The following is a 134,118-nucleotide window of genomic DNA, read 5'->3' on the forward strand; positions in this document are numbered from 1 at the left end:
ATTTAAAGCAAGACTCAAAAAAATCCAAAGATTTAGGTACAGTTAAATGTATTTGTCTTTATCTCCTTCATATTTTCTCGCCTATGTTTTCTGAATACAAGCACCAGAACAATTTTCTTTAAAATGCCAATTTCATCATGTTATTTACATGCACAAAATATTTCAGTATTTCCCTGTGCCTTCAGCAAAAATCCAGATTCCTGAGCTGGTGTTAAGATTTCTCTTCAGTGTGACAGCCCCAAATCTATCTTTCCAGTAGCATCTACTACTGTTTCCTCACATGAACCTGTAGTTAAAACTAAATGTGTGACTGAGCAAGTCTTGTACTCTTTTGCCTCTGTGCCTATGTTTATACCATCTTCCCCATGTAAAAAATCTTCACCAGCTCTTCTTACCCATAATCAGTTTTTCCTATATCTAATAAGGAGATCTCATGTTCTGTATGAAAAACCTGCTTTCTTAGCCCAGTTGAGTCAATCCTTTGAATTCCTATAACAAAAACCATCCAACTTTCCAGTTCTCAATGGAGAAGTCAGGGTGTGAGTGGTGTCACCATTTATTACCATTAATCATTTAAGCAGGAGATCATAAATTTTAAAATAACCATTTAGAGGAAGTAATTTTAAAATTCTTTCCCATATTAACCCCACCATCCATCACTTGAGCCTTGATAGACTTTCTGGATGGGGAGCTACTTCTATAGCGCTGGTGACACCAACTGAGGGTCTGCCTAAGAGTGTGTCCACTTGTATGACTCTAAGTGCAGAACCTCATCATCCATTCAGCCTGTCTTTTAGCCTAATACTTATGGATCATGTTGGAGAATGAGAGTCTTGTGAGAACATTGAGATCCTCATGCAGGGATGAAGGGGAGGAGGGGAGGACCATAGAGAAGACTCTAAATCTGTAATGAGCCAGTAGGGCCCTAGGGGTGGAGATGTTGGAGAATGAATTACGGTTGGGGTGTAGAGGCATGTAGGAGGTTAAAACGGAGCGGGGGAGGGATGGTCGAGATCACTGTGTAACTAAAAAAACCTTGTTTGGGAAGACTTAAGAGATCATCCTCATCTATGTTCCTACTTACTTAGGGACTCCCAGAAATAGTTGGGTGGAATGTGAGAGTGGTCAGATTTCCCAAAATTGAAGGTGACAGCAGAGCCATGGAAATGCCATTTTTACCATTACTGACTATTTTATTTCAGACAGGTGTGGCCTGGGACAACATGGGTTATATTCAGATGTGTTTACTTGTCATTTTCAGGCACACAAAAATGATAGGTAAAAATAGTTGTGTTTAGGTGAAGGGATTATGGGTAATTTTTGTGGTAATAGTTTAACGCAAATATTGTTATTATTAAACTGTTACCACAAAGTTCAGAAATATGAAAATGTTATTAAACTGGTATCATAAAATTTATGTATAATAGATATTCATATATGTGTGTGTGTGTGTGTGTGTGTGTGTGTGTGGGTGTGTGTGTGTATTTATATATATAAAATCAAAGGTACACCTGTGTTCACATTGGTCCAGGACCAATTTCTGACTGGTCACTTTGTGAGTCAGCAATAGCTTCCGCGCTAGGGACAGTTGGCCTCCTTCAGATTCTCTTAGGAAAAACCAATGTGGTTGGAGACAGGGAAAGAAAGGATTCCATTAGGACCTGAGTTGGAAGAAGAGAAGCAAGGAGTCACTGCCTGCACACCAAGGGAAAGATAAACAAGAAACTAAATGATACAAGCTTTCTAGAGACCGAGGTCAACGCATGATAAGATCGAGCTGCAGATGGAATAGTCTTCAGTCCCAACCCCATCCCATGTTTTCCTCCTTTGACCTCATTTTCTTCCATTTCTACTTTTTATCTTTATTAAAGTTTATGAAAGCAAGTTTCATTTCTTTGCCTTACTTAGCTCTGTTTTTTAGAACTTTCTTTTTTTATTATTTTTATTTAAAGATTTTAATTTATTTATTTGACAGAGAGATAGGGTAAGAGCACAAAGTAACCAGAGCGGCAGGCAGAGGGAGAGAGAGAAGCAGGCTCTCTGCTGAGCATGGAGCCTGATGTGGGACTCGATCGCAGGACCCTGGAATCATGACCTGAGCCAAAGGCAGCTGCTTAGCCAACTGAGCCACCTAGGCGTCCCTGTTTCTTGTTTTTTGTTTTTTAATTTTATTTTTTCAGTGTTCCAAGATTTATTGTTTATGCACCACACCCAATGCTCCATGCAATATGTGCCCTCCTTAATACCCACCACCAGGCTCACCCAACCACCCACCGCCCTCCCCTCCAAAACCCTCAGTTTGTTTCTCAGAGTCCACAGTCTCTTATGGTTTGTCTCCCTCTCCGATTTCCCCCAACACCTTTCTCTTCTCCTTCTCCCAATGTTCTCTGTGTTATTCCTTATGCTCCACAAGTAAGTGAAGCCATATGATAATTGACTCTCTCTATTTGACTTATTTCACTCAGCATAATCTCTTCCAGTCCCATCCATGTTGATACAAAAGTTGGGCATTCATCCTTTCTGATGGAGGCATAATACTCCATTGTATATATGGATCATATCTTCTTTATCCATTCGTCTGTTGAAGGGCATCTTGGCTCTGTCCACAGTTTGGCGACTGTTGCCATTGCTGCTATGAACATTGGGGTACAGATGGCCCTTCTTTTCACTGCACCTGTATCTTTGGGGTAAATACCCAGTAGTGCAATTGCAGGGTCATAGGGAAGCTCTATTTTTAATTTCTTAAGGAATCTCCACACTGTTCTCCAAAGTGGCTGCACCAATTTGCATTCCCACCAACAGTGTAAGAGGGTTCCCCTTTCTCCACATCTTCACCAATACTTGTTGTTTACTGTCTTGTTAATTTTGGCCGTTCTAACTGCAGGAACCCCTGTTTTTTGGAACTTTCTTAGCACAGTTCGCTTTCTGCCTGTTTCCTGAGCACCAGTCCTTGCTTTATTGTCAGGTGCTAACTGGGGTTCCTGGACCCCACACAACACCCTATAGGCCCTCGGGAGATTTTCCCACATGAACCTGGCCATGAACATGTTGGCTGCCTGTCCCTCAGGCTGCCTGCTGTCTTGCCTTGTGGTTATTCATCTCTCAGGCAGAAGCTTTGGTACAAACACAGGCTGTGTACAGTTTCATGAATGGCATGGTCTCCCTTCCTTGGAAGACTCAATTCCTATCATCTGTGAGAACATGCTCTGCTCTGACCCATCACTCATCGGACCTTAGGAAGCCCTGGGAACGTTGTCCTGCTCCAAACATAGAAGGCAGAGGGTGGCTGAAGTCAGGCCCAGGCAATCCTCCCTGGGTTTACTGCACTGTGGAGGATTTCTGGCATTTACCATCTTTTAGTCCCAGGCCTCATCAGACCTCCTGAGTCTGAAGCAAGCCCAGTCACTATCACATGACTCTCTCACTCACACCCCAATTGGCTTGCTAATTCTTAGACTTGTCTGCTGCAGTTACTAAGAAAACCTCATGTGGACCGTAGTGGTTCTTCAGAGCCTATGAGAAAGGCTTCAGGGTCCCTGGGTGGCTCAGTGGGTTAAGCCTCTGCCTTTGGCTTGGGTCATGATCTCAGGGTCCTGGGATCAAGCCCCACGTCGGGTTCTCTGCTTGGTGGGGAGCCTGCTTCCTCCCCTCTCTCTCTGCCTGCCTCTCTGCCTACTTGTAGTCTCTCTCTCTCTCTCTCTCTCTCTCTCTCTGTGTGTGTGTGAAATAAATAAATAAAATCTTAAAGAAAGAAAGAAAGGCTTCATTCTGTCTTTACCTGGTCTATACACTACCCCAGGTGACCACATGTATCATCACCTAATCACTGTTGGGGAATCTTCGAAGAATCTGACAAAAACCTTGGTCTGGGGTCCAGGTTTCCATCAGTGGGGGCTTTATGTTTAATTCCTAATACCTTGAGGAAGTGTTAGAGCTGTTTAATGCCCCAGCATTGCCAAATAATGGACTTTCTGTTAAACTCTCATGGTGTGAAGAATTTGACTCATCCCACTGTGACCCTGACTTTTTGGGACCAGAGTCTACAAAGATACCACATTCCCATGAAATCCTGTGGCCTCCAGGTATGTTATAGATCGGTCTTCTCACACTTTAATGTGCATGTGAATCACCTGGGGATTTTGTAAAAATGTAGTCTCTGACTCAGCAGAACTGGGTGGGTTCTGAGATTCTGCACTTCTAGCAAGTTCCCAGGTAGTACTTACACTGCTGGTCCCAGGACTACACTTCAGCTGCATGGCTTTGAAGGAAGCAGAGCAGAGGAAAAACATTCCAGGTTATAATTCCAAATTATATCCTGTGGATATAAGTTTCTTGCAGCTGGAAAGGAAGTCACCTTTAAGACAAATGAAAATGGCCTTAAATCCACTTGGCCTTTGCAATCTCCTCCCGGACCAATAACATTTCTTTGTGAGCAAGCATAGATAAGGGAACTGGTTAGTGTCCAAGAGGAATCCAGACATCTGTCAGTATTTGTACCCTACTGCACTTATATTCCCTCAAATACTCACCTAAACACACTCATTCCTCACCCACTCACCTAGTGATGCCAATGGTGAGTCAACTCTTCAGCTCCTAGGACAGGGCAGAAGAGATGTGAAATTGTTCTGGGACTGGATAATGGTTAGTTCTGGACAGCTGGAACTTTGAAGGAGGTAACAGGGTTATTTTCTCTTCGATCTGCCTGCTGTCTCAATGATAGTTGGCAGCTTGCTGGGCTGGGCACTGTAGGAATCAGAAATAAATAATAAAACTTTGTCCCTGCTCTCTAGACACTTGCCATCTAGTGAGGAAGACACATGTGGGCAAATAACAATGGAATGATGTATTAACTCTTTAGTAGTTGTATGACAAATGTGGTTTGAACATAGGTGGTAAGGAGGGTAGGGCTAAGGTTTGGGAAAAGATGTAGGAAAGGCTTCACAGAAGAGTGGCATGGGAGTGAGGACTTTTTCAGCTGAAGGAAACATGGCAGGGTAGTCTAACCAGAGTATCCTGACAGGCTTCCTTGAGGGAAAGGCTGGGAAGAAAAAGCGCCTCCAAAGAAAATTTCCCAGGACAAAGGTTTTCCAAAGCACACAAAACCAGAAAGGTGACTGAAAGTGGGGCAAAGGCTTTTGCGAATATTACATAAATATTTGGTCAGATGGAGCTCCTACTGCGGTATGGGGAAAACCCTCTTATCACTTTTAATGTTTCTCTGAGTTTTTGATAAGTATCCTTAGTAAAGGTAAAGGTAGATAAGAAACAGTTGTTGCTATAATGAAAGGGTGTATTTATGAGAAAAGATCTCAAAGATCTTTTCACCAGAAAGACACCAAAGTGCTCCAGGGACAGGCCAGTTGTCTAGGCTCAGCTGCAATAATAGGGCAAAGGGGCATAATTGCCATCTAGTGGCCCAGACCCACAAATGTGAGTTCCCTCCTAGGTATCCATTGTTCTTTTCTTTTTTGCACTTTTAAAAAAACTTATTGAGGTATAATTGACATACTCAGGTGTACAACATAATGATTGACCTTTGTATACATTGCAAAATGGTTACCACAAGTCTAGTTACCAACTGTCACTTTACAAAGTTAATCAATATGATTGACTATATTCCCTATGCTGTACATTGCATCCCCATGACTTCATTATTTTATAACTGGAGTTTTGTACTTCTCAATTCCCTTTACCCATTTTGCCCAGCCCTCCCCCACAAGCCCTCCACCCTTCTGGTCACTACCAATCTGTTCTCTGTATCTATGAGTCTGGGTTTTGTTTTGTTTTGTTTTGCTTGTTTTGTTCTTTAGATGTCACATGTGAGTGAAATAATGCAGTATTTGTCTTTCTCTGACTTATTTTACTTGGTGTAATACCATCAAGTTTCACCCATGTTATTGCAATTGGTAAGATTTCATTCTTCTTTTATGGCTGACTAGTATTCCATTTTGTGTGTGTGTGTGTGTGTATAATATGTATATTCATGCAACTATCAATGGATGAATGGATAAAGAAAATAAAGAAGACTTCTTTATCCATTCATCTATTTATGGACACCTAGGTTGTTTCCATATCTTGGCTATTGTAAATAATGCCTCAGTGAACATAGACATGCATGTATCTTTTCAAATCAATGTTTCCATTTTTTCAGATAGATACCCAGTAGCGGAATTGCTGGATCATGTGGTAAATTTTTTGAGGAAACTTCATATTCTTTTCCATAGTGGCTACTCCAAGTTATATAGTCATAACAGCACACAAGTGTTCCCTTTTCTCCACATCCTTGCCAATACTTGTTATTTCTTGTCTTTTTTATTCTAGCTATTCTGCCTGGGGTGAGATAATACCTCATTGTGGTTCTTATTTGCATTTCCCTGATGATTAGTGATGTTGAACATCTTTTCATGTGCCTGTAGGCCATCTATACATTTTCTTCAGAAAAATGTCTGTTGAGATCCTTTGTCCTTTTTCTCTTCTTTTTTAAAAATTTATTTATTTATTTATTTGAGAGAGAGAGTGCACATGTGAATGGGGGGGCACAGGGAGAGGGAGAGAAAGTCTTAAGGAGACCCTGTGCTGAGCGTGGAGCTCAATATGGTGCTTGCTGCGGCAGAGCTCAATCTCATGACCCTGAGATCTTGACCTGAGCTCAAACCAGGAATCAGATGTTTAACTGATTGTGCCACCCAGGTGTCCCTCCTCTGTCCTTTTAAAAATTGGATTACTTGGGGGGGGGTTGTGGGGTTTTTTTTTGTTTGTTTTTTTGTTTGTTTTTTTACTGGTTATTGTTATTGAGTTGTATGAGTTTATTATATATTTTGGATACAAAAACCTTACCAGATATATGACTTGAAAATATCTTCTCCTGTTAATTATGTTGTCTTTTTGCTTTATTGATGGTTTCCTCCACTGTGCAGCTTTCTAGTCTGATGTAGTCCCATTTTTTATTTTTGTTTTCATTTCCCTTATCTTTGGAACCAGATCCAAAAAGCATTGCTACAACGGATGTCAATGAGCTTACTGCCTATGTTCCTTCTAGGTGTTTATAGTTTCAGTACAGTTCCTTAGGTATGGAACCACATGGCCTCCACAAGCCATTTAGTATAACCTCTTCCACCCTCTTCCAGGTCCTGGTGCCTCGGTTTGTTTCCTGGGGAACATTTGCCTAACGATAAAAATGGGCAGTATTATACAAAAAAATTAATTCATAAGAAAGTGTAAAGAATTATTAGGAAAATGCCTGTGACCACTGCTGCTCCTGTAGTTAACTTGGTAGAGGAGAGGAACTGATGGAGGACCGGTGGAGAGCAGGAAGAGCAGGGGTGGGGGTTGAGGAGTAGCCAGTCCCTGAGAGACAAGAAACAAATACAGGAAGAGGTGGCCAGGCAGCAGCTGCCTTTGAGTTTACTTGTTTACCTTCTCCTGGGAAGGAGCAAATAGAAACTGCTCAAGATATTATTTTTAGAGCTATTTTCAAACAGCATATCTAGAAAGGGCTGCGGTACTAATTGCCTGTAAAGAATGTTTAGCATGCTTAGCTTTCTTATAGAAGGCCTTTGTTTCTAGGTACACCCGCATGTTAAATTAAAGGCTCTCAAGAAAGAAATCCCGAATCAGTGCCCCCGAATGATGTGGGAGGGTGGGGGGCTCTCTGGCGCCGTGAGGGGTCCGACATGGCTTTCTTCTGGTGTCGGTTTTTCTGCTGGACTCCACTTCTCTGGGGTTCTTTGCTATTTGCCAAATTCTTACGCTACTCAGAGGGAGTCCAAGGGCTCCTTCAAGGCTGTGAAGAGGTATTTTCAGATGAGGAAGCTGGTGTGTAGTGAGGAAGAACCATTAGAGAGCAGGTGAGAGGGAGGATTAGAACCCGTCCACGGAGGACAAGGAGGAAGAAGGGGCAGGAACCAGGATATTGTAATTAGACAGACCTTGTTCTCATCCTGGCTTCTGAGCTGTGAGACAACGCAGGCAAGTTAGCTCTTGCCTCAGTTTCTTTTTCTATAGAATGGAGACAAAAACAGCTAATGTTATTGTGAAGATTTTTAAAGGTGATAAAGAATGTAAAGCACAGAGTCTGGCACCTCTGAGGGGCCAGTCCTTCCCTCTGAATGCCTACCCCAGAATCTCCCTTCTAATTACCCCGTTTCCTCCACTGGGCCTCCTCACTTCCCTTGGAAGCGTTTCTCAGTCTCCAGTGTTGCTCAAAGATCACCCTCTTCTAGAAGGAGGAGTTCCCCTTTGGTGTGGGACAAAACCAGAATGAGAGTGAGACTTTTGAGTGCCTGTGGGTGGATGGCCTTCTTTCAGAGTGCCTGGGCTTCTCTTTGGAATCCTTTCCTCCCCTGCTCAGGGGCTGTAAGGGGCTTGTTACCAAAAGTCCAGGGGTGAGTGTCTCAGGCTGGTGCTGCTTCCAGTCTGAGCAAGACAGGGAGAGATGCTGTTCCCCTGGGCACTAATTCTTTGGTGCCCCTTTAAGAAAGGGCTCTATTCACCCTTGACGGTTAAAACCTCAAAGGTCTAGGTTAAGTATCTAGGCCTGAGGGGAAATAGCCTGGGGAGACTCTCGGCTGCTTTTGGCTTGGGCTGGGATTTGGGTAAGGTACCAGCCATTCTCTTTTTTTAAATTTGATCAAATATAAATAACGTAAAATCTACCATTTTAACCATTTTTAAGTATAAAATTCAGTGGCAGTAAGTGCATTCATATTTTTGTGTAACTGTCACCACCATCCATTTCCAGAAATTTCTCATCATCTCCTATTGAAATTCCATACCCATTAAATAATAGCTCCCCATTTTCTCTTTATCCCCAACCCCTGGTGACACTATTCTACTTTCTGTTTCTGTGAATTTGACTATTCTAGGTAACTCATATCAGTGGGAATCATACAGTATTTGTCTTTTTGTGTCTGTACAGGTCTCTTTTAAAGGGAGAAATTATATATTACAGATTTACTCTATCACCTATTCTGATGTTGCTTCTGTGCATGCACACACACACACACACACACACAACACACACACACACACACAGATAAATGTAAATATGAATCCTATGCTCATAGCTCTATTTGCAGCTTAACAATTAGAAAACCAAATTATCAAACTAACCCAAAAAATCCACAAAATCCTATATGATTAAATTTAATGTGAGAGATGATGTTTTGCTAAAACAAAACCCCCTAATTGGTTAATAATTTAAAGACTTCCGGTTCTGGCTGTATATTTAATTTCTTTCCTACATTTTGACTTCAATTGTTTTAATGCAGAGAATAAACCATTTGCATAGTGTGTTGCAGAAAATGTCACTAGTAACGTCAAAGCTTGGTTTGATAACGCAAGATAATCAGAACACACACTTACCCATAAGGTGGCAGCAAGCGATTCTTGAAGACCAATTTTAATGAAGTGTTACTAGATAATAATGTAAAATTATCTTTTCTTGGAGATAAGATTAGCATTGTGATGTTATTAAAATCTGAATTACAGGGGGCATCTAATCTAATTCCTATTAGGGTTGGGAATGGAAAAATCCTTCACTGCAATTATCTACTTCTTGCAGCTAATGAACTGCTGCAAGTTGGTAAACACAAAGATAAGCTCTAAGCAGTAGAATCTGAATATGGAATTACCTGCTCTGGCCAGGTCCTCTTGAATACAGAATGCTTATAAAACTGCGCCAGTTATCTATTGCTAGGAAACAAGCAATCCCAAAATTTTGTGGCTTGAAACAACACTTGTACTGCTCACGAATCTGTGATTTGGACAGAGCTTGCTAAGAACGGCTCGTCTCTGCCCCAACTGAGCAGAGGCCTCTGCTCGGGACTTACCTAAGGTGGCTTGAAGAATGGGACCTAGAATAATCTAATGACTCTAGGCCAGTAAAGTTTTTCACCCTTGTAGACCATATCGTTTGTTGTAACTACTAAACACTGTCATTGTAGCAAAAAAAGAAGCCATAGAAAAATGAATGGGCATGGTAGTGTTCCAATTAAACTATTTATAAAAATAGGCAATAGGTCAGGTTCGGCCAGTTCAGAAACTGCCAACCCTTGATCCAAAAGCTTGCTTGCTGACGTGTCTGGCAATTGACACCATCTGCTCACTGGGACCTTATCTGGATCTTCTAGCCAGAAGACCGAGATGTGGTTCTTCATGGGTCCTGAGCTTCTTTGCAACATAGAGCTATGTCCCAAGGGCAAGTGTTCAGATAGAAAGGACCAGAAAAAAAGGACCAGAAGAAAGCTCTATCTTTTTAATAACTTAGCCTGGGAAGTCAGGCATCATCACTTCTTCTTCTTTTTTTTTTTAAGATTTTTATTTATTTATTTGACAGACAGAAATCACAGTAGGCAAAGCAGCAGGCAGAGAGAGAGAGAGAGGGAGAAGCAGAGAGCCCGATGCAGGGCTTGATCCCAGGACCCTGAGATCATGACCTGAGCCGAAGGCAGAGGCTTTAACCCACTGAGCCACCCAGGTGCCCCAGGCAGCATCACTTCTATCACATTATACTTGTTGAAGTGGTCACAAAAGCCCACTGGGGTTAAAGGGGAGGGGTTACAGACTCTACCCTTGATGTGATAGTGACCAGGTTTTGAAGAAGCATGTAGGACTAGGAATATCGCTGAGCCCATTTTTGGACAACACAGTCTTCCACATTTACCATTTGCCATGTGATGACTTGTTCTCCCACTACTTTTTTACATTCAAACCACTTCAAAATCCTCACTTAAACAGCAGATCTTGATGCCATTTAAGCTTTGCTTGTGCAAACCTTAACAAAGCGCAACCTTAGGTACTGAAATTTCACAGAGCATTCTTAAACAGTCATCCAGATGATCGAGAACAACCAAAAATTATTTTTATATTATCATTCAAATAAAAAGTCAAATTAAAAAAAATCTCAGAGAGACCTTGTGATTCTCCGAAGACAATTTCTTCATTTGAGAAGTACGCCAAAGGTTAGAGTGGAAAACCAATTCCTCCTAGCTTTCACATGGTCTAGTCCAACTTCCTGGAATGAAGGTTGAAAGTCCTGTAGTCATAAGCTGTGTGCATTTGCTGCAAGAGTCCTCTCCCCAGAGATCCCTTGGGAAGCTGTAGTTCAAGGATTTGGTCTTGGCCATCTCTGTGTCTTTCCCTTAGAGGCACTGCTGATAGCCCTGATTTAATGGCTTTTAACTGTTTTCAGCTGTGCTGTGGCTTGTCTGTAGCCTCTTCACAACCGTATGAGGAAAGGATTCTCTTCTTCTCTTCTTCCTTTAGTATTTGGAATTCTGGTTAATCTGTCTTAGCTTTGTGGATCATCTTCCAAAAGTCCTTTTAGAATTTTTTGAAATTTTAAAAAATTTTTTGTTATGTTGTGTTAGTCACCATGTGGTACATCATTAGTTTTTGATGTAGTGTTCCATGATGCATTGTTTGCATATAACACTCAATGCTCCATGCAATATGTGCCCTCCTTAAAACCCATCACTGGGTTAACCCGTCCTTCCACACCCTCCCCTCTAAAACCCTCAGTTTGTTTCCCAGAGTTCATAGTCTGTCATGGTTCATATCTCCTTCCAATTTCCCCCCTTCATTTTTCCCTTCGTTCTCCTAAGATCCTCCATGCTATTCCTTATGTTCCACAAATAAGTGAAACCTATGATAATTGACTGTCTCTGCTTGACCTTCTCTGCTTGACTTGGCATAATCCCCTCTAGTCCCATCCAAAAGTTGGGTATTCATCCTTTCTGATGGCTGAGTAATATTCTATTGTATATATGGACCACATCTTCTTTATCCATTCGTCTGTTGAAGGGCATCTTGGCTCTTCCCATAGTTTGGCTATTGTGGACATTGCTGTTATGAACACTTGGGTGCATATGGCCCTTCTTTTCACTGCATCTGTATCTTTGGGGTAAATACCCAATAGTGCAATTGCTGGGTTATAGGGTAGCTCTATTTTTAATTTTTTGAGGAACCTCCACATGGTTTTCCAAAGTGGATTTACCTACTTGCATTCCCATCAACAGTGTAATGGGCTTGCCCTTTCTCCACAACCTCTCCAACATTTGCTGTGTCTTGCCTTTCTTAGAGTTTTATTTGGTGTCCAACCTGGAGAACTGGCTACCTGATGCAGGCTGCTAGTTGGTAGAAGAGAAAGCATGGGAACACTTACCTGCTTAACCATCTGGTTTCTGTTTCTGGGTTTCTGAATAGATCTTAAGAATGCTGTCCACTCGGGGCACCTGGGTGGCTCAGTCAGTTAAGCGTCTGCCTTCAGCTCAGGTCATGATCCCAGAGTCCTGGGATCAAGCCCTGCATTGTGTTCCCTGTTCAGCGGAGAGTCTGCTTCTCTCTCTCCTTCTGCCACCTCCCCTGCTCATGCTTGCACTCTCTCTCTCTCTCTCAAATAAAATCTTTATCAGAATGCTGTCCACTCTGATAAAGGCTTGCTAAGTGAGATCTTCATTCGACGTGTTCAGTGATGGAAGAGGATGTGGGAACCATGTCTTCAGGTAAGGAATACACGCATTCAGAGAATCTGTGGTGGCTAGACTGAATAACACTATCCGATCTGTAGGGAACAGTGCAAGCACACAGGAGGCTTCAAGGAATCAAAGACTGTGAGGCAGGATGGTGCTGAGAGCTCACACGTCTCATACCCACGTGTCTTCTTTCTGGGTTTTGGATGTTGAGCTTTTCACAGTTGGTCCAGGGATTGAGGGCAAGAGCCCAGTTGGTATGGGGCTTTGGAGACTTTTTGCTGAGCCATTTGTTGAAAGGGAAGCAACAGCATAACTCTGAGGTGGGGAGACACTCAATTAAAACTATTTTGACGTTTCTGTTGCGTTTGTTACTGAGAGGCTGAGCTGTGGGCCCTCCTTTCCTCCTGTACATCCATAAGGGGTCTCTATCTTAAGATGCTTTCCCTCTCTCCTGCTGTTCATTCCCCCCACTGAGAGCCAGACCTTCTCTCTGTGACTCACCCGAGTTGCTGTAGAGATAATTCTGATGGCAGAGGCAGAGGCCATTGACTTGAGAGGAGGGAAGCAAGTTCCTCTCATCATGCAAATACCCCTAATTAAGAAATCCAGAAACAGATTCTGTGTCATGGAAACATAATTTCCTTTGACTCAGAGAGTTTCAGGAATTGCTGCAGGCTATCAACCTATTTTGATTTCCTGGGTTTAATGGCTTCACCCTTTGCCCTGAGTTTTCTAGAACAAAAATGAATTCAATCTAACATTTGTAAATTACCTTCTACATGCCAGGCGTGGCCCTAGTAACTTGAGAAATAATTATGAACAATGGAGTTCCTACCCTCAAGGAGGTTACAACTGACTAAAATAATCTTTAATTGGTAAACCCCAATGGTACGTAGATCTTGATAGAAAGGTAAAAACATTGTTTGGACACTGTTATGAGATGAACTGTGTTCCCCCAAAATTCATATGTTCAAGTCCTTACCCCCAGTACCTCAAATGTACTTTATTTGGAGACAGAGTTTTGTTTTGTTTTATTTTTACAAAGGAAATTAAGTTGTAAAGTCAACTCATTAGGATACACACTAGGGAGAGACGCCTGGCACAGATCATTCACAACCCGTAGAAGGAATCAGTCCTGCTGACATTTTGAGTTTGGACTTATACCCTCCAGGCTATGAGACAATAAAGTTCTGTTGTTTAAGCTCCCACAGTCCATAGTACTTTGTTATGATGGCCTTAGCAAAATAGTATAAAAACCCAGAAGCCTCCCCCCACTGTTGTACAATCTGGTGGAGAACCCTGGGTGGATAGAAATTAAGTGTTTGTGGAGTTTGAATTTACTAAACATTTGATAAATTCATTCATTTATTCATTCCCCATCTTTTTACTCTGGTTTATTTTTTATTACACTTTATGTTGGAAATTATTCTAACTCTTGTTTGTTTACTGTCTCTCTACCTGCTTTATGATAGATGTGTAATACGTATTTGTTGAGTAAGAATTTTTCCCTCCTCATTCTCTTCACTCTCTCCCTCTCCATTCAATATTCAAGCGGGTTTTATGTCCATTCCATGTTCATCCCTGTCAGAGCAAAAAGAAGTTCAAAGAATGGCTGTTGACTCTGAGGAGCTTGGGATTTCAGGAGAGAGATAAAGAAGGCCCATGTGAGGGGCTGCATTCCAGTGCCACGTGATGAGTAAGTATGTGCTGGACAGGTGTTGGATCATAACTGTTGCAGAGGGAAGGTGCAGTGTGCCAAAGTGTACAGACAGGAAAAGGCTCATGGAGGAGGAAGAATCTATGCTTGAGATGAAAGAAGAGCCTAGGAGAGAGTATAGCAGGGTCCAGAATATTCATAGTCCATCTGCCTTCCCTAACACCTGGGAGCTGTGTTTAGGGAAGAGTGGGATTGCTCCAGACTGGGGGCTGGGCAACGCACATGGATGGAGATGATGGATAGAAGCTGGAGCTTCCTTCTGGCATTCCAGGAGGCCAGAGCAAAAGTCCAGTGGCTCTTAACTCTGGCTGCACCTGAAAATCACTTTGTGAACTAAAAAAAAAAAGTTAATATAAAGACCCTACCTTGATCTGGGATCCCCTGGAAACTGTAGGCAGAGCTTCAGAGAGAAGAAATCCCTTTAGGATGTGGATTGACAACAATGGCTTATAGCGCAAGACCCAAGCCACTCTGCCCAGTCATGAGACTCTTGCAGTTCTGGTGTAATACTGGGATAACTGCTGGAAATAAGATATCTGGCTGCATTCCACTGGATTGGCCTCCTTTTCCTGAGTGTCAAAGTGCCTGCTTGTGCCTTCAGAATATGTTGACAGATCCATATCCTGTTTCCGATTCTGTCCTATATTTTATGGTGGGAGTAGTAGCAACACAACCAAAATAACCTGGTCTCCCTCTTTTTAGGACCCTTTTGCTTCCTGAGGGTGTTCATAGGAACCATCTAGAGAAGTGGTTTTTGTTGTTGCTGGTTTTTATTTGTTTGTTTTGAAGGTGTTGGGGGAAATTAGGTCCAGAGTTTTAGGGATCTCACAACTTGGGTTCTGTCAGCTTAATCAAGATACTCTTGAGCAAACAGAAAGGAAGGAACAGAAAGAGAGTTGGTCAGTCTTTAAAAACCTAGAAATGTTTGGGATCTACAAGGCAGCAGGCATCTGCAAGATATTGTGGACATGAAATGATAAATCAGTCATTGCTTTTGCCTTCCAGTCTCTGATAATTTAGTTGGAGGGGTAAGAAATGAACATGTGAAAATTTAACAATAAAAGATTTCTATAACAGCTCCAAACAATGGAATTGTTGTCAGGGGCATCACAGGAGTATATAATTTATCACCAGATGAATTCTGAGGCCGGTTGGAACCAGCCAGAAGAAAGTGAGGTCACTTCAGGCCAGGGTGGGAGAGATGGGTTGGTGTGAACAAAAGGTAGAGCCTGAGGTAGTGCTGGCATGTTCTGGTAACACAAAAACCCATTTGGCAGAAGCAAGGAGGAGAGTTTCAGGCAAGTGGAGAATGAGGGAGGGCAAAACTCCATAATGGAGGGCCTTGAACCCCAAACCAAGGTGAGATTTCATCTTGAGGAAGTGGGCACAATGAAAGTTTTTCAGCGAAATGGACTTGAGTTGAAGAGATTCTACGGCCCTCCCTGAGTCTCAGCAGATCTGTGGTCTGCAGTATTTCTAGCCATCATGGGGTCTTCTGGAACCCTTGTCCAGCTTCATCATTTTGTGCCCCTTAAAGGGCGCAGTGCTTGAGAAAAAACTTCCAGCTTGAAGGACTGGCCATACTTTTTCAAACAAGGGAGTTACTTCTTTTCAGAATCAAGTGTCTGTGGCATTGAGCTTCCTTCAGGGGGCGGGAGTGACCAGGTAGCTTTAGAAAGCTCCCTCCAGAACACTGTTCAATGACTCAGCAAGGGAGGTTTTGCAATAGGCTTATAGAACTTGACCAGCTTGCTTTTCCTAAGGAAAACTTGGTGTCCTAAGAAAACCTCAGCCTGGGCCCCTGCCCTGCCAGGTTGAAATTCCTTCTGTCTTCTGGTAGCACGCCTGTAGCACATGCTCTGGAACTTGTGTCAGGGAATCCAAAAACGGCTTTGGAATCAAGTAAAATTTCATTTCAGGCTCTGGTTCTGCCTCTACCCAGTTGTGTGACATTGGGCTAGTTAACCTGGCCTCTCCTGGTGACAGTTTCCTCATCTGTAAAACAGAAACAAGAACTACTTCATGGCATGGTTATAGGTCTTAAGTGAGACAAGTATTAAGTGACACCCAATAGATATTTTTTCTATTATAAATATCCAAAATATTTCTATCAAGGATATTAGTTGTGTCTTTTGGCTCCCCCCGATACAAAATCAGATTTTCTGACTTTCCAACTACACCTTTTCTTCTAGGCCTACCCTAATATTTGAGTCCTACAGGTGGCTCTGCTCCCCAAAGTGTACCTGACCTAGAAAGGGTTCAAGGAGAAATTTCTGTCGCCCAAGAAGTGGGCTGAACCAAAGGGTAATCCTTCCTTTTCCAAATCTATTTAGAAGATCCTTCCCTCAGGAACAAATTGAACACAAAGAAGGGGCATTGGGGCATAAAGCAAGAAAACAGGATTTCTAGTTGTAAATTTGTGTTTTCCAAATAACTTTCCAAGACACATGCTTCTATAATGCTTACTCTGTGCCAGGCACAGTTCAGCCACTTTATAAGCATTAGTTCATTGAATCCTCATAACAACTCCATGAGGTAGGTGTTATTATCCCAGTTTACAGTTGGGGGAACTGAGCCACAAAGAGGTTATGCAACTTGCTGGAAGTCACACAGACACAAGAGCGACTTTAAGCCCTGGCATTGCCGTGAGGAAAACTATTGTACTAAAATTAGTGGAGAAGAGAGCTCCTCTAAAATGCCTTCTTTTGACAAAGCTTTCAGGTGTTCTAATGAGGGATTTGTTATAACAAGGTGAACCTACAACACAGCCATCCATGATGAAATACCTGAACCTTGCTTCCCGGGTGACCTCAGCTCTTGTGAGTGGTCCCCCTTTCGACTGTTCTGGCTAGGCTGCTCTTCTCTTGATTTATGTCTTTTGACAAACATCTGTTGAGCATCAACCATGCGCAGGGCACAGTGCTAGGTGCTGGGGACAGCAAGATAATTACAAACAAGTTGTAGGCTCAAGAAGCTCACAGTCTTATGGGGAAAGTCGAGAAATGAACTGATGGTCACATATGTACCGAAGAAAGGGCTCTACAAGGGTATCCCTGTCTTTCTTCACAGAAGTGAGCTTCACTTTCTCTAACTCAGAACTGGAGCCAGCACATTCATTTACAAGAGAGGCAATTGCCCAGTCCATCCACTGACAAAGCTAAGCAGGATGCCTTTTGTTCTTCGTCTTCCTCCCTCCTTCACCACATCTCCCTGACACTCTCTGTTCTTTGAACTTCTTGTCCTCCTTCCCTTCTTTTTTCCTGTGCTTTTGCTTTTCTCTTAGTTACCTGCAGACCTTGCCAGGGCCCCTCCCAAGCACTTATTCTCTGAGCCTGTCTTTTTAGTATATTTAGACATCCAAAGGTAAGTCAAAGAATGAAAAGGGTTGGGAAACACTGACCCAGATCTTGTCAAGCTCATAACCGGTTATTTTGTCTCGTTACGCTGGCATTTCCTGCCTCTTTGTGACCTCAATAGTGCACTGAGCATCCCTAGATGCTCCCTTATTCAAATGCAGCTTGGCTGGATTGTTAAAATGAGGAACATTTCAGGGAGAAAGAGATCAGAGTAGGTACCAGAGGTGAGGAAGAGCCAAGTCTGGGTACAAAGAATAACCTTTCTCCTTGCTTTCAGCTCCCAAATGCCATCTCTGCACTAGACCTCCTTTGACAAAGCCCAGATGGTGTTACTGGGGAAAGGGTACGGAGAAAGTGCTTTGTTTGGGGCTCTGAGAAAGGGGACTAACTAAGCTGATGGTGAGAAAGATGAACAGACTGTCCTCCTACTAATGCTGCTTGTTACTCAGTAACAAGTCTGTGATGAAAACATCTTTAAGAGAGGACCTTAATCACTATAACTTTCTTGCTTCTCTTCCATTAACTCTATCATTCTATCCCCCTTCTCCCTAAGAGACTTAAAGCGCTGTCATTTTCAGAATTCAGTTATTCTGGGTCTTTTAGTGATATTGTTTCTCACTTTTAATTCATTGGAAAGAAGTGAAACCAGATGGCTCTGCCTCCCTTTCTGCTGCTTCGCTAACCCCAGAACTGGTTCTCTGCCTTCCTTTATTTCATCTACTTATCTGTCCAGAAATCCATCCGACAAGCATTTATTGTGCTTCTACTTTGTGTGAAACTCTCTGATGGCTACTCTGGAGGACACAAAGATGGAGGAGACAAACTCAGTGCTTTCAGGAACTTGTAATCTGTGCAGGAGACACATCTAAATATAATAATAAATACAGATACAGAAGAGATTTTGTAGAACTTGCATTGACTTTTCTCTTCACCATTTTAGAAGTGAGATGGTTCTTTAAAAACAAGCCTCCTACATTCCGATGCTTTTTTCTCTGCTATGAGCTCCAGGAAGGCCAAGTTGATCCTTTAAGGAAAGAGTTTGTCACAGGCCAGGAGAAAGGACTAGACTTTGGGATCAGGGTGGGAACCTTCAACTTGGAACCTTAAATCAATATTTTAATCAGCAGGAGAAGAGATGCTTCGGTCAGAATCAGGCCTGGCTCCATGCCAGACCTTAAAACCAAGAAAGACATACATAACCAGAGCACAGGAGTAGATGCAATGTTTTCTTTTCCTTTTCCAGGATTCCTTTGTACAAGGTACTACCCTTTCTCCGAGGACATAACAGTCAAGAGCATCCAAAAGCCATGACACATTCATCCCTTTAAGAATTTCATCACTGGATTAGCTGGTTTGGGGTAAAAGATCTAGGAAGGGAGGTGGTGAGGAATGGGGATGAGTATACCAAGTAAACACTAGATCTAGAGACAGTATTTGAGGCGGGCAGTCATGATATTTGGCACAGAGTTTTTTGTTTGTTTGTTTGTTTTTGTTTTTAAAATATGTATTTATTTATTTGAGAGAGAGAACTTGAATGAGTGTGTTGTGGGGAGGAGGAGAGGGAGAGGGAGAGAAACTTCAAGCAGATTCCCTGCTGATCATGAGCCCAACTTGGGGCTTGATCCCATGAGCCATGAGACCATGACCTGAGCTGAAATCAAGAGCCAGATGCTTAACCGACTGAGCCACCCAGATGCTCCATGACACACAGTTTTTGAACCAAATGATAACCAAGGAAAATTCAGGTAGATTCTCCATCTCTTCAATTGAGTCTATCAAAGGTTACAAAGTCATTCTAGGTAAAGTGGGGAGTAGAAGCCTCTATATAACTAAGTTCAAAACATGGACCCCCAGATATTCTTCTATATTTAACTAGGGGATCAGTCCATTTTATTTGGGGGTGTTCAGACTCTACCTGAGTCTTGAAGGATGAGTAATTTATAAGGTGCACAAAGTGGAGAAAGAGATTCTAGATAGAAGAGGGAAGGAGAAGTGGTAGTGCTGAGATGGTGGGACTGAAGGTATAGTTGCAGAGAGAGGAAGAAGCTAGAAGGAGTGCCAGGTTTAGAGCCTCCATAGTCCACATTAATGAATGGGAGGCTGCTAGAAGCTAAAGGAGGTGAAGCCCAACTACAGGACCCACTGCCATGGGTTGGAAGAGTGGAGGGTCTCCAGAGTTTCTTCTATCCACTGGGGCAGGTGGTTCTGGGATAGGAAGCTGCACGAGAAGACCACAGAAGAATCTGTTATAAATGCAAGTTGGGACATCGGGGAGGGTATGTGCTATGGTGAGTACTGTGATTGTGTAAGACTGATGATTCACAGACCTGTACCCCTGAAACAAGTAATACATTATATGATAATTAAAAAAAAAGAAGATATACTTGGAAGTTGGGGTGAGCCAGTGGCCACTCTGACAGCTGCTTCATGTCTGCTCCCTGGGTGGTTCTGTCTTTGTTCCTCTGCGGCACGAGACTACAATTTCTAGAGAGACTTGATTTGGGAGCCATTTCTAGTTTAATAAGGTGTCACTTGGACAGTGTACAAACAGCACAAGTGGAAACTACAAACCCACACACAGAATAAATTATGACATTTACATTTAAAAGTAGATGGTAGAGGAATCTGTGCTACCAGGAGGGCTTCCCAGTCCAGTGTCTGGAGAGTCACCAAGTGTCAGCAGCCCTGAGAGTTCAGGATCAATCTTCTGTGAGACTTCTGGAGCCAACTGCCCCCCTGCAAGCATATCTAATGAGGCCCAAACTCCTGCACATAAACATGTATACGCAAAGACGAACACACACGGGGCAGGGGTGGGGGACGGCCTGTAAACAACAGTCGCTTAAAGCAAAGTGGACCCAGTTGTGCTTTCCCTGTGGCACTGGGGGCCGTTCTGTCTCCTACCCTTGTTCTTCACCAAGTCCCTGGCTCTGGTGGGAGGTGTTGGGGGGCCCCTGGGGCAGTGAGGCCGTGGGGGGGTGGGGCGACTGCTGCCTGAGGCTAGGAGCCTCTGCTCACACTGCAGAGTGAGCACTCCCTTGCACTCCTGTCTGGCCTGCCCAGCCCTGCTGGCCACTCCCAGGAGAGTGAGGGAAGAGATGTGCCCTCAGGGAAATCTACCAACTTGGGAGTCCCATGAACTGTGGGCAAGTCCTACATGGGCTACTCTCTAGCAGTGTGATGTCTGGGGAAGTTACCTCAGTTCTCTAAGCCTCAAATTCCCCATATTCCCCATCCGTGAAATGGGAACAAAAGTGCCTACTTCACAGGGTTGTCATAAGGAGTTCCTGAAATTTTATATTGCCAAGTACCACACTAGACTCAAGTTCAATATTCAAAACCTATTCTCATTTCCTACCTTCTCCCCCATTTCTTCCTTTATATTTCCCCATTTTGTATTCCCAGGTTTATGTAGCTGTCGGTGCTCATGTAATCCCAATGGCACCAAAACCACCTCTTGACAAACAGGGCCTCTCCTACCCCATCAGAAATTGCTGGTTTGTGCTTCTCCCACCTCCTGCCCTGATCCAGTACAAAACTGTACCACCAGAAAAGTCAAAGGGATGGGCCACAGGGACCAGGAGATAGTCTGGGCCTCTGGTATCAGCTGAGCTCAGGAGCAAGACCTGGGCAGCCTATGGGCCCATGGAGACCTGACAGTCTCAGGAAAGCTGGTGAGATGTCATAATGGCGGAAAGACATGTGCACCAAACAGCGGTGTACAGGTGACTCTGAGCTGAGTCTGGCCGGAAGCTGGAAATGAGGGGTGATCGTGTTCACAAACTTCAGCAGAAATACAACCACCCCCTGCCAAGAGCGGGGCACACAAGAATGTAAGAGACTCATCTTCCTAGCAGGTCTGTCCACCAGAAGGCCAGTTTGATGGGTCACAGTCTACAGCTCTGGTTCTGCAGAAACTTTCCTTGCATCTCTCCATCTGTATGTCTGCATAGTTCTCCACCTGGTATATATTAAGAGTTTCATAGAATACAGACTGACCAGGATAGAAGACCCTCTGTGCTCATTTAGCACCTTTTATCTAAAAGTTATTTTTTAAGGTTGCTCAACCAAGTCTTTCACAGGAATGCTGTGAGGTAGTAACAAGACAGGCAATACCCCTCTTTTGATAGATTGAGAAGAGCTCAAGGTAGCACAGTGCTCAAGTGAGCACAGCTGAAACATGGTAAAGGCTTGATCAATTCAGGGGACCGATCTATTTCCCAAAGACCACAACTGGCCTTCCACCTAGAGGACTTGGTAAGGCTTGTCCTGAACTGACCTCTATATCCAGACTCACTTTGCTGCTTTTCACACCAGTGTGGGTTTCAAGTCGTCTTTGAAGTTCACGATAGGTTTTGAGCGGGCCCACAGCTTCTCCCAGGAAGCCAGCCCCCTAGCGGGGTCAGGGTCGGTGTCTGATGAGCCACTGTCACTGGAATCAGAGGAGCTCTGGAAGCAGATTTCACAGTAGGGCCGGTGGCAGCGGCAGAAGAGCTCGTCTGAGCTGCTGGACTCAGTGTCAAGGTAGCTGCATGGAGGGGACATGGAGGGACAGCGTGGGAATCCCAGGGGCAGCAGCTGCCGCTGCTCCAGAATGTCTGGTGAGGCTCTGGATAGGTGTGGGGCAGCAGGACACGGTGCCCGGTCAGAGCCAGAAGGCTGGTGGGGAAAGGTTGCATGGCTCCCTCCGGCACCCTGGGGCTCTGTGTGGCTTTGTTTGCTGCCCTCCAGGGTGTCCGGCTTGCCTTGAGGATCTGGGAGTAGTGAAGTCTTCCTGGAAGAGGAATTTGGGACTCTGGAATCAGCCGTTTGGGGATCCAGGCAGACACTGTCCCTACTGCGCACATTTAGCCGCCCACTGTATGCCCCAGAAACAGTCCTATTTGCACGATGCCCCACATATGAAGGTATAGAGCCTGGAAAATGTGAGCGAGCCTGCAGTGCGGCCCGCCTTCTCCTCACCATGTATGGGCTAAAGCCGAGCTCCTTGGTGAGGGGAATCTTCTGGAAGCTGTGGACAGCACTGCTCTTCCAGGGCTGCTGTGGATAGGACAGGGAAGAGGGGAGGGGAGGCTCAGGGCCCAGGCCCAGATCTTGTAAGACTTCCTGAAGCTTCTCCCTGATCACTGAATTGACCCTTGACAGCCGCTTTTGGGGTTCCTCTGAGTTCTCCAGCTGCCCCTGTCTCTGGGGAACGGGGCCTTCTCCCCCTGGCATGAGATTCTGGGGGGCGTTCATGAGTAGTTGGTCTTGTCTTTCTGCTCCTTGGCTTTGCTCAGGCCGTGGCTTCTGGCTGCAGCCCAAATTTAAATGATCAGAAACCTCTTTCAAGTTAGACATTTTCTCCTTCTGCCCTGGGGAGGAGCTGGTGTCCTTCACAGTCCGCTCCAGGCTTTGTATACTTGTGCTCTGGAATTCCTGGGCAACCACACTGGTATCATTCTGAGAGTCAGAGAGGCATTCTGAAGGCCCCTGACCTACCAGGCTATGGGCAGAGGTTGCAACCAGGATGTTCTTGCTGTGGGAGGAAGGAGGAGGGACAGCCCATTCTGCGGGGTCGAGGGTGCACTCAGCTGACATCAGCCTCACTAGCTTCTCTTTGGCGTTGTTTACTTGTTCCTGCAGGCTTTCAATCATAGCATTTTTCTGCAAAATAAAAGTGAAACCATCAATAAAGAATGCCTCAGAGGGTTTTTACATTGTTTCCCATGGTGGAGAAAGCGTGGCTTCAGAACCTTGCTCTAAATCCCAGCTCCTCTGCGTATTGGCTAGTGATCTCAGGCTCCGAGGATGTGAGTGAAGTGATAAGCACAGTAACTGACACATGGTGCTCAATAAAGGTTAGCCATGATTTATTGTTGGGTGATCTTAATCCCCCCCACCCCGCACCAAAGTCCTCAGAGTGTGTGGCTTTGTCTGTGAGACGGGAGGTCAGATGAGGCATAGCGTTAGCTGTTTGCTGGCTGCTACAGGCCCCTCTCCTCTTTCCTCAGAACTTAGAGGGTCAGGTTGCTTCTGTGGGACACCACTCTAGATAATGTTTGAGATGGCCCAACGCAGGGTTTGCCACACTTTGGCAAAAAACAGGTGAATTTCCGGCATATCTCAGGGGGATGAATGAATGAGGAAATACATACTTTGCCTCTTGTTAAACAGACTAGAACATTTGGGAAGAACAAAGAGAAGAGTGGAGATTCCTGCGCCAAAGAGAGAAGACACGAGCTGGGGGTTGGGAGGGGTGCAACAAGATTCTCAGGTTGATGTCATCGCCTCCCTTGGCTGGACCTTGGGGGCGCGTGCTGAAGCTACCGTGTCACGCCATTAGCTGTCGGTAGCTCCTAGAAAAGGGCAGGCACCAGAATTACTGGAGAAACTTTTTTTTTTTCCTCCTTTTTATTGGAATAGTTGAGACTAAGTCTCTGATCACAGGGAGCCAGGAGATGACTAAGCCTGGGGCAGCTCAGCTGTGGAGCGACCTGCGTCCTGCAAGGCTGTGAGCTGATAATACAGGTTACACCCAGGAGGGCTGGCAGGTGGGGGCTGCAGAAATGTGCCTGTCCTAGCCACAAGATCAGGGGGCATGAAGCAGCAGGAAGGGGGTGGTGGTGGGTGTGCCCTGAGCGTCCTCTGCTTTTACAGTCGGCGACTGGCTAGCTCAAAACTTATGTCCACCTTCTGAGATTTCTGATGTTGAAAAGTAATGGAGCCCAAAGAAGTGATGGTCTTGGGGCAGACAATAACAGGGTCCAAGGTTTGGGGAGTAATAACCCAAACTGCTTCTAGGAAGTGCTTGTCCAAATCCGAAAATGCTGCCTCTTTGGGGTCGTCCTCTCTAAAAGCTGAGGACGTGCATCTGCATATTCATTGATTGTGTCCTAGAAATCAAAGAATGTCTCCCTCCTTGGGCTACCTGAAGCAAGTCACCTGTGGACTGAACCTGTGGGTTTTTTTTCTCAAGTTGATATGGGAGTGTTTCCCAGAAGTGACCTTTATGGGAGCAGTAACTTAAGTAAACTAGTCCAGCAATAGTCCTCTGGCAGCGACTCCAAGCAGATCTCCCATTCCCTCTTTATAAGCAGCAGAGTGACTTTCCGAATATTGGTAGTTCAGGTTCATCCTGGCTGAGTCTTCTTTTATTATCAGGAAAGAGTCCAGGACCAGTGAGTAACTGGTGAATAAGCGGAAGGCCTTTGCAGCTGAGCTCCTGCCTCTCCATCCTCCTTTTGCTCACCTGCAGAGTGGTGAGGCCGGGGCGTTGCCGGGGAAGTGTAGATGACTCAAGGACTCACCAGGAGCAGAGTGGATGAGTAACTAGACAACATCCATTCGGGCTCTTTATGGTATCTGGGTGGTGCCCGATATCTTTCAGAGAATCTCATGGGCGTGACTGAGCACAAGAGGGACGCCAACCCTCTTCCTCCTCAGCAGCCCTTCCTCCTGAAGCCACCCCCCAACCCCCTGCCGCCCCACACATTCTCATAGGCTTCAGGAGGTCTCCACTGCACCACAGAGTTAGGAGGAGGCCACCAGCTAAGGACAACTACCCCAGCAAGTAAACTCCAAGTGTTGACTTTTTGTGTCCCAAATTCCTTTGAGTGTAGAAAAAGAGGATAAACACTGAGTTGGGAAGAATACTTTCCTCCCAGCAAACCAAATATCTGAAGCTGACTAGTGACAGATTTAGAAACGTCAGCCTAAACAGTAAATTTCCCTTGTTCCAGAAAAGGAAGCAGGACTCTGTCTTCACCGTGGCTGCAGACTAATTAAAGGCGTGGTATGAGGTGTTGCCATTGTGAGACCAAAATCTGACCTACCGGGGCAGCTGCATTTAAATGAGCTTATTAATTACTACTTTTGGCCCATTGGAGAAGCAAAACATCCATCGTTGTGTTTTATAAGGGCAGGCCATAAGGAGAAATAGAGTCACCCTCTTGTAGGTGAATGTCCTCTGCTGCAGAGTGTACAAGGGAGGGTCTTCAACCCCTGGGGCAGTTCTGTCTGCTGGCCTTCCCACAGCCTGGCGAGTCAGCGATGCATGCTGCCCCAGCAGCTTCTGGGGGACCTCTGGCTGTAGGGTCAAGGGGGGCAACAGTGAGAAGATGGACTGCTCATGTCATGAGAAAGTAAGAAGAGGACACAGGAGACAGAGGGGCCTAGGGAGTGGGCTGCACAGAAGGGACTTGCAACCAAGGAGCTGGAGTCAGGGTCTGCACACGTAGGGAATCAGGAGGGATACTTGTGTTGATCTAGCAGGCAGTGCTGGAACTGGAGACTCAGATACTGGAAGCTCTCAAGGCCTGTGGAGGGGCACTAGGACAAGCTACTTGTTCTCAGGCCCGTTCTGGGGAAGATGTTCCAGGTGTAGGTCGCTGGGGGGAAGAGGCCAGGATTTTGCTGCCTATGCATCTGTTCGCTATTAGGGCCCTTCCTCTGCAGACTCCAAGCATGTTTCTGGATGGAGCAGATTCAGTTACTGCGTGGGAAACAGGGTAGCATGGCAGAAATACAAAAAGCACGTCACAAATTACCATAAGGCTAAAGAGTCAGACCACTTGGCTGTTCCAGCGTTAGCTGATTATGAATAAAAATCATCCTGGCTGTTTTCGCCAAGTTTCCAGCCTTCTGGAAAATGCTTCTTTGAAGACTTCACAGAGTATCAAAGGCAATGCTACTTACTCCCTTGCCAGGTAGGAAGAAATCTGGCTTTGAAATAAGGTCCTGGATGCTTCATGAATAGTCAAGAAATGGAGAAGTATTATTCTGGTGGATTAAAGAACTCCAGACGGAGGGTGTGGTGTTAGGGAGTAGAGGAGCACAAGCAGGGGTGCCCCAGGAGGTGAATCCCTTCCCTTGTTGTGTTCCTTCGGTCCCCATCACACCATCTTCTCATGCAGAGACAACAGAGACAACTGACCGTAACTGGTCAGGCCAGTTACGGTCAAGTGTAGTTTCCCACATAGCACCTACTCAGGTGTGTTCTGTACTGAAAAACTATGAAATATAATTTAGTGAGTGTGAAAAACTGATTCTGCAGAGTCCTAGGCCTCCTTTCTGAGGCAGGGCAGCCTCAAGCTTTTCCAGGTACTTTCTTCAAGCCCACATCATACTGCCCAGCTCTGGGAGAGGTGCCAAATCTGGCTGAAGAACAGAAGAAAAAGGAGTTGGGGTTGGCCCAGTCCTCCCCTGGTGCTACTATGATATTCAGAGGCCCTATTAAGCCCTCCACCCCATTTTGGAGACTTTCTGGGTTGGCAGGATGACTGAAAGCTCTAGTTCAAACCTGGAAAGGATAATAATGGGCCCCATAAGATCTTGGAAATGAGGACACTACTCTAAGAGAATATATCATACAGAAGAAGCTAGGATCCACCACTGCTCAAGACCTTTACAACACTGTTCCCCCTGCTTGGAATGCTTTTCCTTGTGCCTGGTCAATTTGCACTTAACCTTCAGGTCTCAATTCAGAGGATATTTTCTGACCATTCTAAAGTAGGTTCCTCACTACCCATTATTCTGTCTTACCACTCTGATTTCTTCCTTCATAATTCTTTTTTTTTTTAAGATTTTATTTATTTATTTTTGTTAGGGAGAGAGAGCAAGAGAGTGTGCATGAGCAGAAGGGTAGAGGGAGAAGCAGACTCCCCACTGAGCAGGGAGCCCAACACTGGGCCTTAAGCTCAGGACCCTGGGATCATGACCTGAGCCAAAAGTAGACACTTAAATGACTGAGCCACCCAGGTGCCCCTTCCTTCTTAACTGTTACACAGTTTATAATTATAATTTACTTGATCAACATCTGTTTCCTTCGATAGACTATGAGCTGTATGAGGGTAAGGACTGTACTTCTTTCATTCATCAGCACTTTGCACAAAACTTGGTACACATCTGGCCAGTGAATGAATGCAGTGGGTGAGGTCAGCGACCGGAGGGTCCCTGGGGAAATGCTGAGCTTTCTGCCTGGGACTGAGGGAAGTGGGAGTGGCTAGGAAGTGGGGGAATGGAAGTATAGGAATGTCAGCAATGAGACATCCGGGGTCGACCTTCGCATGACTGGAGTTCTTGCTGACAGAGAATCTATCAGGCAGGGATCTAGCTTACTTCTGTGAGGAGTCTGTCCATGGAGTTTCTCTCTCCTCCGGCATGGCAGTTCTGCTCCTCACCATACTGGGTATGGAAGCCTTTGCTGGGAGTGCTGAAATATTTGGCCATGCGTCTGATTGTTTGGTTTTCCTCTTCAAATGCCTTCCACTGCTTCAGCTGTTAGATAAAAGAACACATGTTATTTATTTAATTACACTCCCAGAAATACATTCTCTCACTCTTTTTCAAGAACATCAGGCATGACCATATCACAGACACACATGTAATGTAGAAACTATTCTCTTCTCAAAACACATTCTACTCTGGAAAGTTCGTAAACAGCAAAGACAGAAGGTATACAGAAGGTCAAGGTCAATTCTCAGTTTAAAAAATGCCAAAGGAAGACGATGACAGGTAGACTGGTCAAGGCGAGCCAGAGTTGAAGTATGCTTCTAGAGCCATATTCTCAAGCCAGAGTTTAGGAGCTATCATGGGGCAAGGCAATCTAAACATTGTATGTTTCAAATGAAACTGCTCTTAGTTGTAAGTAGCTGTTCTTAATTATTCTCATTTGTGGAGTAATTGCGTGCTTACTGCTACTGAAAGCCCAGTTCTTGCCAGAGGACTTCTAACCCAAATCGATAATCAAGTCTCAGACAGATAGAAAACCACAAATGTCAATAAAAATCAATAGAAATGACAGAACATTAGGTCTGAGAGCTGACTGTCCTTTTTACATGACAAATGAGGAAAGACTCAGGAGGAGTATGACCTTTCAAGGCCCCACAGTCAGTTAGCAGCACAACCCCAGCTGTTAACAGAGCCCTGAGCTATACCACATCTCCTTAGCAGGGCTGATGAGACAGAGACTGGTAACTGTGGGGGTCCTATGGAGGGTTTTTCAGGAGAAATTGGTTTTGAGAAACAATCTGTGGAAGCTTGGGGCTGGTTTAATTTCATAAGAATGGAAGTGAATATAGAACATTCATGGGGTGCCTCGGTGGTTGAGTCGGTTAAACATCTGTCTTCAGCTCAGGTCATGATCCTAGGGTCCTGGGATCAAGCCCCACAGCAGGTTCCCTGCTTGGTGGGGAGCCTGCTTCTCCTGCTCCCCTGCTTGAGCTCTCTTTTTCTATCAAATAAATACATAAATCTTAAAAAAAAAAAAAAAAGCATTCACAAACAGGGGCATGGTCTTTGGGCCGGGGTGGGGGGAGTGGTAGTGCTGGACATTTCTCTTTCTTCCTTAAGGAATTTTCATCATTAAGGGTCCTAGTGATTTATGCTGGCTCTAGATAGGATGCTGAGGGGTCTGTGGGGAGCCACACAGGGATCCTGGAATTGATTTGCTTATTCATCAAACATTTATGAAGCTCTGCCTATGGAGTGTAACCCAAATTTGGTAAAGCAGATAGGATACTAAATTCCCACCATCGACTGCAATACTTTCTCACCTAAGTCCTCCTGGGCCCTCTGTTGACTCAGCATGAGTCCTTTATGGTATCAGGAGTCTGCAAGATCTGTGCTGGGTCAGGCGAGGACCATCTCCTCTGCATGCCCTTCTCAAAATCCGCCTCCCAAGGCCATCAGCTCAGCTGGCGACTCAGGAGTTAGGAGCCTGGCACTGCAGCCTCAGTCTGTGGTCTTCAGTGGATGGAGTAGACCTCTAGTGTTCTCTTGGCACTCACCCTTGCAGTGTTGCAGTATCTCTGTTCTCTCCCAGGATGCCTTGTTTCCTTAGCAGTATAGCTTTTCCTTTTTCTCCCCCAGCAACCCCCGTCTGAATTGTCTTAGCAGGCTGCTGGAAGAACTTCTCAACATTAGTGTAAGGGTACCACCAGGGCTTCTGGGCTGTCTCACCCTAAGCTGGAGGGCACAGCCAGGGTGCCCCTTGACTAAATCCTCCTCTTCCCCTTTGTGGGGATCCTGGTCCTTAAGACTTGACATTTCTGGTCCATGGCTATAAATGACCCCCAGGTCACAATTTCAGGACCTCTTCATGGCACTTCCTCCAGAAGGCAAGCATTTTCTTGTTTCCTTGGCCTCTGGGCCATGTGGGTGTGGTAGGATGAATAATGTTTCCCCAAATATTTTCTTCCCCTCCTAATCTCTGGAACTTGTGAATCTGTGACCATACACGGTGAAAGGGAGTTTGTAAATGTGACTGAGTTAAGGATTTTGAGAAGGGGAGACTGTTCTCGATTTTCAGGGCAAGGCCAATGTCATTGCAAGAGTCCTTATAAGAGGAAGGCAGGAGAGTCAGAAGAAGAGATGTTGCCGGTGGAAGTAGAGGTCAGAAAGAGAGACAGATAAAGATACCACACTCTTGGCTCTGAAGACGGAGGAAGAAGCAATGAGCCAAACAAGCAGTCTCTAGAAGCCAGACAAGGAGTGCAAACACATTCCCCCTAGACCTTCCAGAAGGAACACACACCTACTGACATCTTGACTTTAGTCAAAGAAGGCTCATTTCAGATGTCTGACCTCCAGGGCTATCAAATAATAAATGTATTATTTTAAGCTATTGGATCTGTGGTTATTTGTTACAGCAACAATAAAACATTAACACAGTGGGATTGACTCTCAATCTCTACCAGGTAAACCAGGGTCTTTGGAAGCTCACCCCATGTGCCTCTCTCACATCCTGCCAATCTCCCCTTGTTTCAGTTTGTGCTTCAAAATGTGCAAGATGCACAAGTGTTATGGTGCTCCAAACATACCCTGTTCTGTCTCCTATGTCTGCCTCTGGTCATGGTGTTCACCCATCAAAAATGCCACCCACTGTCCTCCCCCAATCTGCTCAGTGAACTGTTACTCCTCCCTCAAGACTGGGCCCAAATATCCCATGTTCTGAGAAGGTGTCACAGAGCTCCCAGACAGCCTGAGGCACCCCTTCCTCAGCATTAGGTAACGTGCCTTCCTCAGACACCTAACAGATGTATTATAATTCCTTTCACATCCGCTCCCTACTAGATTTGGAGGTGGGTCCATGTGTTGACCTACACATTTCCTGCAGTTAGTAAGTGATGGACAGATACGTGAACAAATGAAGGAAGCTTTCCCCTAGAAAACTAGGGGGCGCTGCGACCTATGCAGATAACTATAACTTATAAGAGTAGAAATTCCTAAACACCTTCATGAGGAGCAGATGGAACACTTGGGGAATGCAGAGGAGGAAAAAAAAAAAGCCCTATCTCAGAATCCACCTGCCTCTCAGAGAGAGAGGGATGGAGGTGGGGATGTGTATAAGGATGGGTCATGTTCAGGTCACAAAAGCAGAGGCTGGCTCATTGCTGGTGATGACCTCAGTGTTTGGCATAAATACTTAGGCATTTCCTGGGGGCCTGTGTAGAGTGCTACTTGGCCCACTTGCCTCTTCAGTAATGTCATCCATTTAACTCAGCTTTCTAGCGCCACCTAGCTTCCCTTGACGTATCTACGCTTCTGCTTTCATAAGCCCCTCCCATCAATCCAGTCTGAAGGCTTAGTCACAAGAAGGCAGTCCACCTTCTGCTGCCTCCCCTCCCTATACAGCTCTCCTCACACAACTTTCCAAATTTGTTCAGCTGTCCTATTTTCCTGGAAGGCACAGTGCAGGTCTCACGGGGAGAATCTTTCTTCTACCAAAGGCCACTGAGCCAGAGTGGAAAATCAATTCAGGGGCATACAAAAAACTGACAAGCCTCAGTTACTTTCATATTTTGAAAAATCATTTACCCTCCTAAACCTAAACTACGATAAGGTATAATATATTTTTTTGGTTTTAGATCATGTTCTGTTCAAAAGGAGAAAAAGCATGAGACAGAAATAGAAGAGGAAAGACAGACTAAGAGAATGGAAGCTCAAAACGACTAGGAAGAAAAGGGGGGGTGAGTCAGAGAGAAAGAAAGAGAAAGGCCCACACTGTCTGTCCACCCAGTTGCTGTACCCCCTAATATTTCCATTTCCACTCCCACTTTAACAAACCAACCGCTTGTTGCTTAGGTCAAACCTGGAAGTGAGATTCCAAGCTGAACTTTGTCCTGTATGTTTATGTCTGTATGTAGATGGGAGTGTACCTAAATATTACCACTGAGGATTCAAACACCAAGGACAGTGAAAGTCTTGCATCTGAGGCTCAGGATGGGAAAGGGACAGAGGTGGGTGTGGAGGGGGAAGTTACAAGTAGGGCACATCATGGAGGCTGCGGATTCACTCAATTTTCAGATAGAGGTCTTGGTTAGGTCAGGAAGGCTTTCCTCTAATAGTTCCTAGTTGATTACTTCTGCCCCAAATTATCTTGTTGTCTTCCAGAGACTCTTATTAGCTCCAAATTGTATCCTAGATATGTTCTCTGTGTTTTCTTAACTAGTCTCTCATTTTTTATCTGTCCCCTTATTTTCTGTTACTTTAAATCAATTCACCAATTCAGTATTTTGCCATGTCCAATTGCCTGTTCAATACTTTTATTGGTATTTTAAGTTTCACACAGTATTTTTCATCCTTATTTAGTATTTCATTTTTTTAAAAGATTTTATTTACTTATTTGTCAGAAAGAGAGAGTATAAGCAGGGGGAGCAGCAAGTAGAGGGACAGGGCAAAGCGTGGGAGAGGGAGAAGATGTGGGGCTTAATCCCAGGACCCTGAGATCATGACCTGAACTGAAGGCAGATGCTCAACCAACTGAGCGACCCAGGTGCCCCTATTCGCTATTTCTAAGATTATGTCCTTTTCATGATGGTTCCCTTGAGTTGAAGAGAGGCAATATCCTTTGAATCCCATTGACAAAACAAATCAGATCTATTCCAAAAACTATTTTACTTCAGAGGAAGGCAGCTTCTCCAGATCTTCAGAAGTTTGTGGTCCAGTTCTTATGAACTGCAGAATTTCTTCATAGGTTCTTTCCTCCTGAATCTATAGTCCTATGTGAGAAGAGCTACAGTTTCCTAGTACAGAAATATGTTTGCTTGCTTTTTCACTTGTAGTCCCAGGATGGCTTCCATAGCTCCAGTTATCACAAACATTCAAGGTAAGAAGAAGGTAGAATAGGTGATGCCAACCATGCCTTCAGTTTTTGTTGTTGTTGTTAGGAAAGCAAAAGCTTTCTCATAAGTCTGCTAGGAAACCTTTAGTGTTTGAAATGGTATCACTTGGGCACCACTAGCCATGAGGAAATTTGGTAAAGCAAGTCTTGAGCTCTTTCAGTCTATGTAGTGGAGATGAGCAAGGAAGAAAGGGGTTGGCAATGGATGGATGGGTTACCAATCAACATTGGCCACAAAGCCTAAAGGGTGGGTCACGCAAAATGTCCCTGCCCACTCCCCTTTTCCTACCTCCCAGAGAGGAACAGCCCCTTTTCTGCTATACCCCAGACAAATAAGCCACAGCTCTCATGACTTCCTTCTATCTAGTTCTTATATCATAGAGATTCAGCAAAAATTACTCTAGTTTCTAGCAGAGATGTAATACCCATCCTTGGTTTTTAGTGCGCTGCTACAGATGTTTGCATATTTGTTTATTCTCTATATTACTTTAATGAGAATTTATGAAAGGGAAGGAGAGTAAAGGCCTTTGCCTGTGTCACACCATCGTGTCCCAAATCGCAGTAGTAACCCTCCCTCAGCCAACACTTTAATTATCGGTTAGCTCCCTCATGAAGACATTCCTAGTCAACTGCAAGCTGCAAAGGGAATCAAGATGGAGTCTAGAGGGAGTAGTGGGATAAGGGAGGCTTCCGGGGAAGAGAAAGAGATCTAGAAGGGAAACAGGACAGGTGCCTAATGCCAAGTTCATTAACTCAGATATATGTGGTTCAGTGGTACCCCAGGGCATTACATGAATAATTTAACATCACTTTCAGAACCCATGGAGTCCTTCTTTCCCTCTGACTCCCTTTCTTTCTCTTTGCTCTCTGGATATTTCTGCTTCTATCTTTCTCCTTCATTTGATTTTTTTCCCCTTAATTCCCATAGTGTGAAACACATTTTTATTCAGCTTTTATTTCTCCTTATTATAAAAAGAAATGTTCTATATTGTCTTCTATTAAAAAGAAAAAAAAGCATTTTAAATTGCAAAGATTTCCAAATGAGTTTTTCTCTGTGAATCTGCAACCTCCAATAGGAAAGAAAGAAAATGTCCTCACTCCCAGGCTAGTGAAAGAAATGACATTATCAAGGAGAAGGGGGGACTGGAGATGAGTGAAGTCGACGGGATGGTAGGTGGACAAGCTGGTCTGGGAGGCAGCCTGCCAGGGCTAGAAACATGCTGCCATGCCTGCTCAGCCACTCTGGCCTGTCCTTCCTGCTGATGGGGAGCAGAGTCGCCCTCTTCAAGGAAGTGAGGAGGCAAGAACGGAGAGAGCCCGCTCACGAGGAACTTGCCTTCCTTCTGACTCCCCAATAAATGGTATCCAAAAGTCTCAATAGAAAACAAAGTGAGCGGTTTATCATGTCCAGGGAAGCCTCTGGAATAACAAAGAGGACTAGCCTGCCAAATTCTTCCTAGAGCATACCTGGGGAATGAAGATGAAGCAGTTGATCGTGGTTGTGCAAACAAAGATACCTCCAGATGTGAGTCCAAAGACCAGGTTGGGCCAGGAGTGCAAGTATCTGGTGACCACGAAGAGAAGCCCAGCAGCCACTACTACGAGGTTGACCCCAACCATGATGGTTAGAGACTGATTCACAGGAGGAGAGCTGACGTGGTCAGTCAGGCCAGCCAGGTAGGCACCGTAGAGCAGCAGCAGGCCCTGGAGATGGAGAAGAGAACCCGGGGCTGAGAGAAGTGTAACGATGGGCTCAGTGTCAAAGAGCAGTAAGGTTGGAACTAGTTTCCTCACCTTTAAAATAGAGATAATCAGACCTACCTTAAAGGGTTGTTATGAAGATGTACTGAGATAGCACATGGGAAAACACTAAGGGCAGCCCCTTATACCTACTAGGTGCTAAATAAATGTGATTTTCCTCTTCTTCCCTGGGAATTAGTTTACTGGAAGTCAGCAAGTCAGCCACCAGACAGGACTCTGCTGGGACAGGGCACAGGCAGGACAGTGTAGGTGGGTAGCAGGTCTACAGGATGCGCTGCTGGGCACTTGGAGGGCAGTGGGTGCGCCGTGCTGTCAGTGGTAAGGACTACTGCACCTGCTGTGTGGTTTTGCACTACATGGAGCTGAGGGGCATGTATAAGCGGAAACAGTCCTGTGGTCTGCTTGTCAAGCTGTGTGCCGTGGCAGGGGCAGCACCCTGAGGAATGGGCTTTTTTCCCCCCTAATTTTTCCAAAGACACCATCTGCTTGCCAAGCCCTGCACCTGCAAGATTGCATCTGTCTAGAAGGGATGACTTTTTCTAATTTACACAAAGGATCTCTATAGGCTAGCAGCGGCTCTGTGCCAGTGGGTGTTTATGGGAGATAGAAAAAGAGAACAAAGGCAGGCTGGGACCTAAGCGAGGCTGTAGAGCAGGCACAGGCAGTAAAGGCTTCATCTATACCCTTCATCCTCTGTGTGACATTCCCTGCCCCCATCACCAGGAACCCAGTGCCCTATTCTTTCCTCTTTCCCATGAATATAAAACTGCTCTCAGATTTCTCACTTGTACTACACAGAAAATTACTCACGGCACTTTAAAGTGCTGCCTTTCCTAGAGGGAGCTGTATTGAAACAGAAATCAAAGCTGTGATCAATAATACATAATGTATAGATTCAACATATGTTTGTCTATGTATAAAAGTATGATATTAGGTGCAGGATAGGCAAAGGTGTTACAAAGAGGAATAAGCCATGGTCCTGGCTTTCAAGAAGCACAGTCTGGTAGGGAGATTTAAGGCAAGCACACAGATGTCCATGTTTTGTCACACAAAATGTGAAGATGCCATGAGGATTGAAGCGTGGGTGGAAAGTACAGATATTCACAGGGAGAACTAATAATGAAAGCAAGGCCGGTATCAGCAGGGTACCTGCCAGTGACCCTGAAATCATACAATATGACCAACTCCATCTGCCAGGACAGCTCTAAAGATAATTTTTTGGAGGACTGGCTGTGCCCACAGTGAAGGAGTCAACAGTGAAGGGATGCCTTCTGGGCACCCCTAATGCCCAGTATCCCAGGAGAGGCCTAAGGGCCAAAGGTGGCCCCCCTGAGATCTTCAGTGACTAGAAAATACACAAGTCAGGCCAGTGGGGCTTGAGTTTGGGGTAATTGACACCATCAGGTGGCATCTGGCAGACTGGATCCCTAGTAATTTAATTATAAGTAAATGAAATTAATTCTATGATTTTGAACTATTCACATCTCATTCTTTAAAATGTTTTAACGTCATTAAACCTCTTGCCAAAAGGGAATGAGGTATGAATAAAGCCTCTCTACATCCACAACTTGTGTTTGAGTAAATCATATCTAATACTTGTATGTCATTGACATTCACTTCTGAGAAGTGTGGGGTGGGGGGAGTTGCCAGGTTCAGGTGGGGGTGGGGTCCTGGAACATAATGTGAAGATTTAAGTCATCCTCAGGAAGTGCTCATTGACCAGGGAGCCTGTGAGGGGCTGGCTCAGTCAGTTTCCTGATGCTTAGCACTCTTTTCTCCTTTTCTTTCCTTGTCCTTCAGAAAGATATTACAGTGAAATAAAATGGAAATGCGATTGTATAAAAGGCTATGGAGAAAATAAATGAACTTGAATCACAAAGTGAGCTTCTATGGGGGAAATGTTGAGTTTTTGTCCTGGGGAGGACATGTTTTTCTATAGGGTTCAAGAAATCGAACTGTCTAGGGGGCAGTAGAATATTAATAACCATACTATCTAACACTTATTGAGCTCTTTCCATAGGCCAGGAGTGGCTGAAAACTCTGACCATGCACTAACTCGTTTGAAATTCAGAACAGTTCTGAGAGGATTTTGTCATCATCCCCATTTTACGTAAGAGGGACCCCAGGATCAAAGAGGTTAAATGAGTTTCAGAGTCAGCTAGGAAGGGGCTGAGTCAGAACTGAAACCGTGTTCTGTAATATTCTGAAGTTCATTTTCTTAACTGTTAGCAAGAAACTAGAGATCAAGAGCTCTTTCCTACCCAGTGTTCTCTTTTAAAAACATTTCCATCAAAGTAATATATGCACTTAGTAAAAAAGCAACATTTCCCAATTCCAGCCCTATTTCTCAGAGGCAAGCACTTGAACACTCTCCTAGGGGTAAAGTGAGTAAAGTTTACCTTTAAAGACCACCAGGCCTCTCTGTCCCAAGAACCAACAGGTAGTCTCTTAGCACCTAGGGCTTGCCTGAGTGAACTAGGCCTGCCCTATACCCCTCACAGCCAGATTTTCTATTTCTCCATGCTGAAATCAGCTAACAGGATAGTTCGTACTAAGAACCTCCTGCCCTGTACAGGTTTCCCGTACCTGCTAGAAACAATATCCTACTTTTGCCAGCTAACAGAGACAAATGAGGCTAACTGTGGGAGATTCAGGGTGGTAGGAGGACACTTTGAGGCAGCTGGAACCACTCAAAGGACACCAGGGATATTGCCATCTGTCTGAGGGCCAGCCCTTCTTCCGATCAGACTGAGAAAGGCTGGTGGAAGGCAGCAGGATACCTTGACCCAAATCTTGAAGAAAAATACAAGGAGGTTAATCAGGGCACTGAACAGAACAAATAAAGCCAGATAAAATGTCTCCACATAATCTCCCTTGCAGGGAGTTGGGGAGAAAACTGGTATTGCCAAATCAATTAGAAAAATCAGACCAAGAAATGCGAGAAACAGTGGGTAAATTTCCCATGATTTAGGGGAAATTAAATAAGAGGGTTCAAAGAATTGGAAAAATGACCCCCAGAACCAATAAAGAGTAGAGAAATAATGAGGGTCATGATTTTGAGATTTAGGCATAAACAGAGGTTTCCTCTGATTTCAAGATTCTTTGCAGAAATCACCTCATTAATTCCTTTAATTCCTTTTTTGTGTGGCTATTTTGTTGGTGACAGACAGATTACATCCCAAGAAGATGTGGTTACCAACCTTGCACACCAAAACAAGAGCAATCCAGACATCAGAGTACCGGGAAGCACAGAAGTGTGAGCTGGTCAGAGAGCAGGACACGTCTCTCCCTGTCACCTAGGAGGTACACAGAGTCAGGACGGAGGGAACCCACAATTACCAGGAACACACAGGAGATCTTTGGGGACATCTGGAGCATGAACTCTCCTACAGCATGTGATTTCGCCCTTAATACGTAAAAACTATAACATTTAGGTGACTCGGTTATAATCTAAGTGAATGTGACTATGGGTGAAAGAAAAGATGATAAAGTCCAGCTGACGTGTGGATGCTTGGTGATGGTGGGGCTTACTCCTCAGTTATTGTTTTGCTACGTCAGTGACTCATATTAGTACATCAGCAAAATTATGGATTATTTCACATCTTGTTTCTGCTATTTTTTAACAGGTGAAACTGTACATATTAAATCTGCAAAGTCAAGATTTCACTGTATACCTCAGCCCCTTGTGAGGCTGGCAACTTATACTTCCCATTATTTTAACCTATGTACTAGGCACAGTTGAGCCCTTTCCCTGCATGTTTTCCCTTCATCTAAGCCACAGCCCTAGGAAATAAGAAGCACTATCATCATCACTTTACCTATGAGGAAACAGATACTTCAAGAGGTTTAAACAACTTTCCCAAGGTCACATGGCTGGTAAGTGGAATTTGAAGGAGGGCTGACTGACTCCAAAGACCACTTCAAAATACCACTTTTATTTCTCAATAGCTAGGGGAAGCCAACTTCCTGTGGTTGAAAGTTCTCATTGTTGATCATGTGAAAGCAGAGATAACTCCTGGGCAGTTCTCATGTTCCAACATCTCAGTGGATGCTGTTGGAAGACATGTGGAGCAGGGGCAGTGGCTGTGGTAGCATACTTTGCAGACAAGGGGCAAGGCACTCACCACAGCCACAGCTCCCGACTCTCCCTGCTTTTTGGGTCATTTATCTTCTTGTTGGGAGAATGAACACAGAGTGAGTACCGCTGGGAGAATGACCTCAGTGTACCCACAGAAGCCTATCTTCCCAGTTCGGAAAGTAGATTATCCAGGGATTGGGCCCCTCACCGTCACACTGACACCGAGAATCTGGAGGCACTGGATGGGATCAGTCAGCACCCACGTCACAAGCAGGATCACATCAGCTATCACCAGGGCTGCCACTAACCCCAGTAGCTGCAGGTCTTTGATTATCTGCAAAAGAGTCAGGGTCATACATTTCCTTGGCTTGCTGGCTAAATGACACAGGGCCTAGAGTACACTAGGTCCTCTGAGGTTCCAGGGTCAGCCCTCCCAAGGGGCTTCACATCCAGCCATCAAAGATGAAACACACACTACAGGTGTGCAATGGTGTCTATGTCCATGTCATCACCATCACCACTAAACGTTTTTATTTGTTTATCTGTCCCATATCCTGCCTTTTCTCACAAAGGATTAAGGAGTCTTATAAAATGAACACACTATTATTTCTAGATATGTGCATAATGAGCGTATAGAGATATTAATGCTTTCACATAAAACTGTTAAAAACCATTAACTTGGAGGGTGAGATTGAAAGATGAGGGTGGTGGAAGAGAGATTACTAGCATTTTCTTTATACATATATGAATCATTTGACTTAATAAAAAGAGGCTGTGTTACTTTTGTAACTACGGAAATAAAATTAAAAAATATATACTATGAAAGGATGAAAAGTTGAAAAAAATCAAGGAAAAAAAAGAAATCAGGAGAATTAGGATGAAAGGTCAGAAGAAGAGAGTACACAGCCCTCATGAATTGAGGGGGAAATGTGGATCTGAGTTTTTGGAGACCATTGAAAAGAAGAGGAAGTAACTAGTTACATGATTCCGGTGTCTGTAAGATAAAAATGCATCAGTCATCAGTTGCTTCACCAAACTGCTTAAAACCAATGATAATAAGATAATCTTCAAATCAACCAGCAAAAAGGCACATTATCTGTAGAGGAACAAAGACAAGGATGACATCAGATTTCTTATCAGAGAAGGCCACGTGAGAAGACAGCAGAATGAAAACTTCCAGGTACTAAAAGAAGAAAAGAAAGCCTCAACCTTTAATTCTATATCCAGCAAAAGTAGCTTTCAGAAACAAAGGGGAAATAAAGACTTTTTCAGATAAACAAAAGCTGGAAGAATTCAGCACTAGCACACCTGCATGAGAATGTTAATATCTTTAAAGCAAAAGGAAAATGATATCAGATGAAAATATGGATCTATACAAGGAATATTACCTTTGTAGAAAAATACATGTTGATTTTAATTATTTAAATATCTTTTTAAGGTAACTGTTTATCATAGACCTGTACCCCTGGGGCTACTAATACATTATATGTTTATTAAAAAATTAAAAAATTATTTAAAAAAAGATAACTGTTTAAACAAAAATGAGTAACAATTGTGTTGAGTTTATATGTAGAAGTGAAAACAACACAAAGATCAGGACATGAGGAAATGGAAACATATAATCATGAGATACTTATACTGTAAGTGAATGCCAATTATAGCAATATTCACAAACACTTCCAGAAACTGAAGAAGAGGGAATGCTTCCTAATTCACTCTATAATGCTGGCATTATGCTATATGAAAACTAGAAAAAGATTTCATAAGAAAAGAAAGCTATAGAACAATATTCCTTGAGTATACACATGAGTATTCCATGAGTATACACATTATAAACACAATCTTATGAAAAGGAGTCCAACAATAAAAGAAGAGGATAATACATCTGACCAAGTGGAGTTTGGAAAACAGTTTTAGTTTGAGATCCTAAAATCATTTAATGTAATTCCATCATATGAACAAACTAAAAAAAAAAAAAAGAAATATGATCAATAGACACAGAAAAAATATTTGACAGAACCCAACATCAATTCTTTAATAAAACCCTCAGTAAAATGGGAAGAGAGGAGAATTTCCCTAACTAGGTAAAGGATATCTATTATATGACTACAACTAACATACTTTGTTTTGAAATACTGAATGCTCTCCCTATAAGGTCAAGAAAAATTCAAGGATGTCTGTGCTTGGCATTTGTATTAAACACTGTACTAGTGTTTCTAGACAGGGCCGTCATACAGAAAATTGGAAAGAAACTTTTTATCCACAGATAATATGATCATCTATGCAGAAAATCTGCTGGATCTACAAACAAGATCTGATGGATCTACAGTAAGTAGTTTAGCAAGGTTACAACATACAAGATCAGCATATGAAAATCAATTATATTTCCATATATTAAAACAAAAAATTGGAAAGTGAAATAAAGAACAATAACATACAATAGCATAAAAATTAAATACTTTGGAATAAATCTGATAGAAGTTATAAAGGATCTCCACTGAAAACTATACAATTAGAAAAGACCTAAGTAAATAAAGATATATACTGTATTCATGGGTTAAAAGACACAACATTGTTAAGAAGTCAGTTCTCCACAATTTGATCTATAGAGTCAACACATTTCAGAAGAAATTTGCAGAAATTGGCAAGCTGACTCAAAAATTCATATACAAATTCAAAGGACTTAGACTAGTCAAAACAATATTGAAAGAGAAGGACAAAGTTGGAGAACTAACACTCCCTGACTCGAGATTTTATATAAAGCAACAGTAATCCAGATAATATGGTATTGGTGTCAAAATAAACAAATACATCACTGGGACAGAACTGGGTCCAAATATAGATCCACATATCTATAGACAACTGATTTTCAACAAAGGTAAAAAGTAATTCAGTGAAGAGGACAGACTTCTCAATAAATGGAGCTGGAACAACTGCATATTAACATGTAAAAAAATTAACTTTGATCCATAAATCATATCATATTCTAAGATTAACTCAAAATGGATCATTTGCCCAAATGTAAAAAATGAAAACTCTAAAACTTCTGCAAGTAAGCACAGGAGAAAACTTTTGAGGCCTTGGATTAAGCAAAAGTTTCTTAGATCTGATACCAAACATGATCCATAAAAGAACAAATTGGTAATTGGAATATCATCAAAATTAGAAATGTCTTCTCTTTTGAAAGATACACTTAAATGAATGAAAAGAAAGACATAAATTGGAAGAAAGTCTTTGCAAATCATATATATCTGCTGATGGGCTTATCCAGAATAAAAAAAGAACTCTCAAAACTCAATAGTAAGAAAACAAACAAATAAGTTCAAGAAAAGTGGGTAAAAGATACTTCACCAAAGAAGACATATGGATAGCAAATAACTATGTGAAAAAATTGCACTAAGGAAATGTAAATTAAAACACAATGAGATACTGTTATAAACCTCTATTAGAATGACTACAAAGAAAAACCAAGTCAAATGTTGGCAAGGATATAGAGGAGAGGGACTCCCATACATTGCCGGGGGGAATGTAATAAGGTACAACCATTTTGGGAGAAAGCCATTTTCTTAAAAAGTTAAACAGACACTTAATCATATGATCCACCCATTCTACTCTTAGGTTTTTATCCAAGAGAAATGAAAGCATATGTCTACTATAAAGACTTATACATCAATTTTCATAGCAATTTTACTTTTAATAGCCTTAAAATGGAAACAAACCCAAACATCCATCAACAGATGAATGGATAACAAACTGTATGTCTACACTTTGGAATATTACTCACCGATAACAAAAAAAGAACCACTGATGCATCCAACAACACATATGAATCTTAAAATAATTATGCCAAGTGAAAGAAGACAGGTTAAAAAAAAAGAGCACAGGAGTGCATGGGTGGCTCAGTCAGTTGGGTGTCTGCCCTTGGTTTTGGCTCAGGTCATGATCTCAGGGCTGTGGGATTGAGCCCCACATCTTGGCTCTGTTCTCAGTGGGCAGTCTGCTTGAGATTTTCTCTCTCCCTCTCCTTCTGCCCCTTCCCTGGCATGCACGTACTCTCGTTCTCTTAAATAAATAAATAAATATTTTTTTAAAAAAGAGTACATACTATATGATTCCATTTATATAAAATTCTGGAAAATGTAAACAAATCCTTAGTGACAGAAAGCATATCAGTGGTTATCTGGGAATAGGAATGGATGTAAGGATTGGATAGGAGATGGAGATAACAAAGATTATTGAAGAAACTAACACAGATTTATACCATGATTCATGGATTTGTACCTATGTCAAAAGTTGTCAAATCATACACTTTAAAATATGTGCAATTCATTGCATGTCACTTATGCCTCAATAAAACCATTTTTTAAAAAAGATTTTATTTATTTATTTGACAGAGAGAGATCACAAGTAGGTAGAGAGAGAGACAGAAAGAGAGATGCAGGGATCGATCCCAGGACCTTGAGATCATGACCTGAGCCAAAGGCACAGGCTTAACGTACTGAGCTACCCAGGCACCCCAATAAAACAATTTTTTGTAAAGAAATCTGTGTTATAGAAGGATAGATAAACTTCTTGTCCTTTAGTCAATTTTTTTTTCGTATCATGGTTACTCACAGCTGAGTTTATTATGAATACTCACTGAACAATGACTAATATTTGAAAAAAAATCATTCCAGAGAAGTAAACTCCTATTGAGTGATATATTGGGTCTGGCTAGCACCTATTGCCAAAGAGTTTGATCACTGAACTTTGAGGTTTGTGCAAGGAACCTGATAAAATGGGGAAATGTGGTCAGGATGACATCTGATGTCGGGGATATAGGTGATCTGGCTGCCACAGAGCTTCTAGGGTTGATTCTATCTGGTGAATGGATGTTCTCTTCTTTGTTCACTGCTTCAGGCCCATCCTTCCTAGTGCACAAAATTGGTCTTCCACATGGAAAAGAACTGGGCTCCAGTAAAGGAAATAATTGCTTACTTGCTATAGCTTCTCTGTAATCACTGTCCCTCACTCCGCTTTCAGCTCACATTTATGCCAAGAAACAATCTCTCTGGGCATCTTGTTCTCTCTCACACTGGTTCCAGATGCTGGCCAGTTCCCATGGTACCAGAAGTACCAGGGCCTGGGGTACATATGAAGCAGAAATACATTCAAAGTCCTATCTCCCAAGAGCACTGGCACATAGCTTTCCAGGCTTGGAGACTTAGGAGACCACACTACTCCAAGGTTTGAAATGAGGAGTAGGAAATTCAGATTGCCATAAAAGGGCCTACCTAGTAATCCAACACAAACTTCTCCAGCTTATAATCAATAAAGCTGCTGTTTGCAATTAAGCACTGGTATGTGACTGCTGCCTACTCACCACTCTCTTATCCGGGACCCTCTGGGTAAACACCTTGTAGAGTCGCCAGCTCTTCCCCAGAATAGGGCCAAATACAAGGGAGGTCCCAATGCACAGCATGGATAGTCTTATCTACAGAGGGAAAAGGATAGAAGCAAGAGGCATGAGATAGACTTTTGTTGTTCTCCACATTCTGATCTGCAAAGCCTCAGTCTACACAGGGCAAGGGACAGGAAGTGGACTGCAGTAAGCATTTCAGTGATCACCTTTGAGAGTGCCGATCCAAGGATAAAGATAACCACCACCTATAGGAGATGCTGATTTGAAAAAAAAAAAATCAAAAGTTGGACATTTTGTTCAAAACAAAACTTAAGATTTAACCTACCTGAATGAGAGTTTCCATTGAGCCTCCCACTAAAGCATCTCCATCTTGAATTCCAAAGAGGTAAACACTACTGTAAGTCAGACAACTGCCAAGTAAGGTCACAATATTCAGATTGGGACTGGACATCTTCACAATCCTAAAGTGAATCAGGAAGAAAGACACTTATAGTCATAACCCTTTGCTGTGGGAGTGAACAGAACTTCCCCACAAGTATAATCTCCAATGTAACCTCAGAGTGAAGGGCCACTGGGAAGAAACCACTTTATAGCCCTGTAAAAAATTGTTAGGACTTAAATTTATTTTAAAAAAGAACTAAATTCTGGCATTTCTTGCTTATATAACTCCAAGCCTTTAAAAAAAAAAAAAAGGCCAACTTCTAAAAAACAGGTGGTATCAGAGAAGAGTTAGGACTTTTTCATGAAATTTATGGTTGCTAAGAGACAACTATATGCAGTCTAGTGAGTAAATAACTAGCAGGTAGATACCTAAAGAGATACAGTTTGGAGCCCTTAGAAATGAGCTGTAAGGTAAACTGCTATTTGGAAAGTCTTTGTGATTTTTTTTTTCACAATTTACTCTATTTGATATGTAAAATTTTTTTTCCTATCTCTGCTTGACCAAAAGAGAAAAAGGAAGCAAGCATTGAAAGGGATTTATCAAGTGACTACTAATAATTATCAAGGGACTATAAACATAAATATTGAATTTATTTAAATTTTAAATTACACTATTTAGACGAAAACTTAAATAGAATGACATTCCTTAATTGTTTTTTTTTTTTTTGTGGGTCAAATAGTTTTAAATTAGTTTACAGAATGATTTAAAGATTAGAGGGAAGTGTGGACAATCAGGGTGTCAGACAGACCCTGGGCACCAACAGAGGCTCAAGACAAGGTAAAAACGTATGAGTTGGTTAACTTAAGGGGAAAACCAGGCTTAGTCTAGACAGTGACTGATAACAATTAAGGAATGTCATTGTATTTAAGAGTTTTAGTCTAAATAGTGTATTCTACATAAATTCAATGTTTATATTAATAGTCACTTGATAATTATACTTAGTTATATTTTCATTTAAAATAGTAACTGAGAATAAAAGCATTCTTATCTGTGTACCTGGATTACCTGGCTGACCACTTTAAAGTTGAGAGCCAAGGCAAAACCAGTTACTTAGTGCAGCCTACTCTAATGACAGTCAAAGTACTCAGAGGCATTAAAGAGTTTGGCAGAGTTAGACTTGCAAACATGATAACCAACAATGGCCCAGCTTTGATTACTTTGTGGCTGGCAGCATAATTACGTCCACACACACAAAAATACCAAGTCATTGCCCTGGGACTCAGGCCCCAAGTACAGATAAGGTTGGCCAATAAATCCAGCTGAGCTTTACCTTATCTTGGAGCAAAAACCTTGATTTTTCTTTTTTTCCCCTCTAAAAATGAGAACAAATTTTATGGATTCCCCTTATAAAAAGGGGATAACAATAATACCTCCCTCTCCCCCTGACAGAGTTGTAAGGACTCAGGGAGGTAATACAGCAAAGTGGGTGGCACAGTGCCTGGCACAGAGTAAGCATGTAGCCAACATTAGCTAATGATAATGTTAATCTCACCATCTTCAGACTTTAGAAGCCCACAAATCACTTTTTCCTCTCCTGTTTCTTTTCTTTTCCTTTTTTTTTTAATAAAGATTTTATTTATTTATTTGGCAGAGAGAGATCACAAGCAGGCAGAGAGGCAGGCAGAGAGAGAGAGAGAGAGAGAGGAAAGCAGTCTCCCTACTGAGCAGAGAGTCCGATGCAGGACTCGATCCCAGGACCCTGGGATCATGACCTGAGCCAAAGGCAGCAGCTTAAGCCACTGAGCCACCCAGGTGCCGCTCTTTTTTTTCTTTTTAAAAGATTTATTTGTTTTAGAGAGAGTGCACGCATGTGTGAGCGAGTGGGCATAAGGAGAGAATCCTCAAGCAGACTCCCTGCTGAGTGGAGAGCCTGACCTGGGGCTTGACCTCATGACCCATGAGATCATGACCTGAGCTGAAACCAAGAGTCATCGTTCAACCAACTGTACCACCCAGATGCCCTACCTCTCCTGTTTATCACCTATACCCAATCAATTGCCAGTTTCTTTCACTTGTTATTTTGAAATCTCTCCGAGTTGTCTCTTACTCTCCATTCCTGCTACTGCATGCATCCAGGATACAATCAAGTTAGGAGCAATGGAAGTGGAGTCAGGTGTGAAAGATGAGTAACCTGGCTCTGCCAATCACAAGTGTGGGACTCTGGGCAAGTCACTTAACCACTCTAGGTTCCTGTTTCCTCATCTGTGTAAATAATGTTATCTTTCCTAGCCATCCCACAGATTATTGCAAAGATCAAATGAGGTGTGTGGCAAAATTCTTTGAAAACTAAGGTGATGCAAAACTATGGATTTTTAGATTTTTGATGTAACCTCTAACCCTCTGTAACAGCAGTGTTTTTCCTGTCCTAATACATTCTGTATATTACTTCAGACTTAATTTCTTAAAATACTATCTCATCACTTAGGAAGAGAACTGCATGTATACAGATCAATTTTGTTTACTTAAAGTCTCCTGTATCCAAATGTAAAATCTAGCCCTATCCTCCCTATCCACTCATTCATCCATCTCCTTAGTCAGCAAGTCTTCAAATTGTGACTGAGGGAGAGTCATCTTCACTAGTTTGTCTCTTCCCGTAAGAAGGAGAATTATGGGGTGAATACTGACTGCCAAAGTAAGAACAGTGTGAACCAGCAGCTTCACAATACATTTGTTAAGTAAAGTAATACCTTAGATAGACCAGTGCTGACACTGCTTAGAAAAGGGGCACTACTGACCTGGGACTGGCTACTTGGTGCAGTCAGAAGCTTGCGCAGTGGAAAAACCACTGGGTAGATCTTGCAGGACAAATAACTAAGGCTGTTCTTCCCCATGACTATGCACAAGCATGAGCCATGAATAGCTGATGATGACCTCCCTGACAAGCAGCCGCCCGAGTTCACATCCTCACGTCTGTGCTGTCCAGATCACTGATGGGTAAGTTTCTTTCTTAATTCTTCTCTGGGGCCCTTTTATTTGAACACCACTCTACAATCAGATATTCTTTGTGTTATTCAGTACTGCATGGAACCCTGATTTAAACTTTCTCCCTCTCTTGATTTAGTTAGGAGGAATTCAGTTTAGTTATTTTTTAAAAATTTTAATTATTATTTCTTATTAATATATAATTTATTATTTGTTTCAGGGTCAGCTTAGTTATTTTTGATAAAATATATATTACATGGTCTTCACACCTCAGAAGTTGATGCAAATTCATTTCCTAAATGGACATGTTGTGCACTTACATAAGTTTATTTTTATATTTTTCGTAAAAAATTTTACTTAAAACCTGCATCAGAAATAAATGAATGGAAGATGATTTACCTATTTTGTTTGGTGAAGTTAACACCTGTGAAGTAACTGAAAAGTGAATCATCTCCTATTCAGCAGATGAATTATGTATGTCTGGGGAATGTCTTTCCTAGTTTAATAGGAGTTCAACCACCAATGTCACTTACCTTTTTCTGTTGAATTAAAGATGAAATCTACACATGCTGAATATTCTAATCAACCACAAACACATAATTTCCGCAAAGCAAGAAGATTTCAATATTATATACTTAATTATAAATATTCGGTCCCAACAAAATTACCTATGTTGCATTTATAAAGAGGTAAGGGCTTGGACTGGGTTACTAGCACTCAGAAACAAGGTTTTTTTTGTTGAAGCCTCTGCCTTCGGCTTGGGTCGTGATCCCAGGGTCCTGGGATCAAGCCCCGCATCGGGCTTTCTGCTCAGCGGGGAGCCTGCTTCCTCCTCTCTCTCTGCCTGCCTCTCTGCCTACTTGTGATCTCTGTCTGTCAAATAAATAAAACCTTTAAAAAAAAAGAATTATATAGCTATCTCTTCTTTTTCTCTTCATTTATTCATTGGCAATGTAAGATGAGCTTCCTTGATTTTTCTATTCTCAAGTAAGTCTCAATATAAATAGATAAATATCCATCTATATCTGTAGAACCTGAATAAACCTGAATTATCATTTCAAAAGTCTTTAATGAATTCTGATGCTTATATGACATCCATCAGCTCACAGGTATCATGTTTCAAAAGTTTATCAAACACAGGTTTCTGAACTTCAAAGTTTATTATACTTGCTATGGAGGATTGACTGGTCATCCTATTGTTTAATTCTGGTTATGAACTGAATTTGGAAACATGGCTTGCAAATAGGGTTGAGGGTACTTCTTGTGGCTATTAGAAAAATTTTTTCAAATGTCACAGGATCATGGTTTCTGAAATGCTATATGTGGGTCACTAAGCTTTAAACTTATCTAAAACCAAGTATGAATGTCTTTCTAAAAATATTTTTAATAAAACACTTAAGATTAAATTGTGAGAGTCAATTGAATTTCTTTTTCAATCCACTGTTTTTGATCCATGCTACAGGGGTATTATAAATCTACCTCAGCTACATATGTTCCAAATAACTTTATCATAAAGTTGTTTCGTGTGTTTCAGCACATAGTGATCATTTTGCTACTTTGCTTATTTCTAATGTTTTAGGTTCAATATCTAAACCCAATTCAAATTCTGCACACCTCAAAGCAATATATATATATATATATGTGTGTGTGTGTGTGTGTGATTATATATATATATATATATATATATATGTGTGTGTGTGTGACTTCTAACCATATATATTCTAATTCTGTAACATAATGGTGAGAGCAGCTTGGCCCTGTTCCTTCCTCTTCTGTCTGGGCCACCACTCTAGGAGACCATCCTGGGAGACTTCATTAACCTTTCCACCTCCAGAGTTCTAAATTCTTTTATCATAATGACTTCACTTTATTCTTCTTCTAGATACACATCCCCAGGGTCCCATCTTGGCTGTTATAATTATTCAGAATGATTTTTCTTCATAAATTTTAAAGACCAACATTCCCCTCTTTGATCTCAATGCATCTAAAATTGAACTCTTAGTCTTCTCCCCAGACCTGTTCTTCTCATATTCTTCCCCAGTTCAGATAATGGTAATTCCATCTTTCTGTTGAGTTGGACCAAAAATCTTGAAGTCCTCCTTGACCCTTGCTCACCACCCACATCCAATCGGTCATGAAATACTTTTGACTCTATTCTTGAAATACATCCAAAACCACTACTTAACCACCTCTGTTGCCAGCACCCTGATCAAAGTCTGACTTTGCATTTCTCAACTGCATTATTACAATAGCCTCCTAACTGGTCTCCCTGCTTCTATTCTGGACCCTTCCTAAGTCTATTTTCAACATAGCAGTCATAGCAATCCATTAAGGGTAAATCAGATCATGTCACTTCTCTGTTCAGAAGCCTGCAGTGCCTTTCCGTTTCGCTTAGAGGAAAACTCAGTCTTTACCAGAGTGTACAAGGCTTATATATGTGGCCCTTGTTAGCTCTCTATCTTATTTCCTACTTCTTCCTCTCGCCCACTCCACTCCACACAGGCCTCCTTGCTATTCCTTGAAAACACCAGGCACTCACACACTTCAAGAATTTGAAGTGACTGTTCTCCCTGTCTAGAATATTCTAAATCATGTATTTGCATGGCTCATTCCCTCTGTCCTTTTATGTCCTTGTTCAAAAGTTACCCTCTCAATCAGGGCTACGACCCCATTTAAAATCACACTCTTTCTCAGAATTCCAAATCCTTCTTACCCTGTTCTATTCTATCTCCACCCCACCACAGCACTTATAACTTTCTAAGGTATTACACAATTTATAGATTTATTGTTTATTATCTTCTCCCAATCAGAATTGCTCATGATATACTCCCAGCACTAGAACATTACCTAGGATATTGAAAGAACTCAGTAAAGGGGTGCCTGGATGGTTAAGTGTCTGACTTCAGCTCAGGTGGTGATCTCACGGTCCTGGGATCAAGCCCCATAATGGGCTCTGTGCTCAGCAGGGAGTCTGCTTGTCTCTCTTCCTCTGCTGTCTTTGCTGCTTTTGTTCTCTCTCTCTCTCTCTCTCTCTCCTTATCTCAAATAACTAAATAAAATCTTAAAAAAAAAAAAGAGAAAGCACCCAGCAAACACTTGGTGAATGAATGAATAAGTCCCCTATACTCCAGCCCTCTCATATGCTCACTTCTAACATACTTGTTCATTGACAGCCTGCAGACCTCCAGTTCCCTGGCTCTTCAGCTTCCTCACAGTCTGTCAGTCTCTCTTCCTTTCTGTACCCAACGTGACACCTCTGGTTGGTCATCTGAACTGTTCTCTCAGCAACACCCACTTCCTTTTCCAAACAAGCTCTTTTGCTGCATCTGCCTGACAAAAATCCCATCAAAATTTCAACCCAGGGGCGCCTGGGTGGCTCAGTGGGTTAAAGCCTCTGCCTTCAGCTCAGGTCGTGGTCCCGGGGTCCTGGGATCGAGCCCTGCATCGGGCTTTCTGCTCAGCGGGGAGCCTGCTTCCTCCTCTCTCTCTCTCTGCCTGCCTCTCTACCTACTTGTGATCTCTGTCAAATAAATAAATAAAATCTTTAAAAAAAAAATTTCAATCCATTGTCTGCCTTTATATCCAAGCAGCAGAATGCCGGGGGAGAAAATTTTATAACCTTGCAGACTGTTGCCACCAAAATCAACGGATGAGCTAGGGCTTATTGTACCACCAATTAATCTTTTTATTTGTTCTATGAGATATGTTTCACATTTTCTTTGTGGGTGACCCACTTCATCGGCTTCAAAGAAGTAAGAGCATGTATCTGTTTGGATGATGCCCTCAGTCTAGGTTTGGTGCCCTCCTCTATGGCTTTATAACACCCCAGGATATATGTGCATCAGTACAATTGTCATGTTATATTACCAGCTTTTTATGTTTGTCTCACTAAACAGTTTCTACTCCTCAAAAGCCAGGCTGTTTCTTATTCGTCTGTATCTCAGCTCCTAGCCCAGTCCTTACAAAATGGCATGTGTTCCATGACCATTTGTTGAATGAATGAATGAGTGAATGCACAAATTCATTAAAAATATGAAAGTCCCATCACTTCTTCTTTTCTTTGTCTTATTCCCTAATTTCATTTTTCTTTGGCAATGCTCTCCTCTGTTAGGCAGAAGGATGAGGCTCTCACCCTTTCCAAAGGATTCCAAATGGCTCTAAAGCAGTAGAGATCTCTGACAGTGAGCGGGAAAGTCAAAAGTTGGTTCAATGTCTGTGTGTTAAGACAAAAAGGGTAATTTTGCATTATGGTAAGAGTTTTAGGAAGCCCCCGCCTGGAATGGCTGAGATCTTCCTGGCATTATTGAACATGAAAGGGCCATGATTATTTTGGATACTGTGGCTTTCCATAGACACTGGTTTTTTTTTTAAAGATTTTATTTATTTATTTGACACAGAGAGAGAGATCACAAGTAGGCAGAGATGCAGGCAGAGAGAGAGGGAGAAACAGGCTCCTTGCCGAGCAGAGAGCTGGACGCGGTGCTCCACCCCAGGACCCTGAGACCAGGACCCTGAGACCATGACCTGAGCTGAAGGCAGAGGCTTAACCCTCTGAGCCATCCAGACGCCCAGACACTGGGTTTTGACAAATCTTCTCCACACCCCAAACTGTCATTGAAAAGCCTTGTCATTCAGATGATCCACTCCTTTGCTTCCCCACTCAGCATGGTGTTGGGGGAGTCTAAAAATAAGTGAGAGAAAGAATCCTAACAGAATGCTGGTGAAGCTTCTCTTTGTTTCTAGGAAACTGCAGCATCTTGGGGATGTGTATATTCATATATGCACACACACATATGTGTTTACTTGTCTCCAATGAAATCAGGCCACTTGAAAGATTCTTTTCCATTGGCTGAATTCTTCCTGGAGAATTCCCCCAGGAAATGCTTTTGTCCAATATGTCTCTTACATCATGTGTCAAGGGCTGTGGAGGCCCAGTGATATGATGACAGCCCTTGTCAAGCAGTTGATGGATGAGTCCTCATCTTCAGGACCACACAGATTACAGTCTCAGCCGACATCTGCTCAGAGGTTAACAACAGGCATCCATTCCCTGACTTCAGAAAATCTGCTGATCTTGGACTGATTTGCTACTTGCAGCTAGGCTACAATGCATGCCTATTCTATACATCCTTGCAGCTACTAAATTATGTTCTGTAGCGAGCTAAAACACAGTCCTGCTTTATGTTCAGGGTGGGCTGGGCCTCTCTAAATTTGCCTGCTTTCCTGTAGTTGTAAGTACTTGCATAGCTTTGTTTTACATGGAGAGAGCAGGCTCCTACCGCTGTTTTGTCAGTGCACAACTGCAGCTGCTGGAGCTGGAGATGAACTGGAAGAACAAAGACATTCTGCCTGCAGGATAGCTAGGGGATTAGTGGTGGTTGGACTTGATGACGTCTACTTTCCTTTCCAGCGCTCTCCTTCTCAACTTATGGCTGAGGCAAGTTTTTTTTCCCTACTGCTGGCTTGTCAATAAGCCAGTCACACTTTGTATTTCTGCCTCTCTACCATACGCAGGATCCACAGGCTGACCTGGTTATTAGAGATGCTTTAGAATTTACATCTTAATCAATCAATCAGTCGATCCATCCATTAATCACCCAAACATTCAGCTATTAAGTGCAAAAGAAAACTTGCTAACGATCCTGGCCCCAAGTTCCCCTTTAGCAGATGAACTCAGTATTTCCATGCTTTATTAGTTACTATCTTTTTAATGATCTTCTTGTGTCAAACATTAATTCAACAATTCTTAAATATCTATTTGTTAAAATATTAAGAACTGGAGATAGGAAGGCAAATGAGGTATAATTTCTATCCCCAGCTCATTTGGATACCACCTCCCTGGTTTCTAACTTTTTCACTGCAAAGGCAGTTTTCTTATTCTGCCTTTTTTCTTTTAGAATAGAATAAAATTTTAATTTAATATTAGCAGTTGTTTTCTCAGTATCACAGGGCCATTTAATAAAATCTATGTATATGAATGTATGCTCGTTATAAATATTTATATGTGAATATGCATAGAAATTTCCAGAGTACAAATTTCAGAATATATAGCTTTCCTAGACTATATAAATAGGCCAAAGGATCATTTTTAAAGAATTCATTCCTGCAAATATTTTTAAAGCTGAAATGTGGGAATTTATTTATTTATTTATTTATTTATTTAAAGATTTTTAACTTATTTGTCAGAGAGAGAGAGGGAGAGAGAACGAGCACAGGCAGACAGAATGGCAGGCAGAGGCAGAGGCAGAGGGAGAAGCAGGTTCCCCGCCGAGCAAGGAGCCTGATGTGGGACTCGATCCCAGGACGCTGGGATCATGACCTGAGCCGAAGGCAGCTGCTTAACCAACTGAGCCACCCAGGCATCCCAGAAATGTGGGAATTTAGATAGAAAACCCAATGGCCATTACTTCATTTTATCAGCTCATGTTTAGGACAGTAGTGAAAAACATATTGATAGAATCAAAATAAGCTGGTGATGAGAGGCGGCGGCAGGGAAAGCCCCAAAGGGTACCCTTACCAGAAAGGAGCTTGTATGGCTTTAATTAGGAGTATTATGGCCACATTCCACATCAATTTAAAAAGAATTAGTTTCTAAATATATTTTTGTCATGTCTCATGCAATATTTTAAATGTTTTAAATGCCAGGGGGGAAAACTCTAGAAACACAAAAATGCTTTCCTCTCATATAACATCAGACCCTAGAGTGTGTTGTAATTTATGAGTCAATGATTTCAACTTCCTTTCTCCACTTAGCTGTGGGGGCAGGCCTTGAGCAGTCCCTAGCTACCAGAAGACATGTAGCACTTCCCAAAGGGCACAGCAGATGCCCTGATTTTAAGTAGAGCATAAAGCACAGCACATTTGCCCCCATGAAACATCTGATCCCATGGAGTCAGCTGTAAACAGAATATTATTTATCGTCCACCACGTGACATGTTCATCAAAGTCTCTGAGGCACAGAGGATCTGCCAGCCACGTTGGGAAGGTTTCCTTCCTTCCTTCCCCTTCTTTCTGGTCCTCAGGATTGTGGTGGGAGAACTTGGGGCCTTGGTGAGTCTGAGAGGAATCCTAGCAACTAGGGCTGCCGGCATCACTCCCTGCTGGACTGGAATCTGGGAATCCTTGACGCTGGGACTGGATTTTACCTAGCTTTGCTCATTAGCTCCTGACACAGGGCCCTGAATCTAGTGGAAACTGTTTGTTATCCTGGATAAATCATTAAAGTTAGAAGGCTCTTAGAGGTCTAGTACTTATAAGAGATAGAAGGGAGACTACTAGGAAGGCACAAACTGCTTGTTCTCCCCAACTCTGCCCCAGGAATTGCCAAGGACAGAATTGGAGTCTGAGGGTCATGAGGAACACCACTTAAACCAGGGACTGGGACTGACCCTCTCATTTTATGATGAAGGGACCCTGCATGGCAATTTTATAGCCAGAAAGGGACCACAAAGGGACAGCTAATGAAGATGCCCTGACTCCTGGTTCCCTTCAGTGTGCTTTCACTTCCCCTCTAGGTTACCATGGCCACCTGGGACCTGGTGTCCATCCTTCTGATAATTAACTTCTGCTAGAGGCCTTCTTGACCCTGGTTTCTAATGTCCAGCAGTAGCACTGGTGGTAGGCCAAGGGTTGAGGCTCCTCAAAGGCTCTGTTAGCTTGCATTTATTGTCAAGTGGACAGAGAGGAAATCCTGAGCCCTCTGGAGTGACTTCTGTTGGGCTTTGCTTGCCCTTTCCAATTCTGAGTGCTGGCCTGGATCTTGGACATTGTCAGGGCTCCCTTCATGGTTCCTGACTTTACCTACTGGCTGGAAACCCAGACTGCATTCTTGCCACAACAGGCTTTGGGCTCTTGGTTTCCATCATTGCCTAGATTCTCCAGGTCTTGGCCCCAGCAGGGCCTGGAAGGGTCTGCCCTAGACTGTGACAGGAGTTGTGTGTTCTGTCCTGTAATCTGATGTGAAAGGAACAATTGTTAGATAATCTGTGAGTTGAAGCAGCTTTTGTGGATTAACACTGAGGTTAAGATGATGTAGTGGGAGAAGCATGGGTTCTGACATCAGACTGACTAGATTGACTAGCTGTTTATGGTGGGTGATTTGCCCAACCATGCTGAGGTGGTTTCTTTATATAAAAATGGGAAAAATAGGGGTGCCTGGGGGCTTAGTCCATTAAGCGTTGCCTTTGGCTCAGGTCATGATCCCAGGATTCTGGGATCTAGTCCAACATTGGGCTCCTTGCTCAGCCAGGAGCCTGCTTCTCCCTCTGCCTGATGCTCCCCTGCTTGTATGTGCTCTCTCTCTCTCTCTCTTTCTCTGAAAAACAAACAAATAAATAAATAAAATCTTAAAAAAAATAAAATAAAGATGGGAAAAATAATATTTATTCTCTCCAGTACTTAAAGGTCAGAGAAAATGTATCTAAAATAAAAGCACATAAGAGGCCTATAATAGAAAGTAGCAACTGTTAATTTTAAGTTAAATTGTCTGAATTTACACATCTAGGGACTAAATGCTGATTTTATGATAAGCTTGAAGTACTGAAAGATCTTGAAGTACCTCTAAATCATAAAAAAATTACATTGCAGTCAGAATAATTTGAATGTATGTTTTTTTCTATTTCTTAGAATATTGACAATAACATGGAATAATATTAAAAAGAGTAACCAACATTGATTATATATTTAATATTTGCTAAGGGGTTGCTAAGGGCTCCACATACACTATCTAATGCAATCTTCACAGCATTCTGAGATACATAGTGTCATTATCCATACTTTCAAATAGGGAGATGAAATTCAGCAAAGTTCAATAAGGCGATTGAGTCACATGCCTAGTAAGAGATGGGGCTGGGATTTGAGGTGGAGTTTGACCCCAGAGCCTGGGTTCTTTCACTGTTGACACACTTAACCTTTTGTAAACATTGTTAAGGAGTAACCCTTATCCCCCTCTCTCTGCTTTCCCACTGAGGCCTACTGAGGAAAGCTTTTCCTCCCTCTCTCCAGATTGTGGGAAACTTCTGAGGAGGAAACTTTTACTTCCCTCTTCACCTCAGGACCCACACTCCACGAGGTGAGCAAGGGTGAGCACTCTGACTGAAGAGAGGTGAACAGACCTAGGTCAAGTTCTACCAGAAGGTCTCCAAAGCAGGAATCTTCCCTCTTCTTTTCTCCTTCCCCACGTCTACCAGGCAATGAGCCCTCCTCCTTTCCCAGGCCTCATTTTAGCTTCACGTCAAGGAGCGCTTTCTAATTTGGCTTTCACTCGCAATCTCTGTCTTTCTTTTCTTCAAAAAACTTTTTATTTTGAAATTATCTGAGACTCACAAGAAGTTGCAAAACAACTTGATCTCTAACCCAGCTTCCTCCAAAGACAACATCTTACATAACTAGATTACATTATCCAAACCAGGAAACTGACAGTGGTGCAATAGTATTAACTAAATTATAGACTCTATTTGAATTTCACCAGTTTTTACATGTGCTCTTTGTGTGTGTGTGTGTGTGTGTGTGTATGTGTGTGTGCGTGTGTGTGTCTGTAGCTCTATGAAATTCACCATACATACAGATTAAGGTGCACATAGCACCTTAATCAGTTTTCTTAAGTGTTTCATCGTGCAAACAAAACTACCCTCAGACTATTCTTTTTAGTCACACCCTCCCCCTAGCTACAACCTCTGGCAACCTCTCATCTGTTCTATTAATTCATCTCTTGAGAATACAATGTAAGTAGAATCATACAGTGTGTAACCTCTTGAGACTGCTTTTATTCAGTATAATACCCTTGAGATTCACACAAGTTGTTGCAATGTATTAATAGTTTGTCCCATTTTATTTTTGGGTAGAGTTCCATTATATGAATGCACCACAGTTTGTTGATCCATTCACATGCTAAAAGATGTTTGGGTTGTTTCTATTTTTTGATTATTAAAAATAAAGCTGCTATAAATATTTGTTTTTGTGTTTTCAGTTTTCTAGGAGTAAATAATCAGAAGTAATATTCCTGAATTATACAGCGAACATATGTTTGATTTTATACCAATATGCCAAACTGTTTTCCAAAGTAATAGTACTATTTTTTTTCCTTTCAAGATTTTATTTAAATTGTAGTTAGTGGGCGCCTGGGTGGCTCAGTTGGTTAAGCAACTGCCTTCAGCTCAGGTCATGATCCCAGAGTCCTGGGATGGAGTCCTGCATCAGGCTCCCTGCTCCACGGGGAGTCTGCTTCTCCCTCTGATCTTCTCCCCTCTCATGCTCTCTCTCACTGTCTCTCTCTCAAATAAATAAATGAAATTTAAAAATAAATAAATAAATAAATAAATAAATAAATTATAGTCAGTTAACATACTTAACTATGTTAACATTAGTTTCAGGGGTAGAATTTAGTGATTCATCAGTTGCATATAACACCCAGTGCTCATCACAAGTGCCCTCCTTAATAGCTAACACCCAGTTACCCCATTCCCCACCCACCTCCCTCCAACAACCCTCAGTTCCCTACAGTTCCAGAGACTCTTATACTTTGCCTCCCTCTCTGTTTTTCTCTTATTTTATTTTTCCTTCCCTTCCTCTGTGCTCATTTGTTTTGTTTCTTAAATTCCACATATAAGTAAAATCATGGTATTTGTCTTTCTCTGACTGACTTATTTTGCTTAGCATAATACCCTCTAGTTCCATCCATGTCATTGCAAATTGCAAGAATTCATTCTTTTTTGATGGCTGAGGTAATAGTACCACTTTACATAACCACCAGCAATGCATCCAGTTTCTCTGCATCCTTGTCGACACTTGGTACTGTCGGTATATGTGCTTTTGGCTTGTGTGACACATGTATGCCTTTAAGAGTAAAAATATCATTTGATTATCCAGTTCTGTGTGTTTGTATGCACTCTAACTGGACCAAATCCTGGAGGGAATGGGTGTGTTTTAGGCTCTGAATTTTTTTTTTAAGATTTTATTTATTTATTTGATAGACAGAGATCACAAGTAGGCAGAGAGGCAGGCAGAGATAGAGGGAAGGAAGCAGGCTCCCGGCTGAGCAGGGAGACTGATTCGGAGCTCGATCTCAGGACCCTGGGACCATGACCTGAGCCAAAGGCAGAGGCTTTAACCCACTGAGCCACCCAGGTGGCCCTAGACTCTGAATTCTTAACAAGCATCTCCTATGTGCCAGACCTTGTGGCAGGTGATGGGAAATACACAAAATATTGTATTTGACTTTGCAGACTCAGTTTGTAGCAGAGGAGATGAGTAAGTGTATAGGTAACTATGATTATGAAATGATGTAGTAAGAAATATAGGTATATATAAAGTACTGTAGGCATTGATAAAGGAATGTCCTTAGAACAGTGGTTTTTAGATTTTAGAATTGATAAGAACCACCTGAAGAGCTTGTTAAAATACAAATCTGGTCATCATCCTCTAGAGTTTCAGATTCAGTAGGGTTGAGGGTAAGGAACCCAAGAATTTGTATTTTTTTTAAAGATTTTATTAATTTATTTCAGAGAGAAAGTGAGAGAAAGACAGAGAGACAGAGAGACAGAGAGATGTGCACGAGTGAGCACGGGCAGGGAGGTTCAGAGGGAGAAGCAGACTCCCTGCTGAGCAAGGAGCCCAATGTGGGAATCATCCCAGGACCCTTGGATCATGACCTGAGCTGAAGGCAGATGCTTAACCGACTGAACCACCCAGGTGCCCAAGAATTTGTATTTTTAACAAGTTCCCAGATGATATTGATAAGGATGGCCCAGGGCCCCCATTTTGATGGATAAGAATTTGTCTTAAAGGATAAAGAGGAGTTTGTGAGGTGAAAAATGAGTCATGAAACAAGGAAGAGCATAAACGAAAGTGTGGTGATAAAAGCAGTGGGTGTTTGGGAAATAGCTGCTACCTTGTATCATGAAAGCACAACCTCCTTTAAAGGAAATAAGCAGAAATTGTACATTAGGACCAGATTGCAAAAGATCCTAAATGCTTATCTAAGGAGTTGTATAAGCAGTAGAAGTCTATGTTTGAAAATCAAGTCTGTGTTTGTGGAAAAAATGCTGGCAAAAGAGCAGTAGCTAACTTGGAAATGGGCTAGACCAGCAAGGGGGCTACCGCAATAACCCAGATGGAAAGGAGATCAGGGTTACCCCTAGGCAATGGAGATGGGCAGCAGAAGACAGGTTGACATTTGAGAAGATAATATCTAAGACTTGGTGACTAACTGGATGTGTAGGGAGACAAAGGAATCCAGAATGAAGAGTGGATGGATGGTAGTGCTATTAACTGAGATTGGAACTACACAGAGGTAGAGCAAGATTCGTGGTAAGGTTTGAGTCTGGTTTTTGGTCACTGAATCTGAATTAACTAAGGAACGTCCATCTTAAAGTATCAACTGTAAAGTTAGAAAAACGGGACTTGAAAGAGGCAGGGTTTGGGGATATATTGCAAGAGGGATTAAGATCAGGGGAGGGGTATAGCATAAAAAGTGAATGTAGACTGGAGCTCAGGGTGATATCAACATTAAACGGAGAGGCAAGAGTGCAGGGGCCAGTCGAAGCAGCTGTCAAGAAGCAGAGAGGTAAGTCAGGACATTCATGTATGTAAAGTTAAGGAAAGAGAAGGTTTCAGAAAGGAGGAACAGAGGAGGTTAAGTGTTATATGGCCTGAGGCTAAATGAAGTCTAGAAAGAGATCAGTTAATTTAATGACCTGAGCAAGGGGTCATTTCAGTGAAATCAGTGCATGGGTTGAGGAATGAAGGGAGATGAGGAAGTGGATGTGGGCGGATCTCTCTTTTAAGAGGCTTGGTAGTAAGAGAAGGAAGAGGCATGACCAAGGAAATAATTTCTTCTAGAGGACTTCAAAAATCACAAGAGCAACACCAACAATTTCCAGCAACTTGTCAGTATTCGTTTGTCTACCTGACTTGAAATACGCAGAACACAGAGAACTAGTTGATCAGCTTCTTCTGATCTATCCGTAAGGGGCAATTTCAGTGTGGTCCTCACTCTGGTATCTTTCTCAATAAATTCAGAGGCACATAATTAGTTTAGTCTTATTGTCTTTTGGTCTCTGACCACTCCCTGTGCCCTACTATTAGCAGCAGAAAATTCCACTGTTATTCTAGCTTCTCCCTTTTAATCCATTTAAATAATCCCTTTATGTATTTTGGACTGGCTTCAAAGGTGCTTCTCAAAGTCTTTTTTCCTATTTCATACCTAACCTGACAAACTCTGTGGGCTCCCCGCTTTCCTCTGGGGAGCTTTATACATTCTTTGAGAGATGTCATTTTCCCTCCACTGTGACTGTCACATTTTTAAGTGCTTGGATTTTTTTTTTCTTTTTTATTCTCAGTTACTTTTTCCCTATACTTCTAATAAAGTCTCAAAATAGGCTCCAATCTCCTTCTCACTTTCAAAAGCCTAAATTTCAAATTTCTCCTAGTTAATACCCACATTTTGCCAGAGTTTCCTTTTGAACCCTGAATAGTTGAGATAAATTTTCTGGGCTTATGGATTTAATTGTGTCATGATTAGTCACATTTATTGGTTCACCCATGGTTACCTCCTAAGATCTAGTCCTAATCAGTAGGCAAGAAACACAGCCAGGATATTTTCTCTGTCATTGGTTTTAAACTTCCTGTTATAGGAAAAATCCTATTTTAAAAATCTTATTAAAAGGCTCACCTCTACCTGTTGACCTGATTAGGCTTTCTACAACTCACATTTATTTCAATTTATAATACCTGGCATAATTTCCAAGCCTTTAACATTTCTTTTTTTTTTTTAAGATTTTTTATTTATTCATTTGAGACAGAGAGATGCAGAGAGAGAGAAAGAGAGAGAGAGAGAGAGAGCGCATGAGCAGGAGAGAGGCAAATAGAGAGGGAGAAGTGGACTCCCTGCTCAGTCAGGAGCCTGACATGGGGCTCAATCCCAGGACCCTAAGATCATGACCTGAGCCGAAGGCAGACACTTAACAACCCGGCCACCCAGGCACCCAGACATTAACATATCTGTATCGGTATCATCAGCTTGGTCATCCAGTCTATAACACTGATTCCCAAAGAGAATCACCTGGAGAATTTTTTAAACAAAAATGCTGCTTGTGTTCTACCCATTGATATTTTGATATAACTGGCCTAGGGTGAAGCATAGGTACTAGAATTTTTAAAACCTCCTGAGCAGATTCTATTGTGAACCAGCTTTGAGAAATCACTGGTTTAAGTATATTCTGAAGATAAATAATCTAAGTTTAAAAATCATCAAAGGATTTGAATAACAATTTTTCCAAAGAAGATATACAAATGGCCAATAAGTACATGAAAAGACGCTCAATATTATTAGCCATCAGAGAAATGCAAACCCAAACCACAATGATTTGAGTAAAATCAAAACCACAAAACCACTTTATATCCATTAGGATGGTGACCAAAACATGGACAGATAATAATAAGTGTTGACAACTATGTGCAGAAATTTAAACCCTCATACATTGTTGGTGAGATTGTAAAAAGATACAGTCACTTTGGAAAACAGTTCAGCACATATATAAATATATTATAACCCAACAATTCCACCTCTAGGTATGTATACCCAAGATAAAGAACAACACATGTACACACAAAAATTTGTTCATGAATGTTCATAGCAATGTATTATCCATAATGGTCAAAAAAGTGAAAACAACCAAATATCTATCAACTGATGAATAAAAAACCCAAAATATGGAATACCCACTTAACAGAACATTATTCAGCCATAAAAATGAAGTACTGCCCCTAAGGATGAACTTTGTAATAAGTATGCTAAGATAATGTTAAGTGAAAGAAGCCAGACACCAAGAACCACATGTTGTCTAATTCCGATTATATGTATTGTCTAGATTAGGCAAATCTATACAGGCAGAAAGTAGACCAGTAGTTGCCAGAGGCTAGCAGGGAGGAAGGAATGGAGAGAGACTGCTAATGGGTCTGAGATTTCTTTTTTGGAGTAATGAGTGGTCTGGAATTAGGTGGTTCTGATGATTGCCCATCCTTGTGAATATACTAAAAACTACTGAATTATATACTTCAAAAATGTGAACTTCATGGTATGTGAATTGTATCTCAAAAGAAAAAGAGAAAGTGTATATTCCTAAAATTATCTTCTGTGTCTAAGAGAGTCTTACCCATAAGGATTTGAAAAAGACTCCCTTTGCCAATAACATTTCTATTGTACTATTGTTTGTTTTAAGTCTCACATAGAACTAAGCCACCTCCTCCCCTTTATTCTGAGAATTTAAAGTCCAGGGTAAAGTCTCATACTGTACCAGAATGAAACATCTGGCTTTGGTCATATGAGGAATATGAATAAATTCTAGAGAAGGAAAACTGGAATGGCAGGGTCTTTACTGAAGGAGGACAGACCATTCTGCAGCCTGGAAAGGGGAAGGCCAATGGAGATGTGAACAAAACCTACGAAATCAGTAAGAGATGTTGAGTATGATAGAATGAAATCTTGGAATACTTGAAAGAGAGGATTTCAAAGATCTAGATATGCGATCTGGGACATGAAAAATAAAGTAAGTTTTGTTTTAAGCAGGTTGAGTTGAGTTTTAAGTAGGCAATAATTTAAGAATGATCATTATCTCTTAAGATATGGTGCAAGCAATAAAAAATGGCTTTAAGGAAATAGCTCTATAATAGATTATTTGACCCAAATGAGTTATTTCTAATAGGAGTTTTTGTTTCTTTTTCTTTAAAATTAAACAAAATGTTAACTGTGGTAAAATACAGTAAAATTACATATAATAAAATATCATAAAAATGACCATCTTAACCACTTAAGCATTATGCTTAAGCATCTTAAGCATTAGTATTAAATATATTCATGTTATTGTGCAACCAATCTCCAGAACTTTTTCACTTTGTAAAACAGAAACTCTATACCCATTAAACCACAATTAACTGAACATTAATTGAAACTCTGTACCCATTAAACACTAATTCCCCATTTCTCTCTGGCAACCACCCCAGCCCCTGGCAACCACCATTCTATTTTCTATTTCTTTGAGTTTGATATGCCAGATACTTTATATAAGTGGATTCATATGGTATTTGTCATTTGTGATTGGCTTATTTCACCTAGTATAAAGTCCTTAAGGTTCATCCATGCTGTAGCATGTGTTGGAATTTCCTTCCTTTTTAAGGCTGAATAATATTCCATTTTATATATATAGCACGTTTTGTTTATCCATTCAACTGTTGACAGATACACGTGGTTTACTTGTTTCTCTTTTTCTGAGAGGTGGGCCCAATCGCTAAGATTGACATCTAGAGGATTAACCTGTCTTCTCTTAATAAGGCACTTGGTATCACTACCAGAAAAAGAAAGCTCATCAGAATTGATGGCTCAAGTGGTGGCTGGAAGGTTATGCCAGAGGAGTTTGAATTTAGGGATCTATGCAGACTCATAGATTAGGACACATAAGATCAAGATTAAGACACATAAACCAAGATCAAGATTAAGATCAAGATTAAGATACATAAACCAGATGCTAAGAGCATAAAAGAAAGTACTAGTAATTTAGGGATTGAACATGCAAGGATGTCTAAAACCTAGAGATCATTCTGAGGAAAAGTCAACAAAGGAGTAAATTTTGAGAGAGAACCTAGCAGGGTCAGAGAGTGCAGAAAGTAAGCAGAAATCCCAGGGAGGGAGGGGTTGGTATCAAAGAGGCACAGGCTAAGGTACATATCTAAGGCTGAGGTCTTGGACTCTGGCAGGCAGTGGGCCACTAGAAAGGAACAGAATCCTAACAGGCACTGGCTTCTCCCTGTAAACCTCCGCCCTGGAGCATGCTGACTTGACAGAGAGAAGGGGATGAAATGAAAACAGATAGACCAGGCCCTGGACATTTGTACTGGATTTTAGAGGTAATTCCCAATACCCAAAAGGTGGGGCTACCATTCCGGCTGGTGTCAATCATGTCAGGGGTTAGATTTGGTGAGGCTGCAGAGATACCTATGTAGCAGGAATGCTTGGGGTGTAGAGAGTATTAATTATGTTCTGAAGGTTGCAATGGAGTCTGCGATAAAATGAATTTAGTATTAATTTTAAACACTTATTTTTGGGGAGCCTAGGTGGCTCAGTCATTAAGTGTCTGCTTTTGGCTCAGGTCATGATCCCAGTGTCCTGGGATCGAGCCCCAGATCGAATCTTATATCAGGCTCCTTGCTCACTGGGGAGCCTGCTTTTCTCTCTCCAGCTCCCTCTGCTTGTGTTCCCTCTCTCATTATCTCTGTCATAAACAAATAAAGTCTTTTAAAAAAATGAAAAAAAGAAAACCACTTATTTTCGTGTGCCTAGAGTCAAAGTATGCCCAGATTCTGGGAGTGGTACTAAACTAAGTGTTGGGAGTTAAGGGGTTGGGGGTGGTGGTTGCAAAAAGAAGAGTATAAAGGTTAGAAGACAGTTCTTTGAAATCGCAGGACAGAGGTCTAATGTGAAATTTCTCAGAATGGGAAATAATTGTTGGGTGTAAACAGTATTACCAGCTTGTTTTTCTTTTCTCTTTTTCTTCTTCTTTTAAAGAGTTCAGAGTATATAGGTACAGATGTGTAGGATAAAACATGTTCCTAGAAAATTATATTCATAGATAAGCTTCTCTAATTTGCCAGTTCTTCTGTGATGAGGCATGTTTTCTAGCAAACAAAATACACTAATAAATCTATCAGAGGCAGAAAAGCAGTGGGGGACAGCTGCAGCCACAGCATCCAGGAATGACAGTGATTAATTCCTACATCTGCTCAGTCAGATAGAAACAAAGGTCAGTGTGCATAGATTAGCATCCTGAGCTCCACCTCCTCCTAATGCACAAACACGAAAGAATAGCATCTTTCACCAGTGAAGTGGCAAAATTCGAAATGCCTGAAAAATGTTGCCATCTGACAAACCCCACCCCAAAAAACAAGCTTTTGGTGGGATGGAGATTGAATAAGGCATAGAATAGGATCAAATGGCAATTAATGTCATATTACTATCTAATCTTGTCAGCATCCAAATTATGTGAAATTTCAATGCTCAGCTACATTTATGAAAATAAAAGAAAACAAAACTTAAGAACAAATCTTGATGAGGTAATTTGGTCAAAGTAAAAAAGGCTATTATGGTGAAGCAGCTGAACACATATGGACATTTGGTATTATGTAAATAAGGTATTTGGAAGTTAACTCTCTGTCCTCATGTTCAAAAAGCCCCTGAAGACATTGCCACTTCCTATCCATGACTCCTGCGATTACAGATCCTTGACAGTTTGAGTTTTTTTTTTTTTTTTTAATAATCTTGGACTAGGAAAGGTATTCTTTAAGTGCAAAAGTTGTACTTAGTTCTGCTAATTATCACAAAGGATATATCTATGTAACTATCACCAGAGTTAAAAAAGAAAACATTATTAACATTTCAAAATCTCTACTTGTAATTATTAATCCTTTTCCCGCTAAAAGCAAACCACCATCTTGACTTTCAACACTATACTTTAGTTATGTCTGATTTTGAGTTTTATATAAGGTGACTCATATAGTACATGCTCTTTTGTGGCTAGCTTTTAAATTTTATGTTTGTGAGATTCTTTTGGAACTTACCATTTTGACTGCTGTATAGTATTCCACTGCAAGACTATATTACAACTTACTCCTTTTACTACTAAAGGACATTTGGGGTGATTACAAATAATGTTGCTGTGAATATCCTTTATACAACTCTTGGTGCAAATGTGCATATACTTCTCCTGTATATAATTTAGAAGTGGATTTGCTGGCTCACAAGACGTATGTGTTGTTAATTTTATAAGACATATCAAATTATTTTCCAAAGTGTCTATAGCAATTTGCACTCTCACCATGAGCAGATGAGAATTTTATAACTTCACACCTTTATTTTAACATTACCTTTAAGTTTTAAGCCATTTGGTGTATGTTTCATAGTTTTAATCTGCTTTTTCCCTGCCATAAGCAACCGCTTGTCTACCTTATGTCTCTGTAGATTTATCTGTTTTGGACATTTCACATAATTGGAACCATACAATTTATAGTCTTTTGAGTCTTTTGTGATTGCCTTCTTTCACTTAACATAAAGCTTTGAGGATTCATCCATGTTGTAGCATTAATCAGGGTTTCCCTTTTTTAAATTGTTGAATAATGTTCTATTGTATGGATATACAATTTCATTTATCCATTCATCAGTTGATGGATATTTGGATTGTTTCTGCTTTGGGGATATTATGAATGCTGCTGTGAACATCCATATGCAAGTTTTTGTGTGGACATATATTTTCATTTTCTTGAGTATCTACTTAAACATCCAATTACTGGATAATATGGTAACTCTGCATTTAACATTTAGAGGAACTGCCAAATTATTTTCCACAGCAGCTGCACCATTTTTATTCCCACCAGCAGTATGTGAGGTTCCATTTTCTACATATCCTTGCAAACACTTGTTTTCCTCCGTCTTTTTAAATTCTAGATGCATTAAGGGGGCATGAAGTAGTATCTCAATGTAGTTTGGTTTGCATTTTTCTCATGGCTAATGCTGTCATACATTTTTTCATGAACCTCTTGGCCCTTTACAGATCTTCTTTGGAGAAACGACTATCCAGATTCTTTGCTCATTTTAAAATTGGGTTATTTGTGTTTTTAAAAAAATTATTGTGAGTTGTAAGCATTCTTTATGTATTCTAGATACAAGTTCCTTATCAAATAGATGATTTGAAAATACTTTCTCCCATTCTGTGAGTTCCTTTAGTTTTCTTGACTGGGGTTTTGAAGCACAAAATTTTTAAGTTTGATGACACTGAATGTATTTTTCTTTTGTTGCTTGTGTTTGACATCATTTACTGATGAATATAAATTTTTATTTTTTTACTATTAACAATCGTACCATAAGAAAGGGTTATGGAATTCACCTTCACATTTACAGTAAACTTATCCATTCTAACCATCAATGTTAAGGATATAAAATTAAGAATTTTTTTCAGATACTATTAAAAAATAGTGCTGTCTCTTCTGATAAAATGACATGCATCTTCCTTTTAGATATTTGTTTTTTCTTTTTTTTAGGAAACCCAAGGACAATTTTTAAAACTTTTATTGAAGATAAATACTTAATATTTTCATATTCAATATATTCAAAAAGATAAATGAAGATACACACTTGTATAACCAGCATATAGGCCAAGAAACAAACATTGCCAGTGTTCCAGAGGGCTTCCTCTTGCTCCCTTCTGTCACTGTGCTCCCCAACTTCCCCCCCAACCTAAAGGGTAACTACAATCTGGACTTCAAACATCATTGATTAAATTTGCTTAGTTTTGTGTTTCATATAAGTAGTTCCATATAGGGTCTCACCTTTATGCCTGGTTTCTTTTTTTCTTTCTTTTTTTTTTTAAAGATTAATTTTTTTAAAAGATTTTATTTATTTATTTGACACAGAGAGATCACAAGTAGGCAGAGAGGCAGGCAGAAAGAGGAGGAAACAGGTTCCCTGCTGAGCAGAGAGCCCAATGTGGGGCTTGATCCCAGGACCCTGAGATCATGACCTGAGCCAAAGGCAGAGGCTTTAACCCACTGAGCCACCCAGGCACCCCTGGTTTCTTTTTTTTTTTTTTAAGATTTTATTTATTTATTTGACAGAAGAGATCACAAGTAGGCAGAGAGGCAGGCAGAGAGAGAGGAGGAAGCAGGCTCCCCGCTGAGCAGAGAGCCCCATGTGGGGCTCGATGTGGGGCTCAATCCCAGGACCCTGGGATCATGACCTGAGCTGAAGGCAGAGGCTTAACCCACTGAGCCACCCAGGTGCCCCCAAAGCAAACAGATTTTAATGGTATGATAAGACTGAAAGGATAGTTTAGAATGAAAGGCCACAACCAGAAGAAATGGGAAACTGAGGCTCTGGATGTCATTCCCTGGGCTCCTGCAGGGACAAGCACCATGAGGGAAAGAAAAGAACAATGGAAAGCAATTGCTTACCTGTGGCATAATTTTAAGTAGAATTGCTACCATATTAAAGGATGAAAATATCCATCTTGTAAGAACTTAACCTTTATTGTCATAGTCTATATTCTAGTCCATTTAATTTGTTCAGTCAGGAAACCTGGAATATAGTCCAGGCACAATGGAGATACAGAAATGAGTAAAATGTAGTCCTAAGTTCAAGGAGCTCATTATCTGCCAGAGGAGACAGTGCTCTCCTCCTTCCAATCCAATCAGTTGTGATGGATCCATGACGTGCTTAACTATAATGGTAGGTATGCAATGGGGGTGTGTGTCAACTTCATCTAGAGGTCATAGTGATTTAGGTCTGAATACAGGATGGGCAAACAGCATCAGAGGACTGTGTAGAAAACAATCCTATCCATTAAACCTGATCCTGCCTCATTAATTTCTTGCTGAATCATCCCTATTCCATCTCCCAGCCAGTACCCAAGAAAACCTCATGTCTGTTCATAATCCTAGATCTTGTCACCTTATTTCTGCTTCTCACCTCTTTTCCAGCACCATTTCTGAATGCCAATGGCTTTGACCTCATGATACACCACTTACTTTTGGCTCTATGCTCAAACCTTTGGAAGTGATAACGGTTATGATTTTTTTCCAACTATGAAACTTAGTTTTCTTGTTGGATAAGTTCTTGCAAGAGCTGCTCCTGTCTCTGCCTCAATTCAGTCCTAGGCTCTGCATACCTATCCCCAAATCAGCTATATGGATGGTATTTATTCTAGGTCTGACTGGCTCCTTCTCCTTTTTTATTTTTTAAGATTTTATTTATTTATTTGACAGAGAGAGAGAGAGACAGAGAGAGAGAGAGAGAGGGAATACAAGCAGGGGGAGTTGAAGAGTGACAAGCAGGCATCCTATGGAGCAGGGAGCCTGATGTGGGTCTCAAGCCTGGGACCATGACCTGCGCCAGCCACCCAGGTGCCCTGACTCTTCCTTCTTGGCCAATGACCATCAAACTAAGGATTATAGAGAAGATACCAGAAAGCTTTGTAGGGTACAATATTAGTGCAAAATTTCTCATAGCCAACAAGATGCCACCTGCTTTCCTTTCTTCCCCATCACCATCCCTTCAGCTCCAATTATTTAAGTCACAAAGAGGCAGACCTGAAACAATCAATACGGAAAAAAAATGCTATCCCTGCAGCAAGGCATTATTTTTTGAAAAGCTATTTTTAAAAAACCAGAATGTGTTTTTTGGATCTGCTCGTGTTTTTCCATCTCAGTGATGCATTTGAAGCTCCCGGGAACACTTAAATTACGTTTTACACAAAATCCTGAGCCAGTAGGTGTTTAGCTCAGCAAATATTTACTGAGGCAACATCTCTCCCCAGAAGAAGACCAGGCTTGTTATGACTCACTATAAAAATGGGGAATTTCTCAGGTTCAGATTCCTCTCCTTTAATGACAGTTCCCCATGTGTTCAAGCCTCCTCTTGGGTCCGGTATCATCCTCATGGGACTTGAGGGTATGGTAACCAGCACAAATGCAACATGAAGCTCTGACCACTGCTTCTGTCATGAATAATGAAGGACTTTGTCTCTGAGCCCAAGTCTCATGTCTTTTGTTAGCATCTATAAGATAGTAACAGGTTAACTTGTTAACCGGCAAGCAGGGCAAAAGCTCATCCCTACACAATTCTTATTATTCAAATTTCTTGATTTCCCAGGCAGTAAAATACAAGATACTGGGGATGATTGTACAAATGCCACTTTCATTCTGATAAATAACATGTAAATTTAAACTCATTATCATAAGTGACAGTGAGACAAGTTCTTGGAATAAAAGTTAATTGAACAAGTTTAGCTTCCTACAGAACTTAGGACACTGCCCTTATTTTATGAATTACATAAGAGGCACCAGGAGAGCCTTTGGGCCTTAAGTACCTACTTTGCTCCAAGTTAAGTGATTATTAAACTATAAGAGGAATCTATAAAAAAATAATGCATTCTCCCATGATAGTCATTAATATCTAACACAGTTATCAGATGGGTTTCAGGTCCCCCAACAGGACCCTTTAAGAAAGACAGCAGATATGGCGTACTTTTTTCCTTCATGGGAAACTTCTCAGAAAAATAAGAATGTTTGTAGACTACATTTTTGAAATAGCTTTATTGAATATAACTGCCATGCCATAAATTGCACATATTTAAGGTACATGATTTGGTAAGCTTTGATATATGTACTATCTATGAAATACCACAATCAAGGTAATGAACATATCCATCACCCTTAAAAGTTTCTACATGTCCTTTTGTAATCCCTCCTTCTTGTGCCTCTGTGCCACCCTCCACCCACTGCAGGCAACCACTCATCTGATTTCTGTCACTACAGATTAGTTAGCAACAGATTAGGTAAATTTTCTATAATTCTGTATAATTGAAATTATTTAGTATGCAACTTTTTTGCCTGGCTTCTTTTACTCAGCACAATTACTGTGAGATTCATCCATGTTTTCCCAAGTATCAGTAATTCATACTTTCTAACGCTGAGTAGTATTTTATTGTATGGATACACTACAACTTGTTTATTCATTCCCCTATTAATGGATATTTGTTCTGTTTCCAATCTTTGAAATAAAGCTTATGTGAACATTGGTGTACAAGTCTTTGTATGGACATATAGTTTTATTTTTTTCTTAAGTAAAAACCAAAGGTGCGGAATGGTTGGATCATAGGGTAAGTGTGTGTTGAACTTCTGAAGAAACTGCCAGACTGTTTTCCAAAGTGGTTGTGCCACATTGCAGTTTGACCAGCAGTGTATACCAACACTTGACTTAGTCAGTTTTTAAAAATTGTAGGTCAAGGAGGCAAAGATGGCAGAAGATTAGGGGACCCTATTTCAACTGGTCACCTGAATTGAATTGGATATCAATCAGACCACTCTGAACACCCACAAAATCAGCTTGAGATGTAAGAAGTTATATCCTGATGTCTACTAACAGGATATCTCTGGAGGTGGGTTTCAAGGTATGAACTGGGGAGCCGTGATTCTGCAGGCAGATATTGGAAGATAAACGTCTGTGCTGCCCAGAGCAATCTATACTTTCAATGCCACCCTGATCTAAATACCAACAGCATTCTTCAAAGTGCTGGAACAAACAATCCTAAAACATGTATGGAACCAGAAAAGACCCCAAATCACCAAGAAAATGTTGAAAAAGAAAAACAAAGCTGGGGGCATCATGTTGGCTGATTCAAGCTATATTAGAAAACTGTGATCACCAAGACAGCATGGTACTGGCACAAAAACAGACACACAGACCAAGGGAACAGAACAGAGAGCCCAGATATGGACCCTCAACTCTATGGTCAAATAATCTTCAACAAAGCAGGAAAAAATATCCGAAGGAAAAAAGACAGTCTCTTCAATAAATGGTGCTGGGAAAATTGGACAGCTATATACAGAAGAATGAAACTTGACGATTCTCTTACACCATATACAAAGTTAAACTCAAAATGGTTGAAAGACCTCAATGTGAGACAGGAATCCATCAAAATCCTAGAGTCAAACATAGGCAGTAACCTTTTTGACATTGGCCACAGCAACTTCTTTCAAGAAACATCTCCAAAGGCAAGGGAAACAAAAGCAAAAGTGAACTTTTGGGACTTCATCAAAATAAAAAGCTTCTGCTCAGCAAAGGAAACAGTCAACAAAACAAAGAGGCAACCCATGGAATGTGAGAAGATATTTGCAAATGACACTATAGATAAAGGGATGATATCCAAGATCTATAAAGAGCTCCTCAAACTCAATACCCAAAAATAAATTAAAAAAATGAGCAGAAGACATGAACAGACACTTCTCAAAAGAAGACATACAAATGGCTAAGAGACATATGAAAAAATTTTCATCATCATTAGCCATCAGGGAAATTCAAATCAAAACCACATTGAGATGCCACCTTACCCCAGTTAGAATGGTAAAAATTGACAAGACAAGAAAAAACAAATGTTGAAAAAGTTCTGGAGAAAGGGGAACCCTCTTACATTGTTGGTGGGAATGCAAGTTGGTACAGCCACTTTGGAAAATAGTGTGGAGGTTCCTCAAACAATTAAAAATAGAGCTAACCTATGACCCAGCAATTGCATTACTGGGTATTTACCCCAAAGACACAGATGTGGTGAAAAGAAGGGCCATATGCATGCCAGTGTTCATAGCAGCAATGTCCACAATAGCCAAACTATGGAAGAAGCCAAGATGCCCTTAAACAGATGAATGGATAAAGAAGATGTGGTCCATATATACAATCGAATATTATTCAGCCATCAGAAAGGATGAATATCCAACTTTTACATCAACATGGCCAGGACTGGAGGAGATTATGCTAAGTGAAATAAGTCAAACACAGAAAGTCAATTATCATACGGTTTCACTTATTTGTGGAACGTAAGGAATCACATGGAGAACATTAGGAGGAGGAAGGGAAAAATTAAGGGGGGTGGGAAATCAGAGGGGGCGAAGAACCATGAGAGACTATGGATACCAAAAAACAAACTGAGGATTTTAGAGGGGAGGGAGGTAGGAGGATGGGTTAACCCAGTGATGGGTATTAAGGAGGGCATGTTTGCATGGAGAACTGGGTGTTATATGCAAACAACACATCACGGAACACTACATCAAAAACTAATGATGTACTGTATGGTGACAAACATAACATAATAAAAAAAGTAAAAATTGTAGACATTGTTAAAAGAATGTAGAGGAATTTAATTGTGGTTTGAATTTGCATTTCTCTAGGGGCACCTGAGTGGCTTGGTTGGTTAAGCATCTGCCTTTGGCTCAGGTCATGATCTCAGGGTCCTGGGATAGTGGCCCACTTTGGGGGGAGGCTCAGAGGAGAGCCTCTTTTTCCTTCTCCCTCTGCTGCTCCCCCAGCTTGTGTTCTCTCTCTGTGAAATAAAGAAACAAAATCTTTTTAAACAATGTCAGCTAGGATTGTGATGGTAATTGGGCTTAGTCTATAGATCAATTAAGAGAGAATTAACAATATTGAGTCTTCACCCCATGAGCACAGTATTTTTCCACTTATTTAGGATTTAATTTCTCTCAGCAGTTTTACGGTTTTCAGCATGTAAGTATTTCACAGTATTTGTTAGATTAGCAATGTTATATAGCTTTTAGTGTACAAATATTTCATATTGTTATAGTTATCCTGAAATATTTCATATTTTTGATGCTATTGTAAATGGCAATGCATTTAAGTTCACTTTTTCAGTTGTCTGTTTTTAGTATTTAGAAACACAGTTGAGTTTTGTACCTTAATCTCATTTACTTCAACCTTTCTAAACTCATTTATTAATTCTAGTAGTTCTTTAAAAAATAGATTCTATTGAATTTTCCACATACACAATCAGGTCACCAGAAGGTAAAGCCATTTTAATTCTTCCTTCCTAAACCAGTTTCTTCCATTCCTTTTTCTTTTCTTATTGCACTGGCTAAAATCTCCATTACTGAGTAAAACTGGTGAGAGTGGAGATCTTGTCTTGCTTCTGATCTTAATGGGAAAGCAATGAGTCTTTTACCATTAAAAACTGGGGTTGGCTATAGTTTTTTCTTTCTTTTCCACAGATGAACCTTGTTATGTTGAAGTAGTTCTCTTCTATTGCTAGTTTGTTGAGACTTTATCAGGAATGGATGTTGAATCTTGTCAAAATGCTTTTTCTCTGTCTAGAAAGATGATCATTATTTTAAGTTTGTAAATAGGGTGAATTATATGATTAATCTTCAGATGTTAATTCAACCTTTCATTTCTGGGATAAATCTCATTTTATCATGATGTATTATCCTTTTGGTATTTGGTTGGACTCAACTTATTAAATTCTTATTTAGAATTTTGGATCTATGTCATGAAGGGTATTAACTTAAAGGGTTTTTTTCCTTCTAATGTCTTCATTAGGTTTTGATACCAGGGTAATGCAGACCTCATAGAGTGATTTAGGGAATGCTCCATGATTTTCAGTGTTTCAGAAGACATTCTGTAAAACTGGTAACATTTCTTCAACAATAAAGGCACAGATTAACTGGGAGCCTCTAGCTCAGGATCTCACACAAGGATGCTGTCAAGGGGCCAGCCATTGCTGCAGTCCTCCAAGGCTCAACTGGGTTAAAATCTGCTTCCAACCTCATTGCTATTAGGCATTAGAAGATGTGTTTTCAAGTTCACTGACATGGCTGTTAGTAAGCCTTAGTCCTTGCTGGAGGCAGACTAGAAATCGGTTGCTTGCCATGTGGGCCTCCCCACAGGGCAGCTCACAACAAGAAGGTGGCCTCCCTTACTGTGAGCAAGTGAAAGAGTGAGAGAGATTTAAGGAAGGAAGCCAGTCTTTTTGTAACCTTATCCTAAAACTGATACCACATTAATAAGCAAGTCAGTAATTTTAGCCCATATTCGAAGACAGGAAATTTCCCGAGTGTGACTATCAAGAGGTTGGGATTAATGCAGAACATTTTAAAGACTGTCTGCTACAGTCGTTCTTTTTTTTTTTTTTTTTTTTTAAGATTTTATTTATTTATTTGACAGAGATCATAAGTAGGCAGAGAAACAGGCAGAGAGAGAGGGGGAAGCAGGCTCCCTGTTGAGCAGAGAGCCCCATGCCGGGCTTGACCCCAGGACCCTGGGATCATGACCTGAGCAGAAGGCAGAGACTTTAACCCACTGAGCCACCCAGGCACCCCTGCTATAGTTGTTCTTAACATTACCTTATTATCCTTCTAATATCTGTAGAATATTGGGTGATGTCACCTCTCTTCCCTTATTTAGGTAGTTATATATTCTACTTTTTTCCCTCCTGATCATTTGAAGTAGAGGTTGGTCAATTTTATTGAACTTAGCAAAGAACTTTGGTTTCATGGTTTGTTTCTGATTTTGTTTTTGTTGTTCTATTTCATCAATTTCCACTTTCATCTTTGTTATTTCTTTTCTTCTGCTTATTTTGGGACTCAATTTGCTCTTTTTTGTTTGTTTGTTTGTTTCATAAAGTAGATATTTCCCCTATTCTAATATGGAGCTTAGCGCTATCATTTCCCTAAAAGTATTGATTTAATGATATTTAACAAATTTTGATATATTTTCATTTTCATTCAGTTTAAAATACTTCTTGGTTTCTCTTTGATTTCTTCTTTGAGCATGAGTTATTTTAAAGTGTTCTATTTAGTTTCCAAATATTTCAAAACTTTCCAGAGTTCTTTCTGTTATGGATTTCTAATTTAATTCTATTGTAGTCGGGGAACATACTCTGTATGAATTGAACCCTTTTAAATTTAATGAGATTTTTTCTATGACCTAGAATATGATCTATCTTGGTAAATGTTCCATGTGTACTTGAAGAGAATGTGTATTCTGCTGATGTTGGGTGTAGGATTATATAAATGTCAATTAGGAGGGGCGCCTGGGTGGCTCAGTGAGTTAAAGCCTCTGCCTTCGGCTCAGGTCATGATCCCAGAGTCCTGGGATCGAGCCCCACATCAGGCTCTCTGCTCCGTGGGGAGCCTGCTTCCTCCTCTCTCTGCCTGCCTCTCTGCCTACTTGTGATCTTTGTCTGTCAAATAAATAAATAAATAAATCTTTAAAAAAAATGTCAATTAGGTCAAGTTGGTTGATAGTGCTGTTCAAGTCTTCTTTATCTTTACTGATTTTTTTTCATAGACTACATTTTTAAAACTTTATCAAAAATGTATCTGCATCTGAACCTGAACATCACTATAATATTTAATTTTATTAGAATATTTTTCTTCCTCTGGTGCTACACAGACACACACACACACACACACACAATCACAAATTTAGAGAGCAAAGAACTGAAATGAAATGATCTGTGATGCTGCACCTTTGAATAAATTTTATCATTTAAGAAAGCACTTTGAAACTAGGTTATTTTATCTTTCCTTAACTGAACTTGTAAGCTACTTAATTGCAAAATATGTTTCTATTCACGGTGCCTCTTATTATTTTATTTTTTATGTCAAGTCATGCTCCTACTGCAAGCAAAACAGGCAGCAAAATCTTTACTGGAATGAAAGATATATAGGTGTTTCTACTACAACACTCTTTATAAGTGTTCCTATTTTAACAGGATATATAAATGTTTTAAAAGGTTGCATTCTACAAAATTGTGTATAAAAATAATGGGTTATGGGAAAATGGTATGGGGCCAAAACAGCTGAAACATATTTAACTTTGTAACCAAAATACTAATAAAAATAATGATCATCCAATTAAAAACTAGCACTCAGCAAATGTCAATTACCACTATTTGTACTCAAGTCACAGTTGATTTTTGCAGCCTTAAATCTGCAAGATGTAGGTACTAGAGGACATTCACTTCCAGTAGATAACATTGTCATCCAAATTAAAAATCTGCTCTGGATCTGTGCTTCTTCAACAATTAACTGTTTTTAAACACATGGGCAATACCTTCCCTACTTCTCCATCTACTCCTAGGTAGCTTCACAGCATAGGAGGTACACCATTTCTTGAAGCCATTAAACCAGCTACTACTTGCATTGCAACGGTAGTGAAATATTCTTAGCTTAAGGCTTTCTTCTTTATTTGTAGGAAGGCTTGGCCCTGAATGCTTTAAACCATTGATGTGCTGGGGGAAAATTACATATGAACCAATGATATTATTTTCTTATTTGCCAGGTGGGTATTAATTTGCACTACAGAAACCTGTTGCAGCTGAAGAGACTGTACTCCATAGTTCCCTAACTTTGAAATGCATGATTTTCCCAGTCATTCTCTTGGCAGTAGTCACCATTGGGATGTAAATATCCTTCCTCCCAGGGTCACTGAAAATATATTTACTGAGCACCTATTATGTTCCAGAATTTGTTCTAAATGCTGAAGACAGTGGTGAGCATGACAGACGAAGTCCCTGTGCTCACAGACTGTATATTTTAATGGGGGATACAGACAATAGACAGGCAAATAAATAAATATGGTGATATCAGAGGGTTATAATTGCTATGAAGAAAATAAAACAGGGTGATAATATATGGAATGAAATACTGGGGTTGGGTGGTCATTCTGTAGATAGGCTACTCTGGATAGAATGATCAGAGAAGGCTTCTCCAAAGAGATGACTTTTGAACCAAGACCTATAAGATGAGAAGGAAACAGTCATGGGAAGATCTGGAGAAGACTATTAGGCAGTGGGAACATAAGGGGACTGTAAGTAAAAGGACTTGAGGTGGGAGCAGACTTAGTGAATTTGAGGAACAGAATGAAAAGTGGCTGGGCAGCATCAGAGGTATACTAAGGTTTGATTGCCATGAGTCACAACCATGCTGAGGTTAACAGAGCCATTCAAGTCACTGCTATTTAATAATTCCATGTCCTCCATGCCTCAAATGGCCAATGGTGCCCCAAAATGCTTGCTAGACAAATACAACTGATAGACCCTCATCTGAGTTCCAAACCCAGGCAATGGAGCACAGGTGATCATCTCAAAATATAAGGTTGGAGTGGGACCAGACAAGTTTCACCTCTCTGAGACAGTTGTTGGAATCTGATGTGGACTCCATCTAGAATTTAGCTGTGGGCAAAGAAGAGAGAGCTAGAGCAGGGCTTCTCAGGTGACAGGCTGGGACAGTAGGAACAGGATGATGGTAAAGAGTGTTGGTGTGGGAGAGATGGGGTGGGCCCTGAAGGAAGAATCCAATAGCAGTGAAGGCAGAATTCTGCAAGCCCCTTCAGAAAAAAGTCTTCACTTAGTTTCTTTTGCCAGCCCTGGAAGCCACGGATACCTACCCTGATGAGCCACTGACTGGCTTGCTCTTTTCTTTTCTTTCTTTCTTTCTCTCTCTCTCTCTCTCTCTTTCTCTCTCCCTCCCTTCCTCCATCCCTCCCTCCCTCCCTTCCTTTCCTTCCCCTTTCTTTTTTTTTCTTCCCTTCTCTCCTTCCTTCCTTCCTTCCCTCCTTTCCTTTAAAGATTTTATATGTGTATTTGAAAGAGAAAGTTCATGTATGAGATAGAATGAGCTGAGGGAAAGGCAGATGGAGAGGGAGAAGCAGACTCCCCACTGAGCAGGGAGCCTGATGTGATTCGATCCCAGGACTCTGGGATCATGACCTGAGCCAAAGGCAGATGCTTAACTGACTGAGCCCTTCAGGTACCTGAGCCAGTCACTTTTCTAACCAACCAGAAATTATCTAACAGGTCAGCAGGAAAGTAGGGCTTTACCATTTTCTTCAGAAACCTTAGCCCACCTAGTCTGGTTCCAAACTATATTGGCCATGGACTTTAATATTGCTTTGGATTATTTCTCTACATGCTCTATGTTTTTAAGACAAATACCTCATTTTCTATGATGAAAACAGAGAAAAAGGGAGGGAAAACCTAAGAGACTCTTAACTCTAGGAAACAAACTGAGGGTTGCTGGAGGGGAGGTGAATGGGGGGATGGGGTAAGAGGGTGATGGGCATTAAGGAGGGCACTTGTTGTGATGAGCACTGGGTGTTGTAGGCAACTGATGAGTCACTAAATTCGACCCTTAAAACTATTTAAAAATAAACAAACAAAACCCCCCAAATACCTCATTTTCTCAGAAGGATCATATCTCTCCTTTATGAGGAGAGACTCTTCATTCTCCTCTTTGGATATCCTTGTGGTAGTTACCACAATACTGGGCTAGATTGTTTTTCCTCAAGAGGAAACTGTACTGCAAGGCCAGGATGATTTCAGGGGAACTTCTCATATAGCTTAATGCCACAATAGGAGATAAGCTTTACTGATACCTCCTAACAGCTCATGATGTCAAAATAATACTAACACTGTGGGTTTCATGATTCAGGCTATAGGGGATGAGAAACTACTTATGGCGCTACTTACCTGTTATTCCTGCAGCGAATTGTGAAGCCAAGAAAGAAGACTATCAGAAGAAGTCCACAGCTGAGAAAGGTCCAAACAATACCCAAGAGGGCAGGAGATAATGAAGAAATGGTCTTACTGCTATAGTGGGAAGAAGTCTGAGAACAGAATAAAGAGAAACTGTTAGGAATGGAGGCACTTTTATAGCTCAAACACAAAACTCAAAAAAGCCCCATCATTCCCAAAGCTGGGGAATATGTGTCCTGCATGAGCATTTCCTCTCCCTCTTCCTCCTCACTTCCTCCTCCTCTCCCCCCAATTTCCTCCTTTTCCTCCTCCTACTCCTCACCCCTACCACTGCACCATCACCACTAACAACAGCAGCAACAACAACAAGGTGTATATCTGAGCAGCCCTGACAATTCATGGCTATCAACTCACAATTGTCCTGCAGAGATCATGAAGAGGACTCCGATCCAGCTCCTGGCCAGGAATACTGTCACACAATTCAGAACAGTTTATTTCAGGCTCCATGTCATCACGTGCCCCTTTTTGTATGTACTTATTCACAGTCTTGGTTACCTGCTGGTTGTTAGCCAGCAGATCTTAGATTAAAACACAAGAACAATTCAAATCTTTTCTTCAGAGGCACCATTTTGGAGCTGGTTCTTGGCTCAGAATCTGGGATGAACAACTGGTTCAGGTGGAAGTGAAGGGTTATTTCACCAGGATCCTTCATCAGACACCCTCCAGGCTCTCCGTGTGTCCCGCTGGCAGTGCATACCACAGGAGTCAAGAGCGGGCATCTTTGTAACCATTAGATCACACAAAGTGATGATTCTGGCTTGCCACCAGATGGCAGTCACTGCTCCAAGTACTCACACGGGTCCAGAAGGAAAGGAAGGCAATTAAACCTGTTAACAAACAAATTATGTGTTGTGTGTGTATATATTACACACACACACACACACACACACACACACACATATGCACGCACATTACATATATAAAAACGTATAGGACATAAATTATATATATTATATGTTAATATAGAATATAGAATATATAAAGGTTTATTACAGAGGTTTAAGAATATTATTTTATACATTTTAATTATACGTAGTTATATTTTTATTTTATATATGTACTTTATTACATATAACAATGGCTTAACATATATTTAAATAAATATATTTTTAAGCCTCTATAATAAAAATATTTTAAAAATAAAGACAAAGCTCATTTAACAATTTATAGATATAAAGTTTAACAGTCGCTTTTCAGATCCTTTTTTTGGCCCAGCCTATAAGACCTTTAGTTTAATCATGTGAGGCCCATCTTCCTTTCTTCTCCTCTGGGAAATCTCCTGTCCTTCCAAGATCTTTCCACGCAATTTATGGCTTAAGCCCTGTCTGATCCTGAGTGGCAGTGGCCTTGGGTGACCCATGCTGTCTGCATGAAATGCCTTTCAGTCACTGGAGTTCTTGTTTACTCAGGTAGAGGAACATCCCATGTCCAGGGAGCGGGGGTCTCAGAATGATACAGAAACCCTTTGACAAAAGGTTTTTGTTTGTTTTCAAATTTGTAGACTCCTAGAAGTGGGATTGCCTACTCAGGTAATAGGGAGAGAATCTGAGGAGCTCTAGGAATTCCTACAGTGTGAATGAGTGGTATTTCTCTTGGAAGATGCTTGCAATATGAATAGTGTGATCTAAAAAGAAGCTCAATTTACAGAACAAAAGTAGAAATGCAAAAAGGCTCAGATTACCCTCAACAGAAAAGGTAGACATGTTCCTAAGTCTTCAAAGTAATCTACCCCTTAAAAGACAAGACAGATTAGAAATTTTACCAATGGGAACTTTAAAGAGGGTGACACTTCTGTTTTGTGTTTCTGAAATAGCTTAGCACAGTTTTCTTGTATTGTGGAGGGAAATTGGAACAGGAAAAAATATCAATTATTATTATTTCAATAGCCACTGAACATAGAACTTGTGTTTAAGCCAGAACAATAGTGACAGGTGTTGAATGCCATCTTTGGATTCTGCATGCTTAGGCATGAACAATATAGCACCAGGTGTTGCCCATTCATTGGCCTCTCATATGTTCCTGAATTATTTACCAGGTTCATTACAATGAAATCCCAAGAGAACTAAAAGCCACTATCTTCCATCAAGACATTTAAATTCTTGTACAGACTGCCCAATTACTGAATGCAAAATTAAGAACTAAATATACAAATGTGGCTATTTGCATCCTACTTCAGTTGAAATTTTTTTGCTGCAAAAACAATTTTTTTTTCCTTTTCCTCTTTTTAAGCTTGGATCTCCCCTATTGTGTCCAATATTGTAAGCCCCAGGGAAGCTATTCTACATGAAGGACTGAAAGATTTATTTTTCCTATATTGCCCTTTTAATCATACTGACAAATAAATCTACTTATATTTGAAGCATTATTAAAACCATGCTAGTTTATCCTTACATTATACATATAGAAGTACACATCAGTGTGTGTGAGTGTGTGCGTGTGTGTGTGTAAAACCCCATTCATTCTTACTACAACAATATCATGTGAAGTAAACAACATCATTCCTCATTTTTAAATAAGAAAATTGAAGAGCAGGGTAGAGAACCTGGTTCCACATCTGCATAGGCAGCACTTGAACACAAGAATTTACATTCCAAGGTCAATATTCATCCACTGTCCACCCTACAGGGGGCAAACTCTAAGCTGGCCTCTCCAAAGAAGACACCAAATGGCCTCTTGGGGGTTCTTCAGTTCCCTAAGTTTAACTTATAGGAGTTCCCTGGAGTATGGCACATAATAGGGTCTCTATACCAGTAATTCTCAACCGAAGCAATTTTGTACCTCCAGAGGATATTTGGCAAAGTCTAGAGATATTATGGTTGTTGAAACTGAGATGGGTGCTACTGACATCTAGTAGGTAGAGGCCAGGGATGCTGCTAAGCATATCACAATTCATAGAATAGTCCAAACAACAAAGAATTATCCAGCTCCAAATGCGAATAATGCTAAAGTTGAGAAACCTTGGTCAACACTGTGGATCTGGGAAGTACTAACAATCTCAAGCTCACATTGTCTTTGGGAGATTCTGTGAATATGATGGGGTAGTACATATGAACATAAATTTCCTGGGGGATAAATTCCAATGGTTCCCTTGGACAGACTGAAATCACTGGCATGGAACTTTGAATTTTAAGCCCCCATTTGGTCCATGGATATCTAGTGCAGGAACTTACATACCATGATACTGCGTTCTGCCATGGAGCAGGCATTCAACTCCAAGATTAGCACATATTCAGAGATTCATACATGAGGAGCTGGTGAAACAGTGAATGACTTAGTCATTGAGAGGAAAGTTGAATGATTTCAAAAAGTGTTGATTGGGAAATTGAGTGGGGAGTAGTGTGTCAGATAGCATAATGTGAGGGATTTGACAACAAGATAGATACAGAATCCAAGGCACAAAGAGAAAGATCTGCTAGGCTCCCCAAGAGCAACCCTTGCCACACCCACCCACCCCCAATCTCCAGACGTAAACTATCTAGGCCACAGACATTAGGAGACCCAACACTCTACACACGGTGGGGCTTACAATTTATTTGACAGATTACAAAGTCCTGCTCAGTGATTAGGATCAGGAAAACAGGCAGTGTGTTAGCTACACTGTTGTCAAGTGTAGGATAGTCTATTACAACTTTGAATGGCACCATGTCTTTCCATAAAATCCCTCCCTTTTCTTCTATATATTATTTATGGCTATTGAAAAACTAGTCCTGCAACTACTGTCTGAAAAAGTTGTACAGTTGGTAGGACTTCTGCTTCATGAAGAATCAACTGCTATAAGAATTGCCTTCCTACTGTAAACTATTTGAAAACTAGACAATAGACGGGAAATTGTTCTTTTCAGACACTGGATAGCAGTTATAGAACTGTGGAAAACAAGTGAGGTGAATCTTACAATGATGGACATATATATAAAGAAATATAAAAAATATTCTTTCAGTGATGATAATTGACCTGAATTTATTGCTTGGAGGCAGTTTCCAGGCCACATCCCAGGAAGGAAACCCAAACATAATCTATGGCTTGCTGAGGGAAGGAGAATAGATTAGAGTTTGGGGAGGTCAAAGCAATTAGAATTTATAAGGTAGAGGAATGAAGAAGAGGAAGATACAAAGAAAGAGAGGGCTTTGGAAATCTGAAAGGTAGCTCCTTAGTCTTTTTCTGAGTACTGAACTAGGCATGAATGAGAAGAACCTACTTGAGATGGAAGACAACCACTAGGAAGTAACTGAACAATTCCTGGATCTCACACAGGGCTAGGAATGCTTTGTGTTCCTACCAGCCAGAATGGAGAAGCCTCACATTATATGACATTCAAAAGAATCTTCAGAAAGGTCATATCTTAGTAGTGGAAGTAAATACTAGAAGCTACTCTAGTCTAGGTACTACTGGACTCTAGTCTAGTCTTTTGGGAAGACCTGTCCTAATAATGCTTAAAAGAAAGCCCCCAAAGGATGAAATTCATCCACAAAAAACTGAACTGTTTTCCAGAACACAACCCAATGTCCTTTAAAGGAATACAAGATGCAGTACTCAAAAACATAAAACTCAAAACCTCCATCATCAAATAAAAAATTACCAGGCATGCAAAGAAGTAATAAGTATAACTTATAACCATACATTAAAAAAAAAAAAAAATCAATTGGGACACCTGGGTGGCTCAGTTGGTAAAGTGCCTGACTCTTGATTTCAGCTCAGGTCATGATCTCAGAGTTATGAGATTGAGCCCCGAAGTGGGCTCTTTGCTCAGTGGGGAGTCTGCTTGAGATTCTCCCACTGCTCTTCCTCCCCGTCCACTCTCTCTAAAATAAATATACACATATTTAAAAAAATAAAAGTCAATAAAAACAAATACAGAAATGATATAATCAGTACAGAGGGAACTTTAAACAACTATTATAAGTATGATCAAAGATATGAAACAGAACATGAACAAAATGAGGAGAGAAGTGAACAATATAAAAAAGACCCAAATAGAATTCTAGAGATAAAAATATAATCCTGAAATTAAAAATACAATAGATTAGATGCTACAAAGATAAAATAATGGTTAGAGACAAAGCATTAGAAATTATCCAAAATGAAGCACAGAGAGAAAAACAATTGATAAGAATGGACATAGCCTCAGTGACTTAATGGAACAATAGCAAGTGCTCTAATGTACACATAAATGGATCCCAAGGGATAAAAGTGGGGGAGGAGGAAATAGAAGAAAATATTTGAAAGAAATCATCAAAATTTTTTCACATTTGATAAAACGTATATACGTCCAGATCAAGAAGCTCAACCAAACCCAAGCAGAATAAATGTTAAAACACACATGCATACATTAATATACATTATAAGGAAATTACTGAAAATGTGCAATAAAGTCTTAGATGCAGCTAGATTATGTACAGACGAATAACAGTAAGACTCACAATAGATCTCTCATTCAAAATTATTTAAGCCATAAGAGAACTGAATGACACCTTAAAGTAATGAAGGAAAAATAAAGTCAACCCAGAATATAATACCCAGTGAAAATGTGTTTCAGTGAAAAGGTTAAAAAAAAAAAAAAGGTATTTTGAGATAAAGAAAATTTGAGAGATATGCACTACCAGAAATGTTAGAAGAAGTTCTTCAGGCAGAAGAAAAATGATATCAGATGCAAATCTGGATCTTTATAAAGGAATGAAGGGTGCTGGAAGTGGTAAATTTGTTGGTAAATGCAAAAAAGTGTTTTTGTTACTTTTTAAAGCAATGCTTATAAGCATGTACCTACTGCAAAAACAGACATATACAGAATTCTCCTGTACACCCATATCCTCTATATCCTCTCATTTTTCAAACACAACTGCCTTGGTTTTTATTCGCATTGCTAGCCGAGTTGGTGCCTGCATTACCAACAATAAAGCTGAATCAAAAAAGGCTTCCAGGGCCATGAAGCTATGAGATGAATGTGAAAAGGAAGACTGCATATACATTTATGCAGAACTCCATGGTTACACATTCCTTTTCCCCCAGAATTCTGTTGCTAATAGTCATTCAGTTAAATTTTTTTTTTGAAACTAACAGTGTGACAGACACATTCTAGGCATCTAGAACCAGTGGAATACACTGGTGAACAAAAGAAAGATCCCTATCTTTACAGAATTCATATTACAACAGGGAGATACCAAACAATAACCAGTGTGCATAATAGCTAAATAAATTAAATAATATTTTGAAGGTGTTAAAGACAATGGAGAGAAAGGTAGATCAAGGCAAGAACATTTGGAAATGTCACGGGGGAATGAAGCAATTTTAAACGAGGTTGCTAGGTTTGGTCACGTAAATAAAAATATCAAAGTTTAATTCTGCAGTGAAAATTACAACAGCTCTCTACATTAATCTCTTTCCTGTTCTTGTAGGGAATATTCAGAACCATCTAACAATGATCAGATAAGCAAACAAAGTTTTGGGAGGATTTACTTCTTCCCTTTTCACCAGCAATTTCTAACACGTCGGGTAACCCTCATAGAGTATTTACAGTTCTCTGTTTAGGCCCAGTTCCACCATCTACGGAAACTTCTCATGCACATCCTCCACTGGACTTTCCCTCTTTGATCTAATTCCATTAGATGTTCATATTTCAGTGATTCCTGAGAGTTTTCCTTTGCTGTTCTTGTTTGCAGTTATATTTCAATTGCCTTTAAATTCATAGATATTTCTTAAACTCAGAAAAGTACAAGGAAGAAAATATCAAACACCGAATTTTTTTTAAAAAGGTTTTATTTACTTGAGAAAGAGAGGGAGAGGGAAAGGGAGAAGCAGACTCCCCACTGAGCAGGGAGCCCCATATGGGGCTTGATGTGGAGCTCAATCCCAAGACCCTGAGATGATGACTCAAGCTGAAGGCAGACATTCCACCTACTGAGCAACCCAGTCACCCCAAACACCCAGAATTAAGTACTAACACCTTGGCATATTCTTTCCAGACCACTCCTCCCACCTACCAGTACCTCAACTCTGAGAAAAATCAATCCATTGCTTTTATATAATAATTAGTTTTTAAAAATGAGGACCATCTTAATTTTTAAAAAAGAATGAGAAAATATCTATATACTGCTATGAATTCCAGGCCAGATTATCTTTTAAAAAGCAAGATGCAACACAACATACATAGTGTGCTACCTTTTGTATAATAAAAGACATGAAATCCAGATAGGTCATTGGATTATTTTCAAAAAGAAACAATAAGAGAATAAAATCATTACCAATAAGAGGAGGAAAAGAAAAAGGGGGAGGGGACAGGGAGGTAAAATAGATCTCTCAATGTTTATAGTTTTGACTCTGAAACAATGTAAATATTTTACTTAATTTAAAAGCAAAATTAAATCAGAAAGAAAATCAATATCTAAAAATTTAAAACAAATTAAAATAAATTAACTGTACTGAGTTGATAGTATAACTTAATCAAACTATATCAAGTTGATGGTATAACCACATAAAGGATTTAAGTAACTGTAATTTGATTATACTTACAAAGGACAAAAAATACCCACAAAGAAATCTTAAACTGCATTAAATGGGTAATATTCCTATTTTATATATATGGGTACTCACACATATACACATATACCCACATATAAGTATCTATCAGGTAAAGTAAATAAGTAATTATGATTATGTTACTAGGAACTAAGACTTTCAAAATGAGAAAAAAGAGATTTACATATAAAAATAAGTTAAATAAATACCTTTCTATCGTTAATTTAAATTAGAAATACCATGAAATGATGTGGATGGAACTAGTTTATTATGCTAAGTGAAATAACTCAGTCAGAGAAAGAAAAATATCATATGATTTCAACCATATGTGGAACTTAAGGAAGAAAACTGATGAACATACAGGAAGGAAGGGAAAAAATAAAATAAGATAAAAACAGAGAGGGAGGAGAAACTATAAGAGATTCTTAACTATAGGGAACAAACTGAGGGTTGCTGGAGGGAAGGTAGGTACGGGGACGGGGTAATTGGGTGATGGACATTAAGGAGGGCACTTGATTTAATGAGCACTGGGTGTTATATAAAACTTATGAATCACTAAATTCTACTCCTGAAACTAATAATACACTCTATGTTAATTAAATATAAATAAAATCTAAAAATAGTGAAAAAAGATATAAAGATTGTTAAAAAGCCAAAAAAAATTAGAAATATGATCTTAGAATTATTTTCCTCCTTTTAAAACAGTCATATTTTCTGATCTGTTAACTGAGTCTTGGGAGTAATTACAACCCAATAACAATAAACACTCTGAGTGCTCAGGTTATGGTCTCTAAATCACTCACTAAAAGGAATCAGGTTTCTTTAGTGAGATAGCCAATTTAAGTTATGGAGATGGAAATATACAAGACAAATCTGGGCTATCTTCTCATACTAGAAAATAAAAAATACCAGAGACTACAGAATCATGTTGAAAGGACACAGGAATCAATTGGCTTCCCCTAGCCAATGACAGGATAATTTGAGCACCAAAAAGAATTGCAACTGTAATGCCCTGAAACATATATGACACACATAGACACTCAAAAAATGCTTATTTAATGAATTAATTAATTTAGCATTGTAAGTATTAATAAGACATTGTTGATGGTGTAGTCTACAACATTGACTTAGTGATTCCTCCATAAGGATACATGGTATAAACTTTTCCTCTTGAATACTAGGAAAATTTAACTTTTTTTCTGGAACATTTTTATGTCATGCATAGTATGTTCCTCTTTCTCTTGAAGTGTGGAACCAAATGTGTGGCTCGGTTACAGCAACTGTGCGGTGTTAGGTATCTCTGGCTTATTTTATCACCCTCTATTTTCTCTTTGTCCTGATTTCCTTACCTCAAATTTTTCATCCCGCTACATTTTTTTAAAGATTTTATTTATTTATTTGACAGAGAGAGACAGCAAGAGAGGGAACACAGGCAGGGGGGAATGGGAGAGGGAGAGGCAGGCTTTCCAGCGAACAGGGAGTGGGATCCTGACCCCAAGCCAAAGGCAGACCCTTAACAACTGAGGCACCCAGGTGCCCTCCATTACATGTTTTGTTTTTTTTTTTAAGATTTTTATGTATTTATTTGACAGACAGAGATCACATGTAGGCAGAGAGGCAGGCAGAGAGAGAGGAAGGGAAGCAGGCTCCCTGCTGAGCAGAGAGTCCGATGTGGGCTCGATTCCAGGACCCTGGGATCATGACCTGAGCTGAAGGCAAAGGCTTTAACCCACTGAGCCACCAAGGTGCCCCCCACTACATGTTTTCAATTAAAAGAAGGGGAAGAGACAGCGTAATAGGGATGTTTCTACCCAATGTGAGCAAATAGATGTATTATTCAAAGTACCTCAGCCTCAGGTTACCTGCTAAAAGAGACAAGGCAGACAAAAACATCACAGATAGGAGTCCTTAATTTCTAGGAACAATCCTCAGGACCATGTAGATACTCCTGTAACTCAGTAGAAGCAGGAGGTTTCATTCATGGAGGGCTTGAACATCCCTCTCTGACTAGTGGGAACATCTCCTGCTTTTAGAACCCTGCGTTGATGTGTTTTTCTGACTCTTTCTATGCTCTCAGTATAAGCCAGCACCACAGAAACTGAGCATTACTGCCTTATAGAGAGATCCTAGAGACCCCTTACAGACAGATCCCAGAGACCTGTTAATATTCCAACACTACTGCCAAGGAGTGGAGCTGGGAATTAAACCAAAAACCAAAAAACAACGTGCTAAAGCCCTTCTCAGAGTTGCATTGTTACCTAAAAGCACTTAGGTACTATTATGCAAATTACACATGCACAATTTCCATAAAAACCAGTCACAAATGTCAATTGGTACTCATTAATATGCAATAAAATTTTCATTTGAAAACTATTAAGAGCCAAGAATGACTTCCACTTGGCTGCCCTCCTTTAATGAGAACTGCTGTGAAGTGCTCTATGCTATTATTCATCAACAAAACAATAAGGTATCACAACAAATCAAGCTTCAGAAGGTAACAGAAGGACCTGAGAATGATCATTTGACATTTCAGAGGCTAGTTTTGGACAGCTCAAGTTTTATACTGCTACAGCTCAGACCTCTCCATTTGGCTACTCAGAACATCAGCAAACTGCACTCTTTAACCTACCTTGCAAACAGAGCCATGGTGATACTGAGCACTCCTTTAAAGAACATTTGTGAGGGTGCAACACAGCTGGAAAAAGGTAAACAAAACTTTGGTCCTGAGGTTCAGTCAGCTTGGGAGACTGAACGTTCTTTTTCTCAAAAGAAGTGGAGATCCAAGGCCTTTGGAATTACCGGGGCTCTTCTCTGAAAAGCCTCCTGGTCAGAATTTTTATGAGTGAACTTCCATGCTGTGTCTCTGAATTCCTTCAGTTAGACACTGATTTTCTCTAAATTGTTGTTCAGAGTTGCTGTGCAACCCAATATATTTGTGTGAGAGCCATTCTGGCTCGGTGAGGATGAAGAGATGGAAAACATAAGCCATCAAACTAGACTGTCCCTTCTGCAGTCACTTCCTTAACAAATTATCCTAATCTTGGCCTGGAAACTGAGGAAAGGAAGCTTTTCTAGGTATAGTTTAACACAGTGATTATCAAACTTCAGTTTACATCACAATCACCTAGAGAGAGCCTTAAAAAACAGATTGCTAGTCCCCACCTCCAGAGTTTCTGACTCAGTAGGTTCTAAGAATACGCATTTCTAGTAAATTTGCAGGCGATGCTGTAGCTACTGGTGTGGGGATCATACCATGAGAACTGTAGTCCCACTAAAGGAAAGGCTTTTTTCAAAGTTTAAACCACACAAACACTTGAAACAGCCTGTAATGCGATACTTCAAGCTGCAGTGAGGAAGCTCATGTACACATTTATAGATCAAGACATTTGACTTGTTCACTAGAAATTAATTTCAGAGAAGTACTATTAAGAAATTAGACACTTAGAATAGCACTCAATGTTTTCATTCTTTGAACCATGATTCTTAAGTATTTTTATGGACACGAGATACTGATGAAAGCTATAGACCCTCTCCTGAGAAACATACAAATATGTAATCTTTTATATGTAAAATCAAGGCCACCCATCACCCCTACCCCCCCAATAAACCTCAATCATCCCAAGTGCAGAGGCTCATTTCAAACTACAACTCAGCTGAACCCAAGGATAAAAGAAAGGTTTTGGTTGTTTTTATTTAAGTATAGTTGATACAAAGTTATGTAATTTGAGGCATACAACATAGTGATTCTACACCTATATATTCTATGCTCACCACAAGTGTGGCTACCATACAACATTATTACAATACTATTGACTATATATACTCTCTACGTAGTACCTTTCATTCCCATGATTTCCATAACTGGAAACCTGTAGCTCCTACTCTCCTTCACCCATTTTGCCTGTTTTCCTTCTTACCTACCACCCTTTAGCATCCCCTCAGGTGGTTCTCTGTTTATGGGTCTCTTTCTGCTTTTGTTGTTGTTGTTGGTATTTGTTCATTTGTTTTGCTTTTTAGATTCCACATATATGTGAAATCATATGGTATTTGTCTTTCTCTGACTTATTTCACTTAACATAATGCTCTCTAGCTCCCTCCATGTTATCACAAATAGCGAGAGAATGTTCCTTTTATGACTGAGTAATATTCCATTGTGTAAATATATACATATACATCTTTGTAATCCATTTATCTATCAATGGACATTTAGGTTGTTTCCATATCTTGGCTATTGTAAATAATTCTGCAATAAACACAGGGTGCATATATCTTTCTGAATGAGTGTTTTCATTTTCTTTGTTTAAGTACCTACTAGAGAAATTACTGGATCATATGGTATGCCTATTTTTAATTTTTTGAGGAAATCCTGTACTGTTTTCCACAGTAGTTTCACCAATTTATATTCTCACCAACAGGTTACAAGAGTTCCCTTTTCTCCATGTCTTCACCAATACATGTTATTTCTTGTCTTTTTGATACTAGACATTTTGACTGGTGTGAGGCCATATCTAATTGTAGTTTTGATTTGCACTTCTTTCATGATGAGTGATGCTGAGCACCTTTTCATGTGTCTGTTGTTTCTCTACCTGTCTTCTTTGGAAAAATGTCCAATAAAGTCCTCTGCCCATTTAAAAAAATTTTTTTTGGTGTTGAGAAAAATTTTTTAATTTTTTCCTTATATTATGCTCATGAATCAACTATTTCTTTGTGGCTACCCACAAATAAAGTGTGGTACACTAAGATAATGAAGTCTATGACAAACTCCTTCAGCAATTAAAATATTTTAATAATCATTTTTATTGTTTATTCTTTAATGATCTTTCTCATTAATTAGAATAGTATTTTTATTAGGATAATTGCTGACATAAATGAGTTAAATATCTATTATGTTACTATTTTTTTTATTTTTCTAGCTTGTTCTATGTTCCTTATATTGTACTTCTTTACTCTCATTTTCCCATCCATTAGCTTTTTTAAAAAACAGCTCTATTGAGGTACCAAGTCCATATAATAAACTGTCAATATTTAAAAATGTCAATTTGATAAATTTTGACATGTGTATATATCTGCAAAACCATTCTTGCATTCAAAATAATGAACAGGTAATAACAGTTCCAATTTTGTTCCTTAAAAAAAAAGTTGTATTGGCTATTCTAAATACTTCACATTTTCACATGAATTTTAGAATCAGGTTATCAATTTCTATAAGAAAAGCACCTGGGATTTTGATTAAGATTGCATTACATCTCTAGATGAATTCAGGGAATATCAACATCTAAACAATACTGAGCCATCTACCCCTTGTCTTAGCTCAACTGGTACAACAAAATACCATACACGGGTTGGCTTATAAACAACAGAAATTTGTTTCTCATGATCTTGGCAGAAGTCCAAGACAGATGGCTGACTTGTATCCTCACATGATGGAAAGAGAGTTACCTGGTTTTCTGTTCTCTTCTCATAAGGGCACTAATCCCATTTATATGGGCTTTATCCTCATGACCTAATTATCTCCCAAAGGCCCCATCTCTAAATACCATCACATTGAGGACTAGATTTCAACAAATGAATTTCAGGGGGACACAAAGATTTAATTCATACCATCCATGAACAAGGTCTCTCTCTCCATTTATTTAGGTCCTCTTTCTCTCAGAAAGGTTTTGTAGCTTTCAGTGTGTAGTTCTTACATAAGTTTTATCAGATATATCCCTAAGTATTTCATATTTTTATGCTATTATGATTTTTTACTTTCAGTTGTGATTGCTTAACATTATATATCTCCACAATTGATGTTTGTATATTGATATTATGTTTTGCAACCATGCTAAACTTACTTAATAGTTCTAGTGGTTCTTTTATAGGTTCCATTGAATTTTCTATATAGACGATCAGGTCACATGCAAATAAAGGCATTTTAACTTTTTTTCTAAACTGGATGCTTTTCATTTATTATTATTTCTTTCTACCTTATTGTACTGGTTATGACCTCCAACACAATGTTGAGGAGTAGTCATCTTTGTCTTGTTCTTGATCTTAGGGAGAAAGTATTTGGTCTTTTATCACTAAATGTAATGTGAGATGCAGGTTTTCCATAGATTCCCTTTATGAGGTTAAGAAGTTTGTTTGTTTATTGAGATAGAAGTTTATTGAATACACTACAAGGGAGCAGAGGCAGGACAGTAACCGAGGCTGCCTGCCATGAGGCAGTGGGGGTGGGGGCTGTAGTAAAGAGGGAGACTGAAGAGGTATGGGAATACATGGACTCTTCCTGTGCCCAGTTTTAAGTATCCCATTGGTTAGCTAGGGCTTATGGATATTTTGAGGTGGGTTGCCTAATGAGCCCGTTTACATTCAGCCAGGAGGTCACTGTGGGCCTTTTTACCTTACTCAGATTTCCACTGCTTAAACCTGTTGCCTAAAAGTGGCCTCTACATTCTCCCTCGACAGATCAACAACAACAAATCTTTGGCATTTGGGCGAAGGTCTCATCTTCAGCTGCTTCATGCTGGATGGGGGGGCACGCTATCCCTACTTTAACTTGTCAGTCCATCAGGGGTTCTGCGCAGTTATAGACCAGAGCATGGTATTATATTAACATACTTTCAGGAATGTGAGTGAAATTCCCTGGTGGCCAGGTCCATGGGACCCTCTGATAGTATGGGCTGTGATCCTTGTTGAATCATAATTTGTATATGGAATTGTTGGATTCACTAAGATGGGTAGGAATGTATTTTATCTGTAGATCAAGATGGTGGCTAGATCTGCAGGAACAAAGGAAAAAAGTGGGTGGGGGAAGGCTGAAAGAAGCAAGATGGCTGAGAGTCAGCCAGTGTCAGAAAAGGGTCCCAACTAAGTCCATAATGTGCGCGGATTCACCCTGGACAAAGCTTCCACTGGCAACTGCTGCACGCTTTGGGAACGGAAGACCTCAGGACATTTGAGTGGGAGATGAGAAGTAAGGGGTCCTTTGCCTTCACAGGCATGGGCAGTCTGACCTGTTGGCCACATGGGGAGCTGCCTTGGCTAGAGATCCTCAGTTGTCTAAGGAGTACTAGGGTTAGACCTCTGAAGGGCTGACAAGAAAAAGGAGAGGGAGGGAAGGTTTCTTTCAAAGGACAAGAGGGGAAATCCCTTACTCTTTCCGGCAAGGGCAGTCCCATTGGATCTCCCTAAGAGAGATCCAATGGGATCTCACTGAGGAGTAACCTCTGCTGGAGGTTTTCAGTTCCCCAAGGAGTACTAGTCAGTCTACCGAGGGAAAGTACCAAGAAATTCCCAGAGAATCCAAGGACAGTTCTAGGCTGACAAAGGGTTCCTGTATGGGCTCCATCAAATGTGGGGGGACCCAATGGGGTGGAGGCTGGTGGTGTGGGTGATGAAAGAATTCACCAAAGACAGAACAAAGAAGACAGAAGTTTACTGAAAGCACTGCAAAGGAGCAGCAGGCAGGACAGCAAAGGGGAGACTGCGAAGAAGTTCTCTTCCATTCCTAGTTTGCTGAGACTTTCTTTAATAGATGTGGGCTTTCACAATATTTCTTGAATAAACTTTGGTAATATGTCTTTCTCAAGGAATCTTTTTACCTTATCAATATTGATAGGATTATTGGGATAAAGTTTTTATAATATCTGTAGAATTTATAGTGGTATCACCTCTTTAATTCATAACATTAGTAAATTGTGCTTGCTTTCTTTTTATCCTATCAATCTGGCTAAAGGCTTATTGAGTTTATTGATAGTCACAATTAATCAGAATTTGCTTTCATTGATCTCTACTGTTGTTTTGTTATCTATTGTATTGATTTCTGCTCTGATAGTTATTACTTTCTTGTGCTTACTTTGGGTCTCATTTGCTCTTTTTGTGTAGTTTCTTAGGATGGAAGCTGAAACATTAATTTGAGACTTTTTCTTCTTACAAACCTCAAGCACTATACATTTCACATAAGTACTGCTTTTGAAACATACTTCTCATTTTCCTTCAGTCCCAAAATAATTTCTAATTTCCCTTTTGATTTCTTCTTTGACTCATGAGCAATTTTGAAGTGTATTATTTAGTTTCCCAAATTTATTGATTTCTTAACTAATTCTATTGTGGTTAAGAATATACTTTATATTACTTGAATCCTTTTAAATGTACTGAGGATTGTTCTATGACCTAGAATATGGTCTATCTAAATGTTCCACTTGAAAGGAATTAATATTTTGCCGTTGATAGGTATAGTGCTCCATAAAGATCAATGAGGTCCAGATGATTCTGTTGGCTCCTTCTTCCATATCTTTAATTATTTTCTGTCTTCTTGTTATATCCATTACTGAGAAAAAGCCAACGAAATTTTGGACTACGGAGGTGCCTGGGTGGCTTAGTAGGATGAGAATCCAGATCATGATTTTGGCTCAGGTCATGATTTCAGGGTGGTAAGATGGAGCCCCAATTCCTGCTGAGTGTGGAGCCTGTCAGAGATTCTCTCTCTTCCTCTCCCTCTGCCCTCCCCCTGCTCTTGATCTAAATAAATGAAGAAATAAATAAAATCTTTCAAAAAAAATTCTAGACTTACAATTATGAATTTGCCAATTGCTCTTTGAAGTCATATCATTTCTACTTCATGTATTTTGAGGCTCTGTTGTTAGATGCATAAATGTTTATATTGTTATGTCTTCTTGACGACTTTATCATTCAATAAATGATTTTCTTTATTTATAGTAATATTCTTTGCTCTGCTATCTATATTTTGATTAGTGTGTTAGCATGGTAAATCTTTCCCATCCTTTAATCTATTTGTATCATAATATATGAAGTGTGTTTCTTGTACCTAGTATATTGCTGGCTTTATTTTTTAAAAAAAATCCTACAATTTTTTAAAATCTTCAACATTAGTTGAGGTGTTGAGAGCACTTACATCTAAAGTAGTTACTGATATATTTAAGTTTAAATGTATTATGTTGCTATTGTTTTTATTTATCTCATCTCTTCCTTGTTCCTTTTTTTTTCCTGACTTCTCATAGGGAAATGGTTTCCATTTTATCTCTTTGTTGGCTTATTAACTATGCTTCTTTATTTTTTGATTGTTCTTGTGTTTACAGATATGTCTTAATTTGTCATAGTCTATCTTCAGATGATACCATATCACTTCACATGTAGTATAACAATATACTTCCATATCTCCATTCTTAACCTTTGTGCTCATTGTCGTACATTTCCTTTTACATATGCTATAAACCCCATAGTTTTTTATTTTTCTTTAAGCTGTCAATTATATTTTAAAGGAGGTTTAATTCATAAGACAAATCATTATGTAGTTACATCTGTGTGGTTTTTTTTAATAGATCCATATTTCCCAATACCATTTCCTTCTTCTGGATGAACTTCCTTTATCATTTCTTGTAGTGCACATTTGTGAGGGAGGGATGAATTCTTTCAGCTTTTATATATGTGAAAAAGTCTTTATTTTGCCTTTGTTTTGAAAGGTACTTTCACTGGGCATAGAATTCTATGTTGAAAGGTTTGAGTTTTTTCCCAGTACTTTAAAGATGTTGTTCTACTGATTTTTTTGTTTACATTATTTCTGAGGAGAAATCACTGCTGTCCTTATCTTGGTTGAAAATGTTTTACTCGTTATCTCTTCAAATATTTTTCTGTGACTTCTAGGGTCATTATAACTACACAATACTAGTTTCTTCCTCTAAATATTCTTGAACATTGTTCTGGGATGCGGTTTAATTGGGAATAGTTTTGCCCTTTTTGTCTTCTTTTAAGATGTTAGACAAGATCAGAGCAGTGGTCAAAGTAGGATTAATTATTCCCCACTGCTAAGGCACTCCAAGCACACTACCCAATACCCTCAGAGTTATTAGCTTTTCTCATATGACTATTGGGAACAGGTACTATTCCCAGCCCTGTATGAGCAGCAAGTCACTGTTCCTTCTAATCCTTTTGAGTGGTTCTTTTTCAATCTCTAGGTAGTTTCCTTATAGGCCTGTGTTGACCAGGATTCAGTTTCATACTTGGTGTACTCAGTGAGGATCTCTGAAATTCTCTGTGTACTCTCCACTTTGATACTCTGTCCTGTAAACTCCAGCTGCCTTCATCTCCCTGGACTTGAAACTGTCTTCTCAATTCAAGGAGTCTGCCTTCTCTCTTTTTGCACCATAATTTGGAAACTGTATCTTGATATGCCTGCTTTTGTTTTGTTTTATCTCACTGAATATCAGAAACCCTTTAATAAAAATATAGTAGTTCCGGATCATTTCTTTTTCTCCAATGAATATGTTATTTTGCTTCTGTTAGGTGCTAGAATAAAAACAGATTACTTTAATCTAATCAGTGAAATCAATCAGTGACTGATCTGATTGGGAATTAGATATCAATTTCAATATGACCAGGTCTATTTCTGGGCTAATTCCTAGACATAGTTTTTTAGAAGTCCCAACTGAAAGCTTAGGATATTTGTATTAATCAGGTCCTCCAGAGAAACAGAACCAGTAATTTATGTATCAATAAAAGAGATTTATTATAAGGTTCTGTGGCTCATGGAATTAAGGAGGCTGAGAAATTCTGTGATCAGCTGTCTGCAAGCTGGAGACCCAGGAAAGCTGGCAGAATAGTTTGAAGGCCTGTGAGCCAGAAAGTTGACAGTGTAGGTGTCAGCCCAAGTGTGAAGGCCTGAGAACCAAGAGCACCAAGGACAGTAGAAAATCAATGTCCCAGCTCAAACTGTGAGGGAGAGAAATTTCAACCTTCCTCTGCCATTTTGCTCTGTGCTACTTATAAACTGGTGAACAACTTGGAAGGAAAATTGCTCAGATCGCTGGGCTAATTCTCTTTCTCTCTTCTTTCCATAATCAGGTCTCTCATCAGACTATAGAATGTAATGCACAGCTTTTCTGGATCTTAGCAGCTGCTTTTGGTTTAGGGTTAGCTCCTCCTCACCTGCTACTTAGTAAATAGTAAATGTCTCAAGGGAAAAACAACCTAGTATGTGGGGGCACTCAATGAGTTTCTCTTCTTTATGAGCTCTTAGCTCTCAAGTTCTAGTTACCTTAGTAGGTCTTTTATGAACTCAACTCAATTTTTAAAATCTAGCTTTTCAGGACACCTGGGTGACTCAGTCAGTTAAGCATCTGACTTCTCATTTTGGCTCAGGTCATGATCTCAAGGACATGAGACTGAGCCCCATGTTGGGCTCCACATTCAGCAGAAGTTTATTTGTTTCTAAAACAAATAATTAAGACATCTTTAAAAAAATATATATATATATATAAATTAAATTTTTTTAAAAATTTAAATAAAAATTTTTAATTTATATGTATATAAATTAAAAATATATATATATATATATAAATTAAATTTAGCTTTTGCAGATGTCCTCTATGGGAGCAGAAGTCTATATGCACGTGCTTAATGCCTTACTTTTTTTTTTTTTTACTGACAAGACCAAACTGTTTAAAGATAATCTTTATAGACACAAATGACAGTGAAAACAGTATAAGATATAACTACCCTTACTATTAACTATGAGACCAATTAAGATACATTATAGAATTCCCAAGTTATAAAAGACAAACCTATTATAGGGACTGGTTTTACTATCATTATTATTGGTCAGTGTGTATTTGAAAATTAAAAGTTTCTATAAAAGTATGTATTAACACAAAGGCTAATGCTTATTCTACAGGTGTATACATGTTCAAACTAAAGTTAAAATTTCTCCTTAGAAATTCATTGCAATAACTTCTATGCTGGTATTCTTTTCCTCCTTTAGTTTTCAGTCTAGAAATCCATTTCAAAGCTATTGAGTAAAAGTTAGCATTTGTTATGGGTGCCAATAGCAAAATGTCTGCTACAGAACTTCATCATTTCTTTCCCTCTATTAGCTAACGTTTGCATTCTGAACATAGACTCACAACTGGGTTTCTAATAAGAATTAGAGATCACAGATTTCTATAAAGTGTCTATGAGCTCATAGGTCCCTGGTCACACAGCAGCCTTTATCTGAGGATTTTAAGATCTCATTTACTTCTTACTATTTTATTAGTTTGCATTTTGTATTTCACTTGTTTGTACTCACTAGCTTCCCTTCATGCTTCTCTGCTATTTTTCCCTAGCCCTGGTGTAGTGGGAATCCCACTCCTCTCTAGTTTGGTGGACCAGATTACAGTTTTACATCCAAACAAGAGCAAAAGTAAATATGAGAACCACGAAGTGCTGGGAAATTCACTCCTAATACCACATTTGTTAAAATCATTTGTTTAAAAATGTTCACATCTGTTGCTTGGCACTAATCCTTAAGCTTCAAGACCCCTACCTTCTTAACTAATTATCCTCATATCAAGTAATCAGTTGTAGTTGATTGACTATATACTCATAAAACTCCCCAAATCTAAGTCCCTCAAAATAGAGGGAAACAACTGGGATTGAATTAGAGAACTTTTCTCAATTCCACTATTAAATAATAGGCATTTAAAAAATAAAGAAAAGGCATAAAAGGGAACGTAGCAGATATGGTGTTGCGAGAAAGCACTGTAAGAGCTTATTTTCTCTGAAACCCTGCCCCCACCCCCCGCAACTGATCACGCTGCTCCTGCCACAGATGAAGACCATGTATAATTCCACAGCACGGAATAAATGAGCAAGGGGAACTGTAAACAGTCCGTCCAACCAGAAGCAATAGAGACACAATGCAACCAAGACACTGCAGACCCCGTTTCCCACTGAGCTAATATAATCCACACTTGGCAAGGAGGAATTCTCACTGCAGGGCTTTCCTGCCTAAAGACACAAGTTCCCCTGGAGAAAGGCGATGGGAGAGGGGAGAGGAGGACAAAAGAAGGGAGGGAAACTATTGCTGTAGGGGAGACCCACAGTGAGAAGTAAAATTGTGTGTATTCCCTCTGCCCCAGAAAAGCCAGTTTGGGAGCTCTTTCTATGGAGATGGAAACCAAAGTGTAAGGATGAATGTAAGATGTTCACTGTGACATAATTCATTGTACTAAAAAAAAGCTGGAGGGAAAACTGGAATATCTATCAATACAGAAATAATGGGAAAAATTATGGAATTTCTACAAAGAAATAGTGGCTATTAAAAATAAGAAATTGGATCAATTAGACTTATATGTAGAATAACGTACATAACGAATAAAATGAAACAAATAACAGTGAATGGTATTATATGATCTCATTTACATATGAAATAGAAAATAACTCTACATATTTGAACATATAAAAGGAGTGAAAGAATTCACACTTAAATTTTAATAGTGGATCTGTCAGGAAGATGGAGGGGGAGAGGAAGTGGAGATTAATAACATTTTCTTTATAGACTTGTTACAATGAATGTGTACTGCTTTTATAATTTAAAAATGTAATAAGTTAAAAATATAAAAAGGATTTATTGACTTTATAATTACAAGCAATGCCAGACCCCAGAGTTCAGTGGGATGTGTAGTTCTCTGGCATTTGCTTTAAATTGATCCTGTTGGGCAGAGGTAAATAGTAACTTCTGCTCTCGAAGACAGGCCTCTCCTTGTGTCCCCCAACAACACCCAATTAAAGCATAGACTTGATAGTGTCCCTGGAGAGGGCCGGTGGCTGTGAAATGAAAACTATAGGTACCCCTCCAAAGCCTCTGCCACGGAGCTTCCCAAGGCGCTGCCTGAGCCAGTGAGCAGCCGGCAGACGCACAGATAATAGAACAGGCTTTTGTCTGGAAAAACCCCGCTACTCCAACTCCTGACAGCCTTCGTTGGCTCCTGTTCCAAACTTCAGAGAATAGATGCACAAGGCTGGCCCAGCCTCTGCAGGGATAAACATTACACTCTGTGGGAAAGAGGCTGCCACCCAGTTTTGAAGCATCCTGTGTTAGCACTTTGGGGAATGTTTCTTTGAGGACCACTGGAAATTAGTTGTGGGCTTTCCAATTGTTACCCACAGGATAGAATTAAGGCCCTGGAGGAGTGACACTGGCTCAGCATTTGCATTTGGTTTCATGCTGATAGAAGCTTCCAGAGCTTTTGAGGGGTAATAGATATATGATATTCAATAATAAAGAAAATAATGTGCAGAAGCTAGCAGCCTGTGAAGAATTAACTTTTTTGATTACTCATTCATCTTTCAACATCTTTTCTCTTCTTGTACAATCCTACTGTCCTCCACCAGGCCTCTTCTTCTCCCTAGTTAACCTCTTTAATAGACTTTTTAAAAAGATTTTATTTATTTATTTAGTTGACAGACAGAGATCACAAGTAGGCAGAGAGGCAGCAGAGAGAGAGGAAAGGAAGCAGGCTCCCTGCCGAGCAGAGAGCCTGATGTGGGGCTTGATCCCAGGACTCTGGGATCATGACCTGAGCCGAAGACAGAGGCTTTAACCCACTGAGCCACCCAGGCACCCCTTTAATAGATTTTTTTATTCAGTGTTTTCCTGATTATCATAGAAATGCTAGAGAGTTCATGGAAAATATGGTTACATTTTTTAAAAAAAAGTAATCACTTAGAATCCTACTGCTGACAATATTTTAGAATACTTTCTTTTTGTCTTTATACTTACTTTATCTTTTTAATTCTTTATTTAAATTGAATTTAGTTAACATATACTGTATTATTAGTTTCAGGGGTAGAATTTAGTGATTCATTAGTTGCACTGTTATTAGTTGCCACTATTCTCTTCCCTTCCCTGTCTCTTGATATTACCATTTCTGCTCCCTCTTTATTGGATCTTCTGGGTTTATCCCTAACAACATCCAAAAACAGGCAGCCATCACCAGCCTGGACACAATCAGAGAATCATCAAAATGTCCATTTGGAAAAGACACTCAATTAAGCATGCATTCTGTTCAAATGTTCAGAGAAAATACTATAGCTAATGTGGCCTTTGGGAGACTCCACTTCATGGGAAAAAACCAGGAATGTATCAGATTAGAGGCAAGAAGGACCTTGTTGGTCTAGAGTCTTGCTTGTCCAATACTTTAGACACTTACCACACCGTCAGTCCAGGCCACATCTTCGGGCCCTTACCATTTCCCTAGTTAAGACACCTGCTTCTGTCTTCTTTCTCCAGGTCTCCCCAGTTACCTTTGGAGAATCAGAATGAATAGGTGGCAGTGCCAACTGACTGACATTCCAACACAGATGACAGTGGGAAAGCCCAGAGCACTATTCCCTGGGTGTTCCCATTGTCCCTCTGGAACAGGTACCCATGAGAGCAAGAGAACAATTCCAAGCAACAAAACCCTGGGCAGAATCTTGGAGTTTATCTATGAGGCCCTCCCATGTTCTTCCCTGTCCTCCTACCAAGAAATCACTTCTCTCCATAAGAACTCCAGAGCTTTCTTCTAATCTATATTTATGCAAAGCTCCCCACTGCAAAACTGAAAACTGAATTCCTCTGAGGAATTTTTCTATCACTTCTACAATGAGCTCTTCCTTATTCACAAACATCATAAAGTACAGATGCTGATAGGCTTAACACCCCTATCTCCTTCCCTATTTTCATGACAAACTAAAAAGGCAACATCCTGGGGACACTTTAAAATAGGAACTTACAATATGAAGGGAGAACACAGGTGGAAAGGGGCCAGGCAGTTCAGCCTATAGGTTATCAATCTGCATGACCTCCAATCTTCTACTGTCAGTTGCCCCTCTGGTCACTGCCCAGTAGCCCGGTCAAAGCAAGCCTGAGTTCTGCAGTGATGGTCTGACAGCCTCACTGCTGGGTCCTCTGTTGCCTGGCAACCCACATCTTCAGTACACCAACCCAGATTTGGGTTCAGGTATTAAAGGGGTACTCAGACCCTCTGACCTGGACCTATGCGGCAAAGTGGTCATCGGGAAGAGCAAGGATGCAGCACACAGTCTACAAATTTAATTTGAGTTGGCACATTCTGAGTATATGTGAGGAAAGAAGGTAGTTGGTGAGAACTGTTTCTGGTCAATCCTAGGAGTATATTGAATGCATCTATTCTACCTCCTTTGGAATAGAATGCACATCTCTAGGCTGAACTGGACACAGCCAGATATTCTGGAAGTGCCTTGGACATAAACAGACCTCAAGGCCTTGCTTGGGTTGGATGCACTTCCCAGGAATTGCTTAAATTTTGACCCAGTCTCTGGTCAAAAGTTACATGGTTCCCTACAACAAACAGACTGAAGTCCACACTCTTGTGTTCTCCACAAGCTGGCCTATAGCTCTCATGCTTTATCTCTTACTGCAAACCTGCCCTGACCTGACCCTCCTCACCTCTTCACCTCACTCAAGCCACACCAGCACTCTGGCCCTGACTCGAACACCCAATACTGAATACCAGCCCGAGTTACTCTCTTTGAGGGAATGTTCTTCCACACTACAGCTGCCAGTAAAAGCACCACACCTCCTCCCGAGCTCTACTCAAAAGACACTTCTTCCTTGGAGGAAAATAACAATCACTCCTGAGATAGCTAGTTCTCTGCTCTCCACCTGGAAATCCTGGCTAGCCTCCACGCCTTCCCCACAGTTTCATACAGGTGTGATAATTATAGCACTCAGTACAGTTGTCATGTATAAGGCCTGTGTACATCAGTGTCAAAGGGACTATGTCTTTTATAGGCCGGTTCCTTCATGCTTCCATCTGGAATGAATCCCACCTTCATTAATTCTTCCTTACCTCTAACAGGTTCTTTGCACAACCCCTTCTGGGTTCACACCTTTAGCAGTGCTCTATTAACAGGTCTTTCTTTTTTGCAATCCATTTTCTTCAACACACACCCTCTTTCTCTTGATCCAGACATTACTAATACCCATTTTTCTGTTTGCTCATCCTCCCCATCCCTGCAAAGCAGGGTACACTGCAAGGTGGGGTTCAACAACATGGGATATTCTCTGGCTATATCATCTATCTCTGAGTACCTCATGATTATGACAAGTGCCTCAGAAAAACACCTTGAGAAATCTAGATGGAAACCAATGCCCCATGGAAACACATAAATATTTTATCAGGCTCTGAACAAGACTCTTGCTCATAAATATTTAAATTCTTTGATAGCATAATGTTCAGTGGCTGATTAGAGTCAACTTGTACTGAGGTGGGGAGCTGAGAGGAAGAAGGAATACAACAGCAATGATAGCAGGCATTCTACAGAATGCCTTTTAAGGATCTAAAAACACTGAAAATCCTCCTGAGGTCTCCCCAATTTGCACAGACATTCATTTTCCAAGTGCTCTCCCTCTGAAGTGGAAGGTTGGTCAGTGCCCATTGAAGTGGTCTTAGAGAAGGCACTCACTGGGCTGCAGGCAGGCTGCTACTGCATCACAGCCCCAGTAACCTTGTCATACTTCTCTCAGCACTGGTGGCACAAAGAAGATTTTCAAATTACGTACATAGGACTCAAGATGAGGCAGACCCTATAAGAATCTTCATGGCAGCTTTATTTAAAATAGCCCCAAACTGGAAATAACCCAAGTGCCCATCAGTAAGAGAATGGGTAAGCACATGGTAGATAGTTGTATGAAGGAATATGATCTTGGAATAAAAAGAAATGAACAGCAGATACACTAAACAGCGTGGATGAATCTCGGACATCATATTGAGCAAAATGAAGTCAAATGCAAAAGTATGTCAGAGTGAATGCTTTTATATGGATGTTTAAGAATGCAAAACAAATCTACAAAGATAGGAGTCATGACAAAGTCTGCTTCTGGATGGTAGGGATGACCAGAAAGAGACACTGGGGAAATTTCTGGTGTTACTTTTTTTTTTTTTATCTTGTTTGGAATGTGCATTTGTCAAAACTGGCCGAACTTTAAGCACAGGATTCAGCTTCAAAACACTGTGGCCGGCGGGGGGGAGCACCCTGGGTGGCTCAGTGGGTTAAGTGTTTGCCTTCGGCTCAGGTCATGATCCCTGGGTCCTAGGATCGAGCCCCAAATCCATTGGGCTCCCTGCTCAGTGGGGTGCCTGGCTCTTCCTCTCTTTTCCATTTGTGTTCTCTCTCACTATCTCTGTCTTTCTCTCAAATAAATAAATAAAATCTTTAAAAAAGAAGTGCTGTGAGGATAAAAGAAGCCACTAATCTCCAGGATCATCATTAACCTATAAATTATTGATTGACCCAAATTACCTGAAAAGACTTCTAGTATTTTACCAAGGGTTCTGAACCTTTATGGGAGTTAGTGCCTTGTTGTGTCACTTAATTATCTAATTAATTCAATAATTATTTATTAATCACTTATAATATACCAAACAGGAGCACAGCGATGAACACAACAAAAAATTTCTTGTCCTTATGGAGCTGACATTTGAGTGGGGGTATATTGGACAATTAACAAAGAAACAGCTATATTATATAATGCCAGATAATGATAAAGCAATGAAGAAATAAAGCAGGGTGAGAGGACAGGGAGTGAGTGACAAAGGCACGTTTTGGATCAGGTGGTCAGGGAAGCCCTGATCAAGGAGGTCCCATCTGAAAAAAGATCTGAATGAATTAAGGACAGAAGCAGTGCAAGTATCTGAAGGAAGAGTGTTCAGGCAGAAGGAAGAACAAGAGAGGGAAGAGTGACAGACTATGAGGTCAAACAGGTCAGATTGCCTAAGGCTTTGAAAGGTAAACCTTGGAAGAAAGTGGATTTTATTCAGAGTGTGAAGAGAACTATTAGCGAGTGTTAAGCAGGGGAGTAATATAATCCAACTGATGTATTAAGAATGGGAAAAAGAAGGAAATTAAGACATCTGCCCAATTCCTAGGGAAAGGTCAGAATAAGATCCAGATTTTTCCCCTTCGAAATCTTAATAACCTTTACACATCTATTTCTTAAAAAAAAAAAAAAGCTTTTATTTATTTATTTTAGAGAGAGAGAGCACAAGTGGGTCAGGACAGAGGGAAAGGGAGAGAGACTCTCAAGCAGACTTTCTGCTGAGGGCAGAGCACGACTTGGGGCTCGATCTAATGACCCTGAGATCATGACCTGAGCTGAAACCAAGAGTCAGACACTTATCAGACTGCACCACCCAGGTGCCCCCATGCATCTATTTCTTAACCACCTTCTGATTCAAGCTCTGTCTGGGGCCAGATCACATATTTCTGGATTTCAAACTCTGATTTTCATTAACAAGTTTATACTTCAAGATAAAAATTGAGGTAGGTAACTTCTCTGTATGTTGGAAATTTTTTCATAATAAACTGTTCTAGTTAAAGAAAGGAGAAGTTGGGGTTTGCATCCTTTATCAGGCAAAATTAATCAGCAACTAAATATGAATGTTGTAATTCTCAACAACTTTCTGTAAAATAAAGGTTCTGACTTTTAACTAAATGTGGAACATTCCTTCCAATCATTTCAATCCAACTTCTCTGCCCAAGTGAGTCCATGTTCCACTGTCTCTGGCAAGTGAGCCTTGGTGCTTCTTTCTTCTCTTCCCGCTGCCCCCAATGACTTTCTGAAAACCTACAAGCAAGTGCCATTAAATGTGAATTTGTGGGGGTGGGAGGGCAAACTCCTTCAACCCCATCTGGAAATGCCCTTATGTTCAGACAACACAAAAGGAAACATTAAAATCCTCAGCAGGAAACAAACTGTAAGCATCTATTGTCCTCCTGAGAGAATCTCCTTCCCTTAATCATTATTTTCCCTCTTTTGAGAGCCTTCTAGTCTGGAAGTCTGTGGCCTCATCCCCTTCACCCCTAAAATTCCCCTAGGCCACAATTCTGCTTTCACTAGACTTGACTTTCTCTATCCCCAGGCTACCATAATTCAGCCTCTGACCAGGTTCAACTTAGACTTTATTGAGGGAGAGGGGGAAGCTAAAAGCTGGTGGTAGAAGAGGAGGTGAAACGAGCACTCCAGAGACAATGGTGGCCCTGAAGTGGAATCAGGCTGCCAAAATGGAGACCAGAGAGCCCCCACCCCCACGCTTCCAGAACCACAACTCAAGTAAAGCCTGCCAACGCATTTTATTCTCCAGACTCAAATGGACTTGCTGCTACCCAAGCCCACAAGAAGGCCTTCTGTGCTGAATATCGCCATTGATGGAGAAAAATTAATTTTCCTTTGCAGGCCTTGCTACCTAATACGACTACTCAACAATTTTTCCAGCTTTTAATCTATACCCGAAAATGTTTTGCTTTTACTTAGGGATGCCATAATTTAAGTCCTCTACCAAGAAAGACATTTCATTACAGGCTAGGATATAATTTGCCTGCTATTCATGCATGCTTGTACCAAGAAAACCAACAAAGGGAAGAGTAAGCGCATGCCATGACCTCTCTCCCCACAGATTTCTATTCTGCAATGTTAACAAAACTCAACTTTCAAAACAAGGTTCATCTTCGGCAGCAGCATGAGTATACTTAGTCATACACCATTCAAACATCTAAGAGGTGGCCTCTAGGTAAGTTGGAAACGGGCGCTTGCTGGGGTACAAGGATGCTGCGGTTCCCGGGCGATTCTTCTCTGCCCAGAACAAGGCATTTTGACAGGCAATGAAACCTCTGTTCGGGACCTCACACTCGCGGTGAGGGAGCCCATCCCCCCGGCCAGCCACCCTGCACCCTGGGGTGAACACAGGGAGACAAGCTCTGGGGGAGGCTGTGGAAAACTGTTCCAGGGTCTCTCAATTTCAGCAGCGTGTCGCTCACTGAACAAAACTGAACAGCCGCAGCCCCCCTGCCCGCCGACACCAGTACCCTCCCCACTCCTCTCAGGAAGTTGCCGCCGGCACTCCCAGTGAGCGACGTCGGGCTCGCCTCCAGTTCCGAAGACAGCTTCTTCACCGTTTCCAAAGAAACCGCACAGATTCTGGAAAGGAGAGCAAGCCCTTCCCCTTTCCACTTCTCGCATCTAAGTGTTTGATGTTTTGTGGATACATAGTGTCCACAGAGAGGTCCTACAAAATCCCGAATTTGGGATCCTCGAGGGCGCGCGGCTCACCTCACCAGGTCTCCGACCGCCGAGAAGCGCCAAGCCCGCGTCTGGCGGCGGGATGCCCGCGGTCCTCGCGTCTCTCGCGGGTTCGCCGGCTGGAAAGGACCTGGAGGGACGGGGAGCAGGGCAAGGGCCAGGGCCAGGGCGGGCGGCCGCGCCCATCGCCGCGCCGGGGGCCGGGCGTGGAGGCGGCGGGACCGCGGCGCCTGCCTCTGCGGTCTGCGCGGGGCGCGCGCGCTGCCCTCCCCGGCCGCCTCCGGCCGGGGCGCTGCTGGGGCCGCGCCTCCCGCTCCTCCCCTGGCGCCGCCCCGCGTGGCGCGCCGGCCCCCTGCTCAGCCAGGGAGGCCCGCACGGCCAGGCGCGCGAACCCGCACACCCCACGCGCCGCGCTTTCCGTCGACCCGCGGCTGCAGGGGCAGCTCCGCCTCCGCCCACCCGGGTCCGAGACCCTGCGCCCGCGGGAGACTTGCCCTCTGCGCCCCGGCCCAGCAGGCGGGGTCCACACTGGCCAGGAACAGGCTGGAAGGTTTCCACGGGAAAGTTCCTTTTTTTATTTCTGGGGTGGAGTCACCAAGTAGTGTGCTTATTTTATGCTCTCTAGGTTTTCCAAAGTCTTTACATTGAGTTCGTACTTATTTTATAATCAGAAAGACAAGGGCGTTACTTTTTCCAGGAATGCTAAAAGTAAACCACAAACGAGATGTCCATCCATTCAAAGATGTGTGAGCCCCCGTGCTTAAGACACCCCGAAGAAGTCATGGGTTGGGAGATCTGGAAAGGGTCTCGGGAATCTGTTTATATTTTTCATATTTCCATTTATTCTATTTTAAAAATCTCAGGCGTATTTATGCTGGTTGGGAAATGCCACACATTTACGAGTGCCTTGAGGAAACCCTTGGCTGGCCAGGGAACAAGGGAGGAAAGCCAGGTGGGGCCGCTCCCACCCCAACCAGATGGTGGTGACATTCCTAGATGTCTCATACATGAAGTTAATTACCCAGAAGAATCCTTTTCACAGGAAGGGGTCTACCCAGGAGGAAAATAAGAGGAAACACGGATAGCTAAGGATTATCTCAATGCAGTTGAGCAAAAAGCCGGATTGTCTAAGAACAAGAACTATGTCTGAGATTTTATTCAGGGTTCTTTCTGGAGTTCTCATTCCACAGCTCCTGATGCTTTCATTTGGAACATGAAGAAACTGAGGAGGATGCATTTGATCCTCTTCCTTGGGTGTTGCTATAGTTAAGAAGGCTTTTGGGTTCATCTTTTCCTTAGGACAGAGGACTTCAGAGAGCAGAACTAGATCTTTGGTTCTATAGTTCTACATTGAGGATGTCTTTCTGATCTCTGTGGGGCTTTAATTTTATCTCATAAATTTCTCTATGATTTTAACTCATCATTCTCACCATTCCCTCTACATTCTGTAAGATACTGCAATCTTTCTTTGAATGTGGCTCCCACCTCCAATCCCAGCATTCTCTTTCTCAGAATGTAGTATTCCCAACCCCTCACTTCCAGGCCCAGAAGGTCCTTCCATCTTCCACCAAGGTACCCTATTTACCTCAGATACGTTTCTGGAATCTTTCCCTTCCCCTGTGTCCTCACACTGGTGCTCTTGTCAGACTTTTATTACCTTGGGCTGAATCATTTTAATAGTTTCTTAACTGGTTTTCTTGCCTCCTTTCTCTCCTCACTCCCAACAAGGACCTAAGAATGTCACTCTCCTGACAGAACTTTCCTCCTACCTTTACCCCACCCCCAACACACAAACTTGCAGTAACTCCCTTCTGCAACTGGAATATAAACTACTTTCACAATCCCTTCTGTCCACTCAACACCTGTGTTTGTTATACTAAACTAGGTCAATTGCTAGTCTTTGAATGCCCCTTGGGTTTTTAATGCCCCTATTTATTTTGCTCAGTCTCCCCTTATTCCGGATTTCCCTTTATCCTCATCTTTGCCATTTGAATTTCTCCCAAGCCTTCCTGATCCAACTCAACTGCCTACTGCTTTAACGAAGTCCTTCCAGATCTTCCCTGTCAGGTATGTGTGATCAATTAATGTCTATTCCATGCTCTGTGTTTCTGTTACACACTAAGTTCACCTGTATGTTATAGCTGGTTGTGTCCTCTGGTCTCCTCACCGTCAGGACCTGCAAGGCAAGGTATATTTCTGACTCATCTTCATCCCCCATAGCAATTGGCCACACACACATTTTAAAATAAATAACTATTCTTTGGTTGTATAAAAACTTTGTACTTATTGTAAAAGTTCAAGTGCATAAAAGTATAAGGAAGGAAATAAACTCCCACACCCTGAAATAACCAATGTCAGTATTTCAGTGATCATATATTCATGCATCTCTTTATGCACATGTCCATCTATATATGTCCATGTGGGATCATTTCATGTGTGCTGAGTTTTCTTTCAGACCCACTCTTTTTAAATCTTTTCTTACCTGACTCTCCCCCTCACTGCTCTCCCTTACTCTCAACTATTTAAAAAGTTAAGCATGTGAACACAACTTCATATATATACAGTTGTTTTTTTTATTTTACAAAATGAGGTATCACAGTATATATACACTTCTCTGCTTCTTGTTTTTCTCATGAAGTCATATGTCTTAAAAATCTTTTCAACTCAACTAGTATTGCTTTAATTCATTTATTTTAGAGAATGCATAATGTTTTAGATATACCAAAACTTATTCACAGGTTCCTCTATTCATGGCAAAATCTTTTTTTTTTTTAATTGCCACTGCCATGAGTGTTTCGATAAGCATCTTTATATGTATATCCAAATGCCTTGGTATTTTACTTTCTGAAGGATTAATTCCTAGGTATGGGATTGATCTATTTACAATGTCAACAAGTTGTCTTCTAAAAGGTTGTAACGATTGGCTCTGTATAACTTCAGCCGTTTTGACAGGTGAATAGAGATAGTTTGTTGTTCTGTTACTTGTATTTCTCTGACTAATGGTGAAGCTATTCTTTTTCCCCTTTAGACTTTCTATTTTGTAATTGCTTATTCATATAGTTCATTCATTTTCCTTCTTGAGTTACTGGTCTTTTTAAAGTGTAAGAATTTCTTATACATTACAGATAGTAACTCTTTAATATGTTGTATGTATTGCACATACTTTCCCCAGTCTCTTCCCTTTTAACTTTATTTGGCATTTTAACAATCAGCTACAACTTATTCAAGTTGACATCAAGTTAATTTCATATGCCTTATGATTAGAGACAATACAGTGCTTAGGAAACTATACTGGATTTTGCAACATCTTCAGAATCTAATTTTCTATTTCAGTATTTCACAGTTTATTCAAGAATTTGACATGTCATCCTACTCCTTAATGCCATACTTAGTCACTATTAATCCATTTTCCCCATTCACAAATGTACTTGTGTTTATATTATAGCACAAATTTTCTATATATTATTATCTGGCAAAATCACATTAAATTAGATAATCAAATTTCTAGTTTACAAAGTGTTAACACATTTGTAGTTGTCATTTATCTTTTTTTCTACCCCAAATTCACTCCTTTGGAAAAATGCTTCCTGTTGTCCCTCCCATGCAATTCTAGAGGTCTGCCAATCTTGGAACCCCACGCTTTGACCACAGTAGTGGTAATAACCTCTACTAGAACAAATGGACTCCCTGTTACAGGAATTTGAATCTTGAATTTTAGGCTGACATGTCTTAAAATGATTGTCCTTAATTCCAGGCACTAAAATCCTCAGATCTACTCTGTTGCTTTTAATTTTATCTATTTTATTATTTTCTTAGTGGTTGCTCTGGGCATTGTAATTAATATCTGAACTTAAAATAATCTATTTGGAGTAATACCAACTTAATTTTCATAGCATACAAAAATTTTGTTCCAGTATAGTTCCATTCCTTCGTCTCTCCTTGGTGCTATTATTTTTGCACAAATATTATTTATTTCTATACATTATAAGCCATCAACACGGTTTTTAAATTAATTACTGTTTTAAGCAGTTATCTTTTAAAGAGTTACAAATGTTTTTAAAAGAGTTATGTTTAAGAACACCTGGGTGGCTCAGTTCATTAAGCATCTGCCTTCAGCTCAGGTAATGATCTCAGGGTCCTGAGCTCAAGCCCCACATCTGGCTCCCTGCTTAGCGAGGTGTCTGTTTCTCCCTCTCCCCCTGCTCATACTCTCCCTCTCTCTCTCTCTCAAATAAATGAAATCTTTTAAAGAAAAGAGTTACGTTTATAGTGTTTTACACATTTGCCTATGAAGTTAAGTTTACTAGTGCTCTTTACTCCATGTGGATTCCAGTCACTGTCTAGTATCCTTTTATTTTAGCCTTCGGGACTCCCGTTAGCTGTGTAAAACCCTCAGAGTAGGAGAAACCTGCATGGCCCCTGAGGGGCAGTTCTGCAAGCCACAAAATCTTTGGTTTTGTTTTCTTGTAATGACTGAATTTCTCCTTCACTTTTGAAGGTCATGATTGCTAGATGCAGAATTCTTGAAGTATTTCCTTCAGCACTTTGGATGTGTCATCCCACTGCCTTCTAACTGCCATAGTTTTTGATGAAAAGTCATCTGTTAATCTTGTTGAGGCATCCTTGTATTTGAAGAACCATTTTTCTCTTTCTGCTTTAAAGAATCTATCTATCTTTTCTACAATTTGACTATGATGTGTTCAGGTATGGACTGCTTTGCCATTATTGTACTTAGAGGGTATTGAGCTTCTTGAATGTGTAGATTAATGCTTTTCATCAAATTTGGGAATTCCAAACCATTATTTCTTCAAATATTATTTTTACCCTTCCCTTCTCTTCTTCTGAGATTCCCATTATGCTTACATTGGTAAACTTGATGGTGTCACACAAAGTCTTTGAAGTTTTGTTCATTTTTCTTCTTCTTTTTGTCCTTCAGACTGGATTATCTCAATTGGTCTATATTCAAGTTTGCAGATTCTTTCTTGTACCTGTTAAACCTGTTCAGCTCCTCCAGGGAATTTGTCATTTCAATTATTGTAATTTTCAACTCTGAAATGTCTACATGGCTCTTTTTTTATAATTTATTCATTCAAATTATTTATTTTATGAGACATTGTTCTCATTCTTTTAATTCTTTACATACAATTTCTTTTTATTCTTTGAACATAGTTATGATAACTGACTTAAAAACTTTGTCTAGTAAGTTCAAAATCTGAGCTTCCTCCAGAACAGTTTCTATTGATTACTTTCTCTCCCTTTGTGTATGGACCATACTTTCCTATTTCTGTGTGTGTCTCATAATTTCTTTGTTGAAAAATAGGGCAGTTTAAATTATATACTGTGACAACTTTGTAATCTGATTTCCTTCACCAGCTTCAAGATTTATTGTTGTATTTCTTATTATTTTGTTGTTGAAGCTATTGCTGCTTTTTGTTTGCCTGTTTAGTGACTTTCTTGGACTTATTTTGTGAAGTCTGTGTTTTTGTCTTTGTCCTGTGCTGCACTGAAGTTTCTACTCAGTTAGCTTACTGGTCAGCTAATGATTGAACAGAGCTTTCCTTAAATGCTTTGAAACAATAAGTTCCCCATCCTTTGCCAAAGAGCTATGTGTGTGCGTATGTGTGTGTGTGGCAAGACTTTAATGCTCCAGCAGTTTACAGCTCTGATTTAGCCTTCACTGCCTGCTTTTCAGAGCCTCCAGGCCATCCAGATGTAAAGATTAGGTTTTTTTCTGGGTGTGCACACAGCTTTTCACTTATATTTGATCTTCTACATCACCAGAAACATGTCTTTATATCTCATTTTCCAGATTTTTCTTGTAAGTTTTTTTTTTTTTTGGCTGGCCTCTTGTTTTCCCTAACTCATACTGCTGTCAGGAGGCTGTGATATTAAAAAATTGTCACTGATTGTTTTTGACAAACATCCTGGGGATAGAGCTTCTCTCAGTGATCAAGGTCTGAGTCAGGTCAGATAAAGATAAGCCCTGTGAATTAGGTTTTCCTGGGAGCTACCAGATAGTCACATAATAACAATTCTGTTTGAATGGAACTTTTGGGAGAGCCTCAACTCCACTCTGCTCCCTCCAGTGACTGCTAGACTGCTGGTTTCCACAGCTACTATAGTTGTAAGGCTGTTGGTTTTTCAGTCTATGGCATACCTATGGTGAGGCAAATAGGAATAGGGCAGGTTAAAATGCCAGAAAGCTTATTGTTCTTATTAAGATTCAGCCATTTTATTTGAATTAATGTTCTTCAGATTGATACAGGCTTTTGATTAACTTCCACAGTTCTGAAAAGGTTGATTTTGATCATTTTTTGTTGTTTTATAAAGATGTGTTGTGTGTGACAAGACTTTTGTTCTTGCTTCATAAAGTGTGGATTTTGGAAGGTCCTTTTCTACTATTCTGGAAGTGTTTCTCCCATTCTCATTAAATTTTTACTAAATATTTTATAGTTTTGTCACTGTTCTGAGGGTAATATTTTCCACATTTACATGTTGGCTTATATGGAGAAAAAATTGGTTTAAAAAATTTGTTTGATATTTAGTCATCTGACCCAACTGTGTTTTAACCCCTTCATGTATTTTAATAGAGTCTTTTGAAAATTCTAGATAAACAATCATATAAAAAACAAATAATTTAATACCTTCACAGCATTTATAGTGACAACATTTTTATCTCATCTTATCACATTTTCCAGGACCTACAAAACAATAGTGAACAACAATGATGGAAAATGTCTTGTATCATGACTGATTTTAACAGAAATGTCTTAATAGTTTCCATCTCTAGAATAATTGACGTTGCCTTTTATTGAATAATTTTATCATATTTAATACTTTTCTTCCCCAACAATGAATGTTGAACTAAATTGAACTTTCAGTCCACAAGGTTTGGGGGAACTTTTTAATCTAAGTCTTAACAATACTCTGGGCTATTACTTAAAGATAACTTGTGAAATATCTCCTTATCTGGAATTACTTAGGCATCCAGCTGAATTATAAATTGAGGTATTACTACAGGTACCTTGAAGAGGGCTAGAGAACACATCCATGCATGTTTTCATGGATTCTTTCTGAAGATAAAATTTCTGCCAGAACTGTTGTGACATTAATGACTCTACTTAATTGGAGTGGGGGAATTCAAGGTAGATCAGAAGGAAGGGCACCCCTGTATCAGACTGGCAAGTGTGTTTGGGATAGGCAGAGCCATTATTCTTGCTGTAGACTCTCTCATGGTATTAGCTGAACACTGAATCAATGAAGTGGAATTAATAATAGAACTCTGCCCAGGTTACTCGCTAATGAACCCTTCCTCCTGTCACCCATGCTAACCCTTCTCATAAAAAGACCCTCCTTTCTTCACCTTCCTGGTTCCTCATCTTAACTCTCTTTTCATTTGCTTCATTTAGAATTTAAAATAAGACTCCAGAATTTTTACCTTGAAATTGACCTGAAAGTCACTAGAATCCCCAGGTCTCATCCTCTTTAACCAACTTGTAGCATCAGGCATTGAGACTCAGCACCCAGCTTAGGTTCTTGAGATGCTCCCTGCCTGGCCTCAAACTGACTTTCAAAAGCTGGCTGCAACTTGCACTCATACCTAGAAGGCTGTGGGTGGTTAGCAAATGCTACATTCTAAGAATGGACTGTTGTCAGAATGACATTTATTATTTTGTTATTATTTTTTTCAACAAATATTTATCCAGTGTAAGAGATACCAACTTCTCCCTTTCCATGTTTTCTTACCTTGGCCCAAAACATAGCCTTCTGCTTTCTTGGAAGTGTTAGGGAGAAGGCTGCAATCCTTCTTACTTTTGCCTCTCACCTGTTGTCTTTCATGGGAGGTAGAATGGTTTGTATGATTATTGTTTTTGAAAAAGGATCATTGCATTCATATGGCCAAGTCCCTACTTGGCTTTCTTTTGGAATGATGCTGCGCACAGGAGAGATGCACTCATCTTTTCTTTGTATGATAGACTAGCTGAAGCAGAACCCATTTCTGTAGAAAGCCTGTGGTTGTACAAGTTTTACTTATGCTTGTGTGGTTAGGTTCAATTTGGGAAGGAGTCTGAATTTTGGCTTCTAATCCAGGTTGTGTTCTTTAATCTAGCATTACCATAAAAACAAAACAAACAAACAAAAAAACCCCAAAAAACAAAAAACTCAAGCAGACTAATAGAGCCTAATGGTTACATGTTTGTGACCCTGGGTAGGAAAAAAAGGGTCCCAATAGAGGCTAAAGTCCTTAAGAGAAGAAAAATGTCCCCCAAATAAATACTTTCCTCTTGGGGCCCTGGGTGGCGCAGTCAATTAAGCATCCCACTCTTGGTTTCAGCTCAGGTAGTGATCTCAGGTCATGAGATTGAGCCCCATGTTAGGCTCTGTGCTTAATGTGGAGTCTGCTTGAGTTCCTCTCTCCCTCTGCCTCTCCCCCCATGTGCTCCTTCCCTCCCTCTCTCTCTCTCTTTCTCTAAAATAAATAAATCTTTAAAAAATATTTTCCTCTATAATTTACTTGCTATATAATCACAGAATATCAAAACTGGCAAAGTTTTTTTTTATCTTAAAAATGGAGAAAGAAGTTCAGAGAGATGAAGTGAGTATTCATATGAACACTGGAAGCATACCTAAAAAACTTAAAGATGATGTCAATGTGAGAAATCCATCCTAAGAAATAAAAACAACAGCAGCAGCATCTTTGACCAAGAAAGGCAGAAGAATTCCAGTAACACAATGTGGGTATGAACTATCTCAGGAACACAAATAAATAATTTCCTATAAAATGAGTGGGAAGATTTCTGGTCCTTACATGTGTGGATTCTGGTCTCATATGAACCAGAGGGACTGAGTCACAGTAATTAGCAGATTATTGTAAAGTTTTTTTTTTTCTTGTTACAGTCATGCACCTAAATGACTCTTAGGTTAACTTTTCAACCCCAGCCAGCCTTTAAAAGCTAAGAGACATCTTTTGTTGGTGCTTGCTAGGATGATGGGAGACCAATGGAAAGGGTTGCCATTATGAGTCTTAGCAGGGAACCTGTCTCCTAGGCCTCACTTGTCAGACAATGAGTTCCATGGGACAGGCAGGAACAAGATATAGAGGGGAACACCTGTGGGAAACAAAAGTAAACATCGTATTAAGAATAATTAAATTAATAAAATGAGTATTCTCCAACCCACTTTAGTCACCCAATGTTTAATGTACTATGGCCCCATGCAGCCAGAGGGAGAGTTTTAATAAGCACCAGACTCCCCGAAACTAGATGTCCAGAATCCAACACAGTTGACGTAAACTGCCAGTCCTTTGAGGTTGGGAAGCTTGCTGGTTATCCAGCCCTTTTTGGGGATGAAAGTTGAGATGGGCTCAGCCTTAGCATTCTTAAGCAAATACTTTTTTGCCTTAAAAAAACACCCCAGATTTATTTATTTATTCAAATAATGTACAATTAACCCATTGAAACTTCATAATTCAGTAATTTTTAGCATATTCACGGAGTTGTGCAGCCATCATCAATTTTTGGTGATTTTATTACTTCAGAAAGAAACCCCTTCTGGTGAAAATGAAATGTAGAATTACTGTATGATTCTAGTTCTCTGTTTATGCCCCAAAGCATCAAAATTGGGAGCTTGAACAGAAATTTGTGTACTTGTGTTCATAGCAGCATTACTCACAGCAGGCAAAAGGTGGAAGCAGCTCAGGTGTCCATCACCAGATGAATGGATAAACAAAACGTGGTGTATACATACAATGGAATATTTATCAGCTTTATAAAGGGATGAAAGTCTGACTCATGGTACAACCTTGATGGATGAACCTTGAAGACATTATGCTAAATGAAATAAGCCAGTCATGAAATGATGAATATTATATGATTCCACTTATATGACAGATCTAGAGTGGTCAGATTCATAGAGACAGAAGTAGAATAGTAGCTGCCTGGGGTTGTGAGAAGGGGAGAGAAGGATGAGGAGTTATTGTTTAAGAGGAATTAAGTTTCAATTGGCGAAGACTAAGAAGTTCTGGAGAGGGATGGTGGTGATGGTTGCACAAAAATGTGAGTGTGCTTAATGCTATAGAACAGTATAACTTAAAAACAGTTAAAGTGGCGGGTGCCTGGGTGACTCAGTTGGTTAAGCAACAGACTCTTGATTTCAGGTGGAGTCATGATCTCAGGGTCGAGGGATGGAGCCCTACATTAGGCTCCAGGCTCAGTGTGGAGCTGCTTAAGATTCTCTCCCTCTCCCTCTGTTCCTCTCCCTTCCCACCCACCCCCACCACTCTCTCTTAAAAAATGGTTAAATTGGTAAATTTTGTTTTGTATATTTTACCACATTTTTTTAAATAAGGGGGGGGCATCATAAAGAGGCCCTCGAGAGGAAAAGGTTCCAGCCCTACTCCAACACAACTAAAGGTCATGTGCAGAGAAAGGGTGGGTTGTGGTGACAGACAGGCATCTCGCCTCTACTTGTGAGCCACGCGACCAACACTACTTGCTCTCTAGCATGTTTCTTTATCAGGAAAATGGGAGTAATGAAGAAGCATGGCTCTGATAGTTGTTGAGCTTTCTTGAAATCTAAAATTCTCTTAAACCACTGTAGCATATATTCCCCAATATAAGTGGCATAAAACATACAAGAAAATATTTAAGTACCAAAAATGGAAGAAACCCCATACCCTTTAGCTATCACCTCCTAGACCTCATTTCACCTCCCCACCATCCCTAGCCCTAAGTAACCACTAATCTACTTTATACATAGATTTCCCTATTCTGGGATTCCTTATGAATGGAAACATAAAATGTGTGGTCTTTTGTGAATAGGCTTCTTTGTCTTTTTTCCTCTAACTAAGCTGCCTCTGTTTGTAAGATACTACATTTCCACAAGGGGAAGCTAGGAGCTGTTGGCAAGCCCTGGGCAGGGCATTTAGGATCATTAAGAATGAAAATAAAGGTGCTAAAATTTAAAACAATTTTAATTTTTTATTATAAAATCACATATTTATTGTAAAAGTCTCAAATAATATTGAACAGCAAGAATAGCAAAATAAAAATCAGCTTTAATCTCATCACCCAGAAATAACAATTGTCAACATTTTGATATTCATTCAGACTTTTTGCTATGCATATTATACTCTCACATACTCATATAATTTATCATATTGAATATGTTTTTACATCATTTTTTCTGGTTATAAAACTTACGGATGTTTATTGTAAAACTATTGGAATAGTATAGAAATATAAATTTAGAAGTACTTTATAATCCCTCTATAGAGGTATGTCTTCACTTAAGAATATATCATGATGGGGCACCTGGGTGGCTCAGTGGGTTAAGCCTCTGCCTTGGGCCTGGGTCATGATCTCAGGGTCCTGAGACTGAGCCCCACATCAGACTTTCTGCTCAATGGGGAGCCTGTTTCCCCCCACCCCATCTACTTGTGATCTCTGTCACATAAATAAAATCTTTAAAAAAAAAAGAAAATATATCATGATGTTTTTCATGTTAGGTCATAGGATTTTATTTCGTGTTAGCAGTTGCTTTAATAGTCCATTAGATGAACGTGTCATTTGTTTTAGATTCTCCATTGACAAAACTTGTGTAGCTCCTAGTTTTTCACTGAAATGACATAATCAAGATATTTATACTTGTTTCTTTGTGCTAATATTTCCTAGAAGTGGAATTTCTAGATCAAAAGATATGGAAATACACTGTTCTGTAAACTGTTTTTTAAAAACCTATTACATATTATGAACCTCTTTTCATAAAATATTTAACTTAGCTGCCTAATATTATAACCTATGGATGTACTAATATTTATTTTCCCAATCTCCTAGCACTAGAAATTGAGTTATTTCTAGGTTTTCACTATTATAAACAACTTTGCAATAAATATTACTTAGCTAAGTCTTCGCATGCACACTTTAAATTATACTCTTAAGATGAATTCCTAATTCTTAATTGTTCTTTCAAGGTGTATACACACTAAGAAAAATAGCTTTGTCATTTTTCATTAAAGAAATGATATATTGTTGTCCTAGACAAGAAAATACAGATAGGCAAGGAAATCAAACATGCATAACCACACCACCCAGAGGTAATTATTAGTAATGTAGTGGAGGTGAACATTGGTAACTGTTCTGACTCTATACTTTCTTTTAAATAAATACAAATATAGACTATGTGCTGCTTTGAACACTCACAATAAGCCTCTTTTCATTTATTTCCATTATCATTTTTAACATCTACATAGTGTTACAGATACACTAACATTTATTTGCATAATTCTTATTGCTGGGTATTTAGCTTGTTAAGGTACAGATTTAAAAGATTTTTCAGGTGAATGCAGCACGTGTGAGGGGAATCATCTCAATGTCAAGAAGACCTGAACAGAAGGCTCATGCCTCTTTATGGACCTTTGGGCCTGGAGGAAGTAGTGAGAGGAAAGGAACAGTAATGGAAAGGTACTGAGTCAAAGTGGAGAAAGTTATCTTAGCCAAGCCCAATAATGAGGGCTCTAAGTGGAAGCATTTGGATTAGGAATATAGATACATGTATGAGCATTGCTCGTTGCAGTGGGGGAGAAGGAGGGCTAAGTCCTTGACTAAAACTCCCACCAGAATATTGCAATGCTTTGGCAGAGCTTCAAGTGTGATGTGAGGAGGGCAGCTTCTCCCCATGAAGCCAGCCAGGGAAAACCTTGCAATTTCCTATGATCAGGTTGGAAATATCACATATAGGATTTTGACCTGGAGCTGGATTCCTCAGTAAATAATGACAAATTACCGAAATTTGACCAGTATCCCTTCCCACCAGAGTATGTGAGAATGCCAGTTGAAATGGAAGTTTGTCAGGGATTCAGTAGGGAGGACTGAAATGATTTCTTTTAGGGTATACAAACTGACATCTGAGGGCAGGACAGAGAGTTCAGCATGACAACTGGATGAGCCCCAAAGAATCCTAAGCAGGCTAAGCCAGGATCTGATGTAATGGGTCCCCCCCCCCTTTTGGGAGATGAGACTGAGTCATTTCCATTATCCACTCAGCTGAGAGCTCTACTTTTAGAGTGAATCCTAAGCACATATCGTGTGAAGACTTGGCTCTGGTCCATGACCTCACAAAGTTCTGATAAATCTTCTAAATTTTTATTTTTTCTTAGGAAATACTCTATTTTGGTTGGTCAGTCGAGTTTCCTCTAAATGCTTTTGATATTTTCGGCTTGCGCTATTTCTCTGAGTAATGGATTTTCTTAGTCCATTACCCACTGTGCATACTTCTTATATTAAATTTTCCTGCTTCAAGATTTAAATACTCTGAAATTTAACAGAGAATAAGAACTTTCTGGTTACCTCATCCACGCCCTTTATTATTTCATAAACTTTTATCACAACTCCTTTTAGTCTTTATTGTTTTGGCCTGGTCTATTCTTTTTTAACCCATAAATTGGATGATTCTCAAGCCGTTTGGCCAATATATGTGGAACTTCCTGAGTTTCATTAAATTATTATTACTATTATTATTTTGAGTAACTATCATAAAGAAGAACTGTTGTGTGTTCTCAATGAGGGACACAAAATTGAATAACTTATGGTCCCTGGTGAATCTACTGTTCTCTTCCCTTGGCTTATAGAAGTAGCCCATTGGGCTAAGTTTCTGGAGCAGAGATAGGATAGGACATTGCAGGTGCACTATCTATTTGCTTAGCCACAGGGCTGTTTGACTCTTCATTAATGAGCAGAAGAACTGATGGAAATTAATTTTCTTAATTCTTTTTTAAAAAAAGATTTTATCTATTTATTTGAGAGAGTGTGTAAGAGAGAGCACAAGTAGGGGGAAGAGCAGAGGGAGAGGTGTACTCCCCACTGAGCAGGGAGCCCTATGTGGGGCTTGATCCCAGGATCCTGGGATTATGACTTGAGCCAAAGGCAGATGCTTTACCAACTGAGCCACCTAGGTCCCCCTAATTTTCTTAATCCTTTGTGTCATGGAAATATTTTCTCCACAAGAGTAAAAGTGACTGAACCTCATGGCTCCAACTTTTGTCTTGAGATTCTGTCTCCTGGTAAAGAGTTCTGGCACCAACTAGCCAGAGTTAGGCCAAACTCCACAGGTTAACGGTACAATTGTCCACAAGACTGCCCTCACTTTAGATACTGGCTGCAAGTTCAGAGGTCCCAAAGTCAACTTCTAATCTGCTGGCTGCAAATTTAGGAGTTCCCACTCTTCTCTCAGGTTTGATAATATTTTTACGATGACTTAAAGAAGTCAAGAAAATGCTATAGTTAGAATTACAGTTTTATTATAGGAAAAGGAGACAAAGAACATCAGCCAAAGAAGGAGGCAGGTCAGGTCAGGAGGGTCTCAAGAGCAAAGCTTTCATCTTCCTCAAGGACACATTGCACATATATGTGGACAATACACAAAGCAGAGGAAAGGTTACCTGAGCTTTGGTGTCTAGAATTTTTACTGGGATTTCATTATATAGGCATGACTGAATCATCGCCCATGTAGCTGAACTCAGTCTCTAGCCCTTCTGCTTCCTGGAAGTTGAACTAGTATCAGGTCACTTAAAACCCCAACTGTCTAATCACATGGTTAGTCTTTCTGGCATGGCTAAACTCCATCCTGAGCCATCTCATAAGCATAAAACTATCTAGGGGCCCACCATGAGTCACTTGTTAACATAAACTATCAGGTATGGTCTGAGGGGCTGACCACAAATAACAAAGACTCTCCTATCACTCCAAAAATTCCAAGGCCAGCCAAATTTTTTATTACACACTCCCTCTGGGGTCTCTCCCTAAGCACCTTAATATTGGCCTCACGGACAAATGGTTTCTCCTCTACTCTGTAGGCCCTGTATTTGTAACAGGTGTACTGCCTTCTGGTAGTACCTGCTCTCAGGCTGGCAGAACAAAGACATTACTCTGTAGCTAATTATTAGAGGTCAAGCAAATCCACACAAAATAGTCCAATATTGGGACACCTGGGTGGTGCAGTCAGCTAAGCATTCGACTCGTGGTTTTGGTTCAGGATGTTATCTCAGAGTTGTGGGATTGAGCCCTGCATCAGGCTCCATGCTCAGTGTGGAGTCTGCTTAGGATTCTCTCTCCCTCTCCCTCTGTTACTACCAACCCCATTCCCCAAAATAAATAAATAAATAAATACATGCATACATACATAAATACACAAATAAATAATAAATCTTTAAAAATGTAGTTCACCATCTACACAGGAAATACTTATATGATAGCAGGGGGACTGGTGTTCTGCATTTCCAATCTGGTTTCTTCCTCTTCCTCCTTTTGTAGAAGACAAAGAAAGCTGAGAGGTTTGATTCTGTCAGAAAGTTTTGTCTTCGGGCATGTTAAAGGAGTGTTATAGAGGACTTGGGCAAACCAGGCATTTCCATATGTTATTGATGGCCTTACTTTTTGGAGAGCAGTTTATAAATAGTTAAATTCATGTAACAAGAAATTTAGGGGAACTTCATCTGTTTCTAAATTGTATTTAAAACTCGAAGCTGACACCACAAGGCACTGGGTAAGAAAAAATAGATATGGATACATTTTCAATAGAACCATTGACTGATCACCTTGAGATGGGGCCAGACACCTCCACAGAGCTTCTGGAAGAAAGGAAAACTGGCACTACCTCCACCACCAGCACTCGCAACAACGTTCTGAGTCAATTTAAGAAGACTTGAGAGGTATGGGAGAAATGGTCAGTGGTGGTCTTGTGAAAAAAGATCAATGTTAGAGGTTTTACTCTTCTTTGGGGGAGGGAAGGATGGGTGCTTTCCATTCCCTGAATCCAAGTGAATGGGTATGCCAAGAGAATCATTAATGGAAATGGGGCAGCAAGTAAGGGAGATAGACATTTCATTTCCTAATGGAGGTCTGCTTAGGTATATGCAGGTCTATCCTCCTGTGTGCCTACCTAATATGGGAAAAAGAGCTGAGATAGTGTATAGCAGCTAGCTTTCCATGATCTGGTGTGACAAAGACACTTGGTTATCCTGTGGATTGAGATGACCCTACGGAAAATACCTGTGCTTCATGCACCCGAATGTTTATAGCAGTAATGTCCACAATAGCCAAACTATGGAGAGAACCTAGATGTCCATCAACAGATGAATGGATAAAGAAGATGTGGTATATATATACAATGGAATACTATGCAGCCATCAAAAGAAATGAAATCTTGCCATTTGCGACGACGTGGATGGAACTAGAGGGTATTATGCTTAGCGAAATAAGTCAATCGGAGAAAGACAACTATCATATGATCTCCCTGATATGAGGAAGTTGAGATGCAACATGGGGGGCTTGGGGGGTAGGAAAAGAATAAATGAAACAAGATGGGATTGGGAGGGAGACAAACCATAATTTACTCTTAATCTCACAAAAACTGAGGGTTGCTGGGGAGAGGGGGGTCGGGAGAGGGGGGTGGGGTTATGGACATTGGGGAGGGTATGTGCTATGGTGAGTGCTGTGAAGTGTGTAAACCTGGCAATTCACAGACCTGTACCCCTGGGGATAAAAGTACATTATATGTTTATTAAAAAATAAAGAAAAATTTAAAAAAAAAAAAGAAAAAATACTTGTGCTTGAATTATCTTGCCAGGACTCCATCCAAGAAGGTTACCAATTCATGGAGAAAGAGCCGTGGAGCGAAGGACCCCAGTGGTCCAGTGTTAGGAGCAAAGGTAGAAAATGAATAGAAAGTTGAACTGGAGCCAGATCATCTATGTTAGGGGAACTGTGCAACAGAGAGGGAAACCTCACCAGACCCCTTCAAAAAACTCAAAATTTTGATGCCTGCTACACAAATAACATCATCCATCTGCCTGGGTTAGCCAGAGCAGCTGCACAGCCAACAAGCTGTTTAAAGTCAAGAGGTGTTTGCCTTTTCTTCAGCCTCCGTTCCGTTTCTATCATTGAACGAGGCCCCCCTCCCCAAGTCTCTGAGAGAAGAGGACAGCTTTGAATCAACTTTGAAGTTTTAAATGGACTGGGAAGTTACAAATCTGCTCAAGATACCCTTAAGAGCTTGAAATGTGTTCAATATAACATAGTTAAAAGCGATGATAGGTAAAACAAAACTACTTCATGTTAATACTGTATCAAGAAGAGAGTCTTTAAAATAAGCCAGATACATTCACATCCCCTTTGATCCTGCAATTCCACAGTTAGGAATTGAGATGACAGATACAGCAGTTAATGTATGACAAGTTAGATATACAAGGATGGTTATTGCAGCATTATTTGTAATAGCAAAACCAGTAGTAACAGCAATAACAACAACAACAAAACTAGAAACAACATAATGCTATCAACAGGAGACTGATTAAATCAATTATCTCATAATCTCAGATTTTAAAAAACAAGATTGAAGGAGAGCGGTGAGCGTTGACACAGAAACAGCTCCAAGACATTTTGTTAAATGAAAAAAGCAAGGGGCAGCGCAATGTACACAAATCTTTGAAAATAAGAAATTGCTTGTATAAATATTTTAAAAGTATTTATTGCATAGAATGTACATACTGACATATATAAACTAAAAATGTTTCTGGAAGGATCTAAAAAGAAACCTAAGACTGATTTCTTTTGAAATGAGTGACTGGGAGACTCTCATTTTTCATTTGACACCTTTAGGGGCTAATTTGAATTTGTTACTAAGGGCATAAAGTTATTGTTTTTTTTTAATGAATAAGTAGTAAATAGGTTGTACAACAAGGTGAATGTATTTAATGTTACTGAACTGGACACTTAAAAATGGTTGCAATGGTAAGTTTTGTGTTATGTACATCTTTCCACAATAAAAAAGTAAATAAATACATATAAATTAATCTTAAATGAAAGAAGCATCAGGAGGAAAATAAAGAGCTGCAGGAAGAGAGAGTGGATGTGTGAGAGCACTCTGAGGCGGCAGTAAAATGAAGTTCAAGGCCTTGTCTTGACTCCCTGAAGCCCTATTGCGCAGGAGGCTGACTGAGGCTTTTATGGGGGGTTCAGAAAGAAGCCAGGACATGCATGTTTGTCTGGAATAAGTTGGGGAAGGGAGCCTGGTAATTTTTTATTTCCATCCGAGTTGTGATCAGACTCAGCACTGCTGTGTGAAATTAAAGAGCAGGAGATTTTATTGGGCAGTGGGACCAGTTTTCTACCTGAGTAACCAAGGGTTTGACTAGCACAGAGTTGCACACAAAACCTGGGCCGGATTCCTGGTGGACGAGATGTTGTCCTAGACCCAGGGATGCCCCGAAGATCAGAGCATAAAAAGAGCCTGGGTATGCCTGCCCTCCCTGACTTGAGGATACGGAGACCCAGGGAGGGATGTGTACAGTCCAAATCACACGGATACTCAACAACTGAACTAGGATTGCGCTTCCGGTTACGTACTGTTTTTCTAAAAAAATGATACCAGCACCGCGCTAGTCGTGGCTTGACTCTCTTCACTCAGTTTCTCTTCCTGTTAATTATCCCAACTGCTCCTCAAAATTGAGGGTCTAGTGTTTGGCCATTATTCTTTGGCTAGCCTGCAGGATTCTGGTTGCTAATACCTTATCTGGAATGTGTTCACATGTATTCCACATGTGAGCCTAGTGTGTAGTTTTCTGTTTTTTGTACTACTCTTTTTCACCGATTTGGTAAGGTTTATTTTCTCATATTTTAGTATCTTGGAAATAAGATGTGGCTGACAATTGCTGTCAGCCAGGCCTAAGCCGTGACACAGCCGACGTTGCCCACACCTATACCTGTGTGAACTTGTCTGAAACCTTCCACTGACACCTGCAACAAGAGTAAGAAAGCTATGGCACTAAACTTGTGAACGTCAAGGGAATATCCGCACTTGGAAAAAGACAAAAAATAAACAAACACCCAAACCCAGACACAATAGTGGACCTTCTTCCGGGAAAGGCAACATTGCCAATACTTTTGAAGGTAGGGAGGACAATATTGTATGGGAAAAAAACGGGTTATCAGCAGCTCTGAGTTGAAAATGATTCAGAAAAGCTTGAGTATGAGTATGAAGATAGCTTCTTTTTTTTTTTAATGAATGTACAAGACTGATAGAAGATAAATATTTTTTTATTTTTATTTTTAAATATTTACTTATTTATTTGAGAGAGAGAGAGAGAGAGAGAGAGAGACAGAGAGCACATGCAGGGGGAGAGGCAGAGGAAGAGGGAGAAGCAGACCCCTAGCTGACTGGGAGCCCCATGAATGGCTAATCCCAGGACCTACAGGTCATGACCTGAGCCACTCAGGCACGTTGACAAATAATCTTTTAAAATAAGACTAAAGTAGTGCTTTCCATAAATTTAAAATTTAAAACAAACTGTAAGTGCTAGTTACGAGAGTATTTTTTTTAATGATACCTAAGATAATTTGAATTTTATAATCATTGGCATCTTAGATTAAATGAAATATGCCAACAGTATCAAGTTTTGATGAAGAGTGTCCCATTTTTTCTCTTAAAATGAAGAGTCACATTATTTTTTCTCTAGGCTTTGAATATCCATAAAATGTAATATATATTATATAGCATATATAATATATCATATAATAGAAAACATTATATAAAATACATAATATAAAATATAATAAAATATCATAATTTTGTAATGGTCGACTTAAACTCAGCTATGAACTCATGTAATCCTGAGTCCTTTCCAATGCAACATTGGGTTTCTTTCCCCCAGCTTTTTTTATTCCAAGATTTTATTTAAATTCAAGTTAGTTAACATACAGTGCAGCGTTAGTTTAAGGGTAGAATTTAGTGATTCATCACTTTCCAATGCAAAGTTTTTTAAATATGATTTTAAGTGTTTCTACTAGATTTTTTTTTATATTTTTCCTATTTCAGGATCCATTTCTGTTATCTGTATTTTTACTAGGAAATCAACCGTTTTCCTTAGGATTCCAGTTTGTTGCCATAAGTTTCTCTTATTATACTTTTAATTTCTCCTCTACTTGTCATTTTCTATAGAATTTATAATTTTTTCTTTTTGTTCACTTTTTTTTCTTAATCCAGGTCAGATCTTACTCATCTTTTGCAAAGGAGAACATTTATATTTATTTGTATTTTCTACCTCTTTTCTATTACTTTCATTTTAGCTCTAATCTTGATTCATTCCTTCTTCCTAATTTCTTCTAGTTTACTTTGTTGCTTTTTTCTAATTTCTTAAGATAAAAATGAACTTTATTTTTGATATTTTCTTTAATAATGACAACATTTAAGGTATATAGGTAAGCTTCAATTTTCTTCTGAGTACAGTTTCCACTTGACGTTTTGGTAAAAAGTATTCTCTTTTTCATTACTTTATAGATATTTTATAATTTTGTTTAATTTCCTCTGTATATGCTTTTTAGTCACCCTTACATTATTTATTTTCAACTTTATTGAATTAAGAGAATGCGGTTTTTAGACTCTGTCATAGTTTTCTTCGTGGTCAAATATTAGTGATTTTTGTAAATATTCTATGGGTACCCCCAAAATGTTCTGTTGCTTGTTTGAGGGATATTAGATTCTATACAGAGCTATTACTTCAAGTTTATTAATTGTATTATTCAATTCCTATGTCATCCCATGTTTGTTATATACCAGATTTGTCTAATTCTGAAATAAAGTGTTAAGCTCTTCTGTTAAAATTCCATTTTATCAAATTTTTCTTGTACTTCTTATAATTTTTTGCCTTTTGGGACGTTATTTGTTTGGATTATATACTTACCAAATTTAAAAAATGACAGAAGAAAAACCAGTGAATCGTTGAAGTAGTAGTTAGTAAAAGTTTATTGTGCACATGCCAAAGAGACAGTTTGCAAAATGGGAGCACTTAAACCAAAATATGAAATAAGGCTCAGGGGTATATTGTTAAAAAGCAGCTTATGTAGTGAGAAAGTAGTGATTGTTTATTCTTCACAGCAATTGGTTATAATAATCTTTTTTAAAAAAGATTTTATGTATTTGAGAGAGAGAGAGAGTGAGTGAGAGAGAGAGAGCACAAGCAGGGGGAGTGGCAGAAGGAGAGAGAAGCAGACTCCCTGATAAGCAGGGAGCCTGACAGGGGATGGGCTCAGTCGCAGGACCCTGGGATCATGACCTGAGCGGAAGGCAGGCACCAACAGAATGAGGCACACAGGCGTCCCTAGAATCCTCTACTTGTCATGATATGGAATTGATCAATGGTCACCTCAGATCCACTCTCGCAAACAGTTCAAGTTTTGTTTATGATTTCCAGAGGCATAAGCAAGAAATGACCCAGGTCAAGTTACTATTGCAAAATAAGCTAAATTAACCTTTGTATGATTAACGTGGTTTTGTCCACTCAGGAGATTTTCAAAGCTGGTCTTTGTTTTTTTTTTAACAGTTTGTACGTTGCTTAGCCTATGATTATCTATCTATCTATCTATCTATCTATCTATATATATATATATGGATGTCTTTATATTGATCTATTTATTTTAAATTTTATACTCACTACCATTCCCTTTTCTTTCATCTTGGACTCTGTTGTCTGGTTAGATCCCCTTCTTAACTATTTTCTTTAGTGGGAAAACATGAGTATTACTCCCTGTCTTCTTACATATCTGCAAGTTTCTTTCACTGTGGCACCTGAATTAGGTCTTGGCTGGTCGTGGAATTCTGGAGGTGCAGTTGTTTGCTATCGGGAATCTGCAGATGTTATTCCATTTACTTCCAGTTGCTGGTGAGGGGGAAGAGAGGTCTGATTCTGTTTTCTTTATCATAAGGCAACTTTCTATGTGGAAGTTCTAAAAAAAAAAAAAATCGACCCCCTTGAGTTCAAAAATTTTACCAGGATGTTCCTAAGGGGTGTGTGTGTGTGTGTGTGTGTGTGTGTTTTCATCAGTTCAGCCTGGAACTTGCAGACTCCATTCAATCTCTAGATTCAGGTATTTCTTGGTCTAAGAAAAATTTTTTTTTTATGTTTAATTATTGCCTTTCCTCCAAATGTACCTTCTCCTCCATCTAGATTTCCTAGGTTGTATGTTAAGTCTCTGGAATCTATCAAATCTCTCATCTTCTTGCTCATGATTTTAGCCACTTTTTATCTTTGCTCTGTGCTTTGAGATATTTTCTCCATTTGATCTTCTAGATTAATTTAGGTTTCTTTTTTTTTTTTTTTTAAAGATTTTATTTATTTGACAGAGAGAGAGAGACAGCGAGAGAGGGAATACAAGTAGGGGGAGTGGGAGAGGAAGAAGCAGGCTTCCCGCTGAGCAGGGAGCCCACTGCGGGGCTCCATGTGGGTCTCCATCCCAGGATCCTGGGGTCATGGCCTGAGCGGAAGGCAGACACTTAAAGACTGAGCCACCTAGGCCCCCCTAATTTAGGTTTCAACAGGTTTCAACAGAAATCATTCTCTCCTTTCATCTATGTACAGTATTATTTAAAAAAGAAAAAAAAACCTTTCTTTTTTTCTTCCATTTCCTATTGCCTCCCTTCCTCCCATTCTTCCTTCCCCTCTGATTCCCTCCATCCCTCTCTTCTTTCTCTCTCTTTCCCTTTTTGGTGCCACGAGTTTTTCTTTCTTCTTGCACTTGTATCTTCTTGGTGTTTGTTTTGTCTGTTCTGATTGATCTTCCTTTCTGCCACTGAGTCCCTTTGGATGTATTGTTATTTCCTTTGTTGACTCAGTGGGGCTCAGATCTGGCTGTGGAATATCTTAAGAAGCAGCCAGCATAGGTATGTGGATGTTGTTTGAGCTGATTGTGTAGAGATAAATGGTTCGTAAGACTTTTACTGAAGCAGGAAAGAAGATACTTTTCTCCCCGTCTTTATGGATTCTCTCCACCTCTGAGCTCACCAATCAGTTCCTTCTTGTCTGTTGGGGACCGGAAAAAAGCCAACCATTCATGTAGGGCTGAAATCAACCTTTACTCTCCGGATCTACAAGACTGCAGAAAGCCAAGTTTCCCCTGGATTTATTGGTTTGTTTTTGTCCTGAGCACGTCCAATGGTGGTCTGTCTTATAGTCTTGGTAGGCAAATCCTGGCACACTTTCTCCCCTCCAAACTCATACACTGCCCAGAGGCTCACATTTATTCATACACCCACAGGTCTTAGCTGCCATTTGATAAAAGATTAGAGTTGCTAGTTGGAGAGAAAGCAACTGTACTCAAACTGCTATCTTCTTTGTGTTCTGGTCCTCAACTCAACTACTTAGTAAGACCTCAGACGGTATAAGTTCTTCTTGACCTCCATGTCTAATTCTGTGAACTACACATCATAGTTACAATGAAGGTGGAGAAGGAAAAAGAACAGAATGAACATGAAGAAAAGGAGATTGAGGGGAATAAGAAAATGAAGAGGAAGAAAAGGAAGGAAAGCAAGACCCCAGCGCCAAAAATCTTTAGTGATGCAGCTATCTTTTGAATACTAGCTCTTAGTACCAAGGGATTTCCTTAAATCAGTGTGTGTGTCTAACGACCTTTTTACTTTCCTAACTGTCTAATTTTATGAGGCGTGTACCCGTGGGCCCGTATTTCTGGATGTTAGTATATGAATGACTGCCTAATCTTGCCCTTATGCACAGTTGCAGAAAGAAAAGAGATTCAATGCTAGCTATCTAGGGCAAAAGGGCACACACAGGAAAATGACCCTTATTGGGGTAATAGGCTTATTAATGATAAGCAGATCACTTCACATCCTGATTTGAGAAAATAAACATCTGCTTTATGTCGGATCTACTTCTTGGCCTTTGCTGTGATGATGGCTTTGGCACTGAGGAAAAAAAAAGAGGAAAAAAAAATCCTATCACATAGTAAGCCCAGCGCTGCCGACGGGATCACCTAGCAGATCATTTATTCCTCTCTGAGCCACATGGGCAGGTGAAAGTGACAGACACATCTTTACTCTCTGTGTTCAGTGATCAAATGTCAATCTTTGGGTGTGCAGATGTGTGTATTTGCATGGGTACCTGTGTGTATATATATGTGGGATTGTACAAGGATTTGGGCTTATCTGAATATAAATACTGATTTGACCCAATTCAAGTTCCTGTCCTTTAAAAAAAAGATTTTTTTTTTATTTATTTGAGAGAGAGAGAGTGAGAGAGAGTGAGAGAGAGAGGGTCAGAGAGAGAAGCAGACTCCCCACTGAGCGGGAGCCCAATGCAGGACTCCATTCTGGGACTCTGGGATCATGACCTGAGCTGGAGGTAGTCGCTTAACCAACTGTGCCACCCAGGCACCCCTCAAGTTCCTCTCCTTAATAGCACCTTGAAGAGATGATATTACCTGAGAATTTATAAGGATAACAAAAAATATGTAAAAGAGTGAATCTTTGGGATAAGTTTACAACAACTAACATGTACATACCTATATGTAGCAACTTACAAATAATATTACATAACTTGACTGTGGTTCAGGTATCAATCACCAACCTTCCTTACTGGTGCATCCATGAAACACTCAGCCAGGAGTGTTCTGGAAGCATCTTGTCCTTCTTTCCTCCTAGATACATCAACTGCTGAATCTGCACTGGTCTGGTTGCTTTTTAGTGTCAAGGTTGAAAACTTCACTGTGAAGAATTCTCTTTTCTCAACTAACCACAGCTTAATGTCCAGTTCTTATATTATTGACTTATGTCTCAACTTCATAGAGCTGTGATCCTGTTGTTTTCTCATTTTTCTCTTCCTAATAGGTGTTGCACAAACACAATGTAGGGACAGTTGAAAGGGTAACTCCTATGAACATTGGCTTTTAGAGTGGTGGGAGGAATTTTGGATTGAAAGAAAGGATAGAGAGAAAGTGCTGAGAGGAAGGAAGTGGTGACATTTTGGAGCCAGAGGTACAAAAACAGTATCATGGGCAGCGTGCTTGTACTTGTATGCCTGTATATGCACAGGGCACACACACACTTACAGTCTTGTATGATTAGCATCACTGTGCCTCTATGCTGACATAAATGATTTAAAAGTTGCCTCCATATCTAATCTGGCCAGCACCCATCACAAGAACCTTATGGAACACTTCCTCTAAGGTTGTTAAGCTTCACAGTTGCTAAAGAAGTAAAATCTTCTCTAAGGTATTTAAAGATAAGAGGGTTTCTCACCCTGATAGTTGAATTTTCCACTGTGTAAAGTGGTGTGATGATGACTTCTCAAACTCTCAATGCTACATCTTTGGTTCTGTGATTACTTAGACTCAGAGAGAAATTCCTATAGCAAGCCAGAGTTAAAAATTGATTGTAATTATGCCACAGCCTAAGTCATATGCACTTGCTATTGTTCTGATTACTTCTTATCCATTAGTCAGTTGCACACATGCCTTTTCTGTATACCATGCTGCTCTCAGCAGAAATAAAAAAGATTGTTGACTGTTTCAAAGATGTCTATTGACATGTCATCCACTACAACAAATCCTTGTTAAGTTATATAAATGGTAGAATTTTAATTGCAGATTCATGGGTAACTCATTACTAACTCTTTCCCTGGCTGCATGTGCATTGGCCTAGGAGGAAAGATGAAAAGACCTACATAGAGATGATTAAAAAGGGTATAGGGAGTGAAGCAAGAACTTAAAAATATTTAAGAGCTACTAAAACAGAAAGGAGTTTTGAGCACAGATAACTGGACTTAAAATTAGGAAGAACTTCGGAGACCACTGTCAAGGTTACAAGAAGTTGAAATTATTGTTAAATAATAACAAAATTATAAAATTTTAGCTTTATAGCTATAACATAAGCTTAATTTCCATGTTAAACTTATTTCATGTTTCTTCATTTAGTTCAGCTTTTAAAACACCCAAAGCAACATTTTATACCCAGTCTTAATTTGTAGGAAGAAAATACTCATAATCACATTTCAGAATATATTTTCTTTTCCATGAGTTTCCATGGCTTCATGAATAAGTTTACTTTTCTATTTAAATCGTCCATATTTACAAAGACCTTAAGAGTGCCTTATTATTCCAATTTAAGCAGTAAAATAATCATACGCTCTCATAAAGTTTCTTTTAGATCTAGCTCTGATCTTAGCTAGATGTAAAAGAAACTGCAGTTGAAATTATGTGTAGTGCTTATAAAAAAGTATAGTTGAGTTGAATTACTTTCCTATCATGGAGTCTATGTTTACAGATTGACTATAGTGTTTTCCTTTGGGCAGATGTCTACATTTTCTTCTCTCTCCTGGTAATGTCAATCTGTTCCTTACCACAGCTTAGAATGTTAGCTATGTGTTTATCTGTAGTCAAAAGAACCAGTACACAACTTGCTAAGTTTTTCCTCACCTGTGGAAAGGCTATCTCTTGCCTTGTGGCTATAACCTAAAATATTTAACCAAGCCATCCTTTCATGACTTTCACTAATAAAGTTGATCTGATTGCTTCTTTTGTATTCCACAATTCAGCAGACACTCTGATGTAGCTGAAGCTGGGTTCACTATGACCAATCCACTTGAATATACCATCTTACATCCTCCAAGTCCTTTCAGTTCAGAAAAGAAAGTGATTGTCAAGAAGCAAAGAACATTGGATTAGCATTCAGTGCCTGGTCTAAAATAGGTGCTCAAATAAACACACACACACACACACACACACACACACACACACACAC

At 40.2% G+C, this 134,118-nt stretch overlaps 1 protein-coding gene across 4 annotated transcripts; it reads right to left on the minus strand.

Moving 5' to 3' along the window:
- Positions 1-20,044: 20,044 nt before the first annotated feature.
- GPR156 (G protein-coupled receptor 156) lies at positions 20,045-107,655 on the minus strand. 4 transcript variants are annotated; one of them, XM_032852322.1, is made up of 10 exons: positions 107,569-107,655; positions 79,524-79,996; positions 79,104-79,240; positions 44,215-44,350; positions 43,851-43,961; positions 38,697-38,822; positions 37,611-37,706; positions 34,117-34,353; positions 27,645-27,803; positions 20,045-23,192 (listed from the first exon to the last, which is right to left on the minus strand). In XM_032852322.1, the coding sequence occupies exons 2-10, from the start codon at positions 79,614-79,616 to the stop codon at positions 21,855-21,857; spliced, it is 2,433 nt and encodes an 810-aa protein (XP_032708213.1). In that variant the 5' UTR covers positions 79,617-79,996; positions 107,569-107,655; the 3' UTR covers positions 20,045-21,854. The 4 variants fall into 4 exon arrangements, with proteins under 4 accessions (XP_032708213.1, XP_032708214.1, XP_032708215.1 ...); XM_032852323.1 differs by lacking the exon at positions 107,569-107,655 and adding an exon at positions 80,851-80,880; XM_032852324.1 differs by lacking the exon at positions 38,697-38,822.
- Between the last annotated feature and the right edge of the window lie 26,463 nt (positions 107,656-134,118).

The sequence above is a fragment of the Lontra canadensis genome, unplaced genomic scaffold (genome assembly GCF_010015895.1).
Source record: "Lontra canadensis isolate GAN:19392208 unplaced genomic scaffold, GSC_riverotter_1.0 scaffold6, whole genome shotgun sequence".
NCBI classification, from domain to species: domain Eukaryota; kingdom Metazoa; phylum Chordata; class Mammalia; order Carnivora; family Mustelidae; genus Lontra; species Lontra canadensis.

Excerpts from the sequence above, each read along its gene's own strand:
- GPR156 (XM_032852322.1), bottom strand. The coding sequence starts at position 79,616 with ATGGAGCCTGAAATAAACTGTTCTGAATTGTGTGACAGTATTCCTGGC. Across the intron at positions 38,823-43,850 it reads GGGTCCCGGATAAGAGAGTG|ATAATCAAAGACCTGCAGCT; the intron begins GTGAGTAGGCAG and ends ACTCTTTTGCAG. Across the intron at positions 27,804-34,116 it reads GCTTCATCTTCATTCCCCAG|CTGAAGCAGTGGAAGGCATT; the intron begins GTATGCTCTAGG and ends TTTATCTAACAG.